General features: G+C 40.7%; 1 protein-coding gene across 8 annotated transcripts; it reads right to left on the reverse strand.

The window, feature by feature from the left end:
• Positions 1 to 37,084: 37,084 nt before the first annotated feature.
• Positions 37,085 to 100,916, reverse strand: LOC132396401 (potassium voltage-gated channel subfamily C member 1-like). 8 transcript variants are annotated; one of them, XM_059973932.1, is made up of 5 exons: positions 100,263 to 100,916; positions 46,376 to 47,309; positions 40,697 to 40,865; positions 40,026 to 40,036; positions 37,798 to 37,937 (listed from the first exon to the last, which is right to left on the reverse strand). In XM_059973932.1, exons 1-5 carry the CDS (start codon positions 100,914 to 100,916, stop codon positions 37,798 to 37,800), a joined length of 1,908 nt encoding a protein of 635 aa, XP_059829915.1. The 8 variants fall into 8 exon arrangements, with proteins under 8 accessions (XP_059829918.1, XP_059829915.1, XP_059829913.1 ...); XM_059973930.1 differs by lacking the exon at positions 40,026 to 40,036 and adding an exon at positions 39,042 to 39,043 and having other exon boundaries at positions 40,697 to 40,898; XM_059973935.1 differs by lacking the exons at positions 37,798 to 37,937; positions 40,026 to 40,036 and adding an exon at positions 37,085 to 37,149 and having other exon boundaries at positions 40,701 to 40,898.
• Between the last annotated feature and the right edge of the window lie 43,263 nt (positions 100,917 to 144,179).

Genomic DNA, 144,179 nt, shown 5'->3' on the forward strand with positions numbered 1-144,179 from the left:
TTTATATATCCATACATTTTATTTCTTCATACCCTTCTCCTTCATTCTCAACATCCTCCTGTCCTACTTCCTGCTTCCATCTTCAAAAATTAATCTAAAAATGGATACATCATTGGATAGGTCTAAGGTTAAAAACTATTCACTTTCCACTCCAAGCCTTCTCATCGCTTCTGCATTTCCAATCTCCTTTACACAAATCTGTTCATTCTTGCCTTTCTTTTGCCTTGAGTTGGTCCATGTCTTTCCCTATCCCTCCATCATTGTCCCCACACCATATTCTTCTCCCACTTTCTGTCCAAGACCACCCCTCCCTTCCATGTTCTGAGCTCTTTCATTCCCCCTCCCTTTTCCTTTTCCTTTAACCCTTTCACCCTCCAGTGCTCTGCTTTACTGGTTGCTTTCTGCTTGCCTCTTCTCTTTCACTCCCTGCCTTTGCCTCTCCAGTGCACAGTCTGATCTCCGCAGCCAGTGCTGCTATGGAAATGAGATTAGCAAGTGGCAGATCACTTTCATTCTCCTGACAATTCATCCTTACCCTTGCCAAGCATTAGTGCTACAGTGAGTAAATATAGTAACAGAAGTCAGTTTAGCTTGCTGCAGCTACAGCAAGGCTGTTTATGGGCAGCATCGTTGATTTTTAACAATCTCCTCAACAAGCAGCTTCAGTTTAGCTGCCACAGCATTAGTTTCCCATTGTAGAGAAAGGAAGGGGTTAAAAGGCAATGTGAACATCGTGCAGGAGGAGAAGAGGTGAGGAGCAACGTAACTCAGTGGCACAGTAGATAGAGCCAGTGACCTTGCAGCTTCAGTCAGCTGGGCTCAGTCCTGATCTCTAGCGCTGTCCTTGTGGAGTTTGCACGTTATCCTGGTGATAGTATGGGCTTCCCCAGAATGTTCAGGTTTCCTACCATGTCCCAAACTAATGCAGGTTGGTAGGTTAACTGGTTGTAGTATATTACTCCTGGAGAAGGTCATAGAGTCATAGAAATGTTCAGCACAGACACAGGTCCTTCAGCCCATCTAATCGATGCCAAACCATATCAAATGCCTAGTCACTTCGACTTGCACCCAGACCCTAACCCACCATACCCCTGCCATCCATGAATCCAAGCTTATCTTAAATGCTGAAATTGACCTTGCATACACTTCTTGCACTGGCAGCTTGTTCCACACTCTTACAACCCTCCAAGGAAGACGTTTTCTCTCATTTTCCCCTCAAACTTCTCACCTTTCACCCTTAACCCATGACCTCTGGTTGTAGTCTCACCCAACCTCAGTGGAAAAACCCTACTTGCATTTACTTTTACTTTTGTATACCTCCACCAAATCAGCCCTCAATCTTTTATGTTACAAGGAATAAAGTCCAAACCTATTCAATCTTCTCTTATAAATCAGGTCCTCCAGTTACGGTAACACCCTTGTAAATTTTCTCTGTACTCTTTCAGCCTTATTTACCTCTTTCCTGTAGATAGGTGACCAAACCTGCTCACAATACTCCAAATCAGGTTTCATCACTGACTCATACAAGTTCTTATTCAACATAACATCCCATCTCCTGTACTCAGTACTTTGATTTCTGAAGGCCAATGTGACAAAAGCTTTCTTTATGACCCTGTCCACCTGCACACTTACAATGAATGAGGGACCTGTCTTCCGAGATCCCTTTGTTCTCCAACACTCCTCAGTGCCCTACTGTTCACTGTGTAAGACCTACTCTGCTCGGTCCCACCAAAGTGCAGCACCTCACACTTGTCTGCATTAAGTTCCAGCTGCCATTTTTCAGCCCATTTTATCATCTGGATCATAGATAGAGATGATAAAGAACAATGGACCCAACGACGATCCCTGCAGCACTCTACTAGTCACAGGCCTTCAGTCAGAGAGGCAACCATCTACTACCATTCTCTGGCTTCTCCCAAAAAGCTAATGTCCAATCCAATTTACTACTTCATCTTGAATGCTGAGCGACTGAAATTTCTTGACCAACTTCTCATGAGGGACCTTGTCAAATACCTTGCTAAAGTCCATGTAGACAACATTTATTGCCTTGTCTTCATCAACTTTCCTGATAACTTTCTCGAAAAACTCTACAAGGTTTGTTAGACATGATCAACTAAGCACAAAGCCATGTTATCCCTAATCAGCCCCTGTCTATCCAAATACTCATATATCCTGTCCCTTGGAATACCTTCCAATAACTTTTCCACTACTGACATCAGGCTCACCAGTGTATAATTCTTGTTTATTCTTAAAGAGTGGAACGGTATTAACTATCCTCCAAACTTGCAGTACCTCACCTGTTGCTTAGTATGATATAAATACTTCCGCTATAGCCCCTGCAATTTCTGCACTTGGCCCCCACAGGGTTCGAGGGAACACCATGTTGGCCCTGGAGATTTTTCCACCCTAATTTGCCTCAAGACAGCAAACACCTCCTCTCCTGTAACCTGTATAGGGCCCACGACCTCTCTGTGCTTTGCCTCACTTCTATAAATTCTGTGTTCACTTCCTGAGTAAATATATAAGCAAAAAAAAAAAATCCATTTAAAATCTCCCCCATCTCTTTTAGCTCCACACATAGATTACCATTCTGATCTTCCAGAGGACCAATTTTGCTCTTAACACATCTGTAGATGCCTTCAGGATTCTCCTTCACCTTGCCTGCTAGAGCAGGTTCATGCCTTCTTTCAGCCCTAATGATCTCTTCCTTAAGTGTACTTTTGCATTTCTGATACTCCATAAGCACCTCATTTGTTTTCAACCTGTACCTTTTTTTCCCTTAACCAGAGCCTAAATATCTCTTGGAAATCAAAGTTCCCTAAACCTGGTATTGTTACCTTTTATTCTAACAGATACAAAGAAGCTTTGTACCATCAAAATTTCACTTTTGTAGGTCTCTCATTTATCACGTACACCTTTGCCGGAAAACGGCCTGTCCCAATCCACACCTGACAGATCCTTTCTGATACCACCAAAGTTGGCCTTTCTCCAATTTAAAATCTCAACCTTCAGACTGGACCTATCTTTTTGCATTTTTACTTTGAAACTAATGGCATTATGATCACTAGGTGCACAATGTTCCCCTACACAAACTTCTGTCACCTGTTCTGTCTCATTCCCTGATGGCAGATCAAGTTTCACAGACTCTCCTGTTGGGACCTCTAAGTACTGATTAAGAAAGTTTTCCTTAACACATTTGACATAGAAACATAGAAAACCTACAGCACAATACAAGCCCTTCGGCCCACAAAGTTGTGCCAAACATGTCCCTTCTTAGAAATTACTAGGTTTACCTATAGCCCTCTATTTTACTAAGCTCCATGTACCTAACTAAAAGCCTCTTTAAAGACCCTATCATATCCACCTCCACCACCATTGCCGGCAGCCCATTCCACACGCTCACCACTCTCTGAGTAAAAAAACTTACCCCTGACATCTCCCCTGTACCTACTTTCCAGCACCTTAAACCTGTGCCCTCTTGTGGCAACCATTTCAGCGCTGGGAAAAAGCCTCTGACTATCCACATGATCAATGCCTCTCATCATCTTGTACACCTCTATCAAGTCACCTCTCATCCTCCATCGCTCCAAGGAGAGAAGGCTGAGTTCACTCACCCTTTTCTAATAAGGCTCTCTAATCCAGGCAACATCCTTGTAAATCTCTTCTGCACCCTTTCTATGGTTTCCACATCTTTCCCGCAGTGAGGTGACCAGAACTGAGCACAGTACTCCAAGTGGGGTCTGACCAGGGTCCTATATAGCAGCAACATTACCTCTCGGCTCCTAAATTCAATTCTACGATTGATGAAGGCCAATACACCGTACGCCTTCTTAACCATAGAGTCAACTTACGCAGCTGCTTTGAACGTCCTATGGACTTGGACCCCAAGATCCCTCTGATCCTCCACACTGCCAAGAGTCTTATCATCAATACTATATTCTGCCATCATACCTGACCTACCAAAATAAAGCACTTCACACTTATCTGTGTTGAACTCCATCTGCCTCTTCTCAGCCCTGTTTTGCATCCTATCGATGTCCTGCTGTAACCTCTGACAGCCCTCCACACTATCCACAACACCTCCAGCATCTATCCCATCTAGTCCTTTTACAATATGGGAGTCCCAGTAAATATGTGTAAAGTTAAAATCTCCAACTATAACAACCTTATGTTTATTGCAACAGTCTGCGATCTCTCTACAAATTTGTTCCTCTAACTCCTGTGGACTGTTGGGTGGTCTATAATTTAGCCCTATTAATGTGATTATACCTTTCTTGTTCCTCAGTATTCCTCACTTAATGCCTCAGTAGACAAGTTCTCCTCTCTGTCCTGAGTGAGGACTGCTGTGACATTTTTCTTGACAAGTAAAGCAACCCCTCTCCCTTTAATCCCTCCCACTCTGTCACATCTAAAACAGCAGAACCCCAGAATACTGAGCTGCCAGCCCTGTCCCTCCTGCAAACAAGTCTCACTAATGGCTACAATATCATAATTCCACATGTTGATACAAGCCCTGAGCTTATCTGCCTTTCCTATGATACTTCTTGCATTGAAATAGATGCAACTCAGAACATTAATGGCGACATGCTCAACATTTTGATTCTTGACTTTGTCTGAGATTTCAACATCTGTCTCCATAACCACTCCATTATCTGTCCTGGCACTCTTGTTCCCATCCCCCAGCAACTCTACTTTAACTCCTCCCCTCCATACAACACTAGCAAACCTTCCTGTTTGGATATTAGTCCCCCTCCTGTTCAGGTGGAAACTGCCTCTTCTGTACAGGTCCACCTTCCCTGGAAAAGAGCCCAATGATCCATAAATCCTCTTATACTGATTCCTTAGTCAAATATTAAACTGTATGTCTTCCTATTTCTTGCCTCACTAGTATGTGGCATGGGTAGCTATACTGAGATCACAATCCTGGAGGTCCTGCCCGTTAACTTAGCACCCAACTCCCTGAACTCACATTGCAGACCCTTGTCACTCTTCCTGCCTATGCCACTGGTACCTACATGGACCACGATCTCTGACTGCTCACCTGCCCACTTACAAATGTTAAGGATTTGATCTGGGATGTCCCAAACACTGGCATTCCGGGAGGCAACATACCAGTCGGAAATCTCGTTCTCAATCTCACAGCCTTGTTTCTCTTCCCCTAACTAATGAATCCCCTCTCACCACAGCTTGCCTCTTCTCCCCTTTCCCAACTGAATCACAGAGACAGACACAGTGTCAAAGCCTTGACTACTGTGACTTTCATCTACCCTCTCCCCCAACAGTATCCAAAGTGTTGTTGAGGGGGATGGCCACAGGGGTGCTCTGCACTGGCTCTTTAACCCACTTCCCCTTCCTGACTGTCACCCAGTTTCCTGTGTCCTGCACCTTGGGTGTAACTACATCTCTACATGTCCTATCTATCACCCCGCAACCTCCCAAATGATCCAGGGTTCATCCAGTCCCAGCTCCAACCCCTTAACATGGATTGTTAGAAGCTGCAGCTGGATGCACTTCTTGTAGGGACACTGGAGGTCTCCCTGCCCTCCCACATCCCACAACTATTCTGACTGGCATCCTTACTGTTCCTACTGTGCAAATCTAAAGAAACAAAACAATAAATAAACTGGGGGAAAAAAAATCTACCTTCAGCTTCGCTCCCTCAAGATGCCCTTGCTGAAGCCTCAAGTAACCACTCTAACTCTGTCCACTCCAACAGAAGCCACTCCAACTATGACTCATGGAAGAGAACAGAGGTAAGAGCGGGGTCATGAACAACTCCATCTCAAAGCAGTGAGGAAAATTGAAGCACCGAGGTGAATGTGGAGAGGGTCAGAGATGACTCCCAGCGAAGATGGTCAGCAGCCAGATAGGCACATTCAGCTCCTAAATTGGCACGATCAGCCCTAATCAGTGGTGTTTGGATCTGGGTCAGCAGTCACTCTTTACTCTTTTCCATTGACGTTGCCTGGCCTGCTGAGTTTCTCCAGCACTTTGTGTGTTTAGCTTGGATTTTCAGCATCTGCAGACGTTATTGTGTTTTCAGTTATAATTTTTTTACAAATGTTCTTGTTCCTCGTAGGAGTAGGCCATTCATCCCCTTAAACCTGTTCTGAAAATAAATTAAGATTAGAGAGAGAAATGGAGCCACGCAGCATGGAAAACAAGCCCTTTGGCCAAACTCGTCCATGCCAACCAAGATGCCTTAATGGGAGATACAAGATCATAAATTATTGCCCATCACTACTTAATCTTCAGTCTGAGATAATAGCTAGATATCCAGATTTAAGAGACCATTTAAGAGTCACTTCCATGGAGGCCAGGCTGGTTAAGCCTAACTGAATGAATTTTCTAAAGCACCAGGCAAGTTTTTATAATAATCAGGTCACTTCATGGTCACCATTTCTAATACAGCTTTTTAAGTTTTAGAATCATATCTAATCAACTAAATTTGAATTCCCTAACAGCTGTAGTTGGGTTCAAACTCCCGTCCTCAGATTATTAGTCCATAATGTTGCTGTACTCCTAACTTGATAGTGTTAGGCTGCAAGATTCCTCAGGCTGACTATTTCACAATAAGATCTCCATTATCACTATTCCTGATCATTCTAATGTAGTTATGGATACATAGGTTTCTTGGGTCTCCTGGAACTTGCCAGCAAAATTAAATTGCAATTGATAGAGCCAAACACAACAGAGATAATGTGTCCTGACGAAGGGTTTCGGCCTGAAACGCCAACAGTGCTTCTTCCTATAGATGCTGCCTGGCCTGCTGTGTTCCACCAGAATTTTGTGTGTGTTGCCAGAGATAACGTGTGTTGGTCAAGGAAGAGATATTACAGCTGGTTTCTTGATTATTTGCATGAACAGCTTTGTTCAAAGTACTCATGCTAAATTAACAACTACGGAAATGACTTGCGAATTTGAAGTTAATTTGACACCTTTAAAGGATTGTAGATACACAATAGCTTTTGGTTTAGAGCTCTGTGCAGAGAGATTCATCCCAGATTGCTTTTGCTAATCTTGTGTGTGGGAATCTGTAGCAGACCCACCATCTCTGCAGCTGGAGCGGGTCAGCAGTGAATTGTGCTGGCAGAAGTTCTCCAGAAGGGTGCACAGACAGGGAATAAACTCCTTTAATGATTCCAAAACACCCATGTCCCAGCCGATCCAGGTTTCTGCGTTTAGTCAAGGCTTACCTTTGCAAACTGGTGCTGCCATTTTCTTGGGCATTACTAAAGCCTTCACTGCTGTCAGCTCCATTAGCTGTGGATCCTCCCTGAGCTGTGAGGGAGATGTTTGCAGGAACTCACAATTAGCAGGCCACAAATGCTTCATGCTAGCATGAAGACTTTGCCAAGCTAGGTAAATGCATCCATATTTTTCACAACTCTGTGTCCCGACTGTTTCCCCACAGTTGGTGGATGTCATAGACTGCATGTAATTAGCAATTAATTGCAGGTGGCAATTAAGGTGTTTGAAATCACCCAAGAGGATTCAACGACTCAAGGGCATCCATTAACTTCATGAATGTGCAGCTAAGTTCCAAGCTCAAAGAGATGATTTTGTTTTGCAGCAGTGCAAGAACTCCAATCAATTTGAAACAGACTTACCAGCTGGGTTTTAATATTTTGTGACAAGACCTACAACACCCAGTAAATGAGGCATTTTCCAGTGTGACTCTCTAAGCCCACTATGATTTTGTCTAGCTTTAAACCTGCTCTCTAATTTACTGTATCTGATGAAAATTGGAATTCAAATCAGAAGCAACCAAGCAAATTATAACTCGACACACCTTCTATACATAGTTGCTTTGAAATTATATACTCCTTCATCAGTAAAGCTAAAGCAATTAATTCAAATCGTAGAACTATTTTTTTAAAATATGAACATGAACTTTGGACTAGGTAAGTGCAAAAGATTAAATGTAAAGAAAGGTGCAATAGAGCTAGTAGAATGTAGAACAGAGTGGCAACACAACCAATGGATGAATATGAAATGTATAAGTATTTGGGATATCAACACACAAAGAAGATGGATTATGCTGTAATAAAAGGAAAACTTTTGACGGAATTTACTTCAAGGCTTAAGAAAACCTGTCAACCAGCTCAATAGTAAAAATAGACACTTTCACTATACCCGTATTAACGTATTGTTTTTGCTCCTTTTCACGCCTCATGGTTTTTGCTGTTTCCTTAGCACTTGACTGTTTTTACAAGATTAAGCTGCGAGCTCAATGCTCAACCCAGCGTGGATGGAAAGCGTGCAAGGAGCTGGCCAGATTCGAACCCAGGACTGTTAGCCTCGAAGTCCAGTGCTGATGCCACTACACCACTGGTCAGCTTATTAACGTATTCTTTTGGCATGATATCTTAGTCTGAATGCAATCTGGAAAATTTACTAAGAAAAATAAGAACTGAAATGACAAATTTTAGAAAACACTCTACAGTTGAACACACTAAGATTATCACTACCTCAGACAAAAGGAGGAAGAGGAATAACAGATATAAAAAATGTACACAACAATCAGACAAAGCTTCTAAGGATATATTTTCATTAACAAAAACAGGATTAAACACTCCATGCAATTATATGCAATTCTAATAAGAAGTACACATCACTAAGCTGAAATTAAAGCATGAATAGATTATCACTATAGAAAATCTGAGCAGACTAGATGTTGACTAGGAAGCATTGAACGCATGGCTCTGAGTTGGAGACCTCTTCTCAGAAACAGAGGGGTTTCTTGTGGTAATACAGGACCACATGGTTACTACAAAAAAATTATCAAAATAACTTAATAAAAGGCCAACTAATTCAAGATGATAAATGCTGAAAATGCCAAGAGAAACCAGAAACTATCCAACACTTTACAGGATCCTGCAGGAGCTGAACTCAATCTGATTAATTACACAGGCACAATCACGTGGTAAATATCATTCACCAAAATCTTGCCTTAAAATACAAAATCAGAAAAGGCATAATTCCTTATGATAAATACAAGCCTGATCCAGTTTTAGAGTCAGAGTCCTACAAATTATATTATGACTGATCCATTATAACAGATAGGACAATCCATAATAACCATCCAAATACAGAATAAACATACAGTACTTAAAAGATATAGCCATTCCAAACACACATAACATGCAGAAATAAACTGAATTAAAAGAGGAAATTGAAAGACTATGGAACATGAACAGGGTATACATTGTCCCAATAGCAATATCTACAACAGGTATCAACCCAAAGTCACTACACAATAGCATTAAAGAATAACAATATTTATATAAATCTCCTGAAAGTCACAACACTAAACACAAGAATAGCCTGAAAGTTCCTAGCTATTGAGAAATGAGTGTGGTTGGCTACATCTGCACCTTAAGTTTTATCAGCTGAGAAAAAATGAAAATACAATAATAGCAATAATATTTAATAAATAAGTAAATAAATACAACTGAGAACATGAGTTTTATAGTCTTAAGAGTGAGTCTATAGCTTATAGAATCAGTCCAGAGTTGAGGTGAGTGTGATTGTCGAACTACAGCCACACTCTGTCACCACAAGTCAGCAAAGCAGCTCAGCAGTCAGCTGGACTTCCTTTTCATGGCTCCTTCCCCCCACCCGCCATCAGTTCAACATCAGACTTGTACATCAAGAGATAATGTGGTACCATGAGGAGGGGCATCTGACTAAAGTTGACAAATTATTATGGATCATAGAACATGGGACATAGAACAGTACAGCACAGGAACAGGCCATTCAGCCCACAAAATTGTGCTGAACCAGCTAAAAGCAAATCAAAAGCACGCAAACGGTAATCCTTCCTACCTACACCATGTCCATATCCCTCCATCTTTCCTACATCCACGTATCCAAACATCTCTGATGCACCATCAGTAACTCACTCTGAGACATAAGGCGAGATATCGGCTTTTATTGACTGGAAGAAGGAACAAGCAGTGAGTGACCACCATACTACATCCTGGAGACTGAGAGGCCGGGCTCAGGCCTCAATCGCCTTTATACAGGGGTCTGTGGGAGGAGCCACAGGAGCATTCAGCAGGGTATGTCCAGACAGGCACATAGTTCACCATATTCACCCCCTCTTTGTTTTAAAAGAGTCTCCATGTGGCAAAGTTTCTTACAGGTTAAGTCTATCAGGTGGTCGAATCTGTCGCTGCGATCTACGTAGCACCGGCTGTGAGTGCACAGATGCCGGTGGTGGTGATTGCACAGGAGACGGAGGTTGTGCTGGTTCCAGCCCACTAGGCGTCAGTGATCTCTCACGCATCTGCGAGGCGCCTGGTATATATGCGTACGAAACGCCCCGTATATGAGTGTCATGAGGAGTCTGTGTAGGGCCTGGTGTGCGCGGTGTCACCTCGGGTACAGGGTTCATAGTTACCGGAGAGTGTTCAGGGTAGTGGTCTGCTGCACCTGCGGGTGCCAGGTCGCGGACAGAGACCGTGTCCTCCCGCCCATCAGGTAAGATCACACAGGCATACTGGGGGTTCGCATGTAGAAGGTGAACCCTCTCGACCAGCGGGGAGTATTTATTGCTCCTCACATGTTTCCGGAGCAGCACTGGCGCTGGGGACGTCAGCCAAACTGGTAGGGTGGTCCCAGTGACAGACTTTCTGGGAAAAGAGAATAGGCGTTCGTGAGGGGTGGCATTGGTGGACGTACATAACAGAGAGCGGATAGAGTGGAGTGCCTCAGGGAGGACCTCCTGCCATCGAGAGACCGGCAACCCCTTTGACTTAAGGGCTAAAAGTGTGGCCTTCCACACTGTGGCATTCTCCCTCTCCACCTATCCATTTGGGAGGAGCCACAGGAGCAGTCAGCAGGGGGCGTGTCCAGACAGGTATACGTAGTTCACCACAATCTCTTAAAAGCTTCTAATGTATTTGCACATCCAGCAAACCAGACAGCACATTCCAGGCATCCACGACTCTCTGAGTAAAAAACTTGCCCCTCACATTCCCCTTAAACCTACCCCCTCTTACTTTCAATGCATGCCCTCTGGTATTAGACATTTCAACTCTGGGAAACAGATACTCTCTGTCCACTCTGTCTATGCCACTCATCATTTTGTAAACCTCTATCCGGTCTCCCCTCAGCCTCCGGCACTCCAGAGAAAACAACCCAAGTTTATCCAACCTCTCGTGATAGCACGTGCCCTCTAAACCAGGCAGCATTCTGTAATCCTGTAAACCTCTTCTGCACCCTCTCCAAGGCCTCAACATCCTTCCTGTAGTGGGGTGACCAGACTGTATTCAATACTCCAGATGTGGCCTCACCAGAGTTTTATAAGTTGCAACATAACTCAGTGCCTCGACTAATAAAAGCAAGCATTCCATAAGCCTTCTCAACCACCTTATCGACTTGGGTCACCACTTTCAAGGAGCTATGAACTTGGATCCCAAGATCTCTCTCCGTAGTCTCCATAATGAAGTCTCCATAACGTGGCCTTCTCTTCATTGGAGAAACCAACCATGGATGGTTCGACTGTTTTGCGCCAACACCTGGTGTCTCACAGTAACAGTAATCTCCAGCTTTCAGCTGCACCTAATTTTAACTCTCCTTCCCAATGTCACACTGATGTACATCCTTACCTTCTCCATTGCTTTGCTACAGAGGGACCAAATGGAAATTGGAAAAACAACATTGCATATTCAACTAGGGTAGCTTACAATTGAATGGTATGAATACTGAATTTTCCAGTTTCATGTAATCTACATTCCCCGTGTTCTCCACACACACATACAACAGTTCATCTAGTTTTCTTCTGCTCTTGTTTGCCTCCTCCTCCCCCTTCCTCAGCTGATTATAGTCCATCATCACTTTCTCCCACTCTCACAAATTTCACGTCACATGCCAATGATAATAAACCTGATTCTGATTCTGATTTATTCCAGACTCCAGCATCTGTAGTCTCTTTTTCCTCCTTTCCCCTTTCAATATTGTTCCCCTGGTGACCCATCCACACTTCCTTGCTAGCAGGGAAATGATGAACACTCTGCTGTGCATCCCTGGGGTGCTGAATAGCAAAATCTGAGGATAAAGTGAAGTTCACAGCATGCAAGCCACTGCTGAGGGCCTGCAGACACTTGTCTGATTGCTGCTTCTAATGGTCCCAGCTGGTGGCTACTCTTGTACGGACAAAGTCAACATCACAAAGGCCCGCAGAACCGCAATCATCTGTTTTGGGAACTCACACACAATGCTGGAAGAACTCAGCAGGCCAGGCAGCATCTATGGAAAAGAGTAAACAGACGATATTTTGGGCTGAGACTTTGTGATCATCTGTCTTGCTAGCCTTATCCCAGTGCAAGTGTCTGAGCTATTGAGTGGTCTGTCCAAATCTTATGAGAGTGCTTTTTCAGAGTGAATGAGAACCCCTGAATTATCATTGTCCTATTAGACCAGCTCTTGTGGGGTTCTAGAAGTCTATTTGGAACATTAAGAATGTTAATTGGAACTATCCAGGTAAGAATTATTGACCTAATCATTATGCAACTGATGTTGTTTCAGCTGCTGCTTACTTCAAGCAGTGCATCCTGTATGAGCAGATGATGTCTAATTCTTTCACCGCATATTTCTGCATCCCAGATGGCCAATGATTTAGACTTCCTTACATTTCCAAAGCTGAAACTTGCAAGATTGATGGGGGCTCCCTCTGTTTCCTTTCTTCCTCCTAGTGTTCTACTTGTTCTTCTGCAGGGATGGAAGGAAGGAATCTAGGAACAAAAAGTAATATATGAGAATAGACTTTCTGCAGATCACTGAGGAAAATGAGTGATATTGCACAAAGATAATGGTGTCAGTAGAGTGATGATGAAGAGAGGGACAGGTGCAAGTTGGAGGACTGATGACGTTCTGAAACTTCACATTATAAAGCCATTCTTGATTATCATCTAGTGGTCAGCAAACAAGTATGTTTGTGCAGATATCTTTTTAGAACAGGTTTGGGATTGGTTCTTAACACTTCCTCATTCAAATAAATTGATACTCACTGCCTGTATTGAATTATATATATGTATTTAACACAAATGCTTCCATTTCTAGTATTTGTGCCACCTCTGATCAGGAATCACAATGCCACTAGTGATCTGCCTTCAATCCCACTAACATTTGACCCTATGCAATCTGCTCTAGATCTTAACCTTAACAAAAAGTCATACGACAATCTTTGCCTTTAAGCTGTACACTATGCCCCCCAACAGCGTGTTCCATCACCTTGTCCATACTATCAATTTCACCTCCGACTTAGAAAGCTTCACTCTGGACACCACTCCATCAGCTTCACTTTGTGTCTCACACCTCTGCATGTCCTGGACTAACAATATTGTCAGAAACAAGCACTGTCAGTTCACCCTCAGACCACATACTGTCTACAATGTTAGATTCATCCTGTGATTCAAACTGTGGCTTCACTCTGTCCTTCTCACTTTTAGTCCAGTACAGAGCTCCACACTGTCGGTTTCAACCTGTGCCCCATCTGCCATCAATGTATTTACACCAATGCATCAGTGAAAGAGTCTAACTTGTGCTTCTTATTCCTGGGTATGTTCCTTACTGGAAAGAAAAACAACTTAACTCCTGCATTATCCGCTGTAATACAAGATTATTTTTGATTTTGTGCTCTTGAAGTTTCACTGATCGGTAAAAATAATAATGGCAGTATCGCTCAATGGGGATTAAGAGTCTAGAAGTGGCTGAAAACAAGGTCACCATAGCAACACTACACATTACATCTCAAGAGAAAGCCGGCTCTCATGCTATGTTGTTTTTTTTGCTGTTTGTGTTTAAAATTAGGTCAGAGCACAGCTAACATCTAATAGAATTCATCTTCCAGTTAATCCACAATACTGATGAGAGCTCAAGTTTCTCTGTTGGACAGTCTCATTTAAGCATTAATCAGTGCGGCAGTCAAGGGTAGAAAAGGATGGATAGAACATTCATTCAAGATGATTGTATTGCATTGTGAACAGTGATTCCTTCTTTATGTTTGATCAATTAGAGAAATATTCTGCATTTTTCTTTTGTGATTAACTTGCTGGGTAAAACATTGTCCAATGCTGTCCACCCAAACCAGGGTCCCTAGTGTGACTTGTAATCCACTTAACTCATCCAGAACAACAGTTGGGACTCACAGATCCTGCTAATAGTGGAACAATCAGCTGCTGGCTGCTGGCCAGTAACCTACAGGAAAGACTACACGTGTTCATTATATCCTCTGTCCATATATCATCACTTCTGTATTAATAATAACTTTATTTATGCAGTATCTTTCATACATTAAGATACAGGCTCAAAGTGCTTTACATATTGTCGATTGTAAAGATAAATCAATACAGTAATTAAGATACAAAACGTAAGTAAAGACAAACATTATATAGAATAAAATGTAATCGAATATGCCAAGTTACATAATGCAATCAACATCAACAGGCATTAAGTAATCCTATAAGCAGACCAAATCAAGAAAGCAGATTTGAAATGTTCCACAGTAACTAGACTGGCGTATCTCAGTCAGTAGAATATTTTAGATTTTTGATGCATGAGAGGAAAAGGCCTCAACACAAAAGTATTCACCCCCCCCCCCCTTAGAAGTTTACATGTTTTATTGTTTTACAACATTGAATCACAATGGTTTTAATTTGGGTTTTTTGACACAGATCAACAGAAAAAGACTTTTGTGTCAAAAGAAAAACAGATTTTTTTAATGTATTCAATTACATGATGTGGGCATCACCAGCTAAGCCAGAATTTATTGCCCATCTCTAGTTGCTGTTGAAAAGTTGGTGATGAGCTGCTTTTTTGAACAGCTGCATTCCCTGAGGTATAGATCTTGTTGAGATCTTAACAAAGAGATCTAAGTTAATTACAAATATGAAACACAAAATAATTGATTGCATAAATATTCACCCCCTTCAAGTCAGTATTTAGTAGATGCACCTTCGGCAGTAATTGCAGCCTTGAGTCCCTCTCAGCTTTGCACAGCTGGACACTGCAATTTCTCCCCTTTCTTCTTTACAAAACCGCTCAAACTCTGTCAGATTGCATGGGAATCATAAGCAAACAGCCCTTTTCAAGTCCAGCCACAAATTCTCAATTAGATTGAGGTGCGGACTCTGACTTGGCCACTCCAAGACATTAACTTTGTTGTTTTTAAACCATTCCTGTGTAGCTTTGGCTTTATATTTGGGGTCATTGTCTTGCTGGGAAAAAAGTTGCAGTTCTCTTACAGACTGCATCGGGTTTTCCTCCAGAATTTCCCTGTATTTTGCAGCATTCATTTTACCCTCCATCTTCACAAGCCTTCCAGGGCCTGCTGCAGTGAAGCATCCCCACAGCATGATATAGCCATCATTGTTCTTCATGGTAGGGATGGTGTGGTTTTGATGATGTGTGGTGTTTGTCTTATGCCAAACATAATGGTTAGTAAGATAGACAAAAAGCTCAACTTTTGTTTCATCAGACCATTGAACCTTTTTCCATCTGACTTCAGAGTCTCCCACGTACCTTCCAACAAACTCTAGCTGACATTTCATGTGAGCTTTTTTCAAACAGTTGCTTTCTCTTTGCCACTCTCCCATTAAGCTGCGACTGATGAAGCACCCGGGTAACAGTTGTTGTATGTGCAGTCTCTCCCATCTCAGCCACTGAAAACTGAAACTCCTCCAGAGTTGTCATAGGTCTCTTGGTGGCCTCCCTCACTAGTCCCCTTCTTGCACGGCCACTCAGTATTTGTGGATCACCTGCTCTATGCAGATTTACAGCTGTGCCATATTCTTTCCATTTCTTGATGATTGACTTAACTGATATTTCACTCATTAAGACATGTTTATTTATTGATTGCACCTCCATATTCATAATATTATTTTGTGCATTTTGTCACCACCCTAATAGCAGCAAAACTTGCTATTAACTTCATCACACATCTTGTTCTTTAATCATTCAGAATTTAGGCATCGGTGATGAGGTAGAAGCTTGCTGTTTGCCTTCAGTTACCTTGACATAAATACAACTGAAGTGAATTTTCACAATTAATGCCATGAACGTTTGTAAAATCTGTGAGAGGCATATTGATTCCAGTTGATTGGTACATGGGTATTAATTCACTTTGCCGTGTTTTCTAGCCATCTAGTTTTGTAGATAAACGTAATCACTTCTTTAAGGCTTGACTGAAATATTTTCAACCGCTCAAAGTTATTGCGAAAGCAGAGCTTTATTTTATTAGGAGTTCAATGTCACGATAATCTCTGGGAACAGAAGATTAGAAGGGCAATTTTCAGATCTTAATGGGTACATTCTCCTTCAGGAAATAGTTGTCAGGTGGTTGAATGAGATAATGGTGCAAGTTTCTGAAGCCAACATTGGAATTAGCATAACCTTGTACTCCAATTCACGGGCATCGGGAATGGGGCTTGCTATTTAATAATGTGCATTCATCTCCTTTCTCCAGAACTTGTGAGGCCACAAAAGACATTTGTTGATGTTGAGACCCCCAGCTAGCAAATGCCCTGTTTATGAATGTTCTACAGGGGGAGCACTAACTGGAGGGCATTGCCATCTGTTAGTGAAGTCTCAATGTGGAAATTGAGATGTCAATCACAGATGGCATCCGCTAGTGCTAATTTAGGTGCAGGGTTATCAGTAGGATCCATTACATCATGCTTTCTATTGTAAATAAATTAAATTGCAAAATCTCCTGAGAATTATTTCAGGTTGGATCAGGTTTTAAATGGTGGTTTGATTGTTGCTTGCATAGATTAATACTGTCCCAATATTGAATTAAATTGAATTGATTTTATTACTTACATCTTTCTATACATGAGGAGTAAAAATCTTTATGTTATGTCTCCGTCTAATTGTGCAATGTGCAATTTATAGTATTTTGTAATAAATAGTATGTAAAACATAGAAATGCAAGTGTATCAGCATGAATTAATCAGTCTGATGGCCTGGTGGAAGAAGCTGTCCCAGAGCCTGTTGGTCCTGGCTTTTATGCCGCGGTACTGTTTCCCAGATGGTAGAAGCTGGAACAGTTTGTGGTTGGGGTGACTTGAGTTCCCAATGATCCTTTGGGCTCTTTTTACATACCTGTCTTTGTAATTGTCCTGAATAGCAGAAGTTCACATCTACGTGAGATCCCCGATTATGTGTATGTCAAGGAACTTGAAGCTGTTCACCCTCTCAACCCCAGATCTATTGATGTCAATAGGGGTTAGCCTGTCTCCATTCCTCCTGTAATCCACAACCAGCTCCTTTGTTTTTGCAACATTGAGGGAGAGGTTGTTTTCTTGACACCACTGCGTCAGGGTGATGACTTCTTCTATGTAGGCTGCCTCATTATTATTTGGGATTAGGCCAATCAATGTAGTATCGTCAGCAAATTTAATTAGCATATTGGAGCTGTGGGTGGCGACACAGTCATGGGTATACAGAGAGTAAAGAAGGGGTATAGGACACAGCCCTGAGGGGCACCTGATTGATTTTGTTCAGTAAAATATTACTGTCATAGAGTGGCCAAGGAAAAGGACGTTCTGAATTAATGCCTTGTTAATAAGCCTTCACTTGCTCTGAGAACATGCTGTTTTTTTAAGAGAGAAATCATGAGTGTTTGAATTCTAAGATGTTCTTTTATCACCATTATAATAGCTCAGTGGTTAAAAGCACTGCATGATGTGGTAATAAGCCATGATCACAGAAGTCGCAGGTTCATACTGTGCTGAATTAGATGTCAGTGAAGGTAGGAACAGTAGCGTTGTATCTAATTTCAGTGCCTTTGGACTGGTTTTTAGGCTGCCTCCCAGAAGCCACAAGGACTTGCTTCCATTCCAACTGTTTGGGTTCTGAGGTCTGTGAATACGCTAATTCAGAAGCCGCAGACTCTTTCACAGATGGAACTGTGCCCGATGGGGCAGGCAGGTGGACAGGTTGTAAGGCAACCAGTTTATTCATCCAACTATGCAAGGAGTCTTTATGCCACTAATGGATAACTTCAAAGATTTATTGCTAAACTGAATGCTGCTCCTCCACTTAGAGAAGCCTTAGGGCAAAGGTTCCCAGGAGTCATTGGGGATATTGACACTAGCAAATTTCTTGGCCACACAATAGGGAGGGGTCTGGCCATCAAGAACATAATAACATAAGAACATAAGAGATAGGAGCAGGAGTAGGCCAATCGGCCCCTTAAGCCTGCTCCGCCATTCAACAAGATCATGGCTGATCCAATCTTAACTCTAGTTTTCACCAAATCCCACAAAGCAACAGTGCCAACCAACAGGGCACCATGCCGCCCATTTTATCCCGCCCAAACCCATGTGATCACCCGGGAAAAAAAAAACGATTTGCCATTTGAGGAGAAAAAATCTGGAAAATTCCTCTCCGACCCATCCAGGCTATCAAAAACTAGTCCAGGAGATCACATGGCTGATCTAAACCTAGCCTCATGTCCACTTACCTGCTCGCTCACCGTATCCCCTAATGCCATTTTTATCCAGGAAAATGTCTATCTCCGTTTTGAATTTATTGAGTGTAGTAGCTTCCACAGCTCTCTGGGGCAGTAAATTCCACAGCCCCACTACCCTCTGAGTGAAGAAATTTCTCCTCATCTCAGTCCTGGAACGGCATCCCCTTATTTTAAGATTATGACCCCCTAGTCCTAGTTTCACCCATCATTGGGAACATTCTCCCCGCATCCACCTGATCAAGCCTCTTCACAATCTTATATGTTTCAACAAGATCGCCTCTCATTCTTCAGAACTCCAATGAGTAGAGTCCCAATCTACTCAACCTCTCATCATACATCAACCACCCATCCCCGGAATTAACCTAGTGAACCTTCTCTGCACTGCCTCGAGAGCCAGTATGTCCTTTCTTAAATATGGACACCAGAACTGCACGCAGTACTCCAGGTGTGGTCTCACCAATACCTGGTACAACTGCAGTAAAACCTCCCTGTTCTTATACTCCATCCCCCTAGCAATAAAAGCCAGCATTCCATTGGCCTTCTTGACCACCTGCTGCACTTGCATACTAACTTTTTGTGTTTCCTGCACCAGGACCCCCAGATCCCTTTGCACAGAAGCACTTTCCAGTTTCTCTCCATTTAGATAATAACTTGCTCTATTATTTTTCCTGCCAAAGTGCAAGACCTCACACTTGTCAGTATTATATTTCATCTGCCAAATGTCTGCCCAATCACTCAGCCTATCTATGTCCCCCTGCAGGGTTTCAATGTCCTCCACACTCATTACACTCCCTCCCATCTTTGTGTCATCAGCAAACTTCGAGACGTTGCACTTAGTCCCTTTCTCCAAATCATTAATATAGATTGTAAAGAGTTGGGGTCCCAACACCGACCCCTGCGGAACACCACTAGTCACCAACAGCCAGTCTGAGAATAAACCATTTATGAGGAGATTGAGAGGGGATCTGATTGAAACGTTTAAGATAATTAAAGGATTTGATAGGATTGAGGCAGGAAATATGTTCCAGATGTTGGGAGAGTCCAGTACCAGAGGGCATGGATTGAGAATAAGAGGTCAGTTATTTAAAACAGAGTTGAGGAAGAGCTTCTTCTCCCAGAGAGTTGTGGAGGTGTGGAATGCACTGCCTCGGAAGACGGTGGAGGCCAATTCTCTGGATGCTTTCAAGAAGGAGCTAGATAGATATCTGATGGATAGGGGAATCAAGGGATATGGGGACAATGCAGGGACTGGGTATTGATAGTGAATGATCAGCCATGATCTCAGAATGGCGGTGCAGACTCGAGGGGCTGAATGGTCTACTTCTGCACCTATTGTCTATTGTCTATTCTATCCCAACTCTCTGTTTTCTGTTAGAAAGCCAATCCTCCACCCATGCCAGAATATTATCCCCAATCCCATGATTTTTTTACTTTAAGTAATAATCTTTGGTGTGGCACCTTGTCAAATGCCTTTTGGAAGTCCAAATACACCACATCCACTGGTTCCCCTTTATCTACCCTATATGTTATGTCCTCAAAGAACTCCAACAAATTTGTCAAACATGACTTCCCTTTTGTAATGCCATGCTGACTTTGTCCTATTAAGCTATGTTTATCCAAATGCCCTGTTACTGTTTCCTTAATTATCGATTCCAACATTTTGCCAACCACAGATGTTAGTCTAACTGGCCTATAATTCCCAGCCTTCTGTCTATTGCCCTTTTTAAATAAAGGAGTTACATTAGCATTTTTCCAATCTGCCGGGACCATTGCCGAGTCCAACAAGTTTTGAAAAATTATCACTAATGCATCCACAATCCCGACCGCCACTTCCCTTAAGACACTAGGATGCAAGCCATCCGGTCCAGGGGATTTATCCACCTTCAGTCCCATTAATTTATCAAGTACCATTTCCTTGGTGACTTGAATCGTAGTTAGCTTCTCTCCCCCTAGAGCCCCCTGTTTATCCAGTGTTGGGATATTTTGAGTGTCCTCTACTGTAAAAACTGATACAAAATATTTGTTCAGCGTTTCCGCCATCTCCATGTCCCCTACCATTAATTTCCTGGTCTCATCTTCTAGGGGACCAACATTTACTTTAGCCACCCTTTTTCTTTTTATGTAACTATAAAAACTCTTACTATCTGCTTTTGTTTTTCACCAATTTACTTTCATAATCTATCTTCCCTTTCTTAATCAATCTTTTTGTTATTTGCTGCTGATCTTTAAAAGCTTCTTGATCTTCAATCTTCCCACTAGATTTAGCTACCTTATATAACTTTCTTTTTAGTCGTATACCTTGCTTTATTTCTTTACTTAGCCACGGGTAACTATTTTTTCTTTTACACCCTTTTTTCTTCAGTGGAATATATTTTTCTTGATAATTGTAAAATAACTCCTTAAATATACACCACTGATCAAGTACCGATCTACCCTTTAATCTATTTTCCCAATCCATCTTAAGCAATTCCACTCTCATACCATCATAGTCTCCTTTATTTAAGCTCAGTACGCTTGTTTGAGATCCAGCCCTTTCATCCTCTAATTGAATATGGAATTCGACCATGTTATGGTCACTCATTCCAAGGGGATCCTTTACTAGGACATTTTTTATTAGTCCTGTCTCATTACACAGGACCAGATCTAAGACTGCTTGCCCCCTTGTCGGCTCAGTAACGTATTGTTCAAGGAACCCATCCTGAATACACTCAATAAACTCTTCTTCAAGGCTGCCATGTCCGACTTGATTAGTCCAGTCAATATGAAAGTTAAAATCCCCCATAATTATAGCTGTTCCCTTATTACAAGCTCCAGCTATTTCCTGATTTATGCTCCGACCAACTGAGTTGAAGAAGAGACACAACTGTGTCTTGGAGATCCTCGGTGACAATGCCTCTCAGAATTGCTGATGTGTTTTCAAGAAACCAAGGTTGACAGATGTTGCTGGGGAGACTGGGATACTGGACTCTATTGTTAATCATGGTATCAATCCTGGTGTCATGATATAACTGTGCATTTGATGATAATTCTGGCTGTCTGGGTAATTGAACTCAGAGAAATTAAGTAAGTATACACATCTGGAAAGTGCAATCAAGATGCATTGTATGTTTGACTTGCTAAGTTTTCACAAACTCATCTTTGGTGCCAGAGGCAAGTGGCTCCCCAGGAATGACTGATTAATGTACTTCTTGGGGATCAGTCAATTCATCATTTTTAGAGATCACTAACATTCTTAGAATTTTTATGGAACAGTGTTTGCTTTATTGGTTTTAGCTGTGATATAGTTTATATTGTCTCGATCTTTGTAATAAATTTTCCTATTCCATTATAAACTTCAACACATCAAATGATGTATATCAACATATAGTCTTGGCCTTGGAGACACAAGACAATCTGAGGGGAAAAAAGCCTGTGTGCATTCATCATGCTCTATGACAGGTGGATGGCTTCATCCTTTGCACCCATTGCATCAAGTTTGAATGCCTGAAGGTGATGTATATTAAGTTTAGGGAATCCCAGGCTTGTTGCCGAAATTTAGAGTAATTGAACACTACAGCACAGAAATCTGCCCTTCATCCCATCTAGTCTGCACTCAACGGTTACTTTGCCTAGTCCCACCAACCTGCACCCGGCCCTTAGTCCTCCAAACCCATCCCATCTATGTCCAGGTAGACCTATTGTCTCAGCTTGCTCCTGCCCCACTGAACTCATTTCTGCATACCTTGACACTGTCTTATCAATCTTGTTCAATCTCTTCCCACCTATGTTCGTGACACTTCTCTCGCTTTGAATTTTTTCAATGATTTTAAGTTCCCTGGCCCTCACCACCTTATTTTCACCATGGACGACTGGTCCCTATATACCTCCATCCCCCACCTGGACGGTCTCAAAGCTCTTCGCTTCTTTTAGGATTCCAGACCTAACCAATTCCCCTCTACCACCACTCTCCACCGTCTAGTGGAATTAGTTCTTACTCTCAATAATTTCTCCTTTGTCTCCTCCCACTTCTTCCAAACCAAGGGTGAAGCCACGGGCACCCACATGGGTCCCAGTTATGCCTGCTTTTTTGTTGGCTTTGTGGAGCAGTCCATGTTCCAACTCTATACGGGTATCTGTCCCCCTCTTTTCCTTCGCTACATCAACGACTGCATTGGCACTGCCTCCTGCATGCATGCTGAGCTTGTTGACTTCATTAACTTTGCCTCCAACTTTCACCCTGCCCTCACATTTACCTGGTCCATTTCCGAAACCTCCCTCCCCTTTCTTGATCTTTCTGTCTCCATCTCTGGAGACGGCTTATCTACTGATATCTTCCATAAGCCTACAGATTCTCACAGCTATCTGGATGTCAGGGTCCGGTCCGGAATCCGCGTTCTGGGTCTCGATCCGGTCCGAGGGCTCCAGACTCCAGGTCCTGCAGTTGTCCCTCCCGTCACCCGTGAACTAGCTAGGACCCTCCTGGCTCAAGGAGACACACCTGTGACTCATTGAGCTGCAGGTGATTATAAGGGGCCTTGGGACTGGGACCAGGCGGGTGTTCATTTTGTTCGATTTCCTGTTTCTCCGCCGGTTCTGAACTCTTCTCTGCATTCTGTTATCCTGCCCGGGCTCAGATCCACTCCTCATCATGCTTCTCTGCCCTGTACCAGTACTGCCAGGTTGGTCCTCTCCCCATGCGCTGGTCCCGCTTCTCCGCTCGTTTGTGTTGTTCACACGGTCGCGCTGTCTGCCAGCCTTTCCCGATTTTCCTGCTATCATGGCTGTTGTGTTGGTCACCCTAGACCTATGCCCATTCCTACCCCTTGCCTCCATTGGGCGGGTCCGGCCGGTCTGCCGCTGCCTGGCGGGGGTTCTGCCCCATCCTCCTCTTCCGCCCGAACCCTGGGATTGTGCCCTGCAGCCGCCTAGGGGTTCGCGTCATGCCCAGGCCTCCGGTGTTTCCGCCTGGGAGGCAGCCCTACCTCAGATGTATGTGGCCCGCCCAGGGAGGGCTCTCCGCCAGCTTATCTAGCCACCTAGACCTGTCTGCCTGCCTGCCTGAACCCCGGGGACCTGTCTGCCTTTTTGCCTGAACTCCAGGAGCCCACTCCACTCTGCCTGCCTGAACTCCGGGAGCCCGCTCCGCTCTGCCTGCCTGAACTCTATCTACCTGAACCGCAGCTCTACCCTTAAATGCCGTGGCATCTCCATCCTGTCCTCCCTCTAGTACTTCAGTGTCTGCGTCCTGCGTTTGGGTCCATCCGGCCCCGTTCCTGACACTGGACTATTCCTCTTCCCACCATGTCTCTTGCAAAAATGCTATCCCCTTCTCACAATTCCTCTGTCTCTGCCACATCTGCTCTCAGGATGAGGCTTTTCCTTCCAGGATGAAGGAAATGTCTTCCTTTTTTAAACAAAGGGGCTTCCCTTCTTCCGCCATCAACTCTGCTCTCAAACGCATCTCTCCCATTTCTCGCACATCTGCCCTCACCCCATCTGCCCGCCACCCCACTCAGGTTAGGGTTCCCCTTGTCCTCACCTACTACTCCACCAGCCTCCAGGTCCAATGTATAATTCTCCGTAACTTACGCCACCTCTGACAGGATCCCACTACCAAGCACATCTTTCCCTCCCCCCCCTTTCTGCTTTCCGCTGGGTTTGCTCCCTACACGACTCCCTTGTCCACTCATTCCCCCCCCACCCCATCCCTTCCCACCGATTTCCCTCCTGGCACTTATCCTTGTAAGCGGAACAAGTGCTACACCTGCCCTTACACTTCCTCCCTCACCACCATTCAAGGCCCCAGACAGTCCTTTCAGGTGAGGCGACACTTCACCTGTGAGTTGGCTGGTGTGGTATACTGCGTCCGGTGCTCCCGGTGTGGCCTTTTATATATTGGTGAGACCCGACGCAGACTGGGAGACCGTTTCACTGAACACCTACGCTCGGGCCGCCAGAAAAAGCAGGATCTCCCAGTGGCCACACAATTTAATTCCACGTCCCATTCCCATTTTGATATGTCAATCCATGGCCTCCTCTACTGTCAAAATGAATCCAAACTCAGGTTGGAGGAACAACACCTTATATACCAGCTGGGTAGCCTCCAACCTGATGGCATGAACATATTTAGTTGTTTGTTTGTTTTTTTCTCTCTCTCTCTGCCCATCACCCTGCCTGTTCTCCAGCTCCCTATGGTGCTTCCCGCCCCACTTTCTTTCTCCCGAGGCCTCCTGTCCCATGATCCTTTCCCTTCTCCAGCTCTGTATCACTTTTGCCAATCACCTTTCCAGCTCTTAGCTTCATCCCACCCCCACTGGTCTTCTCCTATCATTTTGCATTTCCCCCTCCCCCCACTACTTTCAAATCTCTTAGTATCTCTCCTTTCAGTTAGTCCTGACAAAGGGTCTCGGCCCGAAACATCGACAATGCTTCTCCCTATAGATGCTGCCTGGCCTGCTGTGTTCCACCAGCATTTTGTGTGTGTTGTTTGAATTTCCAGCATCTGCAGATTTCCTTGTGTTTGCCATTTATGTACTTAACCAACTTTCTCTTAAATTTTGCAATTGAACCTGCATCCACTGGCATTCATTACACTGAGTAATGTTTCCCTCAGGTTCCCTTAAATAATTCACCTGTGACCTCTAGTCACCCAACCTCAGTGGAAAAAGCCTGCTTGCATTTAGCCTAATTATACTCCTCATAATTGTGTATACCTCTATCAAATATCTCTCAGACTCCAACACTCCAGGAAATACAGTTTTAACTTTTTAAACCTTTCCTTATAACTCAGGTCAAGTCCTGACACACCTTTATAAATTTTCTCTGCAGTCTTTCAATCTTTTTGATATATTTCCTTCAGTTGGGTGACCAGAACTGCTTACAATACTCCTAACTTCCTCACCAACATCTTACACCGTTTTAACAAAACATCCTAACTCCTGTATTCACTATTCTGATTTATGTAGCCCAATGTGCCAAAAGCCAAATCTACCTGTGACACCACATACAAGGAATATTCATCTATATTCCCCGATCCCTTTTTCTACCATATTCTTCAGTGTCCTTCAGTTCACTGTGTAAGTCCTACCCTGGTTTGTCCTCCCAAACTGCAACAATAACCTTTGTCTGCATTAAATTCTATTTACCATTTTTCAACCTATTTTTCCATCTCATCCAGATCTGATTGCAAGCTTTGGTTGCCTACCTGTCTACCCACTACAACTCCAATCTTGGTCTCATCTGCAAATTTGCTGATCCAGATCATTGATATAGATAACAAACAGCACCTTTGTCTGTGACATGCCACTAGTCACAGGCTTCCAGTCAGCAAGCAACTATCTTCTACCACTTTTTGACTTTCCAACTAAGCCAATGTTGAATCCAACCTACTACTTCATCCCGAAGCTAAGTGATTGAACCTTATGGACTAGCCTGTCATGTGGGTCTTTGTCAAAGGCCTTGCTAAAGTCCATGTAGACAATATCCACTGCCAATCTTTCACCAATTTTTCTGATAACCTTCTCGAGAACATCTACAAGACTGGTTAGACACAACTTGCCACACACCATGTCATACCAACTATCATAATCAAGCCCTGTCTAACCAAGTACTTATATATTTTGTCCCTTAGAGTGCCTTCCAGTAATTTACCCATGGCAGATGTCAGGCTCCCTGACCTATAATTTCCCAACTTATTCTTAGAGCCATTCTTGAACAACTTACTTTGCTACCCTCCAGTCCTTAGGCACCTGACCTGTGGCTACATATATTTTTAATATTTCTGCCAGAGCCACTGTAGTCTGGGCACTAGCCTCCCACAAGTTCCAGGGAGACACCTTGTCAGGCCCTGAGTATTTATCCACCCTAACTTGCCTCAAGACAGCAAGCATCTCCTCTTCAGTAATTTGGATACACTCCATGACCACTCTACTGTTTTGCCTCAATTCTATTGACTCTATGTCCATTTCCCGAGCAAATACACATGCAAAAACTGCATTTAAGATCTCCCCCATTTCTTTCAGCACTATGTACACGTGACTATGCTGATTTTCAAGTGGACTAACTTTTTTCCTTGCTATCCTTTTGCTCTTAATATAGCCTTAGAAGCCTCAGGGATTCCCCTTTACCTTGTGTGCCAGAGCAACTTCATGCCTTTCTTAACTGTTCTCTTATATTTCCTATACTCCTCAAGCACTTCATTTGATCCTGGTTGTCTATACCTGCTAACCACCTCCTTAACCAGTGCCTCAATATACATCAAAAACCAATGTTCCCAAAACCTGTTAGCCTTGCCTTTTATTCTAACAAGAATACATAAAATCTGTACTCTTTGGAAGGCATCCCACTTACCAAGCACCCCTTTGCCAGAAAGCAACATATCCCAGTCCGCAACTGCCAGATCCTTTCTGATGCCATCAAATTTGGCCTTTCTCCAAATTAGAATCTCAACTCAAGGTCTATTCCTATCCTTTTCTACAATTATCTTGAAACTAATGGAATTATGATCACTAGATCCAGTTCCCCTACACACGCCCTGTCAACTGCCTTGTCTCATTCTCTAATAGGAGATCCAGTAACACACTTTCCCTAGCTATAACCTCTATGTATTGATTAGAGAAACTTTCCTGAACATATTTAACAAATTATATTCCATCCAATCCTTTTACAGTATTGGAGAACTGGTACTAGTATGTGGAAAGTTAGAATCACCTACAATCACAACCTTATCTTACTTGCAACTATCTACTCTTTCTCTAAAATTTGTTCCTCTAAACGTGGCTGACTGTTGGGTAGTCTGTGATATAATCCCATTAGTAAGAACATAAGAAATAGGAGCAGGAGTAAGCCACCTGGCCCGTCGAGCTTGCTCCACCATTCAATAAGTTCACGGCTGATCTGGCCATTTACTCATCTCCACCTTTTCCCCATAATCCTTAATTCCCCTACTATGCAAAATCTATCCAACCTTTTCTTAAGTATATTTACTGAGGTAGCCTGCACTGCTTCACTGGGCAGAGAATTCCACAGATTCATCACCCTCTGGGAAAAGCAGTTCCTCCCAGCCCTTTGCATTTTATAGTTGATGCACCATCAATAACTCACACTGAGACGTAAGGCGAGATATCAGCTTTTATTGACTGGAAGAAGGAACCAGGAGTGAGTGTCCATCATACTATGACCTGGAGACTGAGGCCGAGCGTCAGGCCTCAGATCGCCTTTATACAGGGGCCTGTGGGAGGAGCCACAGGAGCAGTCAGCAGGGGGCGTGTCCCGACAGGCACATAGTTCACCACATTCACCCCCCCCCTTGTTTGAAAGAGTCCCCATGTGGTGAAGTTTCTTACAAGTCTATCAGGTGGTCGTATCTGTCGCTGCGATCTACGTAGCACCGGCTGTGATCGCATGGATGCTGGCGACATTGGTGATTGCACAGGGGACGGAGGTTGCGCTTGTTCCTGCCCACTAGGCGCCGGTGATCCCTCACGCATGTGCGAGGCACCTGGTATAAATGCGTACGAAACGCCCAGTATACAAGTGTCGTGAGGAGTCTGTGTAGGGCCTGGTGTGCGCGGTGTCACCGCTGGTGCAGGGTTCATAGTTACCGGAGAGCCTTCAGGGTAGTGGTCTGCTGCACCTGCGGGTGCCAGGTCGCGGATGGAGACCGTGTCCTCCCGCCCATCAGGTAAGACCACGTAAGCATACTGGGGGTTCGCATGTAGAAGGTGAACCCTCTCTACCAGCGGGGAGTATTTATTGCTCCTCACATGTTTCTGGAGCAGCACTGGCCCCGGGGACGTCAGCCAGACTCGTAGGGTGGTCCCAATGACAGACTTCCTGGGAAAAGAGAATAGGCGTTTGTGAGGCATTGGTGGACGTACATAACAGAGAGCGGATAGAGTGCAGTGCCTCAGGGAGGACCTCCTGCCATCGAGAGACCGACAACTCTTTTGACTTAAGGGCTAAAAGTGTGGCCTTCCACACTGTGGCATTCTCCTGCTCCACCTGGCCATTACCCCGGGGATTATAACTCGTGGTCCGACTGGTAGCAATGCCCCTAGCTAGCAAGTACTGGCGCAGCTCCTCACTCATAAAGGAGGACCCTCTATCGCTGTGGATATAGCAGGGATACCCGGACAGAGTGAAGAGCTGGCGCAGGGCTTTTATGACGGACGTGGCAGTGGTGTCGGGGCAGGGGATGGCAAAGGGGAACCGTGAGTACTCGTCGATAACACTGAGAAAATAGACATTGCGGTCAGTGGAGGGAAGGGGGCCCTTAAAGTCAACACTCAGTCGTTCAAAAGGGCGGGTGGCCTTGACAAGTTGTGCCGTGTCAGGACGGTAGAAGTGCGGTTTGCACTCAGCGCAAATTTGGCAGTCCCTGGTCATCGTCCTGATGTCCTCCAGGGAGTATGGCAGGTTCCGAGCTTTCACAAAATGGTAAAATCGGGTGCCCCCGGATGGCAAAGTTGTGCATGAAGGGTGTACAGCTGGTCGAGCTGTGTGCTAGCACATGTTCCCCGGGATAGGGCATCAGGGGGCTCATTGAGCCTTCCAGACCGGTACAGGATATCATAGTTGTAGGTGAAGAGTTCTATTCTCCACCGCAAAATCTTATCATTTTTGATTTTGCCCCGCTGTTGGAAGCCGATATCTCGCCTTACGTCTCAGTGTGAGTTATTGATGGTGCATCAATTTTATTGACTGGAAGAAGGAACCAGGAGTGAGTGTCCATCATACTATGTCCTGGAGACTGAGGCCGAGCGTCAGGCCTCAGATCGCCTTTATACAGGGGCCTGTGGGAGGAGCCACAGGAGCAGTCAGCAGGGGGCGGCGTGTCCAGACAGGCACATAGTTCACCACATTAGTTCCACCCATATAGCTTCAGTTGCTGACTTCTCCAGTCTGAGCACAGCCATGACCTACTTCCTGACGAGTAATGCCACCATCTCTTCCCCTTAATACCTCCCGAAATATCAAGTCTACAACCACAGAATTTTGACACACTGAGTGCTACTCCTGCCCCTCTTTCAACTATGTATCACCAATGGCTACAATATCATAATTTTATGTGCTGATCCATGCTTGCAGCTTGTCTACCTTACCTACAATACTCTTTGCATTGAAATAGACACAAATCAGGACAGTAGCGACATCTTGCTCAACCTTTTGGTTCTCGCCTTTGTATGTAGACTTAGCATCTACTTTCTCCATAACCACTTCACTATCTACCCGGGCACTCTGGTTCCCATCTCCCAGTAAACCCCACGGAGCCGCAATAGCAAACCCTTCTCCAAGGATATTAATCCCTTTCTGGATCAGGTGCAAACTGTCCCATTTGTACACACCATAAGATATAGGAGCAGAATTAGGCCATTTGGCTCATTAAGTCTTCACTGCCATTCAATCATGGCTGATTTATTATCCCTAATCTCTTGCCGTAACTCCGTAACCTTTGTAGCCATACTAATCAAGAACCTTTCAACCACGACTTTAGATATACAAATAACTTGGCCTGCAAGGCCATCTGTGCAATCTATTTCTCTTGATTCACTACTCTCTGGCTAAAGAAATTCCTCCAAGTCACCGTTCTAAATGGATGTTCCTCCATTCTGAGGCAGTGTGCTCTGATCCTAAACTCCTCTATATAGGAAACATCCTCTCCATGTCCACTCTATCTAGGCCTTTCAATATTCAATAAATTTCAAAGAGATTATCCCTCATGCTTCTAAACTCCAGTGGATACAGGGCAAGAACCATAAAACACCCCTCGTATGTTAACCTTTTCATTGTCAAGATCATTCTTGTAAACCTTCTCTGAACTCTCCTCAATGTCAACACATCCTTTCTTAGATAAGGATCATTCTTAGATAGATAAGGACAATACTCCAAGTACTGTCTGACCAATATCTTACAAAGCCTCAGTATTATCCTCACTTTTTGTACCATCAACTTAACCTGTGAATTAACTGTTAGGGAATACTGCACAAGGACTCCCAAATTCCTTTGCGCCTCTGATTTCTAAATTTTCTTCTCAGTTAGAAAATAGTCCAGGCCTTTATTCCTTCTACCAAAGTGCATGACACATACATTATATTCCATTTGCCACTTCTTTGCTCATTCTCTTAATCTGCATAAGTCCTTCTACAGATTTCAAGCTTCCTCAATGCTACCTGCCCCTCCACTTACCCTCATATCATCCACAAACTTTGCCACAAAGCCATCAGGTCTCATCTTCCCTGGAAGAGAGCTCAATGATCCAATAATCTGAAGTCCTCCTTCACCAACATCTCATAGGTGTTGAACTTTTTCATCTTCCTATTTCTAGCCTCACTAGCATGCAGCATGGACAGCAAAGATGAGATCACCACCCTGGGGGTCCTGTCCTTTACCATAGCACCTAACTCCCTGAATTCATTTTACAGGACCTCCTCAACCTTCCCGCTTATGTCATTGATACCAACATGGACCACAACCTGCAGCTTCTCACCACTGTCCTTCTGACCCTGGCACCTGGGAGGTAATATACCTTCCGGGAACATTGTTCTTGTCCATCAAACCTGCTGTCTGTTCCCCTGATGAATTAATCCCCTATCACTACGGCTTGCCTCTTCTCTGCACTTTCTTTCTGAGTCAAAGAGTCAGTTTCAATGCCAGAGACCTGACTGCTGTTGCATTCCTCTGCTAGCTTGTCATTTCCAATAGTATCCAAAGCAGTAAATTTGTTTTTGAGGCACAGCACTGGCTGCCTATCCACTTTCCCTTGTCTGACTGTCACAGTTACCTGTGTCCTGCACTTTAGGTGTAACTACCTCCATGTATCTCCTGTCAATCAAGCCCTTCATCTCCCAAATAAACTGAAGAGCCTCCGGCTCCAGCTCTGGTTCTGTACTGCGTCGGGCAAGAAGCCTCAGTGGGGTGCACCTGTTGAAGATGCAGTTATCAGGGATAGCAGAGGCCTCCCTGCCTATTCACAGCTTGCACGAGGGTTACACCACTGTCCTGATTGTCCTTTCTACTGCTCTAACTGTACAATAAGAAGGAAAAAAATCTTACCAAAAACCTTTCCTCAGACTCCGCCTCTTGAGTCAAAGCCTCACCTCTCCACTCTAACCCTGGTCCCCTCCTTGCATGGCAACTCCACTTAAACCTAACTTCTTCTTATTGGCCTTGGCAAGTACGTAATAAGTCACCTAATATTGGAATGATCGACCCCTTCCCAACTCCCTGATCCATCCTCAATAGCCATTCCGTCTTAGGACACTCCCCCAGTGCAAACACATCCCTTTCACCTTCCTCGTTTCCTGGGGCCATGACACTCCTTCCAGGGAAGACAGCAATTTACTTTCAGCAACTTTCTTTCAGATTAATGTACAGTATTGTGGTGTCCTGAGAAGCCAGGCTATGATTGTGAACCAGGTTCGTCCTGTGATTATCACCCCAACAGAGAAGTTCACTTTGTTCCTCCCACTGCTCTCCCAGCTCCTGTACAAAACACTGCTTAATTTCTCTCGTTCCCAGTTCAGACAAAGGGTCCTGGGCCTACAGTGCAAATTCTGCTTTTCTGTCCACAGTTGCTACCTTGTCTTTGGCATTTTCTGGTTTTATTTCAGATTTCCAGCAACCGCAGGTTTTTACTGATATTCATGACTGACTATTGTTCGCTTGCACACTCTGAGGCACAAGAGACAAGAATCACGGAACAACCTGTACAAAGGGCCAAATCCACTGTGTCATATCTTACCCACCTAACCTCCTTTACTGAAAAAGTACAAAAAGATATTACCATATATAAAAAATATGCAATTGTACATCTTTTTGTCTAGAACATGTTTATTGAAAAACACAATTCATTGCTCCAATTGAAAAGATAGATTATATGTATAAAGTTCTACATTCTTATGAAATAAAGTATTTACTTCTGTATATTAAAAAAGCTAACACAGATGAAATGGTCTTCTAGTTTCCTTTCAATGATTTTAAGGCTAGATGAAATGTAAACTGCAGTGATAGAAGCAGGGGAGTATATGAAAATTGTTTTCCAAGTCTTACAACTCTAAGAGGAGATGCAAGAATTGTGTGAGAAATACTAAAACGAGCTTTGGCACCTTGGTATAAGCTTCTAATTTAGGCTCGTGTTTGGACCCAATTATCTCCCAGTATGAGTTGCATCATCCAGAGATGGGCAACATGGGAAAAGTACAAAAAGACCTGAAGTACTTTATACAATACATTGTCACCCATTGGAAGCCACATAATAACTGTTCAGTTCACACTGTGTTGTTTGATCTAGAAATTGTTTCTGCTTGCTTTTGGTGGTTATTTATTTGCACAATGCTAGAATCAATCCAAAATCTTCACTTTGCTGCATGAACAGAAATTTTTTTTAAATTTCCAAATTTCTCTCCATTTGATAAAAAGTCCAAAATGTGAAGCACTCAACATGTTAGATGCAACTTGACCTATTGAGTGTTTCCATCATTTTCTGTTTTTATTCCATGTTCCTACTTGTACTTCAAGAGAGAAAAAACTTGTTTTTCCTTTCCATTTATATCTGTCTCCTTTGAAGTACTCTCTTTCTTTCCATTTCTCTTTCTATATGTATTTCTTTTGACTATAACTAATTCCACTTCCAGCTTTTGGTTCCTTCCTTCTTTATTTTTTTCAGACTCATAATCAGATTTAATATCTCTGGCATATATCTGAAATTTGTTGTTTTGCAGCAGCAGTACAATGCAATACATAATAATAAAAAACTATAAATTACAATAGGATATATATAAATTAAATAAGTAGTGATAAAGAGAGCAAAAAAAGAAACAAAAGATGGTGTATTGTCCTTTCGAAAATCTGATTGCAGGAGAAAGAAGCCATTCCTGAACATTGACTGTGTGTCTGCAGGCTTCTGTATCTCCTCTTGATGGCAGCAAGGAGAAGAGGGCATGTGTGGATGAAGAGAGTCTTTAGTGAGGGATGCTGCCATTTTGAGGCATCACTCTTTGAAGGTGTCCTCGATGCCGGGGTAGCTAGTGCTCATGATGGAGCTGGCTGAGTTTGCAATTTTGTGCAGCTCTTACTAATCCTTTTCAATGGACCCTCCACAACAGATGGTGATGCAACCAGTTAGAACGCACAATTCCCCTGTAGAAATTTGCAAATGTCTTTGGTGACAAATTAAGTCTCTGTCTCCTCAAACTCCTGATGAAGTATAGCCACTGTCATGCCTTCATTGTAATTGCATCAATACATTGGGCCCATGGTAGATCTTCAGAGATGTTAACTCCCAGGACCTTGAAACTGCTCACCTCTTCCACTGCTGATCTTGCAATGGGACAAGTGTGTGTTCCCTCAACTTCCCCTTCTTGAAGTCCACAATCAATTCCTTGGTCTTACACCACTCACCAGGAAAACCTATCCTGAGCCCAATATATTGATGCAATTACAAAGACACAACAGCGGCTATATTTCATTAGGAGTTTGAGGAGACTTGACTTATCACCAAGGACTCCCACAAATTTCTACAGATGTATCATGGAGAACATTCTTCGAGGGATGAAATCTTGTACACACAGCTCAAATTTGTCATCAACAGCACAATATCTTTATTGAATTCATCTTTCAGTAGTTGACAGCAAGATACAGTCAGATCCTGTTAACAGTGAGATCAGGGTCTATTTAACACATTTGTCATCAAACCCACAATTGCAAGACATTTTTATACCAAATTCCATCTTTATTGTTGCATAATATATTTGAATGTGTTTTAACTCATAAAAGTTTAGAGCAGTAAAAAAGTAAAATAATAATGCAAGAAGTCTCATAACTGAGGATCTCCTACATTTACTTCTAGAGACATAATATTGGCAAAACAACAATCTTACATTATTCCATATTTCCTTACATCATAGATGGAAAACATTTCAACTCATTGAATGTATTCTGGCTCACAGAATCACTTCATCATCTCACTGATGTTCTCCCCAACCTATTCTCCCCACTTTACAATTAGATCCTCCCAGATTACATCACTTGTCTACATCAAACTGTAGTTTCCATTTGGACAACTCTCTAGATATCCTCCAATTTTCAAATATGAGTAACTACTACCAGGACAAACAACAATACCTGCCCTAGATTCCATGGGAAAGGAAAAACAAAATGCAGTTCCTGGCAACCAGAAATAAAAACAGAAAATGTTAGAAATATCCAACAGGTCAGGCAGCATCTGTGGAGAGCGAAACAGAATTTTTATGTTAGGCCTTCAATCTGAAACATTAATTCTCTTTCTCTTACCACAACTAACTTTGTTCCAGATTCAATGGTTTCAACAGTGACCGAGTGAAGTTGATTTCCATATCCCTGCATCAGTGAAGGAAAAAACACTCAACCAGGATTGAGTGACTTCTTATGGAAAAGTTGTGTGATATTTGCTGAGGATGAGCATGTTTAGTAATTAGCTCATGGCTTTCCATCATTAGCCTCACACATAATGAAGGACACCAGCGTAACATTCAAAACTGTTCATTATCTGCACAGATCTGCTTCCCCAACAAGATTTGGACTTTCAGGACAGGAGGGGGGGGAGTGTGTCCCTGGACAGTACCTAAAGTAAGTAACCAGTGCCTAACACTCTTCATATTGCATGAAACCTGGCATTGTGGAAGTTTGCAAAATATTGAATATGCAGGTGTTTAAATGGTCTAAAACAAAATAATTACTGTAGGATACAGAGACTCAAATAATCTTACAGTTTACAATAATACAGTTTCTCAAATAATCTGAGTGTGCATTTGAACCTATGCCTCATAGGTGAAAGAAAGGAAGTGACTACCACTTCCTCTGTCCAGCACAAACCAAAATGGTTCCTCTTATGACTTACCTGTGTGCTGAACTGCTGGCCTCCAGGCTGCACGATCTTCTTTAACCTAAAGCAAGCAAACTGGTTCCCTCCAGATACTTGTTTCAGATAGGCAGCTGGCCTATCAGATAAACAGCCTGCTATCTCCTCTACTGAACACATCATCCCAAAGCTATTAAGCACGAAAGCTAAATCATCTGAGAGAGGAAGTTCCATGCTCTCCGCATCTTGTTTAAGTGTGGAAAGTCCCCAATAGGGAAAGCATGCATGCAGATCCCCTGATTGTGTTTAAAATGGGAGTTTTGATGTTTAATGATGTTTAAAATGGGAGTGAACTATACAACCTCTGACCCAACCTACCTTTCCCCTGCAGGGTAACATATTAAAGTGACCGTCTGTATGTTTGGTTTGTCTCTCATGTTGGTTTAAATAACAAGAAGAAGATCCCTCACTCAGCTTGTCAGTAAATACTGGGTCCCACCTCTCCTCTTTCAGGGATGAATCTGAATGCAGGCAATTTTATCAACCATCCAACCGTACCAGGCATGAAGTAAGCTGGATATCATTAGCAGAAAATGTGTGGCAGAAATCATTCCTCCAAGAAAGATTCTGCACTTTGTGACAGCTACATTACCTTATGAATACTAGCATTTATAATTAAACACATTTTTAAATTATAGATAGATGTTAAGACTGCATTACAACCATTGGTGATAAGTAACAGCTTTCTCAACCTGCCATAGAGCACCACCTCTCTGTTCCTGTTCATTGATGGTCCAAAAATGAGCCATGCACCAAATATTTCCAGTCTGACCCTCCTGATTTGTCCTTGAAGACCACAGGGATTTCATCAATGCAGGACTCAAATTATTGAAAAAAAAATCAAACCATGCAGACAAAGACTGATTTAATACAAAATTTATTTCATGCTAGAATTTTTTTTGCATATTATATTGTGCATGCACGTATTCAGAACTAAATTGCATACAGTGCCGAAGTATTGATTCCAACTTTAGGAGACCAAATTTGAGTAAAGATATTCGCTGACTTGGACTGATAGTCCTGCCATGGAAAATGGTGCCGATAAATTGGTACTGTTCAATGGAATGCACGCTTCCTAATTTAGAGTCTGCAAGTCTGAAATACACACTTTTAAATGCAAAGAGGCTAAGACCATCTGGATGAAGAGTTAATATTTATAGATACACATGATGTCCAGAAAATACAAGATTACTAGCATGCCAACCTAATCAGATACAGGGTCGGAAATGCTTTCTGAATACATGTTTTAACGGCTTGTTTCAGATGAAGATCTGAAGCATGGATGAGTGGTCAATATGACCAATCGCCATCTACATACAGTTTTCTCTAATCTTGCACTGTTTCATGAATATTACAAAAAAAAGCTATCCATTGCAAATAAATATAGTTAATTCTGACATTACTGTATGATTACATCAAAGTTTTGTAAAAGTAAATTAGTTTGGAAGGAAATATAGCTTCTGATTTAAAGGTTACTCATAGAATTACATTTTCTATAACATGCAATTCATGCTAGCAAACAAATATAAATCTATCTTTTGTTTTAGAAACATTTGGGCTTTAGAAAGCCAACAATTCTGGGTCAAATCTGTTACATACAATGGTCCTTAGAAGCCTGTTTGGCTTGAAGTAGTTTTGCTTGTCCTAAAGAGGTGGGTCTTCTTCTCTTGAAATGTTCCCAACGGGCAGATAATTGCCCAGAGAGCGTCCAATTCTGTCCCAGCTCATTAAGTTACTCTGACTGCCCCTGCTTGCATATACTTAGCAATGACAGGAGTGCCTTTGCAGAAATCTGCATGCAAAGAATACAGTGAATACTTGACCTTCTTTCCCCTGCTTTTCAACATAAATGTGGCATTTTGTTTCTACTTTAAAAAAAAATATAGCTACATGCAGCGGGGGCAGTGTCCTTCTTCTAGAGACCTTCACATGCACCCAGGTTAACTGGGACCTCTACAGAGTATTGCTCACAACTGGTTTGGCTTCCATGCAATGGCATCTCAAACTGCATGTTTTGCATGAACTCCCTCAGGGCTATATGGCTCAAAAGGTCCTGAGAAAGAAATCTTCACTCGTTGACCAGGTGCACTAATAAATATAAATGTTACCCATTTTCAAAGAGCCAGTGTTTCCACAAATGGACAAATGCACACCCAAAGCAATGGGCTGGATCATCAATGATTTGAAACTGCATGTAGCTGCATTATTTCCATCTATGCACCAAGCACATGGAGCATACAGACCACTGGTGCCATCATGTGCCTGTGCGATCCCATCTAGAAATCAACGAGGATTGTCCCACCTAATGTCAACAGTAGAATCACCAGCAGCAAGGTGCTACCTAGAGACATGCAATCTTCAGACTTATTACCTGGTTTTATGCAAGACAGTATAGGCTGTAGGACTAAAGCTTTGGACCATTCTCAGCTACTAATCCATGCTATAAAATGGATGGTATGGGAGACGGAGAAAGCCTCAATGGACAAGGAGAGCTGTAGAGTGAAGAAGACACTGAAGGCAATTTTAGTATATTTCTGCTCATGCCAGCTCTGTTGCTTAGGCTCCTTGAGTTTTCAAAACCTTTATGTAGGAAAAATGCAAAGTACAGCATTGGATCAACAATAGAATGGATAATGATGAGTCTACATCATTGCCAGTCTGATAAAGCATCTCCATGCACTTGCATGCTCAGAGTAGTATCAATGTTAATGAAAGACAAAGAGAAGCGGTTACTAGGGATTGTTTCTACATCCCTAAGTTAACAACCATTATTTCACCAGGCATTGATTTCTAAGGAAGAACTCAGGCGATGTGATAGGCTGTGTTGGATGTTAATGCTCTCTTCGATATTGTGCTACTTTGCTAAATAGTCTATAGTTTTGTTTATCTGAGCTATTCATTTTTTTTTACTTTTATTGTGGTTTAATGTACCATTTTCAGAGATTTTCAGTGTAGGTTTTGGGGCAAGTTTCTACTTCAGCACAATTATAGATTCAAATATTGTTGATATTATCATGTCTTCATTTCATCCCTGAGGTAGTAATATTTCAGTTATTGGTCCAAATCAAAGTGCAATGAACAAAACAGCCAAAATCTACACATCCTGCAATCAATTGCCAAATCTGCCCAGCGTCTGCTAGCCAAAGGTAGGCATGAACTTGCACTTCTTTGCTTTATTGAATGTTTTCCATACAGAGTGATTTATGAAGCAGCTGGCCTTTTATCACATGAGCTGAAGGAATATTTGTCCAAACTAAAATAATTCTCTAATACCAATATAGTTGACAATCCTGACTCTAAAACGTGAGCTATATGCCGGGTTAAGATGATACACAGTTTTGTAATATTTAAACTGTTACGTGCAAATACTGTGAGGAAGACCAAACAGGGAAATTGTGTTTTAAATTAAGTTTTGATTCGAAAGCAAGAATATAGAAATCAGTTTACTAGTTCCCACAATATACTGGATCAAGAGGTTGTTCAGCATTGGAGCCTACTCAGTCTGCATCACTGAATTTTTCTGAAGGAGGAGTTTGATTGTATAAAATGAGAAAAAAAATTATTTTAAGAATCTATATGTTAGGAGGCAGGGGAAATTAAAATTCATCCAAGCAATCACCATTGCAACCACACTGGCTCAGTGGGGATCATGGCAGAAAATTCTTTCCAGAGGTCCTTTCACACTGCTTTCAAGTCAAACACGTTCTGTGAATTGTGAAGAGTTAGGGGAAGGAATGGCAGTGTTGAAGAATCAGTGATTTCTATCCATCATTATTTGTATTCAACATCAGTTCAGTTAACATATAATTCATAGCCTCTAGTGAGTACCACCAGCAATCTTACCATTTCCAATACATTTCAGAATGTGAAATTGCCAAATAAGAGATGGAGTATAATGCCCATTCTCATGTAGAAGTGCATTAAGGCCAGTCAGAACATCAGCCAACTAAAGAAGGATTTAATACATTGATAGAGTTTTGTATTGATCCAGGGGACAGAGGTGAAAGGCCAACACTAATTCACCAAATGCCCCCGTCCCATCTCCTTTTCCCATTGGCAACTCCCCACTCCAAATGACAATTCACTCTTTTCAAATTAGGAGGTACCTAACCCTCCTATTTTGAAAACATGATTGTAGGAAAAGATCCATCCTAGATACCAAGTACATCAGAAACACAAAACTATTATGTTAGTCTTTCACTAATATAGTAAACTAACCAGCAAGGTATTGAATAGTTTATTCTATGTAGTTATTCTGTTTTGTAAGACACAAACATGCAACCCAACTAAAGTAAATGTTGAAAAGATGTATAATTAAACCAACTGAACAGAAAATCCAATGTTCAGTCTGCGTTGGTTAGATAGGCCATGCCAAAGTCATTTCGTTAGTCTATTTCTTTTATTAACAAATTTACTTCACCAAATTTAATTTAATGAAAACCCTTTTATAAGATATTGACGTCATATCAGTGGTGGAAATTTGATTAATTTGAGTTTGTTCTGATATCTCACCCCATACAAGGTATGAATTGTCTTGAAGGAATGCCTGGGAACTCTTTAGTCTTTCATCGCAGTAAGAATTGGTCTCATTTTGATGCCAATTTGATACTATTCTGAAGTCCATTGAAGCATTTAAAGACTAGACATGCAACCAATTCCATTTCAAACATGCACAAGAACTTAACATTGAACAGATCTACAAGAACACATACAGGATGGATTTAAGCTGAAAGGTTTCCATCGTTCATGCTGGTAGAAACATACTTCCACGGGCCAACAATATGCTGACATTGAAACACACTAGTGAATTACTCTTTAGCCAATCTGTCCAATACGGAATCAAATTCAACACTTTGCTACAAAGATAATTTTAGCTGAGGTTTTCAAGCTACTTTCTTATGAAAGTGTTGTGATCAATTTTTTTTTAGTCTGGCTTTTAATTTACTTTATAAATTATATTTACATATTAAGTGTTCTCTATAGAAGACTGTCCATCAGAAATGGCACATGAAGCTCCTATATACCACACCAATGGCATGGTTTGGATAATACTGTCTCTCTATGTATAGATCTATATATATATATATAATTTTATATATATATATACACACATACAATACACCAGTGAGAGGACTTGAATGAAATTCTACACTTTAATTCATGGCGCTTAGCGTCTTTCTAAAATCTCTATGGAATTTCATAGACAATTACTCTACACAGCTAAGCATTGCTTATTAATCCATGATAAACCTTCCCAATGCAGCTGTATATCCTAGCAATACTAGATTAACAGATTGATATATATACCTATAAGGTTACGTATCTTGCCTGTGTGTTACGTACCCTTTCTTATTCCTCCATCGGGTGGACATGCAAATTCCCCGGTTGATAAGAGGAAGCAGGGCCCGTCTCTGGCATTCCTCTCCCTGGTGTTAGAACGAGTGAAGGGGAGGTGATCTTCAGGCGTCATTGCCTGGTCAATATGAGGACAATCTTCGTTTGCCAATGCTGCATTTGCTGCATCACCGTTCTGTTTAAAATCTTCAAATATACAAGCAAAAGCTGAATGAAATGCTAAGTAGTATGTTTGTGTTTCTTACTAAAGGTTAGCAGAATCTATGGTTTGTAACACTCTATGCAATCAACTAAAGTTACTCCAGAGGCAGCACATTCAGCCAATAAAATATTTTGCATTGGCAAATAATATCACATAAATATAGTAAGCAACGGCACCAAAATTGTGAAAGATTGATCTCAACAATTATCAGCAAAAGCAACTACTCTTGGTGGCATGGAACAGAATGAGCAGGACTTTATAAATGAGAGACAACATTCTGTCACGACAGACCGATGGAGGGACAAGGAATCCACTGTTACAACTCATGCTTTCTGCAGTGGATACTTCAATGTGATTTCTATAGTTGAAACCACCATCAAAGACCATCAAAGACCAAGGCCATTGGGCTTAGTAAGGAAATAATGGGGCAGAGTCAAGTTATGCCTGTAAACCATCCTATTTGTTAAATGCTGAAGTTTTATGTAATATTTATTCCAACAGAATGTTATGCTCAATTTGTTTTAGGGACAACAAGCTTTTAATCACCTGTGCAACCAATTACCATGTGGCCCAGAACAACAATCATCTAAACTGTTAGCCACAAGCATCCTTTAACTAAGTCCAATGTCAGCTAAATTTGGGGGCCACTCCCTTCATAGAAAGGTGCTGAAATAACAGAATTGCAGCACAGAAGCCCGTTTGGCACATTGTGCTTTTTCCAGATCATTAATAAGGCTACCTACTTAGTCCCTTTCCCAAGAGTTATATAGCAAAGTGTTTAAACATCTAGCAGATAAAAACCAATAAATAGCAAAAGCAGTTAATGAAAGATGCAAAATGTGTTTCTAAATGCAGCACCCTGTTCCCCATTAATTCTCTTCCATAGGATTACTCCCTATTATCCCTCCCTTCTCAGATTCCCATTTGCAGTTCATTTCTGGCTTGATGCATTAAAATGCATTGAAGCACTTCATCCTAGGAAACACGGTGTGGGAAGGTAAATGAAACAAGCCATGAACAACAGGACAACAGATCTTTTTGCTCAAGGACCGACTGCCACAATCTTTCCAAACCCAAGCCACCCTGGAAAGAGCCTCATGCAATAAATATACCTAAAGACCATTTGTCTGATGTCACGAGACTGGATCATGGATCACAGGTCAGTGGGGAGGGGGACAGGGAGAGAAAACCCCAAGCAAAGGAATTTACAAAACCTGGCCATTAGTTCAGAGGATTGAGGAATGGGCAGTTCAAATCAAGGTTGGAGAAGGTCTCATCGGGCTTTACAGCACACTACACAGTGAAACCAACCTGCTGTGTTCCTTACCCTTGAAGCTACAACAAAGTAGGATCGCAAGTCTGCCAAAGTCACAGGCCATGCACGTATGCATGAAAACAAAGCAAGCATGCCTGTATGTGCAACTCAGGACTTTGGATGCTGCTATGCATACAAAGCACTCAGACGTCTTTGTGTATCTGACGCACCAAGCACCCAGAAAAGGAAAATCCCAGACTTGGCAGAGCACTCAGCAAGTCTTAGAGCATCTTTCATGAAGGATTATCTGATGAAATTATATCTTATAGCGCACATAAATAATGTGCTACAAGATACAATATCTTGGCCCTCACGTTATCAGTTGTTACAATGAAAAGAAAGGATCTCCCTCCTTCCCAAGCCTGCCAAATACGGTGAGTAAAATAGTGTAAATCAGTACAAATGGCAAAGACTAGTGTGAATGGGGAAGGAAATACTGTGTTTTAGTGAGCGTGGTATACAACAGAAAACAGAAGATAGAAGTGTGAAAAATATTAAGGGGAAGTTGCCGATGCTTGGAAAAGCACACTGAATTGGAGACTAAAATACTGTAGTTCTCAGTAATTGAAATGGTTTTGGTTACATCATAATTGGACAGTATAAATACCAGCTCAATAATTAAAGAAAGAAGATTTTATTCCTTTTATATAATTTAGCAGCATGTAGCTTTGCTTCCATAGGTCAAGATGTAAAACAAAGTGCTTCTTCTCACCTTCTCTCTTGCTCTCAGTTAGCCTTCACATATATTTTGATACATTCTGGTCTTTTGTGGAGTGTAAGTGGACAACACATGGGAAGGGGAACAATGCCAGCTGGAGACTGCTAACTTTAGAAACATTTCAAAATGTGTATTATCCATCGTCCACTGGCTTCGTTCAATTAAATACCATTGTGCCTGCTCTGCCAAGGCACTTTTTTTAGAAATATAAGAGCAAATGTAAGAAGTTGAAGGTGGTGCAGGCTATTTACCCACATGTTGACTTCAATAAGATAATGGTTGATCTTTTACCTCAGCTCCACTTTATCCCCTTGATTCCTTTCATCAATAAATATCGATCAACCTCAGTGAAGGAATTTCTTATTTTGAATCAGCATATCCTACTTATAAACAACCCAGTGTCATAACTGTATCCTTCCTTAGGTATAGAGATGATCTTGTACTCAGTATTGCAGGAGTACCCTTACCAAGACCCTATATCGTTATAGTAAGGTGCATGGTGGAGCAGACTCGATGGGCTGAATGGCCTACTTCCTCTCCTATAGCTTATGGTCTTAGGCCAATACTCATTATCAAGTGCTCTTGAAATAGACTTTTGCCTTCCCAAATGTTTTTTCTTTGTTATCTTTCAGGGTTTTGCATTCATGGATACACCAACAACTTTCAGTCTCTCACCATATAAAATGATCTCTGCTATTTTTGCTTGCTTTATTCTACCACACTGGCTGAGCTCACAATTTTGCCACATCCTTTGGAATAGTTGAATTTGTATACAGCACGGAAACTGAAGCACACAGCTGATCATTCTCATCACTGATAGTTCTACCAAGCAAACTTAAGTTCAAAATTTCAAATTTAAACTTTCACTGGTAGGCGCAGGTTGAAAGATGTTTAAAAACAGAGGGGATCATGTGCCCCGTAGAATATGAGAGTAAGGAGCATGATGAACCATTATAAAGCCTTTGTAAAATACTGGCTCAACCACTGTTGAATTATTGTTTGCAAGTCTGAGTGCTTCCTTCTAAGTAAAATATAAAGCTTTTTAAGAGGGTGCAAAAGAGATTTACTAAATTTATTCCAGGGATAGGGTAGACTGTAAAAGCTACAGTTCTTGAAACTGAGGAGGCTGTGAGGAGATCTGATAGAGAAATTAAAAAATCATGAAGGAGACAAACAATGGATAGAGAGAAAAATTATCAGTGGCAAAGGGCTATGAACTAAGGGTGAAAATTTGAAGGTGATTGGGAAAGGAATCTATAGTTAAATGAGATGTTTTAAAATTATGGAGTAGGTGAGTAGGGTGTTCAGTACACTGATTGGGATAATAGTAAATTTGACTGTGGTTTTCAAAAGCAGCTGAAAATTTATCCAAAAGGAAATATAAATTGCAGGACCATTAAGAGGGCAGATATATTAGAGTAAGTAAGAGTGCTCACATGTAAGTTTGGTAGAGAACTCAATGGGCTGAATGACATCCTTCCCTGTTGTAACTCTTATGATCACATTCTTGGGAGTTGGGAAGGGCATAAGTGAAAATGGCCATGGTGCACAAATATGGAATTGGGAATGGGAATAGGACAGGAGACAGAATGTCTTGGGATCTGTGTGGAATAAAATCACTGGGCTGATTCTGAGATTGAAGGAATTGCCTAGTGAAGGGGGACAGAAGAAGATCTATTCACTGAAGCTTGAAATAATGTAAGTAATCTCATTGAAGCATGGACAATTCTGAGAGGGAATGACAAGCTGGATACCAAGAAGTTGTCTCCATGAGATGGAAAGGTAAAGCTCATGATCACAATGAGATTTCATGGTGCAGAATGGTTGAAAAGTTATAAGGCCTATTACTGTCTCAGTTTCTTTCATTATACTCTAAAGCGTGGAGGCATGTGAGAGGACTGGAATGAGAAACAGGAGTGTGGAACTGGAAGTGAAGTTGACTCAGCTTTGTAGAAAGTCTCATTCCATTACCAAAGAACCCAGCAGGCTAGGCAAGATGAACAGGGTGGAACTCTGGATGTTGATTGCTATGAAAATATTGTTTTACCAAAGCAGAAAAATTAAACACATTAGAGAAAGGTACATTATCAAACAAGAGTGAATTTTAATCAGTAAAGTGAAAGTTGTGTCTATGACTGCTCCCTGCACTCCCTGATACTTTGTCTTTGATGATAATTGGTTAAAATTATTAGCTCATATCCCTGTTACAAAAAGAACAGAGAAAAGAGCATGTTGGGGTTGCAGTAATGTTATGAACCATAATCTTTCATGTCTGAGAAACACAGTTCATTGCTAAATAAATTAAAATTAATCTCTATATTTTGACGTTTCTTCAGAAGACTATTTGTAAAAGCAAAGTAAGACGTTACTGCTGTGATATTAGCAAACGCACAATTAAAGCGTTTGATTGACACTCCTCTGTTAATGCTGGTGTTAACCTGTTTATTCTAAATGCTTCCATTAGTATACAAATAGCATTTTTAGACTAAAAATCTTTAATACTAAAATAGGTGTTAGAAACATCGTAATCTGATGTGATTATATGAGTATATTTCTCTCATTGAAAGAGTTAAATATTTTTTGTACTAAAATGCACAATTATTTTATGCTAATTCACTCAGAAACAGCAGGGAAGTGGCTTCTCACATTAGGTTACAAAGATAGAGCAGTATTTGCACTATTATACTAAGTTATTTTGTAATTATAATGCATGGCAAATTTTTAAGAGCAACATTAAATATATTTACAAAGAAGCTACTAAGATCTGGAGTGAAACACTTCAATACTTTTCAGGCAGTAAACTGTACTACTTTTCTAGGAGTTTGAGGCCTACATTTGTATATCTTTTCATGCAGCGTTTCCTGTAAAAGAGCCAGTAATTAGACTATAGACAAATACTTAGAATCCTACATCCTCAGTTTAGCCTGGGGTATAGTCTTTTTTAATCGCAGTTTTACCCTGATCTTGATCCTTACAATTGATCAAATAAAACCACACTCTGTTCTAAATCCACTTGATACTTCATTTTAGAGATTAGTAACCAATAAACTATGAGCAGTGCTAAATACTTCAGGGAAATATAGTAGATTCTGGTAGTCATTCTAAGGTATATTCGTATGCATTTTTGCTTTTCTTCTCTACAAGATAAACTGTCAGAAGCTGTAATTTAACATATCATACTAAGATTCCAGGAGGAGCTTACCTCAGCAATGCATGGTTTCATTCCAATAAAGAAAGTTGCTAGACTGGCTGCACTCTATTTGGTAACGTGCTTACTAAAAGAATGTTTGATACAAAACACTAGCATGGCTTAAATGTGCTGCCTTTCCAGAAATCCAAAGCTGGTTGAGATATAAAATGACTACCAGGGGTAGGTGCAAAGGAGGCATTCGAGGGTCAGATGGACATTCCTCTAAGAGGTTTCCTACCTGCTCTGTTTATTTCTAAAATCTCTTCCTGAGCGAGTGGGCATGTATCACTCTGTGTACTGTGATGTGGAGAGTTTACACCAGATTTACAATAATTGGGGGATCCCAGCTGGGGCGGTCTCGGTATATGCTTCTTTTTCTTCTTTGGTAATTTTTGTTTGGCCATCGCTAAGGAGTAATACATTCCAAAATTATTGACAATGACAGGGACTGGCATAGCAATGGTCAGCACGCCCGAAAGAGCACAGAGGGCTCCTACCAACATGCCCGACCATGTCTGAGGATACATGTCTCCATAGCCAAGTGTAGTCATGGTCACCACGGCCCACCAAAATCCAATTGGAATATTTTTGAATTGTGTGTGGTTATCGGCTCTCAGGTCATGGGGGCTAGCACCTATCCTCTCAGCGTAGTAGATCATGGTGGCAAATATCAGAACGCCAAGTGCCAAGAAGATGATGAGCAGCAGGAATTCATTGGTGCTTGCACGCAAAGTATGTCCTAAAACTCTCAGTCCTACAAAATGACGGGTCAGCTTGAAGATTCGCAGGATTCGAACAAAGCGAACCACTCTCAGGAAGCCCAGAACATCCTTAGCAGCTTTGGAAGACAAAGCACTGAGTCCTACCTCCAGATAGAAGGGCAGAATGGCCACAAAGTCTATGATATTGAGAGTATTCTTGATAAACTCCACTTTGTTGGGACAGAAAGTGATCCTCATGAGAAATTCAAAGGTAAACCATACCACACAGACTCCTTCAATGTACATTAAGAAGGCTTCTGTTTCTGTTTCCTGAATAGTCTCCATCCGGGTTTCATTTCCATTCCTTACAATCTCCGTTCTATTAACGATGGGGTTGAATGCCTCATGAGTCTCGAGGCAGAAGGTGCTGATTGACACCAAGATGAAGAAAAGCGAAGCAAAAGCACAGTACTGTGAAGTAAATCAGAAAAACAAATATTAGTGGCAAGAACTGAAAGCTCAGACAAATGCATGCGCAGCAGTTCAAAACAGTGAAGAAAGCAACATATTGGCACATAATGTCATTATTCTCAACAAAACCTTTTCCTTCCTGATTCCTCTCAAACCTCATCCTCTCAGAGGTAAACTTAGCAATCTCCTGCCATAGATATTTTACCATAAAATTAAATTCTTTACTTCATAGAAAGTTGTACAGAAAATATTCTACAAACAAAGAAAGGCAACATTTTACGACTGTACAATCAATCATTTCATTTCATGAACATCTTGTAAATAACATGACACAGGCTAATTCCTGCATATTGTGTGCAAGGGATGGTTGAAGGGTATGGGCTTACAAATTTCCTTCTACTGCCAGTAGATACTTTGTACTGGATGCACCTTGTCTAAGTAGTCCTTAATTAGTGCTGAATGCTGATACTTGGCAACATTCAGTCCATGGTAATTCTTTGAGTAGAAAGATCAGCAGTTTCAAGGCAAAGCACAGGACCCCTTTCACTGAGTTGATCCACAACTAGCACAACTGGTGTCACAACCAAGACCAGAGAACAGCATGTAGAGCACAGAATCCTAATCAAGATGTTGCTAATGAACCAAGAATGGTACAAATTCATCTTCAGGTTATCATCCTAACCATAGCCTTGAGACAAGCTTGCAATAGCTCTGAGGTTCTGAGCACATTGAAAGTAACTGCAAGGCAACACCGAAAATATTTTGGCCCAAAGGTATCACCATTACTAGGTTTGAAGTGACCAAACAGCACAGGGAGGCTGATATTCCCTATCAAGCAACCTACAACCTGATGTCTACTGGAAGGTTCTGAATATGAGATGATTTTGCCAAATAGTCTTGTCAGCAAATTATCCAGTTGGACCCACTCCCTCTTATCCTCTTAGGACATTAAGCAGATTCTAAGCAGACCATTGTTCCATAGTTTTAGAGTTAAATATTCCTCTTCAGAAATCTCTCCACTTGAGAAAGTTGAAGAGAAAAATTCCACCTTGCTAAGATATGCTGAGTTTGGTTTGTCAACATGACCAGACTTAGTCTTCTCAGAGTAGATAAACACTTAACTTTTGCAAGTTGTGACACCCAGTATTTACAATCTGGGGCTTTACAAACTTCCTGAAACTTAGACAAAGGTGGCCATCAACCCCAGAACACTATTGGAGATTTCCCTCCCCATTTACTCTGAGTCTTGCACATAATGTCACTGAAGAAGCATGCTACCTTGGGACTCCAGACATGTCTGTGACTATGATTCATTGGGAGGCTTGTGGCATTGTGAAAAGACCTTGGTCACATGGACAACACCACATGACTCTCAATTAATTGTCTGCATTTCAGCATCTGCAGGTTTTGATTGTGGATAACTCATAAATCCTGATTGGAATGCAGAAGTTATAAATAGCAAGATACTGTCTGCAAAGCTCCTCCCTTTAATAAATCATGAACAACAGTGACCCACATTCTATATGGCTCTTAGATTCCTAGAAGCTATATTGAAATGGAAGGAGGAAATTAGAATTCAGCAGAATCTGTATCTGCCGCATGGCCTTTCTTCAATTTCTATCGAAGAAACAAAACAATCACTATGAGAGAAGGCAGGGTGCAAAGTGATAAGCTATTTTAGTTCACAGTGGGGTGTGGGAATTGTGAGTCAGTTATGAGATGGTAACATGCATACAAGATAATGTAGAATTTTTAAAATCACCGGTGTCCATGTTTTCTCTCATGCCATAGTCCTTCTAAGCTGTTCTAACAAAGCTCACACTTCTAATAATGGGTCAGGGATCTGAAGTATTCTCTGTTTAGCTTTCACAGATACTGTCTGACCTACTGATTTTTTCCTAACATTTTCTGTTTTTTTTTATAATTTCAAGCATCTGCAGATTTTTTTTATCTTGAAGCTTAAAATAGATTCAAGGATCAGCGCATCATCTTCTGATAGGCCAAATTATAATCTTCCTACCTCATTATTGGCATAGCTTTGAGTTCAACCCTCCTCCCCACTTTAGCAACCAACACTGTATACTACAAACACTCCCATCCTATCCCCCACCCCTCAATGTCCAGCTTATTGCAAGTTAATTACACCTTGCAAGAAGATGTATGATTGAGATTAGAAGCATAAAAAATGTTCAGGCCTATCCAGGCATATTCCATTTGAACCTTGACACCACTCTTTGGAAAGAGGGCTTGGGAAAATGCACAAGATATAGTGAGAAAACTGGATATTGTATACTAAGCAAATTGAGCAGTATTTAAAGCAAATGAAATGGCCAATGAATAGTGAGTGCCAGTTTTGCTGAGTGTATTGGGTTTAAAAGCATACAGTTTGCTTTGTGTTTTGACTGCTCAAACCAAACCAGATGAAATGAGCTTTGCTGATATTCTGAAAGTAATGCAGGGACATTTTGAACCCAAGCCATTGTTAACTGCAGAATGATTTAGGTTCTATAAGCAGATACAAAAGGAAAGCATACTTCAGTATATGTAGCTAAATTGAAGAAGGTGTCTGAGCATTGTCAGTTCAGTGATGGGCCTAATGATGCACTGAGGAATCTTATAAGAAGTCATCCAAAATTGGCTCCTAACTGAAGCACAACTTAGATTTAAAAGAGCAGTTTAAATAGCTGTATCAATGGAAACAGCAGAGACAAAATTAGGTTGGAGTCAGAAATGAAAGTGAGTGTGAACAAAATTGCAAGGTCTTAGTCAAACAAATGGAGTTACCATTGTGGCAGGGGCTCACATGTAACAGACCAATCCAGTTTTAAAGGTGAAACTTGCAGAAAATGCAACAAAGTAGGACACAGACATAGAGTATGTCAGGCAGACAAAAATAAATTAACTGCACATGGTATAGAAAAAGATAAAAAGTCAAGTTGCAGTTTCAGAAAGAGCACTAAAGAGCATGTTGTTGATGAAAACTCTGATAATGATGAAAATGCCACAGAAGCCTTTAAAATAACAATGTGAAAATTAACAATAGACAAGCGATATGGTTTACACTAGAAGTGAATGGTAAATTAATTAAAATGGAAATAGACACTGTCTCAACTGTTTCAATCACTCCACAAAATGAGTTTAAATGTTACTGTTCTATAGATTTGCTAAGTATACCCACAGAGAAAAGAATCTCAGAGTTGTACGTAGTGAGATACTAGACACTAGAATACTACAGCACAGTACAGGCCCTTCGGCCCTCAAGGTTGTGCCGGCCCATATATTCCTCAAAAAAAGTACTAAACCCACACTACCCCATAACCCTCTATTTTTCTTTCATCTATGTGCCTGTCTAAGAGGCCCTTAAATACCCCTAATGTTTTAGCCTGCACCACCATACTTGACAAGTCATTCTAGGCACCTACAACCCTCTGTGTAAAAAACTTACCCCTGATGTCTCTCCTAAACTTCCCTCCCTTAATTTTGTACCTATGCCCTCTGGTGTTTGCTATTGTTGCCCTGGGAAACAGGTACTGGCTATCCACCCTATCTATGCCTCTCATAATCTTGTAGACCTCTATCAAGTCTCCTCTCATCCATCTACACTCCAAAGAGAAAAGTCCCAGTTCTGCTAACCTTGCCTCATAAGACTTGCTTTCCAATCCAGGCAACTTCCTGGTAAATCTCCTCAGCACCCTCTCCATAGCTTACACATCCTTCCTATAATGAGGTGACCAGAATGGAACACAATACTCTAAGTGCGGTCCCACCAGAGATTTGTCGAGTTGCAACATGACCTCTCTACTCTTGAACTCAAAACGTATGTACTCTAATAATAAATTTTACTTTGAAGTTTGAACTTGTAATTGCATCTCAAGGATACTAACAGAAGGCTGCAGGTATTCAACTAAGAACTTATATTGAAGAAAAGATCATTCCTGTTGGAGTTATATTTGTATCTGTGAAATACAACAACCTACAGGCCACATTGGGTTTGTTTGTGGTAGAAGCGGGGGGCCAGAATTCAAGGGTCATAACTAGTTGAGACAACAACTTTATTGGAGATCCATCCACTATTTGCAAGCCACATCCCCTGCAAAAGAGTTCAACTGAAAGTGAAATAAGAAAGGTACTGGATGATGCCACAGCAGTGCTGAGAGAAGGAACTGGAAAATACAAACATATCAAGGGTAAAATAGTGTCAAATGAAAATACCACACCCATGTTTTACAAAGCTCCTCTGGTTCCTTATACCATCTGTGATAAAGTAGCCAGTGAGCTACATTGCAGGGAGACTGAAGGAATTCTTTCCAAGGTTAATTGGAGCCCGTGGGCAATGCCTGTGGTCCCAGTGGCCAAGAAGGATGGGTCTGTCAGGATTTGTGGTGATTTTAAGGTAACCACCAACCCAATTCTGAAACCCTCTGCCCAGGATAGAGGTTATCTTTCCAAACTTTCTGGAGAGAAACACTTCTACAAATTGAATGTAGCTGAGGTCTACCTACAGAAAGAGATGGAAGAAGAGTCCAAAGTGTTTTTTTTACCATAAATACCCACAAAGGGCTTTATTGCTATAGTAGGCTTATTTCTGGAGTAGCATTGGCACCTGCACTCCGGCAGAAAGCCATGGGCCAGGTGCTGCAAGGCTGCCCAGGCACTCAGTGTTACTTCGATGACATCCTTGTTACCAGGAAAGATGACAATGGGAATCTCCAAAATGTCAAAACAGTGTTAAAAACAGCACGATGCAACAAGTGTGAATTCTTTAAACCAAGTATCCCTTACTGGGGTCACACCATTGATACTAAAGAACTACACGAGTGTGCTGAGAAAATTCAAGCAGTGGTGAATGCCCCAAGGTCAAAGGACATGTCACAGCTGTCGTCCTTTTTAGGATTTGTCAATTACTATAACCGGTTCCTGCCAAACCTGGCTACTGTGCTCTACCCCTTGAACTCATAATTATAGACTGGGAGGAAATGACAGTGTGAGCTGCCTTTGCAAAAGGTGAAGTAAATGGTAATGCCAGACACCGTACTCACACGTTATGATCCACATCGTCCAGTGAAGCTTGCCATGCACTGTTCAGGATGCCAACACAACCAGAAGATGTGTCCAGAACCATCAGAACCACTTTTTGCAGTCCCATATTCAACTCCTACAACCACCACAGAGGAGGTCCCAGAACCTGAGATTGTTTCACAGGCCCCAGAATCTGAGGCTGTTTCACAGACACAAGTCTCACCTGCCAAGCAGAGGGATCCCTCTTGTCAAGAAAGATGTTATCCCACAGGAGTAAGAAAGCCTCTAGGGCGATTAAATCTTTAGGTTTGAATGGGACAATTTGAAATTTACCATGCTGTGGATGTCTATATTGTAGTTGCATTATATAAAATACTTTATATAAAAATATATAGAAGTATTGATATATCCTATATTTCTATATAAAAGTTGAGAGACATTCTACATTGTTGGAGTTTATAGCTAAGCATCGAGGGATGTTGTATATTTAATATTTCAGTAATATTTGAGTAATATTGTAATTTTTCATTTAATCAAACATTTGTTCATTTAAATAATTCTTTACAGATTATACCTATAAGTACATGAACAGCATATGTCATCATGCCACCACGTTATACCTGCATGCTAAAAGTAAAAACTAATTATGTTATCCCAGTTCTCTATTTTTATTTTTATTAGTTTTATGTTTTGGAACTACAATACCATAGAGAATGTGGTGCCCTGTCTTTAGTCCTGGGCTGAGAAATCCTCTAGTGGAGCACCCTGTATGAATTAGTGTGCGATAATCTGAGGGACTTGATGGCATTCACCTACTTTGATGTACTGAAGTGAGCTTGGCTGTGTTAAAAGTCTTGACAGGGGGATCAAGTGATCATAGTTCAACATTAGCATGCAACAATAAGCAATGATGAATTAGAAAATGAATCTCCTGCCTTTACTACCTCCCAACCCCGCTTCCTCACAGTTCATTCTCAGCGATCTTTTTGAAAGCTCAAAAGAAGCTTTCTGGTGGTTAACTATTCCAAATTGCCTGCATCAGTGCAATAAAAAAAGAGAAAATCAAAGAGACGTATGTGGAAGGTGCAAATAATTTCACTTGATATGTCACAGCAACAAATAAATACTAGGCTAGAAATCAGTCAATTAATCAATTATTTTTGAAAAACATTTTCTTTTTTTTTGTCACTCCAAAGTTGTCAGAACACTTAAAATTGTTTTGATGAATACTTCCTTACTTGCCCCAACCACCCGCATAATTAAGGATCACACTCTGAACAGTTAAAATTTCAGGACTGCAACCTGAAAACATTTATTACCTCTTTGCCTCCACAGATGCTCCCTGACCTGCTGAGTTCTTCCAGATTCCAATGAGATTTACGGGAATGTGTTGTTTCCTACTTGGCATTGCTGCCTGCCATACCTCCGACAGTGCCCTTAGGGCAGCTGAAGGGTTGTCAGCCAGGGACCACCACTCCCTTAGCCCTGGTACATCTCCTGGTGGCGGAGCATTGACAAGGAGGTCTCCCTTTCAACCCCTGCAGCTTCCAATGCGGTTAGTTGGTCCCCCAATTTCTGTTCTTCCTCCTCAGTGTCCATTTGCAGTCTCATATTTTCTTTTAAACTTTCATACTAGTAGATACTTGCAATGTCAATGCAAAATCCCAATGTAGATGTTAAATTTATACATCATCTTGCCTATTTACTATTTGAGGGGTGGTATGGTAGCATAGAAATTAGCAAAATTGCTTTTTATTGCCATAGACTCAATTCCTGCCACTGTCTGTAAGGCGTTTGTATACTCTCCCCATGACCTCATGGGTTTCCTCCGTGTGCTCACGTTTCCTCCCACATTCCAAAGGTGTATGATCAAGGTTTGGGTTAGTGAATTGTGGGCATGCTATGTTGGCGTTGGAAGCTGGCCACACTTGCAGACTCCCTCAGCGCATCCTCATTGATATGATTTGCCGCAAACAGCACGTTTCACCGTATGTTTCAATGTTTCACTATATGTACAAGTGAGGAAAAAAAAACAATCTTTAAAGCTAACCTTTTTCTTTACCTCGTTTTAAAAACTGTTATATTGGCCTGGTAGAGCTACTGATCAAGATTGTAAATTCAAATGGAAATCTGATTTGTACCTGTCCTTGTCATCCTTGTTCTGAGTCTCAAGGGTATGTAATGGTGTTATATTTCATTTGGAAACAAGGTCAAAAGAACTGTTGTAGTAATAGAGCAGGGGATGCAGAACTGAAGCTCCATGCCATGATGTAATACTGAATTACACATGGCAGAAGAATCCCATATGCTGAACCAGCTGACCCAGACTGGTGTTATATTTTGTTTCATGAAGCTTCTACTGATGGTTTGCTTTGCAATTTTACAAGATGTGGACTGGAGAGTTGCAAAGGTATTGAAGGGCACTCAGTAAAATATGTGTGTCCAAGGGCATTGCCCAGCTTTGCAAGCATTTCCTGATTACCATCCCCAGTAAAACTTTCCATAATTCACTTCTGGAAATGCAACCCCACTGTCTGTCAGACCAGATGGCATTTCCTCCTCCTGCTCTAACAGCCTGAGAATTATGTGTACCCCATAACACAGTCTCTTCCTCAAGCCTTAGTGGATTTCCCCCCGTCCCCCGTATGCTCTGATTAATATTCTTCTCTTGCTTGCATACAAGTCAGTGCATATTTTCCATTCATGGAGTGAAATATTCATCCTCTGAGTTGCATGAAAGGAAATTGAATATTCACTCTCCATCATTACCCCTGCCCCACTCCATCGCAGTTTGTACATTCATGCTCATGTCTAGTGGAAGTTCAGCCACTTCATTTACATCAAGGGCTAAAGTTCTTGGTTCTCTGACCATTTCTTCTTTGAATTTTCACTTTTTGATTTGATTTCAAATAAGAGTCACTCTTTGGAATCTTTCATTTGGTTTCCAACACTCAAAATCAAACTATTTTGAAGGGGCACAGGTAGGAAGTCCACAAATTATACTTTTGGTTGAAAAATCTTATTTGAGGTAAAGTAATCAAGAACACCGATTCTTAAACACAGATCTAAATCACTAAAAGAGTCAGGATGGTCCTGCTTAGGACAGCAGCCTTTAATGATGGTAACAACTAATCTACCTGCATAACTTATCTTACTATCACATCAAACACAACTGCAAAGAGTCATAATCTGCACTGTGATCTTCTCTAAATGCTTGTTACTTTAAGTAATATTCAAAGAGTTAGCTTTCTCAGAAACAAAACTGGCTGTCAAATTATTGGTAACAGTTACTAAAATGCAAATTCAAGCTTGAATCTTAATTTGGAGTATTATAGGAATTATAGGAAATATTATAGGAAATTATAGGAAAGATATTGTGTACAGTTCTGGTCACTGAATTATAGGAAAGATATCAATAAATTAGAGAGAGTGCTGAGACGATTTACTAGGATGTTACCTGGGTTTCAGCACTTAAGTTACAGAGAAAGGTTGAACAAGTTAGGTCTCTATTCATTGGAGCGTAGAAGGTTGAGGGGGGATTTGATCGAGGTATTTAAAATTTTGAGAGGGATAGATAGAGTTGACGTGAATAGGCTGTTTCCATTGAGAGTAGGGGAGATTCAAACGAGAGGACATGATTTGAGAGTTAAGGGGCAGAAGTTTAAAGGAAACACGAGGGGGTATTTCTTTACTCAGAGAGTGATAGCTGTGTGGAATGAGCTTCCTGTAGAAGTAGTAGAGGCCAGTTCAGTTGTGTCATTTAAGGTAAAATTGGATAGGTATATGGACAGGAAAGGAGTGGAGGGTTAAAGGCTGAGTGCGGGTAGGTGGGACTAGGTGAGATTAAGAGTTCGGCACGGACTAGGAGGGCCGAGATGGCCCGTTTCTGTGCTATGATTGTTATATGGTTATATAGTAACACGCACACAAAATGCTGGAGAAACTCGGCAAGTCAGGCAGCATCTATTGAGAGGAATAAAAAGTCAACATTTCGAGCCGATAGCCTTCATCATCTAGACATGCTTGTGGACACCATTTCACACATAAATTGATATTTTAATTTTATTTTGAAAGCTAAATGTTTTGTAATACAGACTGTTTTTATATTATATATTTCTGTGGGCTAGCTTCAAAAGTTGTGTTAATGTGGTATATTCACACATTTCCTAGTGTACCAGCTAATGCTCATTAGGGAAGTTCAGTGTAAATCAGATGTAGAGTAAGGCTTCGTCTACACTTTACCAGTGGCGTGTCTGACCTTCTGTTGCCCAGTAGTGGTGTTCATTTTACCAGAGCCAGTGTAACAGTGAACTGAAGTAGCCTGAGGAACGTAAGCATTTTCTCACCTGCAAACCCACTCAGCACAGATTGGCAACAACACCTCCACAATCACCATTAGTAAAAATGCACCGTGTGTCTAGACCCCTGCTCCAATCACTTCACACCTTTAACTGTGAGACTAAGCACAGATCCAATGCTGTATTTCAGTTCCCTGTTGTTGGCCAAATTAAAGGTAGTGATAAATCAGCATTTTGGAAGGAGATTGAAAACCTGGTTGAATGGTGCTCTAACAATCTCGCACTTAATGTCAGCAAAACCAAAAAGCTGATTATTGACTATAGTAAGAGGAAAGTGGAGGTCTTCATTAGGGAATCAATGGTGGAGAGGCTCAGTAACTTTATATTCCATGCAGTTATCATAGAGTACTTGACTTAGGACCAACATTTACATGCCATCATAAAAAAGGCTTGATAGCACCTCTACTTCCTGAGAAGTTTGTGCAAATCCAACATATCATCTAAAGCTTAGACAAACTTCTATAGATTCTCAGTAGAGAGCATCCTGACAGGTAACATCACGGCCCAGTATGCAAACACCAAGACTTAAGAATGGAAGAGTGTACAAAAAGTGGTAGGCACAGCCCAGTCTATCACAGGCAAAACCCTCCCCTTCATTGAGCACATCTTCAAGGAGCACTGCTACAAGGAAAAGTCGAGGCTGCAGTTCGATTATCTGTTGCAGTGGTTAGTAATTATTCAAACCAGCGTATCAAAGGTATGAAGATAAGCAGTGAAAGCTATTAGAATAATCCAGAGTGGTGTTTTACATAGATAAATTCTGTTAATATTTTGTCACCCAGTCATTGAAGTTGTCATAAAAAGGAGAAAAGTTTTGAATTTGTACAGTCACTTATGCATAGTCCCTTAATATCGTCTGGTTCTCTTAAAAAGTGTCATTGTTAATTAACTAATTTGGAATAGAATAAGAACTGGAAGCACTTAGTGGGTCAGTTACCTCATTGGTGGTAACAAGAGTTTACGTTTCAGGTTAAAGACTTTGATGTGTCTTATAAATGTTAGGATGTCTCATCTGGTGATACATGCCACAAATATTAAAAACACGACAAATTCTGCAGGTTGATGACCTGAAACAGTCTGACAAAGGGTTTTCAAAGTAAAATGTTCACCTTGTTTCTCTTTTCACAGATGCTATCTGCCTCCACTGCAATCTTTGCTTTGACTTACAAATTCAAGCATCTGCAAGGTTTTTTTTGGTTTTCATTAAGTAATTTGAAAATCCAGCCAATTTTATAAAGGCAAGTGTGATAGCCAATTTTCCACAAAGAAAGATCATGCAGCCGCAGATAATATATTTAATTGGTTGATGGAATTGGAGAGATAAATGTGGCTATTGATAGCTATCCTGCTCTTCATTAAATAATACCACAGTGATTCTAAAATTGTTCAAAACTCTAGCTCCGCACTCATCCAGGCATGTGGGGAGTATTGATCTATCCCTTAAGGCTTTGGAGAGTCAGGATGTAGGCAACTCAATGTAGAATATCCAGCCTCATATTAGATCTTATCTTCATGGTATTTAAGTGCATGATCCAGATAAATTTAATTCCAAGGAATATCTCAGAAATGCTTGAAATCAAAAGCATTCTATTGAGTCTCATTTGTGAATAATTTGTCCATTCTGCATTTATTAATGTCCTCCTGCAACGTGAAGCTGCCCTTCTGAAGAAAGACCATGTCCACCAAGCTTGTAACTTGGAACCATCTGCAAATTTAGAAATTAGGTTTTTCATTTCCGGTTCTAAGTCATTAATATAAATTGTGAACCATGATGAACAACTAACCTTTGCTGCCACTGCTTTTTGTCCTGAGGCTAACTACTAACCTATTCTGCTTCTTCTTGCCTCATTCCACATCATTAGCTTGCTCAAAGAGCGTATGTTTTTAGAACAATACAGCACAGACGCAGACTCTTCAGCGCAAACTAAACTAGTTATTAAACACCTAACTAAACTAATCCCTTCTAACTACACTGTGTTCATATCCTGCCATTTTCTGTACAGTCATGTGACTATTAAAAGCTTCTTAAACACCTCTGTTATATACCAGATACCCATCACTCTCTAGGTAAAAATAAAGACAAGCTCTACACATTTCCTTTGAACTTACCTTCTCTTACCTTAAATGTCTGCCCTCTAGCATTAGGCATTGCGACCCTGGGGGAAAAAACTGATTGTTCACTCTATCTATGCCCCTCACAATCTTATAAACCTCCTCCACATCTCTACTGGGCCTCCACCACTCCAGAGAAGGGCTCGAAAGCTCTTTGAAAATCTAGATAAATTACATCTACAACATTACCAGCCAAGGCTGCTCAGAGAAGATTTTCAATTGTGAAATCTATGCTAATTGGATGTTCTTTTATGTTTCCTTTGCAATTCCCAGGATATGCCCTATACTTTCTGTTAAATGTACTCTTTTCTTAAGCTATCTGCAAGTTCTCTGGTGCTACATTTTTCTAAGTTTCATTAAATATGTGTAATGATGATATCACTAAATTTGATTCCAGAGTGTGAATCATTAATCATTAACCATTGCCTAGAAATGAAATGGGACATTTGGGTTGAGTCTCAGCGGGGCAGGAATCATAATATTAGCCAGTTTAGAGTTATGAAATTGGCTAAAGGACATAAAACAATGAGCAGTGGTGAATGGCTATTTTCAATACTGCATCAAGGTGCATTCCACGGGTCAGTGTTAGGATCAATGCACTTTTAAAGATTATAGCCATTTCTTGATATTATATTCTAGAAAGGATTTCAAGGCTACAGAAAAATTACAGAGGAGATTCACTAAGTACTATAGGAATACTGATTTGCAATTAAATTAGCTTTGCAGTTCCTCATTGGGAGTGATCATTGATAACTGAAATACTGAACTTCAATCTTCATTTTAGGAAGCTGAGATTGTTCTTAAGAGCAGCGAAGATGATGTGGGAGTGAGTAGTGGTGTGAAAAATCTGAAGTGTATTGATAAAACAGTGGAAACTGCAGTGGTGACCAAAGGGCAGATAGCCAGAGGGAAAAGATTCAAATTAGTTGGCGGTAAGAACAGAGATGAGATTAGATGAGATTTTATTTTAACATCATGAGCTGTTTTCCATTGGCTGAAAAGGTGGTGGAAGCAATTCCATTCTTAGTTTCAAAAGTCACTGCATGAAAGAGAAAATTTACAGAAAATTGGGAAGCTGATATAGGCACGATGGGCTGAATGGCCTTCTTTGTTGTATCAAAAGCTCTATTACAACATTAAGTGGGTGAATGCACAGCTTGTTATAATTACAAGTATTATTTATACCCACAAGTACAAGTTCATTCAGGGCAGAGTTATGTTTTAATAGTTAAGGATCATGTAGTGTCAGTACACCTCACTCTAATGAAAGAGTATGCAGTCCAGTTACAAGTGGCCAGTGAACATTTTAACAATCAGGATGAAAGGAAAAACATTGTTACTGTGGTATAGTACTGATTACCAATCACACTATATTAATTAACAATTACCCCAGAGGAGCAATTGCCAAACTAAGAGCGTTTTCAAGATTCCCAACTATTTCTGATTTATCTGGTACAAATTAATCTAAATAATAATTTAAAACTGGCATAATAATCAGTGATCACCAAGTATCTGGTACAGAATTGCACAGTGATCTGTGACCAGAAAGTATTATGGTAATCAATGAGCACCAAACATAATCTACTGAGTTAAGAATTATCCATTATGCTATATTGGACTGATAAATTTATCAGACCGTTGCGGTAATCTGTAAATATTGCAATGTATTACAGTAAGCAGAAGTAATTAGTAATCACCCTGAGTATTATGTACTGTCTTGATTATTGAACAATGAGGAGTCCAGCAGAGAAATCTGAGATTATTCAGAATGATATGTGTTTTACGGAGCAGAATGTTAGATTTCCTCGGCAATCATGCCATGCCAGAGGTTTTTATCCCTTTCCACCTTGGTGTTGCAAACCTCCTCTTGACAAACTGGTTGGAGCATCAGCTTATCAGAGGAACAAACACAAGAATATGATTGCAATGCCCACAATGCAAGCACTGATATCTGCTACATTACATCATCATTCCAGTCAAGGTGATGTCCACGACAAGGTGATGTGCCACGACAGGGACAAGTAACCCTAGATTGGTTGCCACCTTGTCTTTTGCCTCCATCAATGCAGCTCAAAACACCAGTGCCAACAGAAGTATTGCCTCAAAAAGATCAGTGTGGAAGTTCTCAAGAACCTCACAAATGCACTGCTACTCAGACAACAACTCACCAACAATCTGTCATCACCCAGCCATCAGGAGCCACAAGCTACGGACTGCCCTGAAGTATATCACGATAGGCACCTAAAATTGGCTGATTTGTAGGAGTAATAATAATAATGATAAAGTTCCTAGCAATTGACAAATGAGCTTGCCTGGCTCTATCCGTACCTCAGATTTTACCAGCTTGAGCTGAGAAAAAAATATTAAGAAAAGATAAATAATAATAATAGCCTTTAATGTAGTTCAAAGTGCTTTACAGGTGGATAAAATACAAATATGAAAATAAAACATTTTAAAAGCATGAAAATAAAAGACAAAAAGATGTCAGTTAAAGTAAGATTAAATAAATAGGCTTTGAGCTGGCATTTAAAAGTGTCTACTGAGTCTGCATTCCCGATAGTTTTAGGTATTGAAGTCCACAGTTTAGGAGCATGGTTCAAAAAAGCTGACCTGCCAGTTATCTTTTGAAGGGGATTGTTCTAACTTAAGAGACCAACAGAAGAAAACTTGGAAGCTCAACAGGATTATAAAACAAAAACAATTCTGTGAAGTACTCTGGTCCCAGACCATTAAGAGCTTTAAAAACAGGTAAGAGAACTTAAAAATCAATTCTAAAAGATACAGGAAGTCAATGCAAAATAGCTAGTATGAGAGTGATATGTTCCCTCATCCTGGTTTTGGCTAGAAGTCTAGCAGCAACATTCTGAATGAGTTGAAGTTTGACAATAGATTGATTTGTAAGGCCAGTAAAAATTGCATTGCTGGAATCTAGTCTATTCAATATTAAGATGTGAATTCACTTTTCAGCATCATTATGTGACAAAATGAACCTACCTTTGCAAGATTTCTTAAGTGTAGAAATGCTGCTCTGGTCACTATCTTAATGTGGGATTTAAAATTCAAATCTGAATCAAGAATAACACCCTGGCCAGTTACTTCTGTTTCACAAGAGGAGCTAAGTTCCCAAGTTCATCAAGAAGTTTATCTCTTTTGGCTTTGGCCAACCTGAGGTATTTCAGTTTTATCTTCATTTAATTTTAAAAAATTATTGCTCATCCATTTGTTTATTGCAGCCATACCAGAAGTCAGAGAAGATCGGGTGTTATCACTATCAGGCTCAACCAAGATATACAATTGTGTGTCATCTGCATAACTGTGGAAATCAAGTTTAGGCTCTATAACGATGTCTCCTAAGGGAGCATGTATAAAGAGAAGAGTAGGGGACCAAGACAGTTTCCCTGAGTAACAACAAAAGGAACATTGTATCTCTTGGAAAATTGATCTCCAAGTCAGACAAAAAATTTGCTCTCTAAGATATATGATTGAAACCAATTAAGGACACTATCTTAGAGACCGACCCAGTTCTCAAAGCGGTTTAGGAGAACAGTGTGGTCAATAGCGTTGAAGGCAGCAATAGATCTAGAAGTATTAGAACTGAGACTCTGTTGGCATTAGTGCTGAGCCAAAGCTTGCTGAAATATTTGGTAACGCTTTTAGTTTGCTCTACAACCTGACTGAAACTCTTCTAGAATATTGCTCTCATTCAGAAAGTTGCTTGAGTTGGTTGAAAATAACTTTCTCAAGAATCTTGCCCAGGAAGGGAAGATTTGATATAGGCCTGTAGTTAGCTAATACCTCTCTATCAAGGTTTGGCTTTTTAAGTAGGGGCTTGACAGCTGCAGTTTTGAAGGTATCTGGAAAAATTCCATTTTCAAGGGATGTGTTAATAATTTTCCCAACAGAATTGAAAACACTACTAAAAATGTCCTTAAGAAGTGTGGTAGGGACAGGGTTGAGACAATAAGTAGATAGTTTACTTACTGTTACAATCTTATGGAGTTCTGAATCAGAAATACTTGTAAAAATCAGAAATACTTATAGACCTGCTGGCTTGATTTTCTTCCAGAGAGAAGCAAAGCTTGTTTGTTAAGATCTAAAAGGAGACTGAAGTTCTCATTACCCACATATATAAGACATTCCTCAGCTGGAAGTTCCATTTCCCTCAAAAACAAACAGGAAGAGCTCTACAGGCAACAAAAGGCAAAGGTCCAGCTGAAGACCCATGACAATTGGAGAATGCAGAAGGTTCAACAACTCACCAACAGGCATGATATGGGCAGGTTCTGCAGGGCTGTGAGAGCCAACAATAAAGGCATCCCACTGAAAGTCAGGGGCCTATCTATCAGGGACAGAGAAGGACAAGTGGCAATTTGTTCAATCTACAGTGACTGCACCCCGGAACCACGGTCACCTGCCCTCTTAGTCAGTCTGCAGACAGCAGATAGTCAAACAGCTAGCACTATGCCATTATTGACACTTTCACTGAAACATATGGGAGAATGGACCTTATGCTCGACATTCCCAAGACAGAGCTCCTCTACCAACCTGCATCCTCTGCACCACACTGCCTTCTGACAATTAAGATTTGTAGTGTCTAGGCCTCCATTAGTCTCGATAGACCATGGATTTGCCCCTTGGAAAGTTTCCAGGGCGCAAGTCTGGGCAAGGTTGTATGGAAGATCAGCTGCAAGTCTCCCCTCTCCACACAACCGATGTTGTCCAAGGGAAGGGCATTAGGACCTATACAGCTTGGCAAGATTGGGCAAGATTCTTGAGAAAGTTATTTTCAACCAACTTCAAATCCTAGGAAACTCATGGCCTTATTCCTGCCTTCCTATAACCTTCTGAAAACTGGATTACCACGGCAGACACCTTAAAACATCAATGAATACCACCAACAACGCCTCCATAAAATCTACCAAACCTTTTGGCATGATGAGCAAGTTAGCATCATTGTCCTGTCCTGATTCAACACCTGCAGCATTAGCAAAAGTAGTGTGATCACCTTAGTTGAGAATTATATTCATTGAGGGGATGTCTATTGGTGGGTTCTCAGCTAGAAGTAGAGGTCGATCTGGGATTTACATATTCTGCTGCAGCGTGGACAAGGGAAAGTGGTGGCTGTGGTTAGTGGATGGGCCTTTTCGGTTTACAGTCTCTCCTTTCAGAGCTGTAGCTTGTTCTCTGCGGCACAACAGAAATCAGTCTAATGTAACACAATTCCCTCTTGAACAGATTCCTCCAGGTGTATCGATTTAGTGCAATGGATTTCCAGTTTTTAGATGTATTGTTGACTTTCTTCAAGCTGATTTTGATGTTATCTTTTAAAGGACCTTCCTTAGACTGGGAGTAAAGGATCTATTTGGGAAGACATGAGTTATGCATCCAGATGACATGACCTGTCCATCAGAGTTGGTTTTGCTTTATCATGGTGGAGATGCTGTTCAGGGTGGTCTTCTCCAGTATGCTGGCATCAGTGCGTCTGTCCTACCAGATGATCATCAAACTCTTTTGTAAGGTTCTTTGGTGGTTTTGTTCCAAGGCCCTCTGTAGGTGCACCGTGACTCAGCTCCATACAGTAACACAGGAAGGACGATTGCTCTATAGCTCATTTGGACCTGTAGGTCGCATTCTCCAGAGAATTTTCCATCTTGCATGGGCTCCACTAGCACTACTGAGGTGGTTGTTGATCTCCAAGTCAAGTCTGCTGTCAAGGTAGGGGAAGTGGTCTACATCTTCAAGGGTGACATTGTCAACTTTTATCGAGGGCTGAATAAATGACTGGTTGGGCAGTGACTGATACAGCCCGTGTCTTTTTTACATTCAAAACAAGACCCAGGGCTCTATATGCTTTGGCAAAGGAATTCAGGATACATTAGAGGTCTTCTTCAGAGTGTGCTCTGATGGCATTGTCATCTACATGCTGAAACTCCATGATACTGGTGTTGCTGACCTTGATCTTGGCTATGAACCAGCTGAGGTTGAAAAGCCTGTTGTCCACTTGATACGTGGTTGGGATTCCCTGTGACAGGTCTTGGCCAATGAGATGCAGGATGACAGCAATAAAGATGGCGAATTGTGTGGGTGCAATGATAGAGCCCTGTTTGACTCCTGCCTTGACAGTGAAGGGTTCCGATTCAGCACTGCTATTACTGAGTTCTGTGCAGTAGCCTTGGTATTTGTAAGTACTTGTCAGGGCAGCCACGTCTAAATAGTGGTCTACTCTATCAAATGACTTTATCAGATCTATGAAAGCCAGGCACAAAGGTTGCCTCTGTGGTGGCATTTTTCCTGTTGTTGGTGTACTGTGACGATCATGCCAGTGGTAGCTCTAGATGGGTGGAAACCACACTCCAATTCAGGGAGCACTTCTTCAGATAGCGGAAGGAGTTCAATGACAGAAGGGAGCTGCCTCTGTAACTGCCACGATCTGCCTTGCCTCTCTTCTTGAATATGGTCACTATTAAAGCAGCCCAGCACTTCATCAGGAGCGCGGTGAGTATGTGGTGTAGGACTGCTGGTCTACCTTCCCGGGATCCCATCAGGACCTGTGGCTTTGTTGCTTTTCAAGCTCCTGATGAACCTCTGTCATTCCCCATGTTTTCACTCACAGGTCTCTGAAGGATTTGCTCAGTAACCGCAAGTTCAGCAGTACTGCTATAATTAAGCAGTTCTTGAAAGTGCTGTCTCCATTGATTGTTGATATCCTTCAGATCCCTTAGCAAGTTCTTCTCGTCCTGTGAGTGCAGGGGGTTTAATCTTGGACCTTAGACTGCTTTGGTTGCATTGAAGAAGCCTCCTGTGTTACCAGAGTCTGCAGTCTCTGGATTTCTAGAACCTTCTCGGGCATCGGAGACTGGAATGTGTGCACTCTGCAACACTACAGCCCTAGTTACTCTACAAGTAAGTCAGGTGATATTATTTACATGCCTGACACATGGCTCCTGAAACAGTTCCATGCTCCATTTGGAAGAGATTACAAGGCAGTTGGAGGGATAGATACAAGAATGAGTTCATAGCTTCCTTGAAAAAATACACGCCCACTGACTCCTGACAATCTCCGACCCAAAGCATTAAAGAGGTATTGAGAACTTCATCTGTGTGTTCTGAACACAGTTCTGTGGTAAAAGCAGAAGTAACTACCCTCCCACCAAGTGCTCCATCAACATTTCTTGCCACATTAGTGGTAAACCTGTGGCCCCATCAACCTCCTTGGAACTCACAAATGCAGAGTGGACACAAGCCATCACCACTGCAAAGGACTGCCTAAAAAGATCTTATTATATTAATTTCTGATCACAGGAGCACTACGGATAGGGGAAGTTATTCAGCGCAATTCATTTTGTCCATCAAATACAATCCAAAATCATCCCTCTCCAGGATACAGTTGATCTGTAAATAATTCCAGGATTTCACCACCACCATTTTATTGGTGAGGCTACTAGGCTAATAACTTCTCATATGTAAGTTTAGCTTCGTAGAATTTTATAACTTCCTCTTGGAAAGTTTGTTGTCTCAATTTTCCTTTGAATGTTTATATAAGAAGAGCTCATTTTGCATGTACTTTAATTTTTCACAAATTCCTGCTCTGTTTATAGTACAGCATTTTCTATGACTTTTAAAATCAACTAACAAATAATACTAGTTGTAACAGACAATGTTTGGATTCTAAAGTCCACTTATATGTAGAAAAATGAACAATAACAATTAAAGCACAAATCAAAATCAGCAAGGGGAGAAAAGCCTCTATCCCATTAAGAGTTCCAGCAGATACAAACCTACCCCAGGTATAGTCATAGAAAACTATAGAACTGAAACAGGCCCTTTGGCCCATCTAGTCTATACCAACCCATTTAACCTGCCAAGTCCCACCAACCTGCACCCGGACCATAGCCCTTCATACCACTACCATCCATGAATCTATCCAAACCTCTCTTATCAGGCTCCTGTACACCAATTGCGCTGGCAGCTTGTTCCACACTCTCACGACCCTCTGAGTGAGAAAGTTTTCTCCTCATGTTCCCCTTAAACATTTCACCTTTCCCACTTACCAATGACTTGCAGTTGTAGCGCCTTCCAACCTCACTGAAAAAGCCTGCTTGCATTTACTTTATTTAGATCCTTCATAATTTTGTATATCTCTATCCAATCATTCCCTCAATCTTAGAACCATAGAACCATAAAACATTACAGCACAGAAACAGGCCCTTTCGCCCTTCTTGGCTGTGCCGAACCATTTTTCTGCCTAGTCCCACTGACCTGCACCTGGGCCATATCCCTCCACACCCCTCTCATCCATATACCTGTCCAAGTTTTTCTTAAATGTCAAAAGTGAGCCCACATTCACCACTTCATCTGGCAGCTCACGCCACACTCCCACCCCTCCCTGCGTGAAGAAGCCCCCCTAATGTTCCCTTTAAACTTTCCCCCCTTCACCCTTAACCCATGAAGGCTATTTTTTTTCTCCCCTGGCCTCACCTGCCCTGGCTTCTACGTTCCAAGGAATAAAGCCCAAACCTATTTAATCTTTCCCTATAACTCAGGTTCTCCAGACCCAGCAACATCCTTGTAATTTTTTTCTATACTCTTTTAACCTTATTTGCACCTTTCCTGTAGCTAGGTGACCAAAACCGTACACAATATTCAAAATTAGGATTCACCAACATCTTATGCAACTTCAGCAAAATATCCCATCTCCTATACTCAGTACCTTGATTTATGAAGGCCAATGTGCCAAAAGTTTTCTTTACAACCCTGTCTAGCTGTGCCACCACTTTCAAGGAATTATGGACCTGTATTGCAAGATCCCTTTATTCTACCACAGTCCCCTATATTCTACCACACTCCTCAGTGCTCTACTATTTATTGTATATGGCCTATCCTGCTTGGTCCTCCTAAAGTGCAACACCTCACACTTGTCCATATTAACTTCATCTGTAATTTTTCAGCCCATTTTTCCAACTGGTCCAGATGTTGCTGCAAGCTCTGATATTCTTCCTCATTGTTCACTACACCCCCATTCTTGGTGTCATCGTAAACCTGCTGATCCAGTTAAGCACATCATCATCCAAATCATTGATATAGATGACAAAGAACAATGGACCCAGCACCAATCCCTGTGGCATTTCACTAGTCACAGGCCTCCAGTCAGAGAGACAACCTGACTTCTTCCACAAAGCCAATGTCTAATCCAGTTTAATACCTCATCTTGAACGCCAAGCAATTGCACCTTCCTGACCACTCTCCCATGTGGAAACTCATCAAATGCCTTTTGCCTTCAAATGAAGGCCACGTAAACAACATCCACTGCCTTGCCTTCATCAGCTTTCCTGGTAACTTTCTCAAAAAAACTCTGTAAGACTGGTTACTTACAAACCCATGCTGACTATCCCTATCAGTCCCTATCCATCCAAATGCTCATATACCCTTTCCCCTAGAATACCTTCCAATAACTTTCCCACTGCTGATGACTGGCTTATTTTTAGAGGGCTTCTTAAACAGTGGAACAAAATTAATTATCCTCCAATCCTCCGGTACCTTACCTGTCGCTAAGGATGATTTAAGTATCTCTGCTAGGGCCCCTGCAGTTTCTGCACTTGCCTCCCGCATGGTCTGAGGAAACACCTTGTCACATCCTGGGGCTTTATCCACTCTAACTTGCCTCAAGACAGCAAACACCTCCTCCTTTGTAATCTGTATAGGGTCTATGACCTCACTACTGCTTTTCCTCACTTCTGTCGTCTCTGTTTCCATCTCCTGAGTAAGTACAGATGCAAAAAGATCTATTTAAGATCTCCCCATCTCATCTGGCTCCACGCAAAGATTACTATTCTAATCTTCCAGATTTTCAGAATTTTGTCCTTTGCAATCCTTTTGCTCCATCACCTTGTCAAGTAGAAGGCAATCTCATGCCTTCTTTTAACCCTCATGATTTCTTTATTAAGCGTTCTCTTGCATTTCTTATATTCCTAAAGTTCCACATTTGTTTCTACCTGCCTGCACCTGCTATGTACTTCCTTTTTTTGATTAATCAGGGCTTCAGTACTTCTCAAAAGCCAAGATTCACTAAACATGTTATCATACCTGTTATTTTGACAGACACATACTAGCTTTGTACTATCAAAATTTCTCTTTTGAAGGCCTCTCACTTACCAAGTAAACCTTTGCCAGAAAACCTTTGTCCCAATCCACAATTGCCAGATCATTTCTGATACCATCAAAATTGGCCTTTCTCCAATTTAGATTCTCATTCTGTGGACCAGACCTATCCTTTTCCATACTTACTTTGAAACTAATGGCATTATGATCACTAGATGCAAAGTGTTTCCCTACACTAACTTCTGTCACCTGCCCTGTCTCCTTCCCTAGTAGCAGATCAAGTATTGCTAAAAATGTAAACATCCTGCTAAGCTAAAAACTCATGCTTCTCACAAAAATCGCAACTGCATTATCAGCCATTAATAATTTACACAATGTTTAAAGCAAGAGCTCTCTTAACCATTAATTATTCTAGCAAAGAAACAATGCTTCCATCTTGTGGCCAATAACATATTTATGAAATATGGTCACTGTATAATGCGGTGAGTTTGTGGACCTGCTGATTGACAAGCCTTTCTAATTTGTGACCACGAGGGATGATTGATTGTATTCCTGTAGAAAGAAAGGGCTAATGGAAGAAAGAAAAACACAAGCTTGATCTCTTAAAAAGGAACCATCTAATTGAACTTAATGCTATTTCCCTGTCACTACACATTCTTCATAGTAAGAATACTCAAAATGTGGTGAAAATCAGTTCAGAGTTGGTTATGGAAGCAGACCCCGGGTCACAGCCGTTCAATTAAATTACTCCTATTGATCACCATTCACTGTTTCACAGACTCAAACCAATTCACTACTTGGATTATCACATCTTCAGTCTTCCCAAAAGCTTTTAAGGAAATTACAGAACTTTTTAACTGCCTTCTTGAAGGACCAACTGAATAATATGTTCAAGAATTGCACACATATTTTTTCTTCTGTTTTTCTTGAATCCATAAACATGTGGAACCATTAGACTTGCTCGTATTTAAACAGTTCCTTCAATATAAACTGGAAGTAAATCACTGCCCATGTCTGTGCCAACAAATATATTGCTGGCAATTGTCATTCATCTTAATTAAAAATTGGGAAACCAGGATCAAGAATTTCCTGTTTCTGTTCTCTCACCAACGTTTCCCAAAAGGTAAACACAATAAATTCTGCAGGTGCTGGAAATCCAAAGCAGCACACTCAAAAGGAATGTGACAATGAAAATGTAAGCAAAACAATTGCTCAACTTCTTGGCTGCAAACCACTTATGCTTTCATTCTTTCCTTCTCAGTAATTTGAGAACTTTTCTCCCAAAATAAGCATTAGGAGGTAACATTGCTTCACAGCAGTTTGACTCCAGCAAAAACTTTCTTTAAAGTTGACCATAGCCCGTTATTAAACTGTTTGGACACCCGGTCATGATCAAAGATCTCTGCTTCCTTAGGATACAAACTAGTATCCTTCCCAACAGGCTCAACTACAGGTCCCACACAGTAATAACATCCAAAAGTATAGCCTCTGTTCCTACATTTCTATCAATGCCACGCATACCTATGCCACCATTATAGCCACCCCTCCCCCACCCCCAGTCATCTCCAATTTGCAGGCTGCTTGTCCAGCTGAGTAATGGGGAGGCAGAAGTTTCCTCCAATTAAAATTCAGAAAGACTGAACCCACTATCTTCAAGCCTTGTGGTGATTTCTGTCCTGAAGAAATTGAATCTTTTTGCCAGGTATCTTAAGACTAAATTATATGGATTTCCACATGTTTGACCCTAAAGGGAACTCTGATGTATTTACTTATCATCACTATGGATGCCTTCTTCTGTAACCTTGCTTGAATCTGACCCTGTCTGCGCAAAGCAACAAATTTCATGGCACATGCCAGTGATATTAAACCTGATTCTAATTCTCCTGTAGCTCTCCCATCCTTTATCACCAATATTTATCTATCTATCTTCTGTAAACCTGCGCTGGCCAGAAGCTATCCTGAATTCACCTAGCAACCATGACCTACTCTGATTCTTGTTAAGCATGGCTAATTTCGCAGATTTATTTTCAAATTCCTCCTCCCCTCCCTATATCACTGCTCTCTGAACTATTCTGGGCTCAACAGAGACGCTGATTTTAAGCCCATCATCACTGGAAGCCACACCTTGAACTCACAAAGACCTACTTTTTGGAACTGCCACTCTGAATGTCTCCACCTCTCTTGCTTTCCTTACAGTTTATAATTTGCTATTTTGATCAAGCTTTTAGCCACCTGTTCTTCTGTGCTTCAGTGTCAAATCTTGTTCAGTAAGTACCTGCGAAGCGCCTTGGATGTAATTATTGTATTAGAGGTGTAGCATCAGCATGTTGTTACTGTTGAATTGCAAACAGATGGCATAGTTTGAACAATACACAGAAGATGCTGGAGGAACTCAGCAGGTCAGGCAGCCTTGATGGAGGGAAATAACCAGTCGACATTTTGGTTGACCCTTCATCAAAACAGTCCTGATGAAAAGTCTCAGCCTGAAATGTTCCTTCATCAAAACAGTCCTGATGAAAAATCTCGGCCTGAAATGTTGATTCTTTATTTAATTCCATAGATGCTGACTGACTGACCTGCTGAGTTCTTCCAGAATGGTGTGTGCTTGTTCAAAATGTCCAACATCCACAGAATCTCTGTAGCATATTTTGAAAATGTGTTTAAAACAAATATTCATTGCTTGTAATTGTGATTGTGTTTGATAGATTTAAAACCTGCAAATCCCTTCCATTTTTACACAAGTAGCTTGTAGTATCATTTCGATACTGCTATAACGGTAACAATTTCTGTACTATCACGTAGGCCCAAGATGTTTATATATTATTTGAGATGCCAAAGTGCTATTGTCAATGTATCATTATCATCAGAGGATGAAGTTCCATTTATCAGAACATTATAAATATACAGCATATAAGGAGGTCACTGCTGGCTGAAGGGCTGCTATTCATGTTAATCCCAGCTTCTGACTTGTAAACTGGAGACACCTTATTAGGTTTCTTCTAAACCTGAAAGGATTTTCTGCCTTAGCCAACCTTTAGTAATGAGTTCCAGGTTTCTGCTAACTTCTGGATGGAAAAAAAATCTTATCAATTCTCTATTAATCCTGATACCAATTACTTGAAATCTATAGCCTCTGGTTATTAGCTTCTCAGTTAAGGGACCTCTATTAATTCTATTTATACTCCTCATAATCCCATGAAATTTACATTCAGCACCACTGTGCCATCCAATATTTCTCTACAGGATGTTCACCAGGCTATATGCAAAACTCTAGTTGGTCTGACTGATATCTTATACAGTTCTAGCATGATAACCCTTCTATTACAATCTAAGTCTCACTAAAAAGAGGCCGACAATTATCTACCATTTTTCACATCATTGTAAGGTAATCTCAAAGCATGTTTCAGGTAATAAGGCATTAACTGATCAAGTCAAGTCAAGTCAAGTCACTTTTATCGTCATTTCAACCATAACTGCTATGTACAGTACATAGTAAAAATAAGACAATGTTTTTCAGGAGCATGGTGTTACATGACACAGTACAAAAACTAGACTGAACTATGTAAAAGACAACACAGAGAGAAAAAAAAAAACAACTACACTAGACTACAGACCTACCCAGGACTGCATAAAGTGCACAAAACAGTGCAGACATTACAATAAATAATAAACAAGACAATAGGGCAGCAAGGTGTCAGTCCAGGCTCTGGGTATTGAGGAGTCTGATAGCTTGGGGAAAGAAACTGCTACATAGTCTGGTCATGAGAGCCCGAATGCTTTGGTGCCTTTTCCCAGACGGCAGGAGGGAGAAGAGTTTGTATGAGGGGTGCGTGGGGTACTTCATAATGCTGTTTGCTTTGCGGATGCCGCGTGTAGTGTAAATGTCCATGATGGCAGGAAAAGAGACCCTGATGATCTTCTCAGCTGACCTCACTATCCGCTGCAGGGTCTTGCGATCTGAGATGGTGCAATTTCTGAACCAGGCAGTGATGCAGCTGCTCAGGATGCTCTCAATACAACCCCTGTAGAATGTAATGAGGATGGGGGTTGGGAGATGGACTTTCCTCAGCCTTCGCAGAAAGTAGAAACGCTGCTGGGTTTTCTTTGCTATGGAGCTGGTGTTGAGAGACAAGGTGAGATTCTCTGCCAGGTGAACGCAGGTGAACATCTCTGGTCACTGTGGACTCTAGGAAATATAGCGACACACAGATGGAAGTTCAGTGGGCTGGCAATATCTGGAAGCACACACTGCCCATGATGAGATCAAAAGAGAGGCACAGAAGTCCCATTGCTGGTGTTCTGCTGAGTGTATCCACAGCATCCACTCGTGAATTGCCAGGTTATCATCAGTTCACTGGCTGACCTGTCACAATCTCAGGAGATTCATTATGCTGGCCCCTCTCCAATTAAATTTCTCGACTTTGACTTCTATTTGTAAACATACTGACCAACTGGCCAGCCCGCTGATATCTTCCTCAATTCAGAGCTTTATTCCACAATAACAGACACAGAGCCAATTTTTGCACAATCTGTGAATGTCTTTATTTTGCCTCCTCCATTTAAACAAATCCGTCTTACAGTCACTAAAATACCTGTCAACCATTACCTTTTGCTTCTTGCTATCGAGCCAGTTTTGAACAGACCTATTTGTGAAGCTGGACCTTGCCAAAAGCCTCATCAAAAACCATGTATATTACTTCCGACACATAAGCTTAATGAATTTTTCTAGGTATATCTTAAAATTTCTATTGTATCATTCTGGATCATTGGGACCTCTTTTGGGGTAGGAGTGACTTGTACAAAAAGGGCGGGTTGCACTTGAATCCCAGGGGGACCAATATCCTGGCGGGGAGGTTTGCGAAGGCTGTTGGGGAGCATTTAAATTAGGATTGCTGGGGGGGTGGGAACCAAACTGAAGAGATGGAGGAAGAGGCGATTGGCTCACAAATACAGAAAGTTTGGAGACAGTGCAAGAGAGAGGATAGGCAGGTGAGAGAGAAGGGACATGCTCAGATGGTTTGAGATGTGTCTAATGCAAGGAGTATTAAGCGGATGAGCTTAGAGCATGGATCAGTACTTGAAGCTATGATGTAGTGGCCATTACAGAGACTTGGATGTCTCAGGGGCAGGAGTGGTTACTTTGAGTGCCAGGCTTTAGATGTTTCAGAAAGGACGGGGAGGGAGGCAAAAGAGGTGGGGGTGTAGCACTGTTGATCAGAGATAGTGTCACAGCTACAAAAAAGGAGGAAGTCATGGAGGGATTGTCTACTGAGTCTCTGTGGGTGGAAGTTAGGAACAAGAAGGAGTCAATAACTCAACTGGGTGTTTTTTATAGACCACCCAATGGTAACAGGGACATCAAGAAGCAGATTAGGAGACAGATTCTGGAAAGGTGTAATAATAAACAGGGTTGTCATGGTGGAAGATTTTAATTTCCCAAATATTGATAGGCATCTTCCTAGAGCGAGGGATTTAGATGGGGTGGAGTTTGTTAGGTGTGTTCAGGAAGGTTTCTTGACACAATCTGTAGATAAGCCTACAAGATTAGAGGCTGCACTTGATCTGGTATTGGGAAATGAACCTGGTCAGGTGTCAGATCTCTCAGTGGGAGAGCATTTTGGAGATAGTGATCACAATCCTATATCATTTACCAGAGGGATAGGAATAGACAAGTTAGGAAAGCATTTAATTGGAGTAAGGGGAAATATGAGGCTATCAGGCAGGAACTTGAAAGCATAAATTGGGAACAGATGTTCTCAGGGAAACGTACGGAAGAAATGTGGCAAATGTTCAGGGGATATTTGCGTGGAGTTCTGCAAAGGGAGGTTCCAATGAGATAGGGAAAGGATGGTAGGGTACAGGAACCATGGTGTACAAAGGCTATTGTAAATGTAGTCAAGAAGAGAAGAAGAGTTCAGCCAAGGCATTCTACAAGTACGTGAAGAGCAAGAGGATAAGACATGAGAGAATAGAACTAATCAAGTGTGACAATGGAAAAATGTGTATGGAACCGGAGGAGAGCACAGAAGTACTTAATGATTACTTTGCTTCAGTATTCACTACGGAAAAGGATTTTGGCAATTGTAGGGATGACTTGCAGCAGACTGAAAAGCTTGAGCACGTAGATATTAAGAAAGGGGATGTGCTGGAGCTTTTGGACAGTATCAAGTTGGATAAGTTGCTGGGCCTGGATGAGACGTATCCCAGGCTACTGTGGGAGGTGAGGGAGGAGATTGCTGAGCCTCTGGTGATAATCTTTGCATCATCAATGGAGACAGGAGAGGTTCTGGAGGATTGGAGGGTTGTGGATGTTGTTCCAGTATTTAAGAGAGGGAGTAGAGATAGCCCAGGAAACTATAGTCTTACTTCAGTGGTTGGTATGTTGATGGAGAAGATCCTGAGAAGCAGGATTTATGAACATTTGGAGAGGCATAATATGATTAGAAATAGTCAGCATGGCTTTGTCAAAGGCAGGTCGTGCCTTACAAGCCTGTTTGAAATTTTTGAGGATGTGACTAAACGCATTGATGAAGGTAGAGCAGTAGGTGTAATGTATATGGATTTCAGCAAGGCATTTGATAAGGTACCCCATGCAAGGCTTATTGAGAAAGTAAGGAGGCATGGGATCCAATGGGACATTGCTTTGTGGATCCAGAACTGGCTTGCCCACAGAAAGCAAAGTGTGGTTGTAGACAGGTCATATTCTGCATGGAGATCAGTGACCAGTGGTGTGCCTCAGGGATCTGTTCTGGGACCCCCTACTCTTTGTGATTTTTATAAATGATCTGGATGAGGAAGTGGAGGGATGGGTTAGTAAATTTGCTAATGACACAAAGCTTGGGGGTGTTGTAGATAGTGTGGAGGGCTGTCAGAGGTTACAGTGGGACATTGATAGGATGCAAAACTGGGCTGAGAAGTGGCAGATGATTTCAACCCAGGTAAGTGTGAGGTGGCATATGATGGCAGAATATAGCATTAATGGTCAGACTCTTGGCAGAGTGGAGGATCAGAAGGATCTTGGGGTCCGAGTCCACAGGACAAAGCTGCTGCGCAGGTTGACTTTGTTGTTAAGAAGGCATACGGTGCATTTGCCTTCATCAATTGTGAGATTGAGTTTAAGACCCAAGAGGTAATGTTACAGCTATATAGGACCCTGTTCAGACCCCACTGTGCTCAGTTCTGGTCACCTCACTACAGAAAAGATGTGGAAACCATAGAAAGGGTGCAGAGGAGATTTACAAGGATGTTGCCTGGATTGGGGAGCATGCTTATGAAAACCGGTTGAGTGAACTCGGCCTTTTCTCCTCGGAGCGACAGAGGATGAAAGGTGTATAAAATGATGAGAGGCATTGATCATGTGGATAATCAGAGGCTTTTCCCCAGGGCTGAAATGGCTAGCATGAGAGGGCATAGTTCTAAGGTGCTGGGGAGCAGGTACAGAGGAGATGTCAGGGGTAGTTTTTTTATGCAGAGAGTGGTGAGTGCATGGAATGGGCTGCTGGTGATGGTGGTGGAGGCGGATACGATAGGGTCTTTTAAGAGTCTCCTGGACAGGTATATGGAGCTCAGAAAAATGGAGGACTATGGGTAACCCTAGGTAATTTCTAAGGTAGGGACATGTTCGACACAGCTTTGTGGGCCAAAGGGCCTGTATTGTGCTGTAGGTTTTCTATGTTTTTATGTTTCTACATCAACATTAACATAATTTAATCTTGCGGGTTGCCCCCAGCACAACCTTCAGACTAATTTGCACCTTAACGCAAATCAACACGTTTTGCTGTATGTTTCGATGTACTTGTGACAAATAAAGCTAATCTTTCATCCTTAGTGAGATGCCCACTTACTGCTGTCAACATGCAGGGGTCAGTCTAGTCCCAGCAGCATACGTGCAGCTATTATGTCTGAGATGGCAAATTTTTAGGGAACTACTATTCTTGGAAAAGGCATTTTACTGCCAAGAGTGTTTGAGATGGTGGTCTCAAAATACCATAAAATACAATTCTGGAATGAAATTTCATGAAATTACTGTGAGTGAACTGTCCATATATTACCCTTACTTTAAGCTGCATTACAGTGAATGAACAATGTGCTTCTATTACTTTCAGTGTTTGTGCCTATGTGTGAAAGATACCCAAGCATTAATATACTGCATTTCTGTCACATTGTTATTGCCCAGTTGTCAACATCTTGCTTTCAGTATTTGGAATATGAGATTATTGCTGTCAATGTATGAGATGATGGTTCAATACTGCCATTGTGCGTTTGTTTGAATATATTATTTATTATAATATGTTATTTGTCTATGAGATATAAATATATGATGATTGCTATCTCTGCGTGAGTTGTCAATATGCTGTATGTGTGTGAACTGCTGATGTTGCTATAATTACATGAGGTGACATTATGTTACCATCAGTGAATAGAATGTCAACATATTTCTATCAGTCTGCCAATATCCTACCATCAATGAAGGAGTTCTCACACTTGATCATATTACAGCCTTCAGCAACATACAGAACATACAAAAAGGATGAATCTTGGAGATGAGAGGGACTGCCCTTAATTCTATCACAGCTATTGAAGTCCATAAGACATTGGAGCAGAATTGGGCTATTCAGCCCACTGATTTTTGCTATGTTATACTGCCTCTCTTTTGCTGTTATGTTGGCTTTGACTTCCCATGTCAGCCACAGTTGTGGCATCCTTCCTTTAGAATACTTTCTTGGGATGTATCTGTCCTGATCCTTCCAAATTGCTCCCAGAAATTACAGCTATTGCTGCTCCACCATCATTCCTACTAGTGTCCACTTCCTATTAACTTTGACCAGCTCCTCTCTCATGCCTCTGTAGTTACTGTTATTCCCTTATAATAATGAACATCTGCCTTTGGCTTCTTCCCCCAAACTCAGGGTGAATCCTAACATACTATGATCACTGTCTCCTAAGGGTTCCTATACCTTAAGCTCCCTAATCAAGTCCGGTTCACTAGAAAACACCAATTCAGAATAGCTGATTCTCTAGTGGGCTCAACCAGAAGCTGCTATAAAAAGCCATCTTGTATGCACTCTACAAGTTCTCTCTCTTGCAAACCAAAATCAGTGCCAATCTAATTTTCCCAGTCTACCTGCATATTGAAATTCCCCATGACAATCGTAACATTGCCCTTTTGACATTTTCTATCTCACATTGTCATTTGTAGCACAAATCCTGGCTACTGTTTGAAGGCCTGTATATAACTCCCATTAGGGTCTTTTTACTATTGCAATCCTTAACTCTCCCCATAATGATTCTACATCATCTGATCCTATGTTACCTTTTTTGTAAGAAATTGATTTCATTTTTTCCCTTCAATAGCTATGCCACTCCCTCTGCCTACCTGCCTGCCCTTTTGATACAATGTGTATCCTAAGACTAAAGCAATCAATGGAAAACTCACCAATTGCTAGACCATAACCAGCATACATCACAAAGCATTTCAGATTTATGGATTGTTGGGATCTTTTCTGGGGAAGGTATAACTGTACAACAGGAACAGTTACACCTAAACTCAAAGAGGACCAATATCCTTGTAGGCAGGTTTGTGAGAGCAGTTGGGAAGGGTTTAAACTGGTTTGGCAGGGGTGATGGAAATGGGAACCATAGACATACGTCAGAGGATGGGACAGTTGTTATAAAGGCAGTTGCACCAGTTGGAGAGACTGTGAGAAAGGAAAGGCAGTGGAAAGGGCGTAATTGCAGTCAGTTGCATGGGTTGAAATGCATCTATTTTAATGCAAGAAGTTTAGGAAAAAAGATGATGAACTTAGAACTTGGATCAGTTTCTGGAACTATTAAGTTGTGGCCACTGCCAAGACTGGGCTGTCACCAAGACAGGAATGACAGCTGGATGATCTAGGGTTTAGATGTTTTAAAAGAGACACAGAGGAGTGAATGGTATTGCTGATCAGGGATAATAGCACATCTACAGAAAGGGAGCACGTCATAAAGGGATCTGAGTCAGCATGATGTAAATAAGGAACAGGAAGGATGCAGTCACTCAATTGTGAATACTTCATACACCTCAATAGCAACCGAGGAACAGATCAAGAGGCAGATTTGGAAAGATGCAAAAACAACAGAGTTGTTTTCATGGAGACTTCAACTACCCTAATATTGGCTGGCATCTCCATATGTAAACAGTGTAGATAGGGCAGAATTTGTTAGGTTTATCCAGGAAGAATTAGGTATGAACATAGACTGACTAGAGGAGAGGCCATTCTGGATCTGACACTAGGCAATGAACCTGGTCAGGTGACAGATCTCTTGGCAGGTAAGCGCTTTAGAGACAGCAACCACAACTCCCTGACCTTTACCATAATCTTAGACGGTGTGAGGAGCAGACAGTATGGGAAAGTATTTAATTGTGGGAGGACTAATTATGATGCTATTAGGCAGGAACTTGGGTGTGTAAATTGGGAATGGATTTACTGAGGGAAATGCATAACAGAAATATGAAGGTTGATTAGGGAGCACGCATGGGGTTCTGGATATGTTTGCCCCATTGCAGCAGGGAAAGTTTCACAGGATGAAGGAAACATGGCTGACAAGAGATGTGGAACATCTAGTCAAGAGGAAGAAAGAAAATTACTTAAGATTTAGGAAACAAAAATCAGACGAGACTTACAAGGTAGCTAGGAAGAAGATTAAGAATGGAATTAGGAAAGTGACAAGAGTACATGAGAAGGCCTTGGAAAGTAGATTAGGGAAGGCTTCAAGGCATTCTACACATATGTGAAGAACAGGAGAATGACTAGAGGCAAGGGCAGGGCCAATCAGGTATAAAAGAGGAAACATGTGGCTGGAGTTGAAAGAGATAGGAGAAGAGATTTGCTTCATTGTTCAACAGTGAGAGAGATCCTGACAAAAGTGAAGTCAGCATAGAACAGGTTGGTATGTTGGAACATGGTGACATTAAGAAAGAATTTGCTGGAACTTTTGAAAAACATTAGAATAGATAAGTTCCTAGGGGCGAACAGGATATTCCCAAGATTTCTATGGGAAGTGTGGGAAGAGATTACTGTGTTTTTGACAATAAACTTTGCGTCCTCACTGATCGCATGAGTAGTGCCAGCTGATTGGAGGGTGGAAAATGTTATTCCTTTGTTCTATAAAGGAAATAGGGATAACCCTGGGAATTATAGACTAGAGACTCTTACATCAGTGGTGCACAAACTATTGGAGAGTATTCTTAGAGACAGGATTTATAAGCATTTGGCGATGTATAGTCTGATTAGGAATAGTCACCATAGCTTTGTGAGGGGCAGGTTGTGCTTTATGACCCTGACCAAATTCTCTGAGAAAGTCCCATGATTATCCCATTCAGAAAGTCAGGAGGCAAGGGATCCAGAGAAACTTGGCTGTGCATATTCTGAGCTGGCCTGCCCACAGAAGCAGAGAGTGGTAGCAGATGGAGTTTATTCTCCCTGGAGGTCAGTGCCCAGTGTTATTCAACAGGAATCTATTCTGGGGAACCTGCTTGTTGCGGTTTTTATAAATGGCTTGGATCAGGAATTGGAAGGGCGGTTTAGTAAGTTTGCAGATGACACAAAGGTTGTAAAGTACTGCCAGGTGTAGTAGTAGAAGCAGAAATATAATTACATTAAAGGGACTCTTAGATAGGCACATGGATAAAAGATGAATGGAAGGCCATGTGGGAGGAAAAAGTTAGATTGATCTTATAGTAATAATAATAATAATAGGCATCTGTTAGTCTCAAGAGACCACGGATTTGCGCCTTGGAAAGCTTCCAGGGTGCAGGCCTGGGCAGGGTTGTATGGCAGTTGTCCATGGCAACCAGCAGTTGTCCATGCTGCAAGTGTCCCCTCTCCATGCCACCGACGTTGTCCAAGGGAAGGGCAAGGGCCAATACAGTTTGGCACAGTGTCGTTACAGAGCAATGTGCAGTTAAATGCCTTGCTCAAGGACACAACACGCTGCCTTAGCTGAGGCTCGAACTAGCAACCTTCAGCTCACTAGACCAGCACCTTAACCACTTCGGTGCCAACACGGATCTTAGAGTAGCTTAAAGGGTCAGCACAACATCATGGGCTGAAGGGCCTGTACTGTAACATTCTGTTCAATGTACTATGTTCAAAGCATTTCCATCAGCTACAAGGCCCAAGTCAGAAGAGTGATGGAATACTCTGCATTTGCATAGATGATTGCAGCTAGAATAACATGCAGTACAATTCAGGACAAAGCAACGCACTTGAATAGAACTACTCTCTCCGATAAGCCTCCACTCACAGCTCACTGTCGCTGCATTGTCTCACAAGATATGCAGAAATAACTTGCCATGAATTCTTCCACATTGCAAGGGTGGAAGAGTGGACAATGAATATATGAGTTGCATTATATGGCAGATTGCACCATTCTAAGAGGTGTCAATGTACACTAGTCTAAGAGTGAAATTTCAGTGCAATAGCCTTATCTGTGAGTACAGTTCTGCCATTGTGTGAGGTTTTAGTATACCACAGTCAGTCAGTGAGGCATCAAATCATTAATTAGTAAATATCTTACAGCTAATGATATCCGCATTACTCTCTGTGCATTAAATGGATAGGTCAGATTATATAAATAATGTTATGTCCATTTACAATATATTACTAAGTAATATTAAAATAAAGCTGAGAGAATATTGTATGTATCCATTCTTAATGATATATATGCATTCCTGCACAAAGTGTATTTGATGCCATATATTTTAGATACCACTGTATTAATGTCTTTCGGTGTTTGAGGATTCGGCGGTTCGGTTGTGTCAGTGTGCATTCTTTAATTGTAAGAGGTGCATGTTGCTCTCCTATTGTAGGCAGTTAATTTATTGCAATTAATATGTGACTGATGAGCGTGTAACCATCATTGTCTGAGCTTTCAGTATCTTACTGCATGACTTGACATGTCATTATTTTGCCATCAGTGGGCCAGATGATAAACTTATCCAACATTACCATCAGTATTGGGGGTATCAATATATTATATTAGTATATCAGGATACAGTACATACTGCTGATATGTATGTTATATGAATACATCATTGTTTGCATTTGTGATATCAGCATATCACAATATATCACAATCACAGTATGTCAGCTTACACACTGCATTCGGTTTAGCCTGTTTTGATTGTGTATAATAATGGTGATGTGCATTTGAGGAAACATATTACCACCAGTATTTCTGGTTTCTTGCTGTAACTTTGTAAGATGTCAACATATTATTTACATTCTGTAAGCTATCCATATTTTTACATTCTGTAAGCTGTCCGATTATATCCTGTCACAATACTACTACCAGTGTTTGAGATATTAATTTATTAGTACTACTGCGTAACATATCTGACTTTGTCAGTACATGAGATTACAATAAATTATCATAAGTCAGAGGGGAATCAATATATTGCTCTTGGTGTACAAGCTTTAAGTATACAGTCTAATGTGTAAAGTCTAGTACTAAAACTGCCTATTTGAGACAAGTTTCACTGTATCACAATAAATATGTTAAATAATATATTAAATGATATATTAAATTCAGTAAATAAGGTCAAATATATCACCATTACTGTTGATTTATTATGTCAGCAAATGAGCTGTTATTACAGGTCAGTGAAAGCATTTAATGTCAATACCTGTCTGCATTTGAGGTCTCATAACCTGAAGAGTTATTTATTACTAGCAGTTTGAGCGGTATCAATATATCATTGCAACCTGTGGACTGTCAATCTATTCCCACTGTTGTCCGTAAACAGTTTGTACGTCCTCCCCGTGACCACGTAGGTTTCCTTCAGGTGCTCTGGTTTCCTCCCACAGTCCAAAGACGTACCGGCTGGTAGGTTAATTGGTCATTGTAACAACTGTCCGGTGATTAGGCTAGGGTTGCTGGGTTGCGTGTCTCAAATAGCCACGCCATATCTTAACAACTAAATAAATAAAATTATTGCAGCATACAAGATGTCATTGTGCTATTGATACTAGTTTGTGTCATTTTGCTACTGCCACTGTTTTAATATCAATATGACAGTCCAGATCAGGACACTCTTTAGCCAAATATTCTAGGGAGAACGGCCGGCTGACAGCACTGCATGGGTCAATCCAGTCGTGACCCCTGTATCTCCACTATGCAGCAATCAGTTGCACGTACAGAGGTCAACTGATCTCTGGACTCAGAATTGAATCTGTTCAGTAATACTGAGTCGACAGGTCAGTTACACCCCATAGTTTTACACCAGTATGTGTAACGCGATCCCATTTGTTTGAATTGAATGACTGATTGAGATGGAAAGGTGATTTTTATTTTAATTATGACAAATCCTGTAAATTAATTTTTCAATTACATGTGTTTTCACAGAATTATATTAGATTTTACTTTCTTAATCTATTCCATAAATTATTTAAATCTATTTCAGTTCTTTAAAATGTTTTTGATTAGCATGATCTGTCCATTATTGTTAAGGGTACAAATTGACAGCCTATTACCATAAAATAAAATAGCAGAGTATTACAATCAGTATCAACTTCGTACTGTTAGTGGTGTTGGTGCATTAGTCAGTAAACGGATTGCTCTAAATGTATTTGGTGTAAATATATTGTCATTTTTTGAGGGACATGTGATTTTTTGTCATTGTGTGAAGTACTAAGTTATTACTGACAGTGTAGGGAGCCAATTTATTGCCATTGATGGGTGTTAAGTATTCATGAATGGATTTGTGCAGAATGACTCAGTCTTGGCTGGGTCAGTACCCATTTTATAACCTCATTGGAAGAACAGAACACCGCACTGCTGTTTAATTAACCCCAGCTCAATTAACAATAGCTTTTAGGGGTGAAATTTGCACTGTTAAGAGATGCATTCATTCATCATTCTGAATGGCCTATTGATACTCCACGAAGGAGTATTGTTTGTTTTTACTTCTTATCCAGTAATCAAATCATAAGAATTACTTCAGTTACGTTGTACCTTATCTACTATACTCAAGGGCATATAAGAATAACTTAGGTAATTTGACCTAATACTCTGCCCCAATTGGATCACAGAGCTACTTTGTAAGAATGGTAATAATACTTAGTTAAAGTAGGTACCCAAACTGTAGCTCCATTAATTTTAATGTGTTACCTGTATGTGTCAATGGAACAGAAATACTCTTGCAAAATTATAAAGATTCTATGATTTCTTGTTCAACAGAAGTCAAATGTGTTGGGTTTTGTTTGAAATCTCAGTGATTTTCAAAAAGATTTACTACTGTGCTGTAATTAGGTGTTGTCATCGTAGAAGCCTCTAAAATAGTTGAATCAGATTTAGCATAGGCAATTCTTAAAGTGGAAACTAACGTGAGTAGATGTATGATTCCTCAGCTGCATTAATGCACAATATGCTCCTGATGAACAGCCAATTCTTGCTACAGTCTGGACTGTGGACAGTTGAGTCAATCGGAACTGAGTGAAGAATGCACTGGAAAAAGATAATATTCACTTTCCTTATGACTTTGTGTGGATTTGAGAAATCAGACAAAGGCTTGTCACTATTTTTGATTGGAATTACTCCAAAATATCTAGTACTTATCAATTCTCTCAGGAAAGGGATACAATGCATAGATACAGAGGAATTCTTCACTGCATTGTCAAACAACAAATTCTCACTTTCCTCCTTCACTATTATCATGTCCATGAATATATAACCAAAGTGGACAAAAAAATGACCAACCAATCATTTTAGTCGATCTCATAAAACAGAGTACACACAAACCATACTCACCTGGAGCCATATAATATCCTGGATTAGTAACAACAAGCTAACTCAGAGAGGAAATTTCCTAACCATTTTATAACCAATCCAAGCTAATCCTAATTCTGAAGGCACAATAACACTTCAATCATCTGTATGTGGTAGCCATGCCCCAAAGGAGAGTAGAGTTTTGTGACACTCAAAAGAATACAGGGAAATCAGTCATCACTGCCCAAACCAACAATCTGATTCATTAGTTTATGATTTCCTGTGAAAGAATCAATTACTATCTTACTTAACACAGTTGTTGCACACTTTTCTGGTTCCGTTTATAGTATTTAATTGAAATATTAATTCCACATGACAGACTGTAGTGCCCACATTATTTAATGAACCTTGATCAAATTATCTTTGATTTCACTCTCCTAGAAGCTCTTTAAGCCTATACAGGTAGTTGAGGTGTTGAAAACTCTGTTGAGGCCCATATCTTTCCCCCTTCCAAAGCATCAAATATAGATAACCTTTCCTTTTATTTCTGTTAATATGTATTATAAATGGAAAAAACAAAATTGTTCTCAGTAAAAATTGCAAACCAAAGAAAAAGATCAAGCACAGATGAGTCATTTAGCCACACAGATTCATGAGCATCCTGTCATAATCTCCATGTAGAGTTCACAGTTTCAGCCTCATTAGGAAGTGAGTCAACACTTAAAGGACTTTTCTCATGGCATCCACAAAACAGTAGTAGAAAATATTGCCCTGGCGATGGGGAGACAACTATGGGAGGAGATGATATTGTGATTCCCAGTTGGCCTGGGATTGAGTTACATGTTATGAATTGCTCCATGCCTTTGTGAAGTGTAGGCTTGCCACCATGCCAGTTGCTGCCTGAAACTTACAGTAAAGCTTACAGTTAGAGAAGGGAGCTCCAATGAATTATCTACATAAACCAGCCTTTGAACAGTGAGGCTTGAGAATGCTATGTCATTTCAAAGGGACCCTTTAATTCCAAAATTTAGCAGGACCCTTTAACAGGCTCCGGGACAGCTTCTTCCACCAGACCATCAGACTGATTAATTCACAATGACACAATTGTATATCTATGTTATATTGACTGTTCTGTTACATATCTTACTGTATTATTACAAATACTATTCTATTTGCTGTAGTATTTATTACAAATTACTAATCTGCACATTGAACATTTAGATGGGGACGTAACGTAAAGATTTTTACCCCTCATGTAAGTGAAGGATGTGAGAAATAAAGTCAATTCAATTCAATAATTATCAGGCAACACACATAAAATGCTGATGGAACACAGCAGGCCAGGCAGCATCTATAGGAAGAAGTACAGTCGACATTTCGGGCCGGGTCAAGGGTCTCAGCCTGAAACAACGACTGTACTTCTTCCTATAAATGCTGCCTGGCCTGCTGCGTTCCACCAACATTTTGTGTGTGTTGCTTGAATTTCCAGCATCTGCAGATTTCCTGATGTTTGCGTCAATAATTATCATCTTGTTTTGAAACCCTCGGTGATGTGCTTATACCTTCTTTGTGAGGTAACAAAGAAGGTCATAGGTTTCCCCCAAAAGATATGCTGAGCAGGCTTTGACATTATTAGCTGTGAAACTCACATCAGGCAAACATCATCCTTACAAAGCTGAATTACACCAACAATTGTCCATTCTGGTTTTCTTTCCATCATTATCAAGCTAGAAATGGTTACTTGCACAAGCTAAAATGGATAGATGGGTTGTGTTTCTAAGTATCAGTATTTTCCATATAAAGGGAGAAAACCTTCACACAGAATCCTGGAATTTGCAGTAAACAATGATTAGACCACAAGAACTGCTAACCCATGCTCAGTGGGAGTTTAAGGGGAGATACCCCATCTTTTGCGAAGAGATCCCGGTTGGATGCTCTCAGAATAAACAAAAGAAGTGATTGAAGCATTGACTGCTAGCTAAACCAGGAATCAAGTGTCGAAGCACAAATGTGGGAAAAAGTCTTGAAGAGCTGGTGTCAACGTCAGGCCTTTCAAACAAATACCAAAGCTGATTTAGGAAATTTGGGCAGAAATACAGGGAGCTATTGTCATTCCTCACTGAATCTGAGCCACTATCTTAACTGAGACTGTCTTATCTATCAGTAAATGCAAGGCCAACAATTATTGCCAGTCTGCCTTATCCCCAAAGAGATGACATGACCTTCAACCTGTGATGACTAGTTGGTGGAGTTCCTCCCATGGTGTTATTTGACGATTAATTCACAATCTTCAGCTCAAGAAGAAATTGGTGGTATGTGTCCAAGTCGGGCTAGTGTGAAATTTAGAGGGAAATTGCTAGCAAGTTGCATCCTCAAGTGCCAGCTAGGTAGTAGAGGTCATCATTTTGGTGGGAGTTGTCAAATAAGATTTTCATAGTTGCCATGGTGAATTTTGCAGTTTTGGGACAGTTCTGCAACCACAGTGGATGTGGCCAATAGTAAATGGAGTGATTAACTGATGGATTGAATGTCAGGCATGCAGGTTGCTTTATTCTTGATGACATCACTCTTCTTGCATCTTGTTGGAGCTGCACTCCACTAAACCGATGAAGAGAGTATTACATCACACATCTCTCTTGTGCCTTGCTGTTGATTGACAGGCAATTAGAAGTCTGGAGCTAGGTGAAATGCTAAGCTTTTTAACTGCTCTTGCAACCATAGTATCTATGTGGCTAGTCTTTTTTAATTTCTGATCAATAGCGGCTCCCAGGATATTGATTGCAGGGAGCTTGGCGATAATAATACACCGTATCACTCTCTCTTGTTGGAGATGGTCATTGTCTGCATTTACCAGCCTGTGTTTGTTTGGATACTTGCTGCTTGTATTCATGAGCTGCCTTAATACCTTAAGTATTGTGAATATAAATGGACAAGTATCAGCAAGCATTGTCACTTCTACCATAGAGGGAAGGTCTATGATGAAGGACTTACGAATGAATGGACATAATACAATGTCCTGAGGAATCCTTACAACAATTTCCTGGACAAAGATTAACCTTCAACAACATCTTGTTATAGGTATGTCTCTAGACAACACATGTTTTTCCCTAATAATTTCAGTTTTATCAAGGATCCTTGATGTCACATTCATTAAAAATATCAAAGGCAGTATCTCTCATCTTGCCTCTGCAAGGCATTTATTTTCTCCATGTTTCTGATTAGTTTACTTATGGGGCTATCTGCATTTGTTATATTTTTATAGGCAGACCATGACTTGGCAAGTTTCCACATTATCAGGTGGATGTCAGTATTGTAAATGTATTGGAACAATCTAGCTGGAGATGTAGGTAGTTATTGCTGTATCCAGTCAAATTAACCACTTATAGGTATCATAGGCAGAGAAGCAGTTGGCTTAAAATTCGTTTTTGTGATGGATATCTCAGATGGACCCTTGTCCTTGACAGATCTTCCTGAAAGTGATTACAGATACTTCAGCCACATACAGCAAATACAGATCTCTACCATGTATGAAGAAGAGGCCTTTGTTAACTATTTAATCATCCACATGACTGGATCTGACCTTTTTGACTATGTGGTTGCATAGCTACATATGTTGTATCTCCATTCTTCTGCGTATTGTATAAACAGTATAGTTCTGCGCCATACCTCATCTTTCAATATGTCTGATGTCAATTCTGGCAAGTCTTTCTGCACATGTTGAACCAGTGTTCATGCCTCCAACTTAATCATAGTGGAAGAGTGAATGATATGCCACACCATAAGTTACCAATTGTGTTGAATTGGGATTGTGGTGGAGAAGTTTAGAAGATAGGAGGAAAGGTTTGGTTTGGTGAGCACAACTATGTCAAGCTATTGGTTAGCTAGTCTGGTGGTCATCTCACCAAATTTAGATATCAACCCATATCCCTCCATTCATGGAGAGACCAGTGAAAATTAAGTTAGGTTGGGATTCTAGGTTAGGTGCCTGATTCCAGAGGCACCATTAACACTGAATTCTCTATGCAATTAAATTCTTAACAGTATTGGAGCAGCTTGATATACCCAACTGGCTTGCTGGGCTTTTTCAGAGGGCAGGCAGGAGTCACCCACACTGTTGTGTGACTGGATAAGGTTTTCATAACCAGCTCAGAGTGGATGTCCAATGATGACAGGAATAGGGGATTTCAAGAAGGAATTATTTTTCTAAATTTTGGAACTCAGTTTGATGTATCATGTGGTGGAATCTTACTGTTCCTGTACTTCCTTTTGTTCCTTACTTGGGCGTGTTTGATGGCAAGGTTTAGAGGAAGTCTTAAATACACATGGAACTGCATGCAGTGGGTAGACAGGATGAATTATGTTTAATACTTCTCTACTTTGTCTTTTCCAGTCACCTAAAGAGTACTTCACTTTATCTGTGATAACTGTTCCACCCCTCACATTGAGGAGGGGCTGGATTGCTCCAAACATAGATCAAAAATTCCAAGGGAAAGAAGCTGAAGATTCAAGAATACTTAATGCCATTTCCTGTACACAAGTATAAAGTAGAACAACATCATTGTTACTCCTGATTTGATGCAGCACCAAAAAACACAAAAGGCAAAGGACACAATAATATATTTTTTTTAAAACACAGTAATTATAAATACACATGATAGCTTATATACATAGATTGACTGCATGCCCATAAAGTGATTCTAGGCTGTACATAAGGAAATGGTAAAGTAGTGGTGGGTTAGTGGGTGCAGGTGTTGATCAACCATACTGCCTGGGGTAAGTATGGTTTTTGAGTCTGGTGGTCTTGGCATGGATGCTACCTAGCCTTCTCCTTGATGGGAGTGGGACCAACAGTCCATGAACAGCATGGGTGGGATCCTTCATGATGTTACTGGCCTTTTGCTAGCACCTTTCTGTATATATGTCCTCGATGGTGGGTAGGCTGGTGCCAATAATGCATTGGGCAGTTTTGACCACCTTTGGCAGAGCCTTCCTATCTGCCACAGGAGAGTTTCCATACAAGCAGTGATGTAGCTTGTTAGGATGCTCTCTACTGCATATCTGTTGAATGACATGAGTATGGATGTGTAAGGTCCAGCTCGCTTCAGACCCCTCAGAAAGCAGAGGTGTTGGTGAGCTTTCTTGACTGTGTAGGATCTGTTCTTGGACCATGAGAGGTTGTATGTGATGAGTAGTCCCAGGAGTTTGAAATTGCTCATAGTTCCCATGGCTATGGTGCCAATGTTAAGAAGGGTGTGAGTGGTGCGAGTTCTCCTGAAATCGATAACCATCCCTTTTGCCTTGTTGACATTAAGGTTATTTGCCTGGCACCTCAGCTCTTCCAATTTCTTTCTGTAGGGCTTCTCGTAGTTGGTGATGAGCCCCACCACTGCTGTGTCATTGGCAAACTTGACGGTGTGGTTTTCCAGGCCGAGCAGTCATGTGTGAGCAGAGTGAACAGCTGTGGGCTCAGCACACAGCACTGGGGGGGCACCTGTGCTGAAGAAGATGAAAATCTATCCTATCCACCTGAAACAGAGCACTTGACACTGACTCTAGGTGACTTATTTTATGAAGTACCATTTTGAATTAGAAACTGAAAATTCATGAAAGAAAATTAATTGAATGCTGAATACACCCTGAAGAGCTTGGCATAATCCCTCTACACACATGCTTGGTTCACACACAAACTCCCCCACATGGCAATCTTGAAATGGAGAGGAGGGGGGCAAATTCTGTGAAGCAGGCAATTATTATTACGTAAGTAATTGGACGTTACTTATATCCCAGAACTAATACAGGTCTCTGCAAATACTTAAAACAGCACCTAACTACTGTACAATCACATTAGCAAGCAATAGATTTGGTTTTAAAATGCTGCAGCAACAGCATGAAATCAGATGGCTGATAGACAATGCCCTAAGATAATTCATAGGCTGGATTTTGCTGAAAAATATATGTTTGACATAATGTTCATTTTATGTCATTCCATGTTTTTCCTTGGGCTCTTTTCTCTCTTTAAGAAAGAAGTCAATGACAAATTTATGTGGGATAAATGGAGAGAAATTATCCCCATGAACAGATGAGTCAAGTGATACAAATTTTAGTAATGGCAAAAAAAAAATTATGTGTGGGGTTGTGAAGAAAGCTTTCAGAAAACGAGTATAATCTGAAACTTGTCTCTTGCTAGAGTATGGGAATAATCAATTAGTAAAAAACTAAATTGCCACGAGGGAAAATAATTCATAACAGCACTGAAAAGAGCAGAAAAATTCTACTGACTAAATTACAGAAGGTAATCAATCTGATGGGCCAAATATCCTCCACTTGTTCCATGACACTGTTTTGCTATGATTCTATGATACCATCCCAGGATTTATGCTTCTGTAATCACCAGAACATGTTTCTTATGCGTGTTTAAATGTGTGAATGAAAAATCATGAGCTGGCAAGCTACAAGCTGACAGCCCCATTCATTGTACCAGCTCCTGACCCCGCAGGTAAATGCATGTATCCTACAACTAATGATGGGGTTAAATTCAGAGAAAAAAAATGATGCATAAAAATTGGTTGTGTTTCAAAGTTAAAGAATTTTAATTAAAAGCACTAAAAATACAACAATATAAATTTTGAGTCCACTTTGGACACAAAATTCAGTGCCTTTATATTTTACATTATGAAATTTTGTGTCGTATTTTTATTTAATTAAGGCAAAGGAAGAAAAGTGGAACTTTCTTTGGAATGGAATCACTGTCAAACATCTCCAGTTCAGATATAGAATAATCAGATGAAGACTACTTTCCTTGACACTGATAGTACAAAATACCCCAAAATCTAAGAAAGCGTTAGAGAACAATTAAGTGACAATTCTCACTTCCTTAATTGTGAATTCTCTAGTTCAGAATCACTGTGAAGTCGTGAATAGTAAGATCCTTAAGGTATGGAAAATATTAGAATATATTAGCAACATATATTTTTATATACATTATCTCAATTCATTATTGACTCAATGAATGACTAGACTATTCCAGATATAAATCTGCACAATAGGAGAGTTATTAATTATAAGAGGTCTTTAGAGAATACTGATCGTAACATGATGGAATTTTATGTCAAAATGGAAAATAATTTAATTTAATCTGAATACAGGGACTTGAGATTCAAGATTCAAGATTCTTTAATGTCATGTCCAATATACAAGTGTAAAGGAAATTGAAATACTTGTTACTCTGGATCGATGCAGCCAAAAATAAACAACAAAAATAAGATAAAGAACACAATAATAAACAAACCATAATAAATATAAATACATAAAATAGCTTATATACAGTGTCTATAAAAAGTATTCACCCCCCTTGTAAGTTTTCAAGTTTAATTGTTTTACAATATTGAATCACATTGGATTTAATTTGGCTTTTTTGTCACTGATCAACAGAAAAAGACTCTTTCTTGACAAAGTGAAAACAGATCTCTACAAAGTGGTCTAAATTAATTACAAATATAAAATACAAAATAATTGATTGTATAAGTATTCTCCTCCTTCAAATCAGTATTTAATAGATGCAACTTTGGCAGCAATTACAGCCTTGAGTCAATAGGAATAGGTCTCAGTCTGCTTTGCATATCTGGACACTGCAGGATTTCCCCATCCTTCCTTACAAAACTGCTCAAATTCTGTCAGATTGCAAGGGGATCATGAATGAACAGCCCTTTTCAAGTCCAGCCACAAATTCTCAACTGGATTGAGGTCTGGACTCGGACTCCAAGACATTAACTTTGTTATTTTTAAGCCACTCCTGTATAGCTTTGGCTTTATACTTGGGGTCATTGTCTTGCTGGAAATCAAATCTTCTCTGAAGTCACAGTTCTCTTGCAGACTGCATCAGGTTTTCCTCCAGAATTTCTCTGTATTTTTCTGCATTCATTTTACAAGCCTGTTGCAATGCCTGTTGCACAGCATGATGCAGCCACCACCATGCTTCAGGGTAGGGTTTGTTTGTTTTTAATGATGTTGATATTTCATGTTGAGTTTTTTTCAGTAGTGGCTTTCTCTATGCCACTCTCCCATGAAGCTGTGACTGGCGAATCACCTGGGCAACAGTTGTTGTATGCACAAACTCTTCCATCTCAGCCACTGAAGCTTGTAACTCCTCCAGAGTTGTCATAGGTGTCTTGATGGCCTCCCTCACTAGTCTTATTCTTGCAAGGTCATTCAGTTTTTGAGGATGGCCCACTCAAGTCTGATTTTTAGCTGTGCCATATTCTTTCATGGCAGTGCCGTGATTGACTTAACTGTACTCCAAGGGATATTCAATGGCTGGGAAATGTTCTTGTATCCATCTCCTGATCTGTGCGTTTCAATAACCTTTTGGCAGAGTTGCTTGGAGTGTTCCTTTATCTTCATGGTGTAGTTTTTGCCAGAATACTGACTCACCAGCAGTAGACCTTCCAGGTACCTGTGTATTTTTACTACAATCAATTGAAGCACCTTGACTGCACTCAGGTCTCCAAAAACAGATCTCCATTTAACTAATTATGTGGCTTCTGAAACCAATTGGTTGAACAGTGATGATTTGGTGTGTCAAATTAAAGAGGGTGAACACTTATGCAATCAATCACTTTGCATTTTATATTTGTAATTAATTTAGATCACTTTGTAGAGATTTGTTTACACTTTGACATGAAAAAGTCTTTTTTCTGTTGATCAATGTCAAAAAAAGCCAAATTAAATCCACTTTGATTCAATGGTGTAAAACAATAAAACATGAAAACTTCCAATGGGAGTGAGTACTTTTTATAGGCACTATACATACAATAGATTGATTGTACATCCATAAGGTGACGCTAGGTGTAGGAGTGTCTGTACATAAGGTGACTGACAGGAAATAATAAAGTAGTGCTAGTGGGGTGTGTCAAGGATAGGGTTGATGGATAGAAAAAGCAGTAATAGGTCATGGTATATAGGAGCAATGTATTAAAAGGTATACAAGTAATAGATAACTATTATTAAATTAATATATAGCTTTCAAGCAAGATTTATATCCCTTCAAGACATAAAAACTCAGTAAGGAAGGTGATCACATCCAATGGGGTAGTGCTAGAGCAAGAGAAAATCATTGTCAAAAAGTGCAGTAAACCTGACAACAAGGAAATTAATCAGATTAATACCATATTTTCTTTATAATTTGCTGTTTTTATGAAGCTTGATGGAGTAGATTTGGGTATGACTTTTTCCAATGACTGCAATGTCTAGGACCAGAGATTATAGTCTCAAAATAAGATATTGGCTATTTAGGACTGAGGTGAAAAGAAAATTCTTCAGTGTGGACTCTCTACACTAGAGTGCTATTGTCAGTCACATAGATTGTTCAACACATAGATGGATTGATTGAATTAGTGGATATTAAAGGAAATAGGGTTAGTGTAGGAATGTAGCACTGTAGTAAAATATAAGGCATGATTTTACTGAATAATGAATGAGCATGAGAGGTTCAATTGACCTAGATATGTAGACATAGAAAGAAGGTTGTTTAAAATGACAATTAGAAAGAAATCTACTGATATACCCATTACACAATCTAAAAGTGAGCTAAAATGTGATATTTAACATCACCATCATAATATTAAGATATTCAATGTAAAATTAATAATCATTTGAAAAATGGAGACAAGTTGGCAATGGTGTGTGAGAGACAAAGGAAAATAGTTTGAAGATAAGAGGACAGCTATCTAAAGTGGAGGTGCAGAAATTTCTTTTCATTAAGGATAACAAATCTCTGGAATTTCCCGCTCCAGTAGGATGGGGAGTCTCGGTCATTAGAAGTATTTAAGATGGAGGTAGATGGTTTTATGAAAGATTAAGTGAATTGGTGTTTTGGGGAACTGGCATGAAGGAGAAGTTGAAGCCATAAGAACATCAAATGATGGGGCAAGTTCAAAGGGTGAGGGGTCTAATACTGCTTCTAATTGTTTCAGTTTTTGTGTTCTGGAAATACTTCACCTTGGTTTCAAGAAAGGAAGTGTATATTAGGATTATAAAATCAGTAGAAGGTGTTTATATCCATTCATTTTAATTCAAGAGATGAGAATTAATAAATTATTCAAATTTATGGTTGACAAACCACTAGAATGAAATGGTTAAAATTCTAGATTCAGATTGGAAAGGGTTATTAATTATAAGAGAAGCCTTTAGAGAACACTAATCGTAACATGATGGAATTTTATGTCAAAATGGAAAGTGATTTAGTTTAATCTGAATCCAGGGACTTAAGATCCAAGATTCAAGATTGTTTAATGTCATTTTCAGTACACAAGTGTAAAGGAAATTGAAATTCTTGTTACTCTGGATCCAATGCAACAAAAAAACAACAAAAATAAAGATACACAACACAACAATAGACAAAATATAATAAATATAAATACATAAAATAACTTATTACATACTTTAGATTGATTGTATGCCCATAAAATGACACTAGGCCCTGGAGTGTCTGTAGAAATGATAAAGTAGTGGTGGTGCGGGGTGTGGAGAGTTGGGTTAATGAATGGAGAAAGCAAACGAGGGAGCAGCAATAGGCCTTGATATAGAGGAACAATATATTAACTATCTATACTTAACTACTAAAATGAAGTGGTTATAATTCTGGATTCAGATTGATATGGTGAAGAATATTACCAGTGCAGAAAGACATGAGGAAATCTGTAAAATTTGTTATAAATCTATTATCAAACTGAAAGACCTAAAGAGAAAAAACATGAAGAAAGTGTTATAATAATTTATCATTATTGAGATTTTGATCTAGCAAATAACAGGATAAACAAATATTCGAATACATTTACTGAAGTATAACTTTGGTAGGAGACCAAAAGGTGGCAAAATTTCAATTTTGTTCAAAAAATTAGCAAGGGAATTACAGGTGCATTAAGCTTCAGTCTGTAATGTGGGTAAAATAAGATGACTGGGATTAGTCCCTATATTTTTTCTAAAAGGAAGTCATTCTTGATGTATTTGAAACCTGCTGAAATCACCCAAGAAAACAAAAACAGAAAATTCACAGAATGTAATTTTGTAGAGATGCTCTAAGTCATATGGGAGGTGTATGGCAAAGAGAAGTGCATGTGAAATTAAGATGAATATTGCTAAATAGGTAGTTAGAATGAGAAAGAGAAAGAGATGAAGAAGTGAGGTACTTCTTAGTCTAGTGAATGATGAGTTGTGCCTTACAAGAGCTTAAACTGGGTTTGTCAAGATATTGTCAATATACCTTCAGCTTCATTATATTTTTCTATCAATTTTCCCATTATTAATGTCTATTTACAATGGAAACTGCCTGTGTAAACTACTTCACTTACCTACAAAACACAAAATAATTTCTGTTGAGTTTGTTGAAGTAAAAGGGATTTTTTTTTTTTGCAGTAGCAGCTATAGAATTGGGAAATGCAAAACTGAGGCACTACAGCGTATAAATCATAATGAAATCAGAGTGTGAACATATCAATAAAAATAATATGTATCCTTTTAAAATGGAGTCTGAGTTGCACTTGCATGTCTTGGTCAGAAATTTCTTAATGTCTCATGTCACCTCAACAATACAGATGACCTTGACTACCTGGGTGCAAAAAAAGTGAAAAATTGATTCATTCCCTCTTTAATTTGGGGGCTAATGATGAGGGAGGTTTAAGCAGCAAAATTTGAGGGAGTCCCAGACTGCAGTAAGGATTACTGTCTTAAAGAATGGCAATTACACCACAAATACAGTTCAATGGAGAAAATAAAATGTGAGCTTAATTATTTTAGAAGCAAAATACAGGCATTATAAATTATATAGTATGACTATATAATTGTCACATGACTCATGTGACTCATGACTGTCACAGCTCCCATAATTTGGGTTCAGTTTGATCTCACGTGCAGCCTGTGACAGAAAGGCTTTCTAGATGTTCTGGTTTCCTCCCACATTCATGGTGGGTTGGTAGGGTAGCTGGCCACTGTGAATTACCTGATGTGTGTTGATGAGTGGTAGAAACGTTGATGGGAACGTGGGGAAAATAAAATTCAATTAGAGGAGTGCTGGTGAAAATTAGTTCTTGTTAGTCAGTGCAGACTTTGCTGGGTTGAAGAGCCAGATTCCTTGCTAAATCTATAGCTTTGTGGTGGTGCAAAGAAAAAGCACCATAAGAAATCAAAACAGATATTGTTACTTGATAATCTGAACATTGACTGTGCAACTAAATGACATCAATTTGAATTTGCAGAGAGTTTAAGTATTTTTTTATATTGTGTGCATTTTTGGCAGCTTATTGCATGGAGAATAGAAGCTCAGTGTAAGTAAGCAATATGTGCTCAAGGGAATAATGTCATGAAGGATGATAGCTTCAGAGTCTGAAGTTGCTACCCACAAAATTTTGAGGACCTTTTGGTTTCTCTTACAGTGGTTTAAGAAGTGGTTCATCTCCAATATCTCAAGAGAAATTAAGGATGCTGAGAAATGTTGTTCTTGCTGGTGATAGTCATATGAATGCATAAAGGTGTTTTTCTCCCCTATAATGATCTGTAATTTTGTTTTAGGACAGAATTGCCATCAACCATGTGCATTGCGAACGACCAGCACCAGTATCTGGACAATTCTATGCAGGGTCAAAGCTATGAGAATTGACTTTTATCTCAAAATTCTGCTTGGTTTTGATCCAAGTTTCCAGGGGTGAAAGGGCACCAGGTGACCTGTTGTGTGATCTAACTTCAACATGACAGCTCCTTTAAAGAAGTACTGGTGAGAAGTTGTTTGGTTAAGTGGCATGAGCACAAAGAGCGGCTGATCACATAGATGACATTAGAAATAATGTGCTCTGTATTCTGTATTCTACCCCAACAAACCCATTCTTAACACCCATATCACATCCACTGTCAACTAGAACAAAGTTTGTGTCTAACATATTTTCTCCTTCAGATGTTGTTTTTCAAGACCGTAGAGAAGAATTAGGAGACTAAAATCTGTCAAATTATTAATTTAGCAACACTAAGGAAGGTCAAATGAAAAACCATCTAACCTGCTAGAAGCTCTTTCTGAACGCTGCCCTCCATATTTTACTAATCTTCCAAAGAAACCTGCCCATGCATATTTCCTACTCCCCCCTCGCCTACTCATGCCCCCCCACGCTTAATCCAACCCTTGAGAATTTCATTTAGCATGAATTGTCCCGATTTTAATGTGCAGTTATCTACATTGGTCCCCTGACAATTGTGAATTCATTCAAGAATAAGAAAACCATAAAAACGCAACAGAGAGCAAAACAATTGAATGTAAACGATCCTGCGGAATTAATTATAAACATTAATTACGGAGAGGTCCTTCCATATTATCGTTTATGCCTTCGTCATCAAATTATTCCCTCTTTTTTGTTTCTTGTGCTGAAAAGACATTTTCCAAGGTATGCTATTTACAACATTGCGTTAACTAAACCAAGTAACTTATATGGTTACTTTAAAAAAATGACCCTCACTGGTTGATATTGGCTGGAGCATTCTATCCATGAACGTTATTCGTTTTTTTTTAAATTTCCTGAGATAACGATTTCATAGCAGCTCCTGCAGCAATTTGTGGACAACCTGTAAGACAAGTCTTGTTTAATGTTCAGGAAGGCGCATTGTTTCAGATTCAAGGTCAAGTGCTCTGTCTGAGCACTGCATCAAACTAAACGGTTAATTGCCAAGCTTCAAAGAATCGCTGCTGGGCGACGACGTTGTCTGTCTGGCTGTATTCTGCGGCTGGTTTAATCAGCTGTTCCCCTTTCCTACTGCAGAGATTTTAGGAAAATCGGACGTTGTGCGAGGTACCACCTGCTGGAACACCGAGGAAACACTCGCTGGTTCCTGAAAGCCTCGACCTTGCCCCTTGGTGCCTTTCTCTAGGATTTCTGTGAGGTAGTACAGTAAAAACAACAGGCAGAAACATGTTTCTAGTGCAGTCAGAGGGAGATAAATGAGAGGAACTATTCCTGGAAATAACAACGGAAGGAATCACATTAGACATCTTGGAAAGGCATCCTTGAGGGGCTGGTGATCCTTCCTTACAAACACAAACACGGATTGCTGCGCTTTGTTCAGGATGAACCGTTATACACGGGAGGAAGAAGTATTGACTCTGGGCTACATTGCAATCAACAAGTAGCATGTAAAAATACTGCAATAAAATAGGGATGTCGGTTTCAGATTTGTATTTCCGCTTTCTCCTGCCCATATCCCTGTACAGTACTGTAATCGTTACCTATATTCGTTCGGAAACCAGCTCAATAAACATAGTCTGTGCTCGCGGTTGCGTTATTAGTTAATACAGAGAAAGATTTTGCACCCGAGCAGAAAGCGGATTCTTAGGATCTCTGAATAAGTGGTCTTGTTCTTTGGGCGCTAAGGTGTTTGAGTGGTCTGTGTGCTTGTCCGGCACCTGCACGCTGTCATTAGTCTCTAAATAATCTGCAAATCGATAACCTTCATTTTCTGAGGTCAGCGATAGCACAACATCTTAGAGAGCGATAACAACAAAAAATGTGCTTTAAAACAGGGGGCACGTGACAGTCGCTCTCAGGAGCTTTAAGATTAGATAAATAATTATCGGCAATTTAACAGGAAATCTCACAAACTGTAGAACTGCTGAAATACACACTGGCGCTTGTGGATGCTTCTGTTTGTAATAGTGCTTGGCTCTTTGCTGTAAATACTGTTGCGTTATTCTTGCTATTTCTAGCCGGAGTTTCTTTAAGAGAAAACAGATCGAAGCACGGTGTCGTGATTCATTATCTCATTTCAGTAAGATGATCCACAATTCTTTTTTTTTTTGCAAATGTATTTAAACCCAGGATTTGAGGTTAAAGTGGCGACTCTCAGATTCCTCTGCAGTCTGCACCCACAGTGTGCGCCTATGGAATATCAATGAGCCCCAATCTGAAACGCACTCCCGCTGTGCATAAACACAGTTTCTTCGACAAGAAGGACTAGTTCTCCGAATTAAAAATAACCCTGCTTTCCAATATACGCAGATGCTTGAACCCCGTCCAACAAACATATCAATTTAATTAACAATTTCCAATATTTGTATCTTTAGAACGAAATACACACAGGAAGACAGTTCCTCAGCAAACGTTACCGGGTGCTGAAAAAAAATCGACTTTCTGTGCCCATGTGAACCATATATCTGAAACCTCTTTCCACTGTATGCGCTGAGCGAGATTACATTTATTGGTAGTCCGCGCAGTTTTGCTACAACCACGACTTGGCTCCATAAAGCTGCTGCAATCTTCTCACTTCGCTGTACCAAAACGAGAGATACAGGATCTCAGTCTGGACCTCTTGGATTCTTCAAGCAATGATTCCTCATTCCCAGGCACTCCATGTAGTTTTGACTATTGGTTTCCCTTCTACACTTAACTCCCACCCTAGCTTCACCACCCGCGCCTCCTTGAATCCCTTCTTTCCATATTAATTCAATGGAAACTTGCCACTTACATTCTTTCATTTAAGATGCTTCTAGAAATTGAACTCCCCCTGCCCCTATTCATTTAACCAACAGGTTCTTAAGCTGTAGTTCATATTTAAATGTTGCAGAGCCTTGCAGAGTATTTTCCCTTACCCGTGCATATTTAGATGAATAGGGGTCTTCAAAGAGAGCCCAGATGCGGCGTTGCCATTTCCTCCACCAACAGGCTTTCGCTCCCGCTTCAGGGGAGCAGTCTCCGAGGGCGAGGCGCTTGGTGTCCAGCTCGTCCTCCGAGTCCCCCACCCCGTCTCCTCCACCGCCGCCGTCGCCATCGCCGCTGTTGAGATCGGGAGACTCGAAGCTGTCCAGAGCCTCCTCGGCGTCCCGGTGTTGCCGGTAAGTCATCCAGCAGCAAGGCTCAACGTCAGTCTCGTCGATGCCCCAGAAGGCGATCTCCTCCTCGTACAGGGGTCCGCACACGTCAGCCGGGCAGTGCAGCTTCCCCGTGCGGTAGTAGTTGAGGATGTGAGCGAAGACCCCTGGGTGGCGGTCGAAGAAGAACTCGCCCGCCTTGGGGTCGTAGTCGAAATTGGCGAAGGCGCCGGGCTCGGTGAGCCATGCCAGCCGAGTGCCGGGCAGGGTCTTCAGGGTGCTCCGGTACGTTTCGTGCCTAGTCCCTCCCACGTTTATCACGATGCGATCGTTGTCGTCGCCCATGCCCATCTCCTCGACCAGACATGTCGCGGAGGGAGGTCGTTTTCCTGGTGTACTGCCGCGGGAGGTGGAGACGTGCACTGAGCTGATCATTCAGCACCGCGGCCAGCGGCCAGGCATCTGTCCGCCGCCCCTCCGCCTTCTCCCCGCCTCTTTCCTCGCCCCAGCGCTGACCTTTCTCCTTCTGGCTATACCCAGGCTCAGGTATAGCCACCTCCTCTGTAGCGCAAACCGATCACACAGCTTCGATGTTGATCGATCAGGTGATGCACTTACATTGTTCGGCTCGGTGGAGGCCGGCTCTGCTGGAAGGAAGCGAGCGAGAGGAAGAAAAGACAGCGCATTGGAAGGAGGAGCTCACTGCTCTCCGCTGGCAGCAACGCTGCGCAGCCGTGAATTCAAGGTCCACGCCACCATCACCACCCTCCCCCCGCACCCCAAACACCATCACCGCCTCCTTCATGCACCGTGCGCCGTCCTAGAAACCGTGACATCTGTCAGAAGGTTGCTTCATGAACCGCACTAACATCGAGGGGTGCTCCCAACTAGAAAATCGCAATACTGCTCAAAAATAGCGATACTTCACTGTTCCAATTCAGTTTTTTTAGAATTATAAAAAAGCACCGGATTTTAGGATGATAGTTTGACAACACAACGATTAGCGCAAAACACAATTGCGCACGGATATACTTGTATACTGTATATATAAATTCGTCCTCTCAAGCGCATTAACGCCCGCAGATACACAGATTCGCACAAAATATGAAAACACACACACACACACACACACACACACACACACACACACACACACACACCATGCCAACGCATGTGTAAGCCTACGGTCGCACATCACATACACACGGCCTTTACGCTTTGGACAGAGGTGATTACATTTTACTGCTCAGTAGAGCTGAGGGTTAGATTCCCAGAGCACGCCGATATTTCTGCTGTACGGACCTCAGTGTCAATCACGCAGACTCTATATTTCAAAGGTCGTTACAGTTACTGTTGTGGTATATCAATTTCAGAGTCGCACAAAACCTTATTAATAACTGTCCGAGAATGGATTACAGAGTTGTATCAAGGGATTTAGATGATATGTTATCCAAAAGAAAAGTCATTTTAGCTTCTGAATGTCATCAGAAATACAAGATAGATTTTACTATCATTAACAGTTGGCAAGGACGTGTGAGATTGTATCAAACACAGTGCGCAGGTCTCAATTCCTTTGAGGAACTGTTGCTGCATGTTTTGTGCCTTGTGTACTGAATTATGTCATGCTTAAGAAGTTAAATGAACATTTTGTTTTTACGTGTTTTGTGGTGTGAGAGTGTTCTTTTTTGTACTTATCTGGGATATTAAAATAGTACAGTAGAGTAGAATCCTTCTACATTAGCGAAATGAATCAGAACTTTTTTTCTTTTATACTTTTATCTTTTCCTATATACTAACTGAATGTGTAAGTGCATCACTTGCTGTGCTCATTGTATTGCACCATTCTGTAATTGATCAGAAAGTAGCACCATTCACCTTTCCCAAACGGTGTAATCCGTTCTAAAGGCAATAAAATTGCTGTTCTGGTGTAATAGAGCTCTACTTCAAAGGGAGTTAGTTGAATTATCACTGCCGAACAGCATACACTCCTGACCCTTGATAGCCAACCAGTATCCACAAGAGTTAGTGCAGGAATATGATGAAATATCATCACCAAAGAAGCATAGATGGACCACCACTCACAGGATAGAGTGCAGCCCAGGTCAGATCAACCTGGCTGAATAGTATTTCTACCACTGTCTATCATCTATGCTGCATTATCTACAGCTTAAACGATTTCCCATGGTTCCTTTGTCAGCAACCCACTCCTCTCCACTGAATCAAATATTGAAACACAAAATATCTCAAAGACGTTTGAGTCTTTAGGACATTTAGCAATGCTTTCATTCAATGAAATAAATTTGTTTTATGGTAACTAACATGTAATTCTATTGAAATATTCTCTCTGGTGAATTTTATATACATATTTTGTGGGCCACATGTGTATTCCACATTGACACAGGTGTTCCTTTTCTAAGTGAATTTTGTTCATTATTTATTGTCAGTTGTACACTGTGGTTTATCTGTTATGCGTGCATGTACTCTTGCTTTCTATGGAGTGGCTTGTTTCTAAATTACACAATGGGTCAACTCTTGTGGAATCAGCCCCTCCACTTGGATCCATCTCTCTGGTCTCAAAACTCTTTTACATACATAAATTTTGCATATCTCTGTCCAATACAATAAATTTCACAACATATATCAGTGATAATAACCCTGATTCTGATCTGCATGACACCACCCAAGACCTAATCAGCATCTGGAGTTCACGATCTGAATTAAGGGCAGCAGATCCAATGGGCAAACAAGTCTTGGGGGGCAAAAGTCCAACCCACAGAATGTTCCTGACAGAGTTTGACAGATGGTGAAGCTAGGGTAAGAGTCATAGAAAACATTCTCCAGTGAAGCTGGTGTGTTTAAACAGAGTAGAAAATACACAAGCACACAGCATGCTGGCTCCGGCTGCAGACCCACCCTCATTCCTGGCCCCGGTGGCAGATTGTAACGGAGTTTTACTGTACATGAGTAAATGATTGCATTCAGTTTTAAATTTTGTTTTGTGATTTCTTTTCATTATACTGTAATTTACGTGGATGATCATTGATTATTTTCTAATGGTTTATTGGAGCTCTGTCTACTTTTTATGGGGCAGATCTGGCAATGTTCTTTGCTTTTTGTTTTTGTTTACTTGACCTATATGTAGCTGCTTTGAGTTTTTGTGGGGGGAAAAGAACTGGCTGGAGGACCAATAAACATGGTGGTAGTAAAAGACAGTCGCGAGTGAGATGATTTATGGTATTGATGTTCTGCAATCAATGGATTGGGTAAAATCTGTTTTTCAAACTCATTGTTCAAAGCAGGAAGTGAATGTATCTCATGACTTTGAAAACTATGTAGATCAGAAATGGTTAGAAATACAGTTGGTCACACAGCATCTGTGGAGAGAGAATCAGAGTTGATGTTTCGGGTTCAAACTCTTTGTCAAAGTTGGGATGAGAGAAAACAAGTTTGCTTACAGTAGGGAAGCAGGTGTGGAAGGGACGAGTAGAACAAAGGAAATATATCTGATAGGATAAAACCAAGGGGCTTCATAACACTGTTAGAAGCAAATCATGGTTCATTGCCCAAGCCATTTGTTGCTAATAACACCACTATGGGATGTGGCAGTAGACCAAGCTATTCTCATGGAGAGAGTAAAGCAGAACCAAAGTCAGAATGCAGATAGAAAGAAAGAGCAAGTTGTCTGAAGTTAGCTAATTCAATATTAAGATAGTCCCTTTGCAAAGCATCCTTGTTCAGTCTACAGGTGTGACCTTGAGCTTTCAGTTGCCTGCCACTTTAATTCTCCATTCCATTCTTATTCTGATCTATCCACCTGTGGTTTCTCGCACTGCTATGAGAACCTGTCCTTTCTGCCTCGACAGGTTACAGTCTTCCAGGCTAATATTGTATTTCAGGATCAACTTAATACTCAGGGGATTACATGCATAGTCATTTCAATAATTTCTCATATGAAAACCTCTACATTCAAAAGTAGTGAATTTCCATTCCACTTCATTTTACTCAAGTATTCCTTCTTTATGTGAACTGCACCACTTTACTCCTAGCACAGTCCAAGGCCTGTAAAAAGACTGGAAATCTGTCTGTGACTTCAAACACAAAATGAATATTGTGTAGAGTGTCCTGAAAATTTCAATTGAACTGGAACTAAATTTCAAAAGCAGACTACAATGAACATACATTACTTTATCATGCAATCAGTGCACATAACAGATCATTAAATTTATTCCCTTTGCTCATGCTCTAGCACCTTTTTAGTAAAGGCAATTTAGGCTTTGTTTTCCTGATGACTTGCTACACATGTGCCCTATCTTTTTTGTGATTCGTACATAGGGATGCTCAAGCTCCTCTGGATATATTAATTTGTCTAATACCTCATTTTTTAATAAATATTCTGTTTTTGCTCTGAATAGTTTACTTACCATTCTATCTAAGTTTGCGCTGTGATTCAGGCAGATTGCATCTTGTTCCTTCATCTACATTGTCTCAAACAATCAAAGCCCAAGCATGGATCATTGTAGTCTACCACACTGTCTTTGTAAATGTGCCAGCTGTGTAAATATTTTCACCCATGCAATAATACAGGATAGGCTCTGCTACTTCCAGTAATGTTTTTTTTGTGAGAAGACATAGATACTAAGAGTGACTTTGGTGGTAGTACAAGAGAGTCATGAGTGAGATTATTTATGGTATTGATATCATCATTATGGTATTGATGTTTATGGTATTGATTCAATCAATAGATTAGGTAAAATCTGTTTTTTCAACTTCATTGGTCAATGTGATTATATTGGAAAGGTCAATATATATTGTGCATCCCTAACTGTCCTAATGATGGTGGTAGTGAAGCATTTTCTTGAGCCATTTCAGTCCTCTGGTGAAGTTTTACCATCAATATTTCCAAGGATGACATTCCAGCAATGATGGAACAGTGATAGATTTTCAAGTCGGGAATGAGTGATTTGGGGAAGATCCTGCAGGAAGCATTGTTCCCGGGTATCTTCTGCAGCAATCTCATGAGGTAAGAAAAATGCTATTGCAATAGTTTAGGCAAGTGTATTTTCTAGAATCTTCACACTTCAGCCACTTTATAAACTCATGGAGTAATGAATGTTGGCAGCTTTAAATGGATTGTGTCAAGCTTCAGGAGTGTTATTGGACTTGCACTCATCCCTAGGAGTTGAAAGTATTCTGTCAGATATTTTGATTAGTGTCTTGGAGATCGTCACATGGAGTTTGGTATAGTAGTGGGCCAAGTCACTCAATGCAGAAGACTCAGGCCTGCCCCGCTTTTGTAGACATTTAATTTAAGTGGCAAATCCCGTCTGAACTTCTGGTCAGCGTTAGCTGATGGTCAGGCCTCAGCAATGTTAATACCAAGTAATGGACCATTCTGTTTTCTAATAATTAATGCATATATTGGAACATAAATCTAAATAGAAACCTCAGTATTATTTCAAGGACTTTCCTGCCCAAGGCCTGCAATGAGGCTAAAATTATTTTTACACATACTTAAACCACCTTCTCTTGTCCCTGTTACCCTTGATCCTGCAACCTGTAAGTTGTGTAAGCCTGACCTTTTCTTTTCATATTCTTCTCTCTATAACCCTATCATGTGCATTCATTAGAACACAAGAGTAGGCCTGCCCTGCTATTCAATATGATCATGGCTGACCTAAATTTGTGTTACGTGCCAGTTCCCCATAACCCTTAGTTCCTTAACCTTAGTTATCTCTGCCTGAAATACTTCATTTGATCTGGTTTCCACTACCCTCGGGGGTGAATTCCTATCCAGAGGTCCACTAACCTCTTAGAGCAGAAATTTCTACACATTTCAGTTTTAAGCGACCTACCCGTTAACTTTTAACTTGCTCATTGCTGTATTGTGGGTGAAAACATCTCACCATCTACTCTGCTAAGCCCCTTTAAGAATGCATATGTTTGAATGAGGTCATTTTATCAAATTCCAATGAATGCAATTCTCTTCTTCCAGAAATTAGTCCAGTGAATCTCTGCCTTCAATGCTACTATGTCCTACCTTAGATAGGAGGATTGAAACTGTGCACCAGTTCTGGTGAGAGCTCACCACACTCTGTACAAAAGTAACAAAACCTCCCTATTCTTAAATACGGCCCCTCCACAATTAAGTCTAATAACCTGTTTGCCTTCTTAATTACTTATTGTACTTGTTGCTAAATATTGTGATTACTGTATGAATGTTGATCATTACAGTGTCTCTCTCCTCTTGGTAATAATTCTCTTTTTGATTCCTTTTACCAAATGCACGACATCGTACTTCCTGACATTAAATTCTACTTACTAGGTTTTCACCCAATCACTCTACTTATTTATATTCCATTACCAAAACACAATGTCATCATCACAACATTCCCTTCCACCTACTTTGACTCATCAGCAAATTGGAAAATATTTTCTTCCATCTTTCAGATCATTAATGTAGATAGTAAAAATAATTGAAGGGCATGAGCCAGATAGGGGAAGCACCCCTAGTTACATCATTCTATCCTGAAAAGGATGCTTTTATTTATCCTTCCTGTTTTTCTTTAATGTGACAGCCAGTTTTGAATCCATGCTAACACGCTGCCTTAAATACCTAGAACTCTACCATTGTATACAAGTCTCTATATGGCACCTTGTCAAATGCCTCTTGGAAATCTAAATATACTACATTTACAAGTCCACATCTATTACCTCCTCCTGCCATATCCTCAAAGGATTTGAGCAAATTTGACAAGCGTTATTTACTTTCACAGAACCAGAGAGACTAGATTTGATTATATTCAGCTTTTTTAATGATTAGACTTCCCTTCTGATTATTCCCCTCTGCATCTTGCCAACACTAAGTGTTAGACTAGGTGCTTAAAGTTCCCTGCCTTCTATCTTCTTCCATTTTTGATCAAGGGAGTCACACTGGCTGTTTTCTAAACTCTGGTAATGTCATTGAATTTAGTGAGTTCTGAAAATTTTCCATCAACGGGTCCATCATCTCTGCAGTCACCTCCTTGAATCCACTGGTGCAGTGATTGGTTCCCAATGATTTGTTTATCCTTAGCCTCCTAAGTTTCTATAATAACTTTTTCCTAGTGAATAACAATTTTACAAGTTCCTTCGTGTTATTTGAAATTAGTCCTCCTGTATCTTAAGGAGATTTGCAGTGTAAAGACTGATGCAAATGAGTTGATTTAACATACCTGCCATTTCCTTTCTACTCTCCATTCAGAAATCCAAGAAGGCAGTCCAGCCAGTCCGCAAGTCAGCCACAAGTAAGTGAAGGTGAAGATGTACTGTCACTGAATTTGACCCTCCCAGAGAACAGTTGAAGGACAGTTTGCATGATGTCCAAATCACATTAGAGGTGGAATCAACAGATGGTGAGTCATCAATATAACACCCATAAAACAGGTTACTGTGCAGCAGAATTTTACACCTCATGTTCTTCATTATCACTTTAAATATTACAGCTGATTTCTTAATAATATTTCTTCTCTGCTTTCCTCCTCAATCTTCTGCAGTGAATGGCTCATCTTTCATCTCAGCTCCTCTTGTTCTTTTTCCTCTGAGTTCATTGTCCTCCTTAAGTCTCTTCATACTAGTAAAATCAACCACTCACATCTTCATGGCCTTGTCATGAAACTGTTCAAAATCCCTTGTAATAATCAATATTAAGGTAATCTCAGATTATTTTGTGTTGCATTCTTCAATTCTTCATCTATTTTCTCTTTCCTTCTCTAACCTTACCTCTTTTCATTTCTGCTTCCTGAAGAAGCAGAAATAAAAAGACTCGAGATAGCCTCCAACCTGATAGTATAAACATCAATTTTCCTTACTTCCTGTTCCTGCCTTTTCTCTTTTACCGGTCTCTATTCTGGTTACCCTCTCACCCGTTTTCCCCACCTGCCCATCTACTTCCTCTGGCTCCACTCCTCTTTCCTTTTCTTCCAAGGTCTACAATCCACTCAAATTAGATTATTTTTTGTTCAAACTTTCCACCTATCACTTCTCAGCTTCTTGTTTCGCTCCGTCTCCCCCACCCACCAGAACATCTATCTCACCTACACCTGACGGCCTGTGTGCCGTCCCCTCTCCCCACCTTATTATTCTGGCTACTACTCCCTTCCTTTCTAGTTCCAATGAAGGGTCTCAGCCTAAAATATCAGTTACTTATTACACCCCCGCCCCAACAAATGCTGCCTCACCTGCTGAATTCTTCCAGCATTTTATGTGTGTTGTTTAAGGTTTCCAGCAACTGCTGAATCTCGTGTTTATTTAATGCTGGTCTGCCTCTCTCTCACATCTTTGTTCTTTTGACTATATTTTTATTTCTGTGGTACACTTCCAGTTCCAATTAAAGAGCCATGAGTCATACAACATAGTACAGTAGAAGCAGGACCTTCTTCCCACTTCATCTATGCTGATGCTCACGCCTGTCTATACTAATCCCTCTTTTCTTTATTAATTCTATATCCTACCATGTCCTGCTTATTCCTGAATTTAGCCCTCTCCTCTTCTTCCTCTGGCCTCTTACCTCTTCTCACCTGCCTATCACCTCCTGCTGGTGTCCTCCTCCTTCCCTTTCCCTTTTGGTCCAATCTCTTCCCCTACCAGATTCCTTCCTCTCCAGCTCTTTACCTTTCCCACTCATCTGGCCTCACCTATCACCTTCTGGCTATCCCTCTTCCCGTCCTCCCACCTTTTATTCTGGCATCTTCCCCCTTCCTTTTTAGCCCTGAAGATGGGCCTTGGCCAGAAGCGTGGCCTGTTTGTTCATTTCCACGGATGCTGGCTGGCCTGCTGAGCTCCTCCAGCATTTTGTGTATATTCCTCTTAAATTGTGTTAGTGTTCTTGCCTCTACCAGACTCTGGTAGCTCATTTCAACTATTGTTGCGTGAAAATTTAAAAGTTGCCCCTCAAATCTCGTTTAAACCTCTTCCCTCTCACTGTAATCTATACCAACCTGAATATATCTGTCAAGACAAACTAGTGAAGACAAGAATGTACTGTCACTGAGTTTGACACTCCCAATCTAGAGCTGAAGGACACCTTGTGTAATGTAACATTAGAAGTGGGATGAGCACAGGGTGAATCATCAAAATAACACGTAGAAAACAGGGAGGGAGTGGGAGCACAGGAAGGAAACCCATGTAGTCACTGAGAAAACATGTCCGCAAACAGAGCACCTGGAGGTCAGGATTGAACCATGAACACTAGAGTTATGAGGCAACAGCTACTAGCTGCTCTACTGTGTTTCCCTTGATAAGCTGTTTTAAATCAGGCATTGACTTGGCTGGATTAAACATTGTTCCTCTCCATCACTGAAGCTATGTTGCCTCTTCTGATGAAATGAAGAGCTTGTGTGTTTCTTTTCTCATAAAGATTTAAGACCAGCCATTTGGCTTCCTTTCTGTTGTTCTCTCTGCTTGGTGCTTTCCCAAGTCTTTTATGCTCTCCTGGTCCCATTATTACATGCATCTCTTGATCCTTCCCCATCTTCTACCTTGCTCTGAACAAGCTTATCTTGCCCGTGAGGTCTACCTCTTTACACTCATGAGGTTGATCATACTACCTCCATTCTTGGCCTCACTATTCGATGATTTTGATACTGCCTCCCTCTTCTTGCTTGTAGTTTTCCCCACTTTTAAATCCAATCTCATCACCCTCCTCTTCTTTGTAAACGGCTTCTCCAACTCCAACCTCACATTCTTACCTTTGAAGCTTCCTGAATCCAGGCCCATTTGATCCTCAAATGTATTTCCAAGTCTCTTCTGGCTTGACATCTGCCTCATTACATTAACAAAATAACCCTAATCAGAGTCACAGTGACGTTCTTTGGAACCTCAACTGTCACAAGCTAGCTTCCTTAATCTCTCTCAAATTATCTGCAGCTGGTAAGGTTCGGCACAGTCGTGTAGTGGTTAGCACAGTGCTTTAAAGTGCCAGCAGCGGGTTTAATTCCTGCCGTTGACTGTAAGGAGTCTGTATGTCCTCCCCATGATCAGGTGCTCCAGTTCTCTCCCACAATCAGAAGACGTACTGGTTGATAGGTTAATTGGTCATTGTAAATTGTACCGGGATTAGGCTAAGGTTGAGGTTGCTGGGTGGCACAGCTCAAAAAGCTGGAGGAGCCAGTCTGCACTGTATCTCAATAAATAAATAATATATATACAAGACAATCCTACTCCAAGGTGAGCTACCTCTGCTTCGCTCCATTATCTATCCAACCCATAATCAATGGCTTCCCTCCAATTGCTGCAATAACCCCTGGACCAGCTTCCATTTATCATCTGTAGGGTATTCCTTGGCTTAATGTCTGGCTTCAAGTTCCACTTGTATGTTGATGACACTAAGCGCAATCACACTGTAAACCTTTCTTCAGTTTAGCCACAGTTTACGTCACATAAAATGTTGGATAGAAACATAGAAAACCTACAGCACAATACAGGCCCTTTGGCCCACAAAGTTGTGCCGAACATGTCCCTGCCTTAGAAATTACTAGGCTTACCCATAGCCCTCTATTTTTCTAAGCTCCATGTAGCTATCCAAAAGTCTTTTAAAAGACCCTATTGTATCTGCATCCACCACCATTGCTGGCAGCCCTTTCCAAACACTCACCACTCTCTGAGTAAAAGATTTACCCCTGACATCTCCTCTCTACCTACTCCCCAGCACCTTAAACCTGTGTTCTCTTGTGGCAACCATTTCAGCCCTGAGAAAAAGCCTCTAACTATCTACATGATCAATGTCTCTCATCATCTTATACACCTCTATCAGGTCACCTCTCATCCTCCATCGCTCCAAGGAGGAAAGGCTGAGTTCACTCAACCTATCCTCATAATGCATGCTCCCCAATCCAGGCAACATCCTTGTAGATCTCCTCTGCACCCTTTCTATGGCTTCCATATCCTTCCTGTAGTGAGGTGACCAGAACTGAGTATGGTACTGATTATAGAGACTAAAACCATTGTCTCTTAAGTTGGACTTATATTCTTTGTGATTTAGAAGAGAAGAACGATGGTCTTATTGGAATATATAAGACCAGGATAGGATAGGTGTTAACAAGGAAGTACAATAGAATCAATTAAAAGACTGCACACAAAGACTGATAAGCAACCAATTGCAAAAGTAGAAGAGGTGTGCAAATACAAAAATAAATACATATAAAAATAATACTGAGAACATGAGTTGTACAGTTCTTGAAAGTGTAGAATCAGTTCAGAGTTGAGGTGAATGAAGTTGAGTGTAGTTTTCACTTCTGGCTCAAGAGCCCCATGATTGAGGGGTAATAATGAATCTGGTGGTATGGATCCTGAGGCCCCTGAACCTGCTTCCTGATGGCAGTAACAGGAAGGGAGCACAGCCTAAATGATAGCTGTTGCTTTCTTGGGGACTGTTTGAAGTCATTAGCAATATTCCAACAATACTCATCGTCCTCCCACCCTTAATTTCCCCGGCAGCACCATCCATGAAACATTCTACAAAGCAAACCTGCTAAATCTTTCTTTCTTTCTCTCTCTCTCTCCCTCTCTCTCTCTCTCTCTCTCTCTCTTGCCCACACTCCACATCCCCCCAGATCCAACACTTAACATTAAACTTACCTCTGACCGAGTTTCTTAATCATCCGTCCTTCTATTTCTTTCAGCCCTAGGTGTCAACTTTTGACAATTTTATGCTTAATAGCATATTTTGTTTGAGGTGCTAAGTAAATGCAAGGTATTGTTGCAGTTGTTGTGGTGTGACTGGGAATGAACGCTTATATTTATAGTAGGACGATGAAGGAACACTGATGGTGATGTGGACTAGGAAAGAATCACGAGGATGGTAATGAGATCTGATGGTAATGAGAGTGATGGGTTTATAAGAAATTGACAGATTACTAATATTAGTGTTAAAGTGATCAGAGGTTAGCCATTGATTGTATAGATTAATGCTGGGAGATGTGCTAAACTGTAAGAGGGCATAAATATTAATAGAGATAAGGCAAGGAGAGGAGCCTTTGTGCCAAAACTGTTCCCAATGGGAATAAATATCAAAACAGGAGTTATTATTAAATTTAGTACTGGAAATTCACTAGGGTTCCATCTGAGCTCAGTAACAGTTATTAACCTTGTCCATTGACCAATAATACAAGCAGACTGGAAGAGATCAGTGACGTGGCAGATGATGAAATAAAAAAGGACATCCGAAAGTGATGATATTTCATTATCAAACTGTAGGTTAATTTGATGTTTGTAATGGCAGTGTAGAGGTTCCATTGCAATGGTGCTGGATCAGTAGTATTGTTTGGGAGAGAGGTGAGGGTGTGGGGGTGCTAGGCCTGATGGTCTTGCGGAGTTTCAAGAATATTTGTGGCATTGATGATGGAACTGATAGTGAGAAAGGAGCTTTGCAGAGCTCAGTGTGAATGGGGAAGAACTGATGCTGATAATGAGACCTGTGGGTAATGCTGTTAATGGTTTTATTGATCCTGGGATATAAAATTGATCCAATTCTTTCAACATGGAGGAAAATTACTAACAATAATGTTACTGGGATTGGCAAGTGACTGCTGCTGTTGTAGTAGTACATGTATGAAGTATTATTGACATCAGCTCCTTTGAGGGTTAAAACCACAGCTTCAACTAAACCAATAGAGAACACTGGCATCAAAAATTCTGAGGATGAAAATTGTACTTCCATTGTTAAGGATGGAGCTGAGGGAGAAATCTTTCATGTTGATAGGACCTAGAGAGAAAATGACAAAATCTAGACAAAGAGAAAGGTTAAGTGTTCTTTGATAATCATTTCAAGTTGGGAAAGAATACTGATCCAGATGGTGAGGAGAATGGAGTGGTGATGGAAGAGTCAGATTCCCACCCTGCACACAAACTGTTCTGGCCAAAGTCATCAATAACATTCTGTACGATCAATGCAATATTCTATTTTGATGACTCTGTGGTCTACCGTATCATTGCCCACACTATTCTTTTCCATTATCTGTCTCCTGGAGAGATTTTCCATGGTTTTGCATTTGTATTGTTTTGTTCATACCTACCACGGTCACCATTATGACCTCTCCTGTAGTGCCCATTCTTCTTCTCTTGTGCATTTTGTGACCCTTCTCTTTGGTGATGCCACACCTAATAATGCACCACCAATTCCTTGGTTATCTCTTTATCTGTAAGAGAGAGAGAGAGAGAGAAAGAATGTGCAAAATCATAAATAAAGAAGGGTTATCCCATTAAAGATTCTTGGTGAGACAGCTGTCTGCTTCTTCCACACCATTTTCATTCCCTTCGCATCTAAAATATTCTAACTGTTTGTGATGACTCAAGGATTACAACTTAAATTAACAACTTTCTATTTGTATTTGTTGGCACCATTTATATCACACGCCCTGCAAACAAATATAATAAAAACGCATGCTGGAGGCAGAAATCTGAGCAGAGATGTATGTGCATCCAGAACAGCAGGTTCCTGTGTATGGGATTTAGCCATCTTGGCTTTCTCAGCCATTCTTCAGGAGCAACAGATCAAACATATTGTATGACATGGTGAAACATGTTTGCATGTGGTATGAATAGCAGACAAGAGGCAATAGAGAGCTTTGCATTGGTTCTCTGTGGTGATTAGGCATGCTCAGCCATGATACCCAAACCCCGACTTAAAAATCTCTGAGTCAAAAGCATGAACCTAAAATCCAGCATGATGTTTTTTATGCAGGACTTCCATTGCTGTTTGTGGCATTTTTTCTATGCATGTATCAGCTTTTAAATTTCTCTACATTATTTTAGAGACTAAATTCCTAAAGTACTTTATTGCTGTAAAGTCCTTTCAGTACTAAGGTTGCGTGGGGTGTTGTAAAATCACAAATGACTTAATTTTTCGTTTCAAATGTATTGAACTCACAACATTTCCAATGTATTGAGCCTCTTTTATGTAAGAAATATTTTAAGTTTCAGGCAAGGTTTAGTAAGTAAATTTCCTCAGTAAATTCACACTGCCCCATCAGCAATGCACAGTCAGGGAAATAATGGGAAGAAAGGCCAACAAGGTCAGATTTACAGGCTTCTTCAGGAAGCCTTGATCAGGTAGCACCTACATAGGTAAAGGCAAAACTCCAGCGTAGAGTACCAGCAACCCCCCCCCCCCCCCCAGCAAACTGCAGTGCATTGACTTCGGTAACTGCCAACTCTACTCTCTAAGCATTGACTTCTTCTCCAGTCAAGCAACTCTCTGAGATTGAACCAGACTGCTCACAATATTATAAACATGAGGGATTTTGAAGATGCTGGATATCTTGAGCAACACACACACAAAATGCTGGAGGAACTTGGTAAGTTAGGGGAATGAATAGTCGATATTTTGGGCCAACACCATTCTTCAGGACTGCAAAGGAAGCCGGATTAAAAAGTGGGAGGGAAGGGAAAAACTACATGCTGACAGGTGAAACTGGGTGAGAGGGAAGGTGCATGAGTGTGGGAAGGGAACTGATGTAAGAAGCTGGGAAGGGACAGGTGAAAGAGATAAAGACCATAAGACCTTAAGACCATTAGACATAGGAGCAGAATTAGGCCATTTGGCCCATCAAGTCAGCTCCACCATTCTGTCATGGCTGATCCTTTTTCCCCCTCCTCAGCCCCACTCCCTGGCCTTCTCCATGTAACCTTGGATGCCATGTCCAATCAAGAACCTATCAAACTCAGCCTTAAATACACCCAACGACCTGGCCTCCATAGCTGGCTGTGGTAATAAATTCCACAAATTCACTACCCTCTGGCTCAAGAAATTTCTCCACATCTTTGTTTTGAAAGGGTGCCCCTCTATCCTGAGGTTAGCCCTCTTGTCCTAGACTCCCCCACCATGGGAAATATCCTTTCCACATCCACTCTGTCCAGGCCTTTCAACATTCGAAGGATTTTAATGAAATTCCCCCGCCATCTGTCTAAATTCCAATGAATACAGACCCAGAGTGATCAAAAGTTCCATTTATGACAACCCTTTCATTCCCAGAATCTTCCTTGTGAAAGTCCTCTGAACCCTCTCCAATGCCAGTACATCTTTTCTTAGATGAGGAGCCCAAAATTGTTGACAGTACTCAAGGTGAGGTCTCACCAATGTCTTATAAAGCCTCAGCATCACATCCCTGCTCTTGTACACTAGACCTCTTGAAATGAATACTAACATGGCATTTGCCTTCCTCACCACCAACTCAACCTGCAAGTTAAACTTTAGAATATTCTGCACAAGGACTCCCAAGACCCTTTACATCTCAGATTTTTGGATTTTCTTCCTGTTTAGAAAATAATACATTTATTTCTACTACCAAAGTACATGACAATGCATTTTCCAACATTGTATTACATTTGTCACTCTCCTGCCCATTCCCCTAATCTCTCTAAGCCCTTCTTCAGCCTACCTGTTTCCTCAACACCTGCTCCTGCAGCAATCTTTGTATCATGTGCAAACTTGGCAACAAATTCATCTATTCCATCATCTAAATCATCAATATACAGCATTAAAAGAAGCGATCCCAAAACTGACCCCTGCGTAACACCATCAGTCACTGGCAGCCAACCAGAGAAGGATCCTTTTATTCCCACTCACTGCCTCTTACCAATCAGTCAATGTTCTAACCATGCCAGTAACTTTCCTATAATACCATGGGCTCTTAACTTGGTAAGCAGCCTCATGTGTGGCACCTTGTCAAAGGCCTTATGAAAGTGCAAATATACAACATCCACTGCATCCCCTTCATCTATCCTACTTATAGTCTCCTCAAAGAATTCCAACAGGTTCGTCAAGCAAGATTTTACCTTAAGGAAACAATGCCAATTTTGTCCTATTTTGTCTGTGTCACTAAGTACTCCATAACTTCAGCCTTACCAATTGACTCCAACATCTTCCCAACCACCGAGGTCAGGCTAACTGGTCTATAATTTCCTTTCTGCTGCCTTCATCCTTTCTTAAGTAATAGAGTGACATTTGCAATTTTCCAGTCCTCTGGCATCATGCCACAGTCCAATAATTTTTTGAAAGATCATTGCTAATGCCTCCACAATTTCTATCATTATCTCCTTCAGAACCCTAGAGAGCAATTCATCTAGTCCAGGTGATTTATGTACTCTTAGCTCTTTCAGCTTTTTGAGCTACTTCTCCCTTGTAATAGTAACTGCACTCACTTCTCCCCCCCCCCCTCACACCCTTCAACATCTACTGCACACTTCTACTGTCTTCCACAATGAAGGCTGATGCAAAATTCTCATTTATTTCATCTGCCATCTCCTTGTCCACATTATTATTTCTCTGGCCTCATTTTCTAGTGGTCCTATATCCACTCTCATCTCTCTTTTATTTTTTACATACTTGCAAAATCTTTTACTATCCACTTTGATATTGTTTGCTAGCTTGCTTTTATATTTCATCATTTGCCTCCTAATGGTTCTTTTAGTTGCTCTCCATAGGGTTTTAAAAGCTTCCCAAATCTCTGTTTTCCCACTAATTTTTGATTTGTTCTATGCCCTCTCTTTTGTTTTTACTCTAGCTTTGATTCCCCATGTCAGCCAAGGTTGTAATATTTTGTCATTTGAGTATTTCTTCATTTTTTGAATACATCTGTTCTGCACCTTCCTCATTTTTGCCAGAAACTCATGCCACTGCTGCTCTGCTGTCAGCCCTGCCAGCATCTCCTTCCAATTTACTTTGGCCAACTCCTCTCTCGTACCACTGTGATTTCCTTTTCTCCAGTGAAACACCGTTACATCAGACTTTACTTTCTCGCTATCAAATTTTGTTGAACTCAATCATATTGTGATCACTGCTTCCTAAGGGTTCTTTTACCTTAAGCTCCCTGATCCCCTGTGGTTCATTACATAACACCCACTCCAGTATAGCTGATCCCCTAGTAGGCTCAATGATAGACTGCCCTAAAAAGCCATTTTGTAGGCATTCAACAAACTCACTCTCTTGAGATCCATTTCCAACCTGATTTGCTTTCCCAATCGACCTGCATGTTGAAATCTTCCATGACCTTTTGACACACCTTGTCTATTTCCTGGTGTAATCTGTGGTCCAGAGTGTAATGAGAATGGGGAATGGAAAAGGAGATAAGGAGGGAGTGGGAAGAAATTACCAGAAATTGGAGAAATTGATGTTTGTGCCATCGGGTTGGAGGCTATCCAGATGAAATATGAAGTGTTGAACTTGCAACCTGAATTTGGCCTCATCATGGCAATCGAGGAAGCCACAGACAGACATGTTCACAATGTTGCTGTGGACTTAAGGCCAATTAATATATCCACATAATCACTAGCTCATTTCAACTGCCTTGACATTACTAAATCACTCCCGGACCCAACACTACTGCTGATGAATCACAAACACAAGGAAATCTATAGATGCTGAAAATCCAAAGCAACACACACAAAATACCAGTGGAGCTCTTCAGGCCAGGCAGCATTCATGGAAAAGAGTAGTTAGTCAATGTTTTGGGCATTATCGGGAATGGAAAGAAAAGGGACAAGTCAGAATAAGAGGGTAGGGGGAGGTGAGAAACAAGTGAAAGGTGGTTTGTGGTAGGTGAAACTAGGAAAAGGGGAGGGGTGAAGTAAAGAGCTGAGAAGTTGATTGGTGAAAGAGATAAAAGGCTGGAGAAGGGAGGATCTGATTGGAGAGGACAGAAAACCACGGAGAAAGGGAAGGGGAAGGAGCACCAGACAGAAGTGACGGGCAGGAAAGAAGAGAAGGTTTGAGTGGAAAACAAGAATGGAACAGCTGGTGAAATGCTCATCCCTTCTTTTGTTGACTCTCAGTTTATCTCTTCCAATCAATTCATGACCAACTGTGAATTTGAGCTAATGGTGCAACTCTGGTGCTGATCTCTTAACCCACACTAATCCTATTGACTTACCACTCCTGTGTTTGTTGGCCTGTTTCAGTTCCTGGTTAAACAAAGTCTTCATTTTTAAAATGGTCATACGTGTTGACACTTCCTTTCATGGCCTGATGTCAGTCTACTGTACACCCTTCCAGCTCAATCATTTTCTGTGGTATCTACTCTACTTTCTTCTATTTCTGGACTCTCAAATAGCAACTTTCAACTACCAAGGACCTAAGATCTAGAATTCCTTCCCTGAATATTGCTACTTTCCCAGTCCTCTTCTAAAACTCAGCATTAAACCTATTTCTTTGACTACTCTGTCCTGCCCCAATATTTTCTTGTAAGGTTGGGCATCATTATTTTTGTTCAATAGTGCTCCTGTGAAGTACCTTGAGATGTTTTGCTAAGAATGAATACAAATACATTGTGGTTGTTATTGAAGGTGCTATAAACATTTAAACTGATATTTTTAGTAGCTGCAGAGAAAACTCAATAAAACACAGGTTATATTGCTTAAATTATTTCTGGTCAAGAAAGTTGTGTTAAATCTACTTAACAAAGTTGTAAGAATTATAAATTCATAGTTGATTGAGTTACTTGGCATGGAAAAAGATCTTATCATCATCTTAAGCAGAATATTGTTCAAAAGATTCTGTTTATTATCAGAGAACGTTTACAATACACAACCTGAAATATATAGCCTTCGCAGACATTCACAAAAGACAGAAGAATCCCAAAAGAATGAAATGACAGAAAAGCATTTGAACCCTAAAGCCCCCACTTCCACTCACCCGCAGAAGCAGCAGCAAGCATCAATGCATCAAATGCCCTCCTCCCCTCACCTGTTTCAGCAAAAAAGCGTCAGCACCCACCACCCACCAAGCAGTAGCAAAGTACCCAAGAAGAGAGCTTAATCTGCAGTCAACAGAAACAGTTCGACATACCACAGGCTCTCTCTGTCTTACTGGCTCACATGGGACAAAGAGCTGTCACCCAATTCACAGTGAAAGGGAGACTAACAGTCGCTGTTCCAATATTACAGTCTGCCACGTTGCTTTCTATTCTGAAATCCTCTGACTCGAGAATCGGCAGCAAACTGTCCCCACCATTGATAGAAAGAGAGAGGGAGTGTGATTGCTCGACTACAGAGACCTCTTTCTGTACAGCCGCCCACAGATAAATCCTGATGTTCCTTCTCCCACGACAACTCAGTTGGCAACAACGGCCTGGAGTTGCCATCTTCCAAGCTGTGCCTAGAAAATATTGGAAAATGGTCGTCCAGCGAGATCCAGCAACGGGAACTCATCCGCCAAAATAAAAACCACAGTTTGAGTGCTGTTGCAGATCAGGACTTCGATAGAACCCCAGCCACCTTGAAAAGGGGGAGAAAAGACAGTAAAGAGAGGGATTAGAGCTGTTTCCACAGATGAGCTCAAAGATTCAGCCACTTGGTGCCATCTTAACTCCACTTTCAGGGATTCTGGGTTGTAATCTCCATACAAACCCAGGTGTCTAAATGAGTTGGTTCCACTAGCCTCCAATCAGCTCTTATTCCTCTAAACCTTTCCTGTCCATCTACCTGTCCCCAAATGTCTTTTAAACATTGCAGTTGCATCTGCATACATTTCCTCTTACAACTTGTTTCCATATTGTAAACTCACCACCCTCTGAGTGAAAAAGGTTCCCCTCAGGCCCCTTTAAACTTATGCCCTCTAGTTTTAGACTTCCCTTCCCAGGGATAAAGACCGTGACTATCTATGCCCCTGATGTTTATTCATCTCTGTAAGGTCACTCCTTAATTCTGGTGCTCTAGGGAAAACAGTCCCAGCCTGTCCAGTTTCTCCTTATAACTCAAGCCCTCCAGTCCTAGCATCATCTTTATGAAATTTTTCTGCGCCCAATTATGAACAATTACATTTACTTCAACTGGAATAACTTGTTCTAAGGAAAAGTTTTATGAACTCTTCAAACTTCACCAGATCTTTAATATCATGATGGAACAATTGGAAACAGTCCTTTGAACAGTTGGACAGAACCTTCTTTTACATGTAACCTGCATTCTACAGCAATTGATAGAGAGAAAATAAAATCTAGTTAAAGAGCTCCATTACTATGCATCTGAAGAGGACAGAACAAACTTTGAAACTTGGATAATCATGTATCCAAAAAGGTTATTTTTTAAAACAGTATTGATGTACTTTCTTAATGGAAGGTAACAGTGTTGTGGGGTCAGGAAAATAAGACTGTTCCTGCATAATTCTGATTATTATAAGTCCATATGTTTCATTAAGCTGAGTGACTGTATTACACTCTATACTTACCTTCCTTCAGTAACGCAGTGCTAATTAAAACACCACTCAGAGAGCCAGTAAATAATGATCTTCTATTTAAAATACAGATTACAAGACAGCCATTGAGGGCTACTTTCCCCAGTTTTCTTTTCCCTTCTTCTAGCTAAGTTTTGGTTTATACTGGACTGCAGTTCCAGTTCAGATACAAGCCAGTTCACAATTTTCATTCTCACTGCAATTTCTGAAAGTGCTCTGATCTGTTTCAAAGACTCCTTGAGAGGGGAAAAATTCAGTAATGGTTTTCACTCATTTTCAGTTTCCAGAGGTGTGTCAGGAAAAGGCATTTTGGTATGAGATTAGTTGAAAACAACATCCAGGATAACTAAAAAGGACTTCATAGTAGAATACTCTGATGGGATTCATTGCCTCAGCCAATAGATGAAAAGATCTATATGGCAACGTACTTAGATTCAGTGGTGTCTGTACGGTTATCTCCAGCCGGAGTCCTACCTCAACCGTGAGAATAGGAAGATTTGGGGAAAAGAACTACATATGTAGAAAGTGCAGGTAAAATATTGTACAATATTCTGTGAAAATAATCTAAGCTCCCCATTTTGTTAATTTGTATGATGTTAGTCTGTTGCCCAATTCTAGTGGGGTAATTAGAAAAACATTTAATAGCAAAAGATTGTGCTGTGAAAATAAGATACGTTTGGCTTAGATCTTCAGTATTACAAGCTACTGAAAATCTTAGGTGCATTGTCTTCTGTTCCAATGCCTGACTGTGTTAAGATCAGTAATAAATGATATTTATTTTTTCTAGTACAGAAATGGATAAAGGAGCAAATAGAACATCCAAGCCGCCTATAATGTATAGTTTATTTAGGAAATTACACAATAATAATCTCTGGGATCATCTATATAACTATGCAACATTATATAACTCTACAAAGTATCTTGACACTTGCAGTCAGGATATCACTTTTGTTATTCATTAACGCTTTGGGCCATTATGGTTAAGTTCAAGGATTTACAGATTTCTTCTGTGCGGAATTACATACCTTTCTGGGACAGGTACTGCACAAGTTGAGACGAGAATAGGAATCAAATCTACAGCTCCACCTTCAATACTATAATTCCAAGCAAACTCATCACCTAACTCTGGACCTTGGGAGTCAACGCCTCACTCTGTAACTGGATCCTTGACCATTGTACCAGCAGATTGCAACAGTAGGCAGCAACGCCTCCGCCAAGATTATTCTAGACACTGTAACACCATAGGGTTGCATCCTCAACCCTCTGTTGTGTTTCCTGTACACTCATGTCTACAAGGCCGGATTGGAGTACAGGAAGAAGATAGAGAGCTTTGTGACATGGTATCATAAAAACAACCTTTCCCACAGTGTTGGCAAAACCAAAGAGCTGGTCATTGACTTCAGAAAGGGGGGTCATGCACACACTCCTGTCTCTATCCATGGTGTTCAAGTTAAGAGGGTTGAGAGCTTCAGGTTTCTTAAGGTCACCATCACCAGTAGTATGACCTGGTCTAACCATGTAGATGTCACATCCAAGGAAGTTCACAAGCACCTCTACTTCTCAGGAGGCAAAGGAAATTTGGTATGTTCCCATCAAAACTTAGCAATTTTAATCAGTGCGCCATAGAAAGCATCTTATCTGGATGCATAACAACTTGGCATGGCAACTGCTCTGTACATGACCACAAGAAACTGCAGAGAGGTGTAGACACAGATCAACACATCATGGAAACAAGGCTCGCCTCCATGGACTCTGTCAAGACTTCAGTAAAGCAGCCAACATAATCAAAGACCTCACCTACCCCATATACTCTGTCTTCTCCCCTCTTCCACCGGGCAGAAGTTATAAAAGCCTGAAAGTGTGTACAACTAGACTCAAAGGCAGCTTCTACCCGACTGTAAAAAGGCTACTGAATAGTTCCCTTGCAGGGGATAAGGTGGTCTCTTGACCTCACAGTCTAGCTCACTATGATGTTTCACTTTATCGTTTATTTCCACTGCACTTTCTCTGTAGCCGTTACACTTCATTCTACATTGTTATTCTTTTATATGTTCTATATCAATGTTCTGTCTGATAATATGATGATCAAACAGCTGTTTTTAACTCATATACTTGATACATATGGCAATTACAAACCAATATCAAACTCACATTTACCACCATGGTGCCTTTCTAATCTCAGAATGTTCCAATATTCTATTTAGATAGCAAAATTATTTGTCAGTTTTGGAATGTAGAAAATTTGCAAACAGTAAGATTCTACCAGCAACAATTAAGTAATTAAGCACGGAGTCACAATAGAGGTTTGTGACCAGTGATGCACTGCTGCTAGGATCTTTGTTGTTTGTGATATATGTTAATGACTTGGATGTGAATGTAGGAAGGAATTTTAAAATGGAGCTGAGGGGATTTTTTTTTAACGTAGAGTGGTTGATATCCGAAATGTGCTTACAGCCAGCTATACTAATCCCATTTATCCACTAAAGGTCAGTGTCCTTAAATGCCTTGCCTATGCAGGAGCCCATCTAAACACTTCTGAAACATAGCGATTATATCTGACTCTATCACCTCCTCTGGCAGTGCATTACAGATGTCAACAACTTGTTATTGTTACGTAATCAGCAAGAATGAATATAGAATAGAGTCAGGATTTTATAAACAAACATATAACATTTATTAAACTCTGCTCAACAATAGTGAAAAGTATTCAAATGACTAACTTAATTGGAAGTTAACTGCTATACAGGAACCCTGGAACAGTTCTTAAAGTGGTAAATTCGAACACAGTCTTAAAGCGCTAAATTTGAAAGTCCAAGTGACTTATACAGTCAATTAGGAGAGACTTTCCTGAAGTAAAGAATTTCTCGTTGACGTGACGTTACTGCTGATCCCAGCCAAAACATGCCTTGTCTGAAGGACTTATGATGAAGGAAATAAAACAGTTTAAAGGAACTGACTTTTTTATTCTGGATGATAGACACTGCACCAAACCTTCCTGCTCTTGCAGAGGTTATCTCAGATGCAGGCCACTATTCTTGAACAAAGGTTCAATTAGGTTGATCCTTTCTAACACCGCTGAATGACATCAACTTTCCCCCACTTCTTTCTTCACTCTCCAATCCTGGACTGTAAAGGAAAAATCATAGGTGCAACACACAAAACTGGCAGTAATTGGTGAAACTGCCAGCACCAATCTTTGCAACTTAACTAGAAAGTAAAACTCCGTTTTAAAATGAAACTGTGTCATGATATGAATACGCAGCAAAACTAAAGACTAACAAAGTAACTGACTAACCAACCAACACAAAACCTCCTGCGTCACAGCAGGCTTTCCCGTTTTATACTAGTTGGAACATGCCATCATGTGACCTCACACCAGTGGGAAAATTACATCACCCCACCATCACAAGACATCATGCTCACAAAATACTCAGTTATATCATGGTCATAAGACAGTCACAAGATACCCACAGGGTATGTAACACTATGTTAAAAACTTCCAGTCAGGTCCCCTTAAAACTCCTTCCTCTGATCTAAAACCTGTGTCCTCTTTTTAATGATACCCATATCATAGGGGAAAGATTCTGTCTACCCTAACCATGCCTATTATAATTTTACATACTGTACCAGCATCAGTTCACCCTTCTGCTTCTGATGGGCCCTGGAAAACAAGCCCAAGTTTGGGGCAGCAACATCGTGGAGGTGGACAGTGTTGAGATATCTGTCCAGTGTCATGACCTTGCAGTAGGTCATCATCAGCCAGTCCTTAAATTGACTCTCTGATCATCAAGAAGCACAAATTACCATAGGACAAATATCACCAAAGAAAATTACCCCTGGATAAAAGCATTACGGTGAAAGCCCGGGAATGTTACTATTCTTTTGTGGTTGGGGGTGAAATGAAAGCTATTGAGGCTGATGAATTCTTGTGATTGATTCAGAGGAGGATGGATTGCATTAGATTGCACTTGATGATGCACTATATCTGTAGAAACTCAAAAAATCTTTATAGCAGGTGCCAACTTGTACTAACTAATGTCATTTCAGACAAAGGTGAAATTATTGGCAGTGTTGGTGAAGAAACCTTCAATAAGTTTCCATTACCACTTCTATGTAGCTGTTTACAAGAATGACGGGGGGGGGGATCTCATTGAAACCTATCAAATATTGATAGGGCTAGATGAGTGGATGAGGAGAGGGTATTTCCAACAGTGGGAGAGTAAAGGACGAGAGGGTGCAGCCTCAAAATGTAAGTACATGGTGAATCTATGGAATTCATTGCTATGGACAGCTATGGGGTCATGTCATTGGGTATATTTAAAGCAGAAGTTGATATGTTCTTGATTAGTAAGGGTGTCAATGGTTATGGGGAGAAGGTAGGACAATAGGTTTGAGGGGGATAATAAATTAGCCATGACAGATTGACAAATCAGACTCAATGGGCCAAATGGCCAAATTTGCTCTGGTCTTATGGTCTTTAAAAGCTAAACCTTGAAAGTAGCTTGAGACATGTAGTTATAATGTGATGCTGGGCTTTGTGGTCATGAGTGTGGTCATCTGGTTCAGCAGGCAAAAAATCTAATTCATGGACTTTGCAGCTGTTTCCACCTGGTGTGAAGTCCTGGAGCCCCTGAGGCATTGTGGCTCAACTGTAAATGATACCAAGTCAGCCTGTAGATATTGCTTTATGGATAGTGTCTCCTGTGAGCTGGATTTCTTTTATCTTCCAATCCCATCTCCTACTCCCTTCTTTACTGCCCAGATCCACTGAACAAGACCAAGCCACTAGCCTTTCTTGTTTTTATGACCTCTTTGTTTTTTTTTTACCTTCCCTAATGGCCTGACATATCTTTTAATTTTTAGAATCTGTTTCTCAGAGGACAGAAAGAGATCAAGTTAAAGAGGCTATTTAATTTTGGAAGTATATTCATTTTAGAGCCAGCTCTACACACAATGTGAAGGTTAAGCTAAATGTCTATGTTAAAATTAATCCTACTAAATATTAGATTATATTTAACCCTGTTCTATCTGAATTAATGTACCTTATTCAAGTTAGTATCCTGTATTCATAAATATTTTTTTTTATCACTGGTGAACAGTTCCTTTCAGACTCCAAACTCCCAGCGTCCCTATTGTTCTAAGTGTTCACTTGCTCTCACTCTGAACTCCTAACTGTTCCATTGAAGACCATGGGAGATGAGAACCACAACATCTATTGATTAGGCATTTTACACCCTTCCAGACTCATGATGAGTCCCTCTATTTCAAATCATAAACAGTGTCAACTTTTTACTTGATGTTGGTTGTGTTATTACCCTTTACAGTTTTTCTAGACCTTTATGTTATTTACATTGCCCACCATTACTCACCACACATTTTTCATGTACTATTTCCTTATTATTCTTTCATCTCTCCTGGGTTCTGTTCCACCTCAAATGTTCCCTTTTGCTCTTTCATTCTATCCCATCATCTCCCTCTGACTCTGAACTTACTAGGAATTGGTTGCATTGTTGAGTTAGAATTGTAGAGATTGTTTGGCCCATTTGACCTTGACCATTCTCCAGATGTACCCAATCAAAATTGTCCCTGACATAAAATTTCCATCAATTATCTTCCAAGCCTTCTTCCCTCTAGGAAAAAAACAAATCCTCCAACATTTTTATAGAATGATTCCCATCAACCTGGCACCATTTGAGTGAATCCCTTCATCATGATATTGAAGATTCGTTTTGTAAAGATCACTCAGAATTGACTGTACTGTCAATTCCAACTGTTTAATTCCAACTAAATCAGAAGTATGTTTTATAAAGGCTTATCATGACTGCTTTAATTTTCTATTCATAAATCAAAGAATCCTGTATATATTTTTAAACAGCCTTTGTGTCTTTTTCTGCTCCAAGAGTTTTGTGGATATTTACTTGGTGTATTTCATACATCTCTTGAAAAACCGTCTATCCAATATCTAATGCACTTGATATGCTATTTAACTTCAAAGAATTCAATCAAGTTAAATTTGCATGATTTGTTCTTAACAATTTTGTGCTTTCATTTATTAATCAAAACTTTTCCAAATGCCAATTAATTTTGTCCTGGATTAGAGGGAGTTTTGAACTGATAGTGTCAGAGTTTGTCTCCTTTCCTTTAATCCAGATATCATCGCCTGTCAGCATCAAATGGAATCGAAGTCTGGGTCCAGAGCCAGCAGAATTTCTACAGCATAAGATGCATTCATCCAGACCAGGTAATCCCTTTAATTACATGCATGTTATTTTGCCCATTTCCTTGTCATTTACTGCTCCATGAGAAGTATCCGTGTCCCAGATGAGGACATGCAAACTTCTCTGCTACCTCAACCCAGGTTCCACAAAGAGAGCTCCTTTTGGACATCATTGAACCTCCAGACTTACTTAAACTTTTATTACCTAAATGAGTGCCTAAAAATAATTCTGAGCCCTATTATGGGAGTAACTAGTTTTGTCTCATATTCACTTTTTGCACTTCATTTGTTTTTTTTAGAATTCTTCTATTTCCTATATTCAGCCTGGTTTGCTGCTGTAACATGAACTTTGCAATCGTCATTAATCTCATTTCTCAATTTCTATATCTTGTCTTAGCTTTAGATGTCCTTCCTTTACCTTTCAAGGTTCATTGATTTTTGATTCCAAATCCACCTGGGCCATGTCCTTTTATACCTCACTGAAGTTAATTCACCTCCAGTTAAGTACTCATTTTACATTTGATTGCATCTTGTCATTTTCCATAATCATTCTGAATCTGATGATGTTATGATCACTGTTCTCTTGCTGAAATATGTTTCCTTGCTCTTCTTCAGTAACAGAAATTACATTTCTTCTTTTCAGACTGAGCTGGAAACTCAGTCAATAGCATTCTCGTATAGACATTACAGCCATACCACCCTCCCCAACCCATCCCCTCCCAACATCCAAAAACATACGCATTCCAATGAACTGGGAATATTGAAGAATTTCAGCATTTTGGTTTATTATTGTCACATGTACTGAGACACAGTGAAAATCTTGTCTTGCATACTGTTTATACAGATCAGATCATTACACAATGCATTGAGCCAGAATAAGGTAATGATGCAAAACAACATGTAAAAGCTTCTGAAAAAGTGCGGTACAGATAAACAATAAAGTGCATGATCATAATGAGGTAGATGTGAAGCCAAGAGTCCATCTTATCGTATAAGAGGTCCATTCAAGAGTCTGATATCAGAGGGGTAGAAGTTGTCCTTGAGCCTGATGGTACATGCTTTCAGCGTTTGCATCTTCTACCTGATGAGAGAGGGGAGAAGAGAGAATGTCTGAAGTAGGTGGAGTCTTTGGTAATGCTAGCTGCTTTACTGAGGAAGGTAGAGTTATAAACAGAGTCCATAGAGGGGAGGCTGGTTCCTGTGAAGTGCTGAGTTGTGTCCACAACCCTCTGCAATGCATCCAGACAGAATGCTTTCTACAGTGCATCATTGAAAGTTGGTAAGAGTCCACATGTTCAGGTAATGGCCAAAGCTGCTGCTTCCTTCTGTTGAGGAAACTCCATTGTCTGAGGGCAGCAGAGTGGTACGGCTAGTAAACCTACTGCCGTCCAACACCAGAGACACAGGTGATCTCTGCGTGGAGTTTTCATATTCTTCCTGTGACCACCAGAGCTCTAGCTTTCTTCCTCAAATCAAAGATGTGAGGTAGAATCACCGATTCACTTAGCACAGAAACATGATCTTCTTCCCAACCCGTGCCTACCAAACAATATGCTTATCCGGGATAGTCCCATTAGTCCCATTTGCTTTTAAGTTTTTTCTATTCATGGACCTGCCCAAATGTCTTTTAAACATCATATTTATACCCAAATCCTAATTTTTAAATGAGACTAGTGTAAGCGAGTGGTTGATGGTTGGTGATCAGAAGCCAGTTTCCATGCTGTATCTCACTGTCTCTATGTGATATTCAATAGTGCTTGCAACTACCGTAATTTGTGGGCTGAAAACAAAGATGTCCAGGTCAGGTTCGAACTTCACCTCCTTACCTCAGGTGGAAAATCAATTGTTTTGGATTTTAAATGTATTTTTAATGTCCTCCAGAGAAAAATAGATCGTCGACTTTCATTGCCTGTTTTTACCTACAGAACGGGTATGGCATAAGGTAACAAATGGGGTTGCAATACTTGTAGGACCACACCTCACCATGAGTCAGGGCAGGAGATATGTAATGAAACAAGGAAAGCCATATTATATGAAACCTTTCTTAAGCCTTTAAAAGCTGCATCACATCTCCCATGTGATATTGTATAGAGAATGACCTCATCAGTTTTATATGATATATAATATATTCCACAAATAAACATGTTCTGAGGCCCCAAGGATTTGTCTACCTGAATAAGGAAGTTTGTTCTTCAAAGATACTGAAATAAGTTAAAAAAAATTCTATTAGTTAGGATTAATCCCACAAGAGCGCAATAAATATCTTCTGTTCCAACCTTCTCTGATGCAGATCCAACGAAAGAGGCTGATGTCTAAAAGCCCTTTCAGCTCCAATAATTGTCGTTTTTTTGGACAGTACTTATCCTCAGACAGTATTGACAATCCACCTTCTTCAATACTTGCAGTCTCGAATGACTTGATCCAACAGACTGATGTACTAAACCACTTCAGAGGACAATAAAGAGGTTTCACATCAATATCTCAGTCTCAAGGTCAACTTTGGACAGTTTGTTTTAAATTCCACATTTATTTTTACTGATTTCAAATTCTCCAACTAAAAAGGCAAGATTTGAAATCAAGATCTACCAATTAATAGTCCGGTAACATAATCATTACAGTATTGGCCAGAATTTGATATAAATGTTTTAATAATTATATATGAATGTTCGTATTTTAATAAAGTCTACCTGTACTCAATTGTACTTCTCACACCAAAATTTCTACTGGTGCATTAAATTTGGAAAATAGAAATGGGGGCAGAACTCTAACTTCTCCAGGGTACTTCAACATTTCATTAGACCCAGACTGGTCTGCACCACCTCTTTGACAGTCTTTGATCCCTATTCTATGATAACAATAACCCCAATAAAAAAAAAATCTGTGGAGCTGTCAGGATATGTTCAAATTGGCCCACATCCACAGCACTTTAAGGAAGATTATTTCCAGGTTTTGGTGTGAAAAGTTATTTACTGATTTTTTTTCTTGAAAGACCTACCTCTTGTTCTGGACTCATCTACCAGGGAAACCTGCCTTCTCTCTCTATCTACCCTTTCAAACCTCTTTTTCATTTTAAATGCCTCAGTTTTGAAACACCTAATTGCCTAAATTCAAGGGAATGAAATCCTAGCTTATACAAGCTGTATCTCTCCAACATCAATATTCTTGTTCAGTTTACAAATCTATGAGCAATATTCAGTACGGATTTGGATAGAGGTGCTGCATAATTACATATCTTATCTTCTCCCTGTACTGCAGCCCCCTTTGGATGAAGGTCAAGTTACCTTGAGCCTTTTTGATTTCTTTGCACAGAATATGATTGATACCCACGTTAGCCAGTGAGCTGGGCCTGCATGTATTGCCATCATTATCCCCAGGCAGAATTAAGGTCCTTGGGCAATTGTCCCACCTCACCTCACTGAGAACAGCATTGAAGTTAATGTCCAGAAATGAGTCCACACAAGTAACTTCTGTAAAACTTTTCCAGCGCTCACTGCAGACACAATAATGTTCTATTTTTCCAAGATCTTTATGTGAATAGATACTCCCGGCTGATGCTGCAGTGCATTTTAAATATCTTTTGTTTGTTCATTAAGTGGCTTATTATAAAATCACTACTTATTGATAACAGTGAATGCATCAGAGTGTAGGTATAGCACTGTCAATTGGAACTGACAGAATAATTCAGAATGGTTTATTTCAGAGCAAACAAACTTTGCTTACTCAACAATGTATTTCTATGTTAAATTGGATAATATGATAAGCAGTCTATTGAATTTATTTTGAAAATCTTCATAACTGAGAGAAAAGCAAGTTCCTTAAACAATAAGTACAAATTCTGATGGTTATTGCTCCATGGAGCTTTTGTGTCTGACTACCAGCATAGACTAAAGTGTCACTGTCTAGTTCTCAGTGTGTACAAAGAAAAGGACAAGCACTAACTCGGTCAGATTTTAAAGAGTGAGATCAGTAAGAGCTGGTGCCTGAGGGGTCATTGTGTGGGAACCTAAGAGTACGTGTCAGTAGTCAGTGTGAATAGTGGATGTCACATCTTTATGGACCTCGTGTGGTCATAACACAACACCATGTTCCTTGTAGTCATTTAGCTGGACATCTGCTAGACACCTCTCCTCTCCTCTCCTCTCCTGTCCCTTTGCTATTTTATGATTGATTGCAAGCTGTTGCTGCCTAAATCTGCGAACAGTGCAACTCCCTTCAAGGGCCAGAGCTCCAACGTAACAGCTGTTTGAAGTTCCACTGGGTGTGTTTGCAGGGCATGTCACATTCCAAATCAGCAAGCATCTGACAAAACACAAATACAACAGTCTTACAGCAATCCTATGGCAACTTTTAAAACTAGAACTAGGGAAAAGCATCCCACAGTTCTACCACCCCTGTCTGAAACATGAATTTTTTGGCCTCTATATTTAAAGTGAGCTTGGGCAATTCTAATGCAATACAGGTTCAATTTGCTAACCAATCTTTTTTGATAACTTGCAAATCATCATCTGGTGAGATCTTGATTTCCATTATTCCCTCCCTGACAGTTACTTATTGTTTTGTAATCAATAACTTCCTCCCCTAATTTATTTCTGGTCTCTCACATTCTTGATCATGTTTTTCTTCCTCTGCCATGACAATACATATATATGTGAATTTGACAAGACTGACATTGCCTTATCAATTGCTACTGTGTTACCAGCATTTATCTTTAGTTGGCCCGCATTTCCCCTTTAACATTCTCTTTCTCTATACTTAGCTAATAAAAACTTTTATTAGTATTGACAACCCTAGCAGCCACTTTTTATTCCATGCTTCCATTTTGATTCACCTTGTGTGCAGACTATATTTATACCTTATGTGCATGTTACTTTTTTATATTTCTTGCAGTCTGCATGGGATTCTAATCACTTTTGCAAATGTGCACTTCTGGCTGTTTACTGCTTCTTCATTGCTTAATCACTCATTGTGGCTGAGCTGCATACAGTAAGTGGCAGCATGCAGTTTTGACAGCACATACAAGTTTGATTTTGTACCCAGCATTAATCTAAAATAATTCCTGCTGTTTATGTGTATATTTTTACCCCCCCTTCACAGATGCTGCTGACCTGTTAAGTTTTTACACCCTTTTCTGAAGCCTAATTTACTGAGTTTCAATAGTTTCAAGTCAAAATAAAAAAGGAACTTATATGGTCATTGGTTGCAATATGTTACAGTCCTTACTCATCATTGAGTTTATCACCATCAGTTCCAGTAACCTGTTGTCTCTACCTTTTAAGCCATTCTGCTTATTGCAGTTTGTGAAAATTAGTACATATATCCTATTATAATCACATTGATTCTGCTACATACATCCATAATTTCCGTGCTTATACCTTCCTCCGCCCTGATTGCCTTCAATTCTGCAGATCTTTCTCCATATTTTGTTTTAGCTTACATTGCTTCTATCACCTGTCCACTCAAGCTGACATTTTAGTCCAGTGCCCTTAATTGTTCTTTCTTAATGAATCAATTTCATGCCCTTTGATTCTGTAGTAGTAATGACAGTGAAACTATCACTGTTTACTATTGTTATTCAGTGAGAAGCAACTTCAGAGTTGCTGCATGAGCTATTTTTAGGGCCATGTGATTGATAAAGCAATACATCTTTAAAATTCAGTTTTGCATTTTGCTTAAAATTCTCAGGGTGCTGCTGGGCTGCCTTGCAAATAGTTGAACCACCTCCATTCAAGTAATTTCTTTCATTTACAAAGGAGAAGCTGGAAAAAGCCGGGAGGTGTGACAGAATTCACAGAGATCCCAAGTTGCTCCCAATTTCACCTAGTGAGACTGGAAAAGACCAACAGCTTTGCCCTCATTACCACCACAAAATCTGGGCCATCGTACTACTTCCTTAAATTATAAGCTTATCTAGAAATAGCAGTACTATAGAAGAGAAATCCAATTGAAGCATGCTTCTCCAAGAGCGTGACAGATTCCAGGTTCCTAGAATGATAAAACCTTTACCGACCTGAGAGATTTATCACAGTCTGACTGACTGCCAAACACCTTTATTCCTGATGCGGACAATTTTTAACATGTACTCAGAGCAAGTAAATAACAGAAAAATTAAAATTATTTTGACTGATTTGTTTCCATATCTGTCATTACCTGTTTGCTGGTGGATTTACATAGATCTGAATTATAATTAATAAAGTTGAATGTGAATTAACAAATTTGAATATCAGTCAGACAGCTGAATGAATTTGCATTTAGCTGAATACATTTGCTGGAAGAACTTGAACCTTAGCCAATTTACGCTGCAAGCATCTGAATAATTTCAAGATGAGATATTTTCACATATGAAGTGTGAAGTCAAGGTGTCACAAGGATGTGCAACTCAGAAACTGTTAGAAAATCACGCTCTGTGATATTACTGGTGAGCACACCGTAGTGTGGCTCATTGTAAGTCAGAAGATAACAATAACCATGTAATGCCTTGTGATGAATTGTGTTTATCAGGCAGACTGAAGTAACGTGACTAAATGAACCCGATTCTATTTCAATCGCATCGTCTCCCAGGACTTTTGTTTTGTCACGCCAGAACAATAAATAAACTCATGGCTGCTTCAATGTTTATTTCTGCTTTTCAAGGGGCTAACCATGTCAGAATATGCTTGTTGTCAACAGGCTTTTACAAATTAGTGATTGCCCAGTTTTGATATTAATTATAAAAAAAACATTCAGAATGTATTAGTGATTGTATTGTTCATTATAAGGAGTAAGGAGTCAGCTGTGGCCCATTCTTGCTCATGAGTCGGAAAGGTCAATTAACACTCGAGAAAGCTAAGCATTAAGCCCAAACTGATATCTTAAAACTAGAAAAGAAATTAAGCGAATGGCAAATAAATTGGGGTGGGATGTAAATTTGCAAATAAACAAAAGCAGCAAATATTCTTTCTTCCCTGAAAAGCTCTTCATCTGCTTCTGGTTATTTGTCTAACAAAGTTCTAATATTTACTAGAATTGATTTTTAAAAATAGCTTTTCAGTTTGCTCTTCTGGTTTTTCATCAACTAATTTGGAAAAACAGCTAAATATGCTGTAAAAGAAGATGAGAAACATTCTTCCAGCGAGGAATTCTCACCTTTAATTTTAATCCTTCCCTGTTCTCCTCCCTTCATGTTCCTGTAACTTCCTACAGCTAAATCGCTACAGAACATCTTGAATTCTGGCCGTTTAAACCTTCAGATTTAGAGGGAAATATGGCAATGATTAGCTACTGCATATAGGACAATAGATAGTTCTACACAACGTATGTAGCTAAATGCGTTATACTTGAGTGAATGCCTCATGTTTGTCATCTCCAAGCCCCAACCCTGCATGATCTCCGCAGCTGCACAAACTGTTCAAGGCTGCACTAATCATTTGGAATTAAGCTCTGGAATTCCTCCCATATTCCTCCTTACCTAGAATACGCAATAAAAGCAATTTTCAGTCAATCAACTGATGGGTTGTTGGTGGCTCTGTACTAATCTTATTTTATGAGGTTCCTTTGAAGTGCCAGTAAATATTACAACATTAATGGGACTGTATAATGGAGGTTATTGTGCTAACTCTTCTGCTTGTTGTCACAAGTTGCCTTCTCCCTGCTCCTGCTGATTCTGCCATTGTGAGTCGAGGCAGCCTTTTGCTGGAAAGTTGGCTTCCAGTTCATTAGAAACAGGAGACACAAGAGGCTGCAGCTGCTGAAACCTGGAGCAACAATCTGCTGGAGGAACAGCTGGCAAAACAAAGTTGATACAGTACTGGCGCACCTCAGGAGTGTGTGCTTAGCCCACCACTCTACTCTCTCTATACCCATGACTGTATGGCTAGATATATCTCAAATACCATCCATAAATTTGCTGACAATACAACCACTGTTGGGAGCATCTCAGATGGAGATAAGAGGGCATATAGGAGCGAAATATACCAGCTAGTTGAGAGGTGTCACAGCAATGGCCTTGCATTCAATGTTAGTAAGATAAAAGAGTTGATTATGGACTTCAGGAAGGGTAAGAAAAGGGAACGGAAACCAATGCTCATACAGGGATCAGAAGTGGAGTAATTTCAAGTTCCTGGGCATCAAGATTTCTGAGGATCTAATCTGGTCCCAGAATTTCAATGGAGCTATAAAGAAGGCAAGACAGTGACTATATTTCATTAGGAGTTTGAAGAGATTTGGTCTGTCAATTAAAACTCTCAAAAACTTCTATAGGTGTACTGTGGAGAACATTCTGAAAGGCTGCGTCACTGTCTGGTATTGTGTGGGGGAGGGGGTGGGGTGGCTACTGCACAGAACCAAGCTAAGCTACAGAATGCTGTTAAATTAGTCAGCTCTATCTTGGGTACTAGCCTCCAGAGTGACCACGACATCTTCAGGGAGTGGTGCTTCAGAAAGGTGATGTCCATTATTAAGGACCCCCATCACTCAGGACAATTCCTTTTCCCAATGTTACCGTCAGGATGGAGGTACAGAAACCTCAGCGATTCAGGAACAGCTTCTTTCCCTCTGCCATCCGATTTCTAAATGAACATTGAACCCACTCGCTTTTTAAATATATATTATTTCTGTTTTAGCACTATTTTTAATCTATTCAATATACATATATATACTTACTCTAGTTGATTTACTTATTCACTTATTTATTTTGCTTTCTATATTATTACATATGGCTGCTAAGCTAACAAATTCCACGACACATGCCAGTGATAATAAACCTGATTCTGATTCTGATTTCAACCAGAAGTATCAACAGTTCTTCCCCTTCTCACACTGAAGATGCTGCCTGACCCACTGAATTCCTCCTGCAGATTGTTCATTAGCAACAGTTGGGATTTGCAGGGCCACCTTTAGGTTGAATGACCTGCTGTGCTGAGAGAACAGCCTCCCCACAGCAGGACTGGTGGAAGAGGTTGGGGCCAGGCAGTGTCTGTGGGAGTTAGGGACCAGTGACCTCACTGGGCCTGAAATCATCAGTTCAGTGCTGCCATCATTCTTCTGGCTTTGCTTCCTCATCAGTTTCTTTGCTTCTTAATCCCTGACCAGTTCTGACATGAATATGTTTTTCTCTCTCCTGATCTCCCAAGCATTCTCCTTTATTTCAGATCCCCAGCAAAACCTGCATTCTGTACTTGGTGGTTCCAGCTGGTCGTTCTCTTTCCCTCTCTCCTCCCTGTACCTCCATCTCCTCCAGGCACATTAGTTGCCATTAACAAGCCTTAGACATTTATATTTTCTTGGGCTCCAGCCTATCACAGACCTTTTCTGTTCTCTTCATCCTTCCTAGTTACTTCAAAGGGTAATTTCTCAAGTTTGCCATATTTCTGAAGCAAGGACAATGACCTGCAACATTGAAGTTATTTCACTCTCCACAGGTGCTGGTGTGACTTACAGAGTACCTCCCCTAGTTTCTGTTCTTATTCAAGTTCCTTGGATCTTTTTCTGTAAAAACACAGCAATTTGCCACCTCTGTATGTTAGATCTCCAACTGGTTGCTTGTACTGGATTACTCTGACCAGACGCTAGCTCGAAGTGGGATCCTTTGGACTCTAGAGCATCGCAAGAGAAAAGAAATTCAAAGTTCCATTATTATATGCAGGTGAAGTTCTTCCCTTGAAACAATCATTGTTTAAATAGATAGCAAGCAGAAGGAAAAGGAATTTCACACCAGCTCTCTGTTTCTTAGTTCTCTGCTTTTGCCTATGTACATTCTACTTGACTAGATGAGCTTTTGTGACATCTTCGTTCTCATTTCATTTTAGAGCATTTTTTGCTAGTTTGGCATGGAAGAACATTTAAATGGAAGACTGGGTCTCTGTGCTGAGAAGAGTGGATGTCAGGTGAAAATGTTTAACTGTGATTCACTATGTTGTAGACTGTGGGTTTACCCATGACTAACCATGATTTGGACAAGGTATGAGGGAGAGGTGTGGACTTCTGGAAATATAGCTACCACTGTCTGTATTTCTCTTGCCGTGCCTGCTTTAGCACGGGAAGAGAAAACATGACTGGCCAGCACTCCTCAGTATCTAGTTTCTAGTCAATGCATTGCAAGAGCTCCAGTCATCTCAAAATTGCAACAACACCTAATTCCACTTTATGAGTAAGTGCTGATGAGTGCATTAACATTACAGGCAGCACTGTCAGACACCTGTCATCAGTGTTCACTAACACAGGTCTGGCAGCCCAAGGTCCCTGTAATTACAAGAGCCATTTGGGGCCTGGTTATTGATGTTTAAACCTGTCTACACACAGTGAACCACAGGAGACATTTATCAGACAGTCCAAGGAGAGTCACAAGACCAGTTCCTGAGATGAGAGGATTGTCCTATCAAGGAACGCTGAATAGGTTGGGTCTGTATTCTTCAAAGTTTACAAGAATGAGGGATGATCTTATTGATACGGACAACATTCTAAGGGGACATGGCAGGGTGAAGAATGTTGAGATGATTTCACTAGTGGGAAAGACTTGAAAGTGGGGACAGAGTTATAAGATAAGGGGCCGTTGTTCAGAATGGAGATTTGTAGAAATTTCTTTTCATGGAAGGTTGTGGATGCCTGATCATTAGCTTTATTGATGAAGGAGGCAAATAAATTTTAGAAAGATTGCGGAATTGAAGGCTGTGGGTAGCTAGCACATATGAGGAATTGAGGCCATAATCATGTTGAATGGTGGCGCAGGACTGAAGGACTGAATGGCCTCCTCGTGTTCTGATATTCTTATGTGCATTCTTCTTGTGTGCAGAATCCTGCAAACTGCTAATACAGTCTTCAGTAATTCATAGAGTTTTTGTGAATATTTTGATAGTAAAATTAGGGTACTTGCAGTCATAAGCCATTGTCAAAGATACAAATTGTTAGTAATTTTGTTTGAAAGTATCTGTGTTGTCTCTAATGTGTCTAATACTGATCCATAAGCTGCTTACAACTTTATAGACGGACTGAGAATGATAATTACGGGCTGCTAGCTCCATCTGCTGATGGCTTTTCAAAGCAGATTTACTGTGGACGAGAGGCTTCCGCTGTCAAATGAACTCCACAGAGATCTCAAGCTTGTATTTCAAGAACTGTAGCAACAGTAATCCCAACTCTAAAAGTCAACCTTGTGGAAATGGTGCCAACTCACAGGACATTATTAGATACAGATGTGTTAAAACCCAGAGGCCCCTCCGAGGACAGCGTCCTGAACCTGCGTCCCCTCTGAGGGCAGCGACTCGAACCAGCGCCCCCTCCGAGGACAGCGACCTGAACCAGCGCCCCCTCGGAGGGCAGCATCCTGAACCAATGCCCCCTCCGAGGGCAGCGTCCTGAACCTGCGTTCCCTCTGAGGGCAGCGACTCAAACCAGTCGACCATTTTGAGGGCAGCAACTCAAAACACCCACTTCCCCTCCCCCCACCCCCATCAGCAGCGGCCGCTCTGAGAACTGCTCGCTCTCCTCCACAATTGCCTCGATGATCTAATCTACCTCGATGCTTTAGTCGGTGAGAAATGTAGTCGATCATGGCCCCTCATCTCATCTGTGAGCTTCTCCTCATAGTAACTTTCGCTCACATTGCCCTCCTGGAGTTTTCTCAGGGACGGCAGAGTGCTATCTCACTCGATCAAACTACAGTCTGTAAGCCAGGCTGCAGCAGTTTCAAAACAAAATTCAGATAAAGAGAATAAGGAGAAGATGTAGAAACTCTGAAATGATTGACTGTTTAGAAACATAGAAAACCTACAGCACAATACAGGCACTTTGGCCCATAAGGGTGTGCTGAGCATGTCCCTATCCTAGAAATTACTAAGCTTACCCATAGCCCTCTGTTTTCCTAAGCTCCATGTACCTATCCAAAAGTCTCTTAAAAGACCCTATTGTATCATTTCTAAATCAATATATAGAGGTACCGACTAGAGAGGATGCAATATTAGATCTCCTATTAGGAAACGAGTTAGGACAGGTGATGGAAGTGTGTGTAGGGGAACACTTTGGTTCCAGTGATCATAACACCATTAGTTTCAACTTGATCATGGATAATATAGTTCTGGTCCTCGGGTTGAGGTTCTAAACTGGAAAAGGCCAATTTTGAAGAAATGAGAAAGGATCTATAAAGCATGGATTGGGACAGGCTGTTCTCTGGCAAAGATGTCGTTGGTAAGTGGGAGGCCTTCAAAGGAGAAATTTTGAGAGTGCAGAGTTTGTATGTTCCTGTCAAGATTAAAGGCAAAGTGAATAAGAATAAGGAACCTTGGTTCTCTAGGATATTGGAACTCTGATAAAGAAGCAGAGAGAAATGTATGACATGTATAGGAAACAGGGAGCAAATAAGGTACTTGAGCAGAATAAAAAGTGCAAAAAATACTTAAGAAATCAGGAGGGTTAAAAGAAGACATGAGGTAGCTTTGGCAGTGAAAGTGAAGGATAATCCTAAGAGCTTCCACAGGTATATTAAGAGCAAAAGGATAGTAAGGGATAAAATTGGTCCTCTTGAAGATCAGAGTGGTCGGCTATGTATGGAACTAAAAGAAATAGGGGAGATCTTAAATGGTATTTTTTTGCATCTGTATTTACTAAGGAAACTGGCATGGAGTCAATGGGAATAAGGCAAACAAGTAGTGAGGTTATAGAATGTATACAGATTGAAGAGGAGGAGGTGCTTACTATCTTGAGGAAATCAGAGCAGATAAATCCCCGGGACCTGACAGGGTATTCCCTCAGACCTTGAAGGAGACTAGTGCTGAAATTGCAGGGGCCCTGGCAGATATATTTAAAATGTTGGTATCTCAGGCGAGGTGCCGGAGGATTGGAGGATAGCTCATGTTGTTCCATTGTTTAGAAAAAGCTCGAAAAGTAATCCGGGAAATTATAGGCCGGTAAATTTGACGTTGGTAGTAGGTAAATTATTGGAAGGAGTACTAAGAGATAGGATCTACAAGTATTTAGATAGACAGGGACTTATTAGAGAGAGTCAACACGGCTTTGTGTGTGGTAGGTCATGTTTAACAAATCTATTAGAGTTTTTCGAAGAGGTTACAAGGAAAGTGCATAAAGGGAAGGCTACATGGACCCTAGTAAGGCCTTTGACAAGGTCCCGCATGGGAGGTTAGTTAGGAAGATTCAGTTGCTAGGTATACATGGTGAGGTAGTAAATTGGATTAGACATTGGCTCAATGGGAGAAGTCAGAGAGTGGTAGTGGAGGATTGCTTCTCTGAGTGGAGGCCTGTGACTAGTGGTGTGCCATAGGGATCAGTGCTGGGTCCATTGTTATTTGTCATCTATATCAATGATCTGGATGATAATGTGGTAAATTTGATCAGCAAATTTGCTGATGATACAAAGATTGGAGGTGTAGTAGACAGTGAGGAAGGTTTTCAAAGCTTGCAGAGAGATTTGGACCAGTTGGAGGAATGGGCTGAAAAATGGCAGATGGAGTTTAATACAGACAAGTGTTAGGTATTGCACTTTGGAAGGTCAAACCAAGGAAGAACATACAAGGTAAATGGAAGGGCACTGGGGAGTGCAATAGATCAGAGGGATCTGGGAATACAGATACAGAATTCCCTAAAAGTGGCGTCACAGGTAGATAGGGTTGTAAAGAGAGCTTTTAGTACATTGGCCTTTATAAATCAAAGTACTGAGTATGAGAGTTGGAAGTTATGGTGAGGTTGTATAAGACATTGGTGAGATCGAATTTGGAGTATTGTGTGCAGTTTTGGTCACCAAATTACAGGAAGGATATTAATAAGTTTGAAAGAGTGCAGAGAAGGGTTACAAGGTTGTTGCCAGGACTTGAGAAACTGAGTTACAGAGGAAGGTTGAATAGGTTAGGACTTTATTCCCTGGAGCGTAGAAGAAGGAAGGGAGGTTTGAAAGAGGTACAGTATTTAAAATGATGATGGGCATTGATAGAGTGAATGCAAGCGGGCTTTTTCCAACCAGAGGACATGGGTTAAGGGTGAAGGGGGAAAAGTTTAAAGAGAACATTGGGGGGGGGCTCCTTCACACAGATAGTGGTGGGAGTGTGAAATGAGCTGCCAGATGAAGTGGTAAATGCGGGCTCACTTTTAACATTTAAGAAAAACTTGGACAGGTACATGGATGAAAGGTGTATGGAGGGATATAGTCCAGGTCCAGGTCAGTGGGACTAGGCAGAAAAATGGTTCGGCACTGCCAAGAAGGGCCAAAAGGCTTGTTTCTGTGCTGTAATGTTCTGTTGTTCTATGGTATCCGCCTCCACCACCTTTGATGGCAGCCCATTCCACACACTCACCACTTTCTGAGTAAAAAACTTACCTTTGACACCTCCTCTGTACCTACTCCCCAGCACTTTAAACCTGTGTCCCCTTGTGGCAACCATCTCAGCACCGGGAAAAAGCCTCTGACTATCCACACGATCAATGCCTCTCATCATCTTATACACCTCTATCAGGTCACCTCTCATCCTCCGTCACTCCAAGGAGAAAAGGGTGAGTTCACTCAACCTATCCTCATAAGACATGCTCCTCAATCCAGGCAATGTCCTTGTAAATTTCCTCTGCACCCTTTCTATGGCTTCCACATCCTTCTTGTAGTGAGGCGACCAGAACTGAGCACAGTACTCCAAGTGGGGTCTGACCAGAGTCCTATAAAGCTGCAACATTACCTCTTGGCTCTTAAATTCAATTCAACGATTGATGAAGGCCAATACATCGTAAGCCTTCTTAACTACAGCGTCAACCTGCGTAGCTGCTTTGAGCATCCTATGGACTCGGATCCCAAGATCCCTCTGATCCTCCACACTACCAAGAGTCTTACCATTAATACTATAATCTGCCATCATACTTGACCTACCAAATTGAACCACTTCATACTTATTTGGGTTGAACTCCATCTGCCACTTCTCAGCCCAGTTTTGCATCCTATCAATGTCCCTCTGAAACCTCTGCAATAAGCCTTTCATGGGGTACCTTATCAAATGCCTTGCTGAAATCCATATACACTACATCTACTGCTCTTCCTTCATCAATGTGTTTAGTCACTTCCTCAAAAAATTCAATCAGGCACAACCTGCCCTTGACAAAGTCATGCTGACTACTTCTAATCATATTATACCTCTCCAAATGTTCATAAATCCTGCCTCTCAGGATCTTCTCCATCAGCTTACCAACCACTGAGGTAAGACTCACTGGTCAAAAATTTCATTGTCTATCTCTACTCCCTTTCTTGAATAAAGGAACAACTTTCGCAACCCTCCAGTCCTCCAAAACCTCTCCTGTCCTCATTGATAATGCAAAGATCATTGCCAGAGGCTCAGCAATCTCCTCCCTCGCCTCCCACAGTAGCCTGGGATACGTCTCATCCAGGCCCAGCGACTTATCCAACTTGATACTGTCCAAAAGCTCCAGCACATCCCCTTTCTTAATATCTACATGCTCAAGCTTTTCAATCTGCTGCAAGTCATCACTATTATCACCAGGAGCCTTTTCCATAGTGAATACTGAAGTAAAGTATTCATTAAGTACCTCTGCTATTTCCTCCAGTTCCATATACACTTCCCCACTGTCACATTTGATAGGTCTTATTCTTTGACGTTTTATCCTCCTGCTCTTCACATACTTGTAGAATGCCTTGTGGTTTTCCTTAATCCTGCCCGCCAAGGCCTTCTCATGGCCCCCTCTGGCTTTCCTAATTTCCTTCTTAAACACCTTCCTGCTAGCCTTATAATCTTCTAGCTTCCTATCATTATCTAGCTCTCTGAACCTTTTGTAAGCTTTTCTTTTCTTCTTGACCAGATTTATTACAGTCTTTGTACACCACGGTTCCTGCACCCTACCATAACTTCCCTGTCTCATTGAAACGTACCTATGCAGAACTTCACACAAATATTCCCTGAACATATGCCACATTTCTTCCGTACTTGTCCTTGAGAACGTCTGTTTCCAATTTAAGCTTCCAATTTCCTGCCTGAGAGCCTCATAATTCCCTTTACTACAATCAAATGCTTTTCTAACTTGTCTGTTCCTATCTCTCTCCAATGCTATGGTAAAGGAGATAGAATTATGATCACTTGATAGAACAGAGATCTGACACCTGACCAGGTTCATTTCCCAATACCAAATCAAGTACAGCCTCTCCTCTTGTAGACTTATCTACATATTGTGTCAAGAAACCTTCCTGCACACACCTAACAAACTCCACCCCATCTAAACCCCTAGCTCTAGGGAGATGCCAATCAATATTGGGGAAATTAAAATCTCTCATCACGACAACTCTGTTATTATTACACCTTTTCAGGATTTGTTTCCCTATCTGCTCCTCAATGTCCCTACTACTATTGGCCAGCCTATAAAAAACAACCGGTAATGTTATGGACCCCTCCCTGTTCCTAATCTCTACCCACAGAAACTCTGTAGGCAATCTCTCCATGGCGTTCACCTTCACTGCAGCTGTGACACTATCTCTGATCAACAGTGCCACGCCCCCACCTCTTTTGCCTCCCTCCCTGTCCTTTCTGAAACACCTAAAACCCGGCACTTGAAGTAACTGTTCCTGTCCCTGAGCCATCCAGCGCTCTGTGATGGCCAACACATCATATCTCTAAGTACTGATCCACACTCTAAGCCAGGCATGGGCAAACTACGGCCCGGGGGCCATATGCGGCCCGTTAAGCTTTTTAATCCGGCCCGCAGAACTTGATGAAATTATATTAATAAACCTTGTTAACGTTTTTCCCCACAATTCTGGCGTTTTCCCAATAGATGACGCACTCTATATACATTGACCTTTGTTGAGGTGCAGCATATTACTCCACATTTGCGCTTTACTCTTTGTTCGGCTCGACCTATTTGCGTGAACAGGCGTTCAGCATCATGAACATCAACAAAGCCAGCCACAGATCCAAGTTAACTGACCAACACCTCAGATCCATCCTGAGAATCGCCACAACAAAACTAAATCCAGACTTTGATGCGCTGGCTAAAAAGGGAGACCAACAACACTGTTCCCACTGAAATTAAAAATAAGTTTCTTTGTTGTGTTATGTAAAAAATGCATTTGAAAATATTTTTTTCAATAAGCCTTACATGTTACATGTCATTTCTGTTAAGTGATGGACATGAGTAGTGCACAGGTGCATGTACATTCTCAAAATAAAAAATGTGCTCCAGATCAAATAACACGCTCCACATACTGGCGCGCTGTCACTGTTCTCTCCTTGTGCTGGTCGTTGTTGAGTTTTGGCACAGGGGACAATTGAATAAGAAGGAGCAGGACAAGTAGACCTGCATCTCCTACCATTTT

Source organism: Hypanus sabinus, chromosome 7, assembly GCF_030144855.1.
Source record: "Hypanus sabinus isolate sHypSab1 chromosome 7, sHypSab1.hap1, whole genome shotgun sequence".
NCBI lineage: Eukaryota > Metazoa > Chordata > Chondrichthyes > Myliobatiformes > Dasyatidae > Hypanus > Hypanus sabinus.

Excerpts from the sequence above, each read along its gene's own strand:
- LOC132396401 (XM_059973930.1), bottom strand. The coding sequence starts at position 100,916 with ATGATCAGCTCAGTGCACGTCTCCACCTCCCGCGGCAGTACACCAGGA. Across the intron at positions 47,310-100,262 it reads ATTCATCTAAATATGCACGG|TACTGTGCTTTTGCTTCGCT; the intron begins GTAAGGGAAAAT and ends TTTACTTCACAG. Across the intron at positions 40,899-46,375 it reads TTTAGAAATAAACAGAGCAG|ATTTTAAACAGAACGGTGAT; the intron begins GTAGGAAACCTC and ends GTATATTTGAAG.